Source organism: Cydia splendana, chromosome 3 (assembly GCF_910591565.1).
Source record: "Cydia splendana chromosome 3, ilCydSple1.2, whole genome shotgun sequence".
NCBI lineage: Eukaryota > Metazoa > Arthropoda > Insecta > Lepidoptera > Tortricidae > Cydia > Cydia splendana.
The window spans coordinates 15,163,262-15,285,157 of record NC_085962.1 but is presented as its reverse complement, the minus strand read 5'-3'; the positions used below and the strand labels follow the sequence as shown (position 1 = coordinate 15,285,157).

The 121,896-nt window shown below is 37.3% G+C and overlaps 4 protein-coding genes across 12 annotated transcripts; 2 read left to right on the top strand and 2 right to left on the bottom strand.

The window, feature by feature from the left end:
* The first annotated feature begins 423 nt into the window (after nt 1-423).
* LOC134806781 (proton channel OtopLc) lies at nt 424-63,834 on the top strand. Of its 9 annotated transcripts, none has more exons than XM_063780126.1 (16): nt 424-559; nt 43,239-43,430; nt 44,609-44,769; nt 51,501-51,685; nt 53,911-54,146; nt 54,407-54,487; nt 55,361-55,475; nt 55,577-55,737; nt 55,825-55,990; nt 56,494-56,655; nt 56,793-57,158; nt 57,564-57,780; nt 59,075-59,305; nt 59,745-59,979; nt 60,493-60,660; nt 61,363-63,834. In XM_063780126.1, the coding sequence occupies exons 2-16, from the start codon at nt 43,266-43,268 to the stop codon at nt 61,501-61,503; spliced, it is 2,790 nt and encodes a 929-aa protein (XP_063636196.1). In that variant the 5' UTR covers nt 424-559; nt 43,239-43,265; the 3' UTR covers nt 61,504-63,834. The 9 variants fall into 9 exon arrangements, with proteins under 9 accessions (XP_063636196.1, XP_063636197.1, XP_063636193.1 ...); XM_063780127.1 differs by having other exon boundaries at nt 59,021-59,305; nt 59,799-59,979; XM_063780123.1 differs by having other exon boundaries at nt 59,021-59,305.
* An 8,332-nt stretch (nt 63,835-72,166) lies between these two features.
* Nucleotides 72,167-75,159, bottom strand: LOC134806282 (uncharacterized). The gene is made up of 3 exons (XM_063779504.1): nt 74,817-75,159; nt 74,058-74,124; nt 72,167-73,367 (listed from the first exon to the last, which is right to left on the bottom strand). The coding sequence occupies exons 1-3, from the start codon at nt 75,015-75,017 to the stop codon at nt 72,235-72,237; spliced, it is 1,401 nt and encodes a 466-aa protein (XP_063635574.1). The 5' UTR covers nt 75,018-75,159; the 3' UTR covers nt 72,167-72,234.
* Nucleotides 75,160-77,211: 2,052 nt separating this feature from the next.
* On the bottom strand, nt 77,212-84,461 carry LOC134806672 (uncharacterized). The gene is made up of 6 exons (XM_063780000.1): nt 84,305-84,461; nt 83,789-83,872; nt 82,801-82,872; nt 82,544-82,693; nt 81,420-81,566; nt 77,212-77,765 (listed from the first exon to the last, which is right to left on the bottom strand). The coding sequence occupies exons 1-6, from the start codon at nt 84,459-84,461 to the stop codon at nt 77,284-77,286; spliced, it is 1,092 nt and encodes a 363-aa protein (XP_063636070.1). The 3' UTR covers nt 77,212-77,283.
* Nucleotides 84,462-87,114: 2,653 nt separating this feature from the next.
* On the top strand, nt 87,115-93,051 carry LOC134806550 (uncharacterized). Its single transcript, XM_063779852.1, has 3 exons — nt 87,115-87,817; nt 88,287-88,482; nt 89,163-93,051. Exons 1-3 carry the CDS (start codon nt 87,370-87,372, stop codon nt 89,506-89,508), a joined length of 990 nt encoding a protein of 329 aa, XP_063635922.1. The 5' UTR covers nt 87,115-87,369; the 3' UTR covers nt 89,509-93,051.
* Nucleotides 93,052-121,896: the final 28,845 nt, after the last annotated feature.

Genomic DNA, 121,896 nt, shown 5'->3' with positions numbered 1-121,896 from the left:
AGTGCCCAGGCTGATAATAGGTAATAATAATGTGTAATTGTGTAGTGTTAAAACAACACAGATTAGAATATAAAAAAAAATGATTTGTTTCCTAGTTATTATAAATATATAAATAACTCTATTGAAAACTGCATATCTCCAGATCGTTATGATTGTAAAATATGAGCGAGGGGTGTAGGTTGATATAGCATCCTATAGCTACTAGCTATGGCGAGAGGGTTCGCGTGTCTGGCAACCACCACCGCACAATAGAAGTCTGTGCACCGTAGTTATGCGTGTTTGTATACCTCGGCGCGCTGTCCGCGAGTTGGCGTCTGACTGCGAACTTGATCGCGCGTTCGCTTGAATTTCAAAATCGAGCGCAAAAAAATTAATAATTGCGGGCAAAACAAATATCGAACCGAAGTGTTATTACAAAAGTGTATTTTTTAAGGATTTTTTTGACAAAGACGCTTTCAGGATACGTTTTGTGTGCCCGCGTGTATTTACAATAGGACCACGCCGAATGGACACAATAGAAGTTTTCTGCTAGCAATTTTCGTCACAAGAAAATGAGAAAGTAAGGATAGTGAGCTTTTTATTTACCTACTTTCTGGGCCGCTTCTAGTCATTGAAAACTTGTTGAATTTAATGTTAAACGCACTTTCTTATAACTAGCTTGGTGGCATGTTTCTCCAGCGGCGATGGTTTAACCGCACGTTGATATAATTACAGAATTACACACTTAGACGCATGCTGGCATCAGACCGCTTCTGGGAGTAAATACTTGACTAGGAATGTTGTACCTACAGTCAATAATATGTTACTCTTCGAAGGCTTATTTGTAGAGCTATAAAAGCGTGTCACATATTTTTGCGGCCTTCGAAGAGTAACATATTATTGAAGGTGACTGTACCTATGCTGTCACATAAGATATCTCAAATGAATAATTGACTTTGCATGTTTGCACATTATAGACAAATAAATTACATTAAAAGCAAAGAATCAGGTGTCGGATACGTATTTCCGTGACGTTTTTTGGTTCCTTAATAAATCATTAATTAAATAAACTGAGGATTTTATAATAAAAAATAGAAAAAGGTAAAGTATTTAAGAAGGATAGTCCAAAAATTGTAAATGCCGGTAACGTCCCCTGCAAAGAATTAAATGTTAATGAACTCTTTACTATTGTGTAGTTAAAGGTGTAAAGGTTAAACGAATGTTTTGTTGTTGGGCCATTATTGAAGTCGTTTTTAAGGTTTGCCCTAAAACAAAGAGTGGAATGAATTGATTGTTATTAACTGACTTCATAAAAAGGTGGTTATCAATTTGACCGATTTTTTTGTATGTAGGTAGGTAGGTATGTTAGAACTCCATCACTTCTGAATAGATTTGGAAATTTTTTTTTTTGGTTAAAAGTATTTCTTCAACCAGAACCGTCAAATCAAATTCATAACCTGTTTGTTATTTTGATCAGAATACGCCTCAGGGCCGGCATTTAGTTCGACAATGTGTTAAACGCTTTTAAGATTTGGCTTGGCATAAACTTCAAACATATGTTGCTAGCGCATATAGATTGAAGTCGTAATATTTTATTTTATCCTTTTTGAAGTCGGTAGGTTTAAAAAAAGATTTTATTCCCTATACTGCATACTTTGTCATTTATAACCAGATTTCTAACCTATTTTTAAAAATAAAGTAAGTACCTAGTTTTTGAACTAGTTATTTTACACATAAAAAGTGTAGGTACGTAGAAAAAGTGCAGGCTTCCCCTAATTAATTGATGTAGTATGTTGGCCGTATCATACTAAATATCATCGTATTCGTATATAATTGCAACTTTGAATACAGACAAGAAGATGAGACAAATCTCTCGTAAATTAAAGTTCTGTACTAGTGACAAGCAGTCGCGAAATAATGCTTTATGAATGAGACAGCGCGGACGTTGTTCTACTTATTGGGCTTCCAAGGTGAAGTGACAAGTGAATACGTATGCCGGCTTTACTACATGAGGCCAATTTTATTCTGTTTTGGTTGCATTATTTTCAGGATTTATTTATTTAAAAATAGAACCACTTCTCTTTATTCGCATACTTATACAAGTTGGGTGACAATGAATTACGAAAGTGACGATGCTACCATCGAGCTCATCTGATAATGAGAAGATGGGAACCGAAGGTGGCCATATAAACTCTGTGTCAAAATACATTGTGTTTCGGTTTGTTAGAACTGTCCCGACGAGTATTAAGTTGACTGTTGAAAGAAAAGTACCTATAGTCATGCGACATAAAATAGTAGAAATTAAATAATTTGGAACTAAAAAAATTCCATACTAAAATTGTTGTCATGCCAATTTTACGTCAAAAATGTGACAGTTACGTAGGAAGTGGGGCCCTCAATAATATTTTTCAATTTCTTGTCGAACTATACCTGTCTTGCTGTATCAAAATGGGCTAGTATCAAAAATTAAAAAAGATACATAGATACTTTATTTTATTTAACTAATTGCACAATACTTAAGAATGATTAAATTCTTATTTTACAAGAAACTGACTCTCAGCGTCTACATTTTACGCTTTTAATTTCGTATTGTTAATGACGGTTCTAGGTGTGACCGATGTTCTCACCCTACTTACCATTGTGTCATGTCATAAACTGACGTAAGACTCTTGAAAAAATAAATCTCTTACTATGTTTTCAATCAATCAATCAAAGCATTTATTTTCAGGCTACTAAGGCCCATAGATACATACCTTACAAACTAACATATATATACAATAATAAAAAACTTAAATACTAAAAAATCATTTTCGTGATCGTTTTATGCCTACCTACGAGTAAGTGGACCGATGATGCCGTTATATTTTAACTACACTATCGGCTTTAAGCTTAGAAGCAAATTAACACATATCGTTCGCAAACGTTTCTGCTTGATACGAAATTAATTTACCATCGGCTTTTACCGCGATTGTAGTAACTATTTACCTGCTATTATTCGTATTGTAGCTCGTACATGCCTATGTTTAATTGGTAAGCCGGGCCCGAAGCCAAGTCGTTTTGGTACTGACTATAATACATGGGGCATATACATCAATTCGGTTCACGTCTCTCTTTGGACATATTCAAAGTATTTTTTTTATTTTTCATTTCTATTTCAAATCCTTATTCCTTGATTGCTCCCTTATCATCAGCATAATCGATCACCTTCATTGATATAAATAAAGACCTCTCCGTCTACGAGTATCATTAGTCAGTCGAGTAAAAAATAACCTACCTAAAGTCAAATATTTCGAGGCTCGCGAAATGTCTACTCTTGGCGGGCGCAGAAGCACCGGCGCGGCGAGCCTAGTTTTTTTGATAACTCATTGAATCCTCGGTCAGTGACGAGCCGTTTTAAAAATCTCGCGTCATTTTTTTGTGCTTGGCAACTGCGTTTCCTGTACGAGTAGGTACTTACCTACTGTACATCTCTCCCTCCCTCCCTCCCTCCCACCCACATTCTGCAATGTTGGAGAGATATATTGGTATTGATTGATTACGTTCTTATTTAAAGGGTTTCATGAATAATTCAGATTGCACTACCCTTAAGAAAACCGGTAGGTACGAGTATAAGACTAATTTTAATTACGAAAAGGGAATGCTGTTCCATGAAAAGATAGATTCAATCCGTGGCCCTTCCTTCACGTTTTACATGTGAAAAAATATTTTTAAGTAACTTACCAAGTTTTAATTGAACTATGCCATGATCGCCGGAATGGATAATAATTAAAACTCTACAAAAAATTACGCATAAAACGTAAGTTCAGTTCTTTATGACCAACATTCTGGCAGATTGTCAATGCCCATAATATCAATGTATATTGGCATAATTTACTGAATTGGAACCTTCAAGGCTATGCCTATCAAGTTACGGCTGAGACTAATATACTCTGTTTCTAATCGACCTGTCATCTTTTGTCTTCGTTTATTTCGGAGTAGCACGGACGTAGAGACAAAATAAGACACATTTGTCATTATGCGGAATTACGGTTAAGCTATAAGTCTACGGGTGGATGAGATACATGGAGTTTTCATTTCAATCATCATTACATCTTAAACTAAACTTAAAAAAAATATGTCGATTTGTAAAACTTTAAAAAAAAACGTAGGTATGTATTATAATTATTATAAATATAATTTAAACGGAGTTATTAGGATAGGCGATGCCAACGCATTATTTAATTATCTCACATACCTAATGTATGAATTATTTATTTACTGCAAAGTTGTACCAAACCAATATGAGAAGGTTTTGTCTAGGGCTTACATTATCGATTGCGATTTTTTTATGTTATGCACACTGCACTGCATGTGTTCAAAAAAGGTTCTAGGGTATTGTACTGGTTGTATTGCTATTTGCTTACAATCAGGTGACTGTACAAGTGTACAGTCACCTGGAATAGTATGTTACTATTCGAAGGCCGCAAAAATATGTGACACGCTCTTTTGGCTTTACAAATAAGATCGTGACCGATTTTTCGCGACCTTTGTTGTGTAACATATTATTGTAGGTGACTGTACATGCTGTAACTACTTAACACCAAAGTGTATACCTACCTAAACAGATTCGTAAAATTCGTATCATAAGGTCAGAGGCGCCCTGTATGCGTTTGTATCACGCTTGTATATTCTGTTTGCTTAATGGACAATGGTTGAACGAGTTTCCGAAGGCATGTTTACGACTTCGCGACAACGAAGTCCAACGCCATTACATTATTACGAAGCAGAAGTTCAAGGCTCAAATGACATAATAATTGCGATATTATTCCTGCGGATCGCGATGCAAGAGCGCGCCAATGGCAACGACGACTGTGAATGTTGTGAATATTTTGTAATTCTTAGTAACTTCGCCTAAGCAGAAACACGAATAATGGACTAATAAGCCGAAGTATGTAGGCGTCATTACAGTTCTCTTATCTAATACAATTTGATACACTTACATTAAATGGCAAGGATTAATGGTAATGACAGATAAATCTCTTAGTAGCAGAATCTCCTGCAGCAGTAATAGAATTATCTATTTTAATTGAGTTGTTTAATAGATATATACGGTGTGGCCTGTAACTCGAGCAAAGAATTAAAACATAGATACACTCCTCAAACGGTGACACTTTTGTTCAACAACTTTTAAAAATTATGAAGTATTTAGATTCTCTATTTTTCATACAAAATAAATATTATTTTCAATGGACGCCATCGCCACGCCATATTATTGTGATTGACGTTGCTTGCCACGCCTTAAACATAACAAAATTCGCAATACATTGCGTCTTAGAATAAACTTCAAAGTGTAATAAAAATCAAACCACAAGTTATTTTTAAAAGTCGCTGAACAAATGTTGGTCAGTATGAGGAGTACAGCCTACAGTTTAATTTTTTGCTCATGTTACAGGCCACACCCGGTATTGTATAAATGTAAAATACCTAGGTAGGTATGCACTATAAATGAACAGCTTGACTTTTAAAGCTTGGCCGGCCACCCTATGCGCAAGCCGCTATCGCTCGTGAGTATCGCAGGAAGTCATCTAATTAAAATGTGGCTTACACTTGCGGGTTCACGAGAGAAATAATTAAGTTTTTTTATTCAAAAGCAATCTGTCGTCACGTGGTGCGTGGTGACGTCTATTAGGTAATCTATCAATTATCCCGTCACATATTTATAAAGAAGGGTTGCTAAGGCAAAATTGTGAAACTAAGGTTTAGTTTAAACTCTTTCCCTAATCGGAGTCGGAGGTAAGAATTGATGCGATGACACCTGAGACTGAGAGTAGGTACGAATAAGTATATTATCTACTAGCAAAAAGCAGAGCTTTGTAAGGGCTCGCGGAGTTTTTCTACCTAATCGTACCGGACCGCGACTTTGATCCACAACCAGTCCGAGGCTTGTTCCATGTTCGATCGAGTGGGTACGTAATAAGTCCGTTAAGGACGCAGCTATAAGTGAGAGCAAGAAAGAAATATACCTACTAATTGGACCCCGGTCGCTGTCCGGTACGCCTGTCTGTTACAGCTTTTACTTTGTCCATTAAAAACGTGTCCAGACGACAAAATCGAATTGCCAATATCATCCACACGTAATATACAATTTCATAAGCGATTATTACATCCTACACGGTCGCCCAGTACTTTTTGTAAGGAAGCCAACTGGCTTTCCTACATAATGTTGGGTCAGCGAGCCAATGTCCTTGATTTTATTTATGCGTCCACACTACACAATTGAGCGTAAAACTATCCCGTCTGGACACCTACTGGCGGTAATCATGCTACTCCGCACATAAACTTACGTATAATTTGCTCTCTTATAGTGGTAACAGACTATCGCACCGCACCAAGGTCATTGTGCGACGCACCCACAAGTAAGAGCGAGAAAGCGATATCTCTTTCTCGCTCTTACTTATCGATGCGTCGCACAATAACCTTGGTGCGGTGCGATAGTGTGTTACGGCCTTTAAGTGCTAATCAAGATGAGTGAGATGACCAAAACAGCGTGTACCTATGTTGCAACAAACGTGAGTTCCACTAAATACTGCCAGGGTTCAGCTACAGCTCTATCTTGAGTATCTCCAAAGTGCTCAGAAAGACGAGTCGGATGACCAAAACAGCGTGTGCCTATATTGTATAAAACCCGAGCTCCACTAGGTACTGCCAGAGTTTAGCATCAGCTATCTTGGGTACTACTCTACCGAGTGATCATCATGACGAGTCGGATGTCCAAAACAGCATGTGTCTATGTTGCACCAAACCCGAGCTCCACTAGGTACTGCCAGGGTTCAGCATCAGCTCTATCTTGGGTACTACTCTCCTAAGTGCTCATCAAGATGAGTGAGATGACCAAAACATTGTGTGCCTATATTGCAACAAACCTGAGTTCCAATAGGTACTGCCAGGGTTCAGCATCAGCTCTATCTTGGGTACTGCTCTCCCAAGTGCTCATTCTGACGAGTCGGATGTCCAAAACAGCGTGTATATATGTTGCACCAAACCTGAGTTCTACTAGGTACAGCCAGTGTTTAGCATCAGCTAATCAGCTCTATATTGAGTACTGCTCGCCCAAATGCCCATCAAGACGTGTCGAATGACTAAAACAGCGTGTGCCTATGTTGCACCAAACCTGAGTTCCACTAGGTACAGCCAGGGTTCAGAATCCGCTCTATCTTGGGTACTGCTCTCCCAAGTGCTCATCAAGACGTGTTAAATGACTAAAACAGCGTGTGCCTATGTTGCACCAAACCTGAGTTCCAATAGGTACTGCCAGGGTTCAGCATCAGCTCTATCTTGGGTACTGCTCTCCCAAGTGCTCATTCTGACGAGTCGGATGTCCAAAACAGCGTGTACCTATGTTGCAGCAAACCTGAGTTCTACTAGGTACAGCCAGGGTTTAGCATCAGCTCATCAGGTCTATCTTGGGTACTGCTCTCCCAAATGCCCATCAAGACGTGTCGAATGACTAAAACAGCGTGTGCCTATGTTGCACCAGACCTGAGTTCCACTAGGTACAGCCAGGGTTCAGAATCCGCTCTATCTTGGGTACTGCTCTCCCAAGTGCTCATCATGACGAGTCGGATGTCCAACCCAGTGTGTGTCTATGTTGCACCAAACCTGAGGTCCGCTAGGTACAGCCAAGGTTCAGCATCAGCTCTATCGTACTGCTCTCCCAAGTGCTCATCAAGACGTGTCGAATTACTAAAACAGCGTTTGCCTGTTGCACCAAACCTGAGTTCCACTAGATAATGCCAGGGTTCTGGGTCATATTGTTGAACTACACGCCGACGTTGCAATTGGCGTGCAGTCGGCGTGCAGTTTCCATAGAAGTTGCAGTCGGGTTGTAGTCCGTCTGTATCGGCCCTAAATCACTGAAGTTTGTTAAGGCCCCAGTACACAATGGGCCATCGCCGGCCACTCCAAGGGACGCATTTATGCGTTAGAGGGAGCAAGTGATATTGCTATCTCATTCTACCGCATGGCTGCGTCCCTTGGAGTGGCCGGCGATGGCCCATTGTGTACTGGGGCCTTAAATTAGTAGTTAATACAAACTTCAGTGATTTAGGGCCGATACAGACGGCCTAATATGGTTATCTTTATTTATAATTTTGGCAGTTCCAAGCAATAGTAACACTAAAACTCTTTCTCAAACTCAAAATACCCGATTTAAGTTTGCTAACACAACATCAGTTCATCGGCGTCACAGAACAGAACATTCGAGTAAATTGACCTCCGCAGTGAATATACAGCAAGATTGAATGTTCAGTATTCACAGAAACTTAATTGCTAAATTGGGAATCAAACCGAGCGAAGCGAGATGGGTCAGAATCCAAAATTTTAACCCTTTTTTATATTCATCGTTGTTAGCACATAGTACATTAGCACGAATTTTAATTCATAATTTTTCTAACAGATGGCGCTAGTAGTAATACAAAGTGTTATTCCCTTTATTTTATTTTTTTAAGTTTATAATATGATATTTTTATGTTTGATAACACATCTAGACATGAATTTAAATTATTATGTTAAATTTCAAACCTATCAGTGCGATAGTTTTTCCGTAAAGTGTACCACAAGAATGCATAGTTTGTCGAAGAGTGATAGGGCTCGCTTCGCTCGCCCTAATTATTATTACGGGTCTCATACGAGTAACTACATACGTATTAATGTGGTTAATATAAGCAGCTTGCGCTGACGCAAAGTGTGAAATATGTACTAGGTAGTACTTAATCAAGACAGGCCGCGTAGCCAAGATGCCAATCGCTAACGCTCCGTAGCGATCGAAACGCAACTGTCACTGTCGCACTAATATGGAAAAGTAATAAAGAGACATAAAGCTTTTCGTTGTCGAAGCGATAGCGATGGTAACCTTGGCTAGGCCGGCAGGTCATCTGAAATTAAGTATCTTTATACATATATGCAGGTATTTTAATCGAATTTTGTTTAATGGCATGATATGTATAAAGGTAAATAATAAAAGAAACTGGATGATTCAACTTTGAAATAATAGAGCCCAGAATTTTATAACAACTTGCAGCTCAGGGCTATCTCATAAAGTAGTGCATTATAAACTAACTTGCATAGATTACGTAGGACGCGTGGAATCGAACATCTGTTAGGCCATTGCACCCACTCGGTTGCAAAGAGTATGACCTTATAAATACCAAGTTAACGGTTTTGTGTTTTACGTAATGATACTTACCTAATTATCGCTAGGTACTTCAGATGATTAGGATTAAGAATCACCAAAAGTATAGTGGCTACTGTGTCTTTATCGATCGCAGTGGCTACAGGTGTTCTTTGTTTTGGCGCGGGCATTCACCCAGGAGGGTCGTCTGCCGCGCCCTTGTGATTTGCCTGTGCTGCTATAGAAAGTTCTAAGCCACCCAACGTAAGACTACGCTTCGGTCGTTTCAGAATGGCGGGCTACTGCATGTCCGGGCATGCGCAAACATTTTTAACTACTGTGCGTTAGCTGTGGCTTAAGTAACCCTAGTTTAAGTATAGTAACCTGTACCAGCGTTCTAATTATTAGTTTGAAAGTTGAAAAGGGTCCGCACTATTAAGGGAACGATATAAATTATATCGCATCGCACAGCAGGAAAGTATGTTCAATAAAAATCATTTTCTCTTTACACATATTTCTGCATAAAAGCAAATATTTATACAACTAATCAGGTTTTTAAGTTACTAGATCGCTTAAAAGGTCTGAATAGCTGTACCCATTCATGACTGGCAAGAGTTACTAATGTTATAATCCGTTTGAAATACATTACAAAACGAAACTTTCAGAACATCCTATCTCATTTAAAAGCTCAATTGCAATTTGAGCCTTACAGAAATAATATACAGTTAAATTTAAAGTGAATGTGATTCCCTACCGTAACTTGATTGTAGGTAGGTGTGCACAAAAGGGCAAACATATATTCTTAGAATACACCTATATTCAACTCAAATTCGAATTTTCGATTGCATGGCAGTGCAGGATGTTTTTGTAATATCCGGTAAGATATGAGCATCAGATTGACTACTTCGATAAACGGAAGAATTAAGACTCTTCCTAAATCTCGTATTTCACTTGCGGATTTTTCGAAAACTGAACTGTATAACACAGGTCTCATGGTTGGTTATAAAGTCACAATTAAGTAACACATGCGGTGGTCTAAGTCATGGTGTGAAATGTGTTGCATAACAACTTGCATAATGATCGTCCAATGACGGAGCGATTGAAATTGCTATTTTCATTTTAATGTGATAGCTTTTATAAGCGCCATGTTTTACGGCAATAGGAAAGCGGTACGGCAGATTTTTTTGCGTAGGAGAGTTGAAATTTCTACTTTAATATCCGACTGTTGAAAAGGAAAAGGTGTTAAGTACAGGTGTAGGTTTTAAGTACACATTTCGATTATTTTAGACCGGCTTATAAAACGTACAATCAGCGAACCGATTAACATTAAATATGGCGCTGGTGGCTATCACCCCATATATAATTGTCAAATTTCCGATGTTACTAAATGTTAACGAACTAAGGTAAGGTAAGACTATCACCGGGGTAAGACTATCACTTGTATGGAATCCTCATACTGTTTGTCTTGCCCAGAGCAAAATAAACTATGTATGTTAGTCACACCCCACCTTACCTTACTAGGATTATCGACTGTTTAATTGGTAAATTACATAAATATAATTCGCCCCCAAAGTAAATCTACAAGAAATAAACCGTCTGTTATTATTACAAAATTGTATAATTTTATAAGCGATTAAGTCTCGTTAAAGTAAATGTGTAAAAATCGTGAACATTTAAAACATTTTAGGTAATCAAACAATCCCGTAGGTCTCGCTGTATCATGGACGATAACACAACATTTGATGCCCATATGCACTGTGTCAGTGCAAGTGACTTATTTTCTTAACAAAACGAAGGAAGTGATTAATATTACAACACTTATATAACAATGCACCAGCCGGCCAGTGAACTTATCGTTTCCGGTTCACGTCTTGCTCACGCTATGTGGTATTTTGGTATGATAGTAGAAGAGCCGGCCGCAAAATTTTTAACCGACTTGATACCACGATGAAATGCACAATGGTTTCCCAGAAAAGTTATGCTAAGTCCGAATTCGATAGTCTGCCACGGCGGAACTTGCCGAAAGTACGAAAAAGAAGGCCACTTCCGGTGCGAAAAAAGGGGCTGATTTAACCCATCTGATACCGAGATAGTAGTTATGGCAGCAGTTAGAAATTTACATGTAGACACAGAAAAGCGAAGTCTGCCACTATTTTTTTTGCCGGAAGTGCTTGGCAGACGCTCTCAAAGGTGACCATCGGGACCCCTAAATTAACCCATCTGATACCACCATGAAACCAATGCCAGTCGGTAGGTATGAACTCTCATGTCAGGAATATATAAGTCTGCCAAGGCTTTTCCTGCCGAAACACCATGGCAGACGAGATTATGTAAGCAAGGTCGCCATCGGTTACCCTACACTAACCCATCTGATACCACCATGAAACCAATTCCATTCGGTAGGTATGAACCCCCATTTTAGGAATATATAAGTCTGCCAAGGTTTTTCCTGCCGAAACACCTTGGCAGACGAGATTATAAGCAAGATGACCATCGGTTACCGTACACTAACCCATCTGATACCGCCATGAAACCAATTCCAGTCGGTAGGTATGAACCCTCATTTCATGAATATATAAGTCTGCCAAGGCCTTTCCTGCCGAAACTCCTTGACAGACGAGATTATGTAAGCAACATCCGCATCCGTGGGACCGGTATACGTGATTACTGTAGGCTTATTTATTACTTTATGCTTTTACATATTTGTATATTATTATGTTATTAATGAAATATATTTATAATTTATTAAACCTATACCTAATACATTGGGAATTCATTACCTGCTTACGGCAGTAGTAGGGAGTAGTGGGTGAGTTCTGGCTTACTTAGCCAGGCCAACAGTCCCTCCCCCTTTTTTTCCCTTGTTGAGGCCCTGCAACCTTACCTTGAACCCAACCTAATGTCATTGTAGCTCGAATCTAACCTAATCTATTTTTATTGCTTTTAGAAAATATTCTAATAACAATTATCTACTTTTGCAAAGTTAAATGTTGAATTCTTTATTTCGCAAAATGGAATTTTAATGTGACTATAATGTATGTGCAATCTACTTAGAAACTGGGTTTAGAAATATAAAAACACACATTTTATATAGGATAATAAGTTTATTCAAGTAATATTCTGAACATATGAGATATAGTAACATCATTACTTATTCTGTGTACAGTGGAGAAAACATGCAAGTTGACATTTTTCGTTTTAAAATAAAGATAAACTAAACAGTATTTGCCACAAACCGATGTTAAAAAACTTTGCAGTTGTTGGTTGGCATAATACCATCTCTTACAATTTCTCTTCATTAACATTTTATGATACCTTCCTGTTTTTATTTACTTAATTTAATTTTTTACTTTTTATGTGATCGGTACTTCATTTATTTTAGATTTTGGGCTAATATTAGTTTGTTAACCGACTTCCAAATCTCAAAGAAGGAGGTTATCAATTCGGTTGTATGTTTTTTTTATTTTTTATTTTTTTTATTGTTGTTACTCTATATCTCCGTCATTCCTGGACCGATTTTGAAAATTCGTTTTTTGATTGTATGTATATGCATACAGATTGGTTCCGTTTTTGTCAAAACCCAGTTCTGATGATGGGATCCATGAGTAATCGAGGGAACTCCTCAAATTTTAAACGCATACATATAGTGATTTTTGGGTTTTTATCATCAAATTAAGCATACACATTCAAAAAAGTGACATTTGATGAAGTGCAACTGCTGATGATGATCAGAACGGAACTCTTCAACGACGCATAGTTCACGTTTGGCGATTTGTCGTCTTCGTTATGTTTGTTAAGCAAGTCAAGTTTTTAAGCCACATTTTTGTCAAGCTCGAGTTCTGATGATGGGATCCATGAGGAATCGAGGGAACTCCTCAAATCTTAAAGGCATGCGTATAGACATTTTTGTATTTTCATCAGAAAATCAAGGATTTTCATTAAAAACTGGCGCATTTGATGAAGTGGAACTGCTGATGATGACCAGAACAGAACTCTTCAACCACGCATAGTTCACGTTTGGCGATTTTTCCTCTTCGTTATGTTTGTTAAGCAAGTCAAGTTTTAAAGCCACATTTTTGTCAAGCTCGAGTTCTAATGATGGGATCCATAAGGAATCGAGGGAACTCCTCAAATATTAAAGGCATAAGTATAGATTTTTTTTGTATTTTCATCATAAAATCAAGCATTTACATAAAAAACTGTCACATTTGATGAAGTGGAACTGCTGATGATGACCAGAACAAAACTCTTCAACGACGCATAGTACACGTTTGGTGATTTCTAATTTCGATTTTGACTTGGACTGCGACCCGGACTCGGACCCAGAACCGGACTCATACCCGGATCCGGTTCGGACCCGGACTCGGACCCGGACTTGGAATCGAACTCGGACCCGGACTCGGACTCGGACACGGACTCGGACTAGGACCCGGACTCGGACTCGGACCCGGACTCGGAACCGGACTCGGACTCGGACCCGGACACGGACTCGGACACGGATTCGGACCCGGACTCGGACTCAGACTCGGACCCGGACTCGGACCCGGACCTTGACCCGGAAAACCACTATAATATATATTATATTATAATTATTATTATTACACGTAAATTTGTTAACGAAGAAACCGTGTACCGACTCTTCATGCCATTATATTTTTAATTTGCTGTTATTCTCTACAAATCGACACTAAAAGTATCAAAATATCAAAATATGGAGTTCCGTTTGAGAAAGAAGCAAAACAATTTTGTCTTTGACAGTAATTGAATTATTGTGTAATTTTGAAAGCTAGACAATTCAAGATTTATATTTTTACTCACAAATACAACACAGAAATTCAATCTCAAATGTAAACCTTCGAACAATTTCCATACATTGACGACATCACTCAAAATTCTTCTTCAAGTCAGATGCCCGCTGGGGCTGCACCGGAGCACACGTATAATTCTTCAAATAAAAATGACAGCTTGATTTGACATTAAATCATATACGCACACGAGAAAGTATACCAGTAGATAAATTGTATTTCAAAAAATAGGGTACATAAATATCAGCTCGCGTCTCCTTTAAATTTGATTTGCTGTTATATACGGGTCATAATGGTTGAAAACCTCAGTAAACTATCTTAAAACAATACGATTACAGTCGAATTTAAGTATTATGTTCCTTCAAATCAAAACTCGCTTAAAATGAAAAAAGTTTAAAGACTCATCCTTTACTGATTGGGATTAATTTTCATTTTGCGTCATTTTAAAAACGTATTTGACTTCTGTACGTCAATTAATTTTGATGACAATTGTAATCTTGTAATATATTATAGAACTTTTATCTTAAAATATTGCCTATTAACAGGAAGCGTTATGTAATTCGTATAAGTAATACCTGAAAGTCTTGTACCTAGATCTGTAATACCATGGATTGCGACGAATAAATGATTATGATTATGCCGTTCGTTCCGTCTATATGTATAATGCGTGTACGTGCTGTTCTCTGAAAATCTTCAAGAAAAAATAACGGCTAGACCAGCACGAAGTACTAGCGAGTTTTTGCGGCTTTGGAGACCGAGATAAAGCTTACAGGCCAATACCGCTGTGGCCTGGTTATTGTTATGTATACCTATGTATCGAATGTTTTTAAAAAAAATTTACTATAAAAAGCAATGTTTTATTTCGATTAGGTCTACATTTTGTGCATATTGTATATCTGAAGTATTTTCGTACTAAACTTGAAACTTTCGTTGAATCTAAATAAAATAATTATTCCTAATATACAGTCACCTGCAATTTATGTTACACAACACACAACGAAGGCCGCAAAAATATCTGACACGATCTTATTTGTAGAACCATAAGAGCATGTCATATATTTTTGCGGCCTTCGAAGAGTAGGTACCGGTCATTATCACCAACTTTGCCCGCATTTAAAAAAAAACACGAATTTCTCAAAAAAAAAAACAAATCGTAATTACTTTTTTTGCTCAGCACGTCCATTGTGATCAAACGCATCAGTTTATTTGAAGAAAAAATATTTTTATCGTGTTTTTACCCATTTTTTTGCGTTTTAGAGGGTGGGCAAAGATATCCGGAGTTTTCGCCAACATTGCCCACGTCAATTTGGTATTCAAATACAGCTCGTATGATGATGATGTCTAAGGATCACTGGTTTTGGGCAATCCTACCATTCCCTGTTAATAACTTAGCGATAAGTGTAAAAACTTTTAAATAAATTTGCTGGGCAATGTTGCCTACCCGTTTTTGCTCATTTCCATATAAGGCTCGCCTAAGCATTTTACAAAGGCTAGGGTTGTCACTTTTGAGAAAATCTGTTACAATAGTTTAATGGCCAAAAATATGATTTTTGCTGTGTTTTTCATTAGTTAACGGGATAAAACATCTAAGTAAAGGATAATAAGACAAATTAAATACAGTATATATTTATAAACTTACTTTAGTGTACAAACATAACCTTATTTTACATGCGAAGTTGGGTAAATTAGATGAAAGTGACAACCCTAATCCGTTTTTGGTGGTGGGCAATGTTGGTATGGATGCCAAATCACCGGATTACTTTGCCCACCGCTAAAACTCGCTAAAAATTACAAATTAAAGATATCTTATTGATACTGTTTTAACACCCCCTGGCACTGATTAAAATAACCGACTTGGTTTCACATTACATCTCAAAACTTTTTGAAGTGAAAATTTCTTTAGCGGCGTGTAATAGTGCCCTTGCGGCCTATTTGCTGAATAAATGTTGAAGTTTGAAGTTTGCATGCCAAGTTTCGTGCTTTCTGCCGGATGGGACAGGATTTAGGATGGGTCAGACCAGGACCGCATTTTTGCAGGTTCATCTTTTATTAGCCAGACTCTACCTCCATACTAAATCGAGCTAAGGAGTCGCACTATAAAGAAATATTGAACATTTTCTTTCAAGTTGATATACAGGGTGTCCATGCATTAGGGTATTTATAATCAATATTCAATAATTTATTCATAAAATCAATACAATTTTACACGTCAATGGTATTTAGAACCAGTATACAAAGTATCATAACAAATTACGATTTTTTTACTTTGGAGCAACCTGTATGTGTTAGTAGCTCCTGAGGTAATAAATAGTATGACTAGATTTTGCCCTGTGCGCGGGGCCCGAGGGCCCCGCGGTCTTCTTGTAGTTTGTTGTTGGTGCTGTTGTTTTTGTTGTAGTAGAAAAAAAAATAAAGTTGTACTTTTGCTAGGACGAAAAGATCCGCGTGAAAGCACTACATTCCCGCAGCTCGGCCTGGCCTCGCGTGCTTGGGAACTCGTAAGGGACGCTCCGGGCCTTCGGCCCTACGCGGAGCTCGGCCTTCGTCCTTCGCTGGGTTTCGAAGCTCAGCGTCGGGCCTTCGGCCCGCCGCTTCGCTTATTAAAACAGTTGGGAGGGTTGGTTTTGCTTCGGGGCTTAAGCGGGAAGTTGGAGCTTAAACACGACCCAATAGGAAAAGTGTCTTAGACAAGCGAAACGGCGGGCCGAAGGCCGAAGGCCGTAGGCCAACTTCCCCCTCTCGTGTGACGCTTCGGGCCTTCGGCCCTACGCGGAGCTCGGCCTTCGGCCTTCGCGAGCCTCGACGCTTCGCCGTCGGGCCTTCGGCCCGCCGGCTTCGCTTATCAAGACAGTTGACTTTGTAGAACGCTTGGGGGAACTGCATTCACGCAGCTCGGCCTTCGGCCTCGCGTTTTGGGAGTCGGGGTGGAGGCTCCGGGCCTTCGGCCCTCCGCCGGGGTCGGCCTTCGGCCTCCCGGCCTGAAGCTCGCCCTTCGGGCTCGCTTAACACACTTTTTGTATAGGATTTTGCTTTGTTCGTCATTCCCGCAGCTCGGCCTTCGGCCTCGCCCAAAATTACTGGGGGTGGGGCACGCTTGGATATTCGGGGTGAAGCTCCGGACCTGACGGCCCTACGCGGGGTCGGCCTTCGGCCTCCCGGCCTGAAGCTCGCCCTTCGGGCTCGCTTAACCTACTTGGAAATTAACCTACTTGGAGCACCCCCCACCTACCTCGCACCGTTTAAAAGTTGCCATACAAAATTAAAATGACCATTATTTCCGCCATCTTGGATTTTTTCCAAAAATTTTTTTTTCATAGGAATCTAGAGGCTTCTATCTCTCGCCATGCCAAATCTCAGCGCGCTCGGACCAACTTGAAAAAATAAAAAATAAAAAGTCGGCCCGTTTGAACATTTTTAAATGCAGTTTATTTTGTCTCGGGGCCCTCTATGACATTTGGTCGAGCACCCCCCACCTATCTCGCACCGTTTAAAAGTTGCCATACAAAATAAAAGGGGCCATTTTTTCCACCATCTTGGATTTTTTCGAAAAATTTTTTTCCCATACTAATCTAGAGGATTCCGAGATTCCGTGACCAAAATTTCAGCGCGCTAGGACAAACTTGAAAAAAAAAAAAAAAAAAGTCAGCCATTTTGAAAAAAAATGGCGGCGTCAAAAACTGCCAGGGTCCCTCTATGACATTTGGTCGAGCACCCCCCACCTACCTCCCACCGTTTGGCCGGGCCGTCGAACATTTTTCTGACCGGAAGCGGTAGGCCAAAAGTCGGAATTTTCTGAAGTCACGAGACCGCCCTCTATACGACCGTACCAAAGTCTAACACCCCACGAACCTCCTTCTGGGAGAACAATCATGTCAATTAATCAGTCGTGTTGCAGCTTTAAATAAGATTAATTATTAATTATTAAATTATTAAATTAAATTAAATTAATTAAAACTTTCTTCGACCGTTTTGATTATCTTTTTTATTTATGACAATAATAAGATTCTGACTTTTGACAAATGTCATCATTGCCGCACATTTTCAAACAAATTGTCAAAAGCACTGCCAATGATTAATACAGTATGTTTCTTTTTGTTGTCGATTATTGGAATTAACTTTTGTTTGATAATTTAATGTTTTATCTTTTGTTCTAATTAAAAAGAAATTACCGTTAGAGCATTTCTGAGAAGTAACCCTATGTGGGATTTCAGGGTTTGTCCAATGGCTAAGGTCACCCTGTATTTAAAAACGTAAACGTTAAAGTTTTTGGGATATATGTATAGTAGACTATTTATACTCCACATTGATACCATAAGAAGTTAATAAAACTGCCTGAAAGTTAGAGAGGACTATGGAGGAGATTACTGTTTACTAGCTTTTGACTTAACTCCTGGCCCCTGTTTCACCAACGTGACAGGTGCGACGAATTGTAAAATCACTGTTGCTGACGTCACAGGCATCCATGAACTACGGTTACCGCTTACCATCGGGCGGGCCGTATTCCTGTTTGCCACCATCATTGTATTATTAAAAAAAACTTTATGATATCGAAAAAAAAACAGATATTTCTCTTGCTAAGTTTATGACAATTGTCACAGAAACACTGCAATTGTCACGAAATTCCGACATATAACTCATTACCTGTCAAGAATTACCTACAATTCTTCTAGATCTTTGACAATTGTCAGAAACTTCACAGGAGAAATATCTGTTTTTTCCGATATAATAAAGTTTTTTTTAAATAATACAATGATGGTGGCAAACAGGAATACGGCCCGCCCGATGGTAAGTGGTAATCGTAGCCCATGGATGCCTGTGACGTCAGCGATAGTGATTTTACAATTCGTCGCACCTGTCACCGATGTGAAATTGGGGCCTGACCTCTATTTCACTACGGTGGCAGGTGCGACACTTGTCGACATCACAGTTGGTACTGACGTTACAGGCCTCCATAGGCTACGGTAACCGCTTACCATCAGACGGGCGGTGTGCTTGTTTGTCACCAACATGTTAATAAAATAAAAACTCCATTATATCGCCAAATACTAAGTACTTATTTTGCGAAGCTAATGACAATTGTCACAAGAAACACGACAATTGTCGGTAATTCTTGACAGCAAATGAGTTCTGTGTAACACTATATGAGTAAAATGAATATAGGCGTGGAATCGAATGTATTTGCAGCCAACAAAATGCCAATGTTTGTTCAGCTACCTGTTCACCTGTTTAAATTGCTTATTATCAATTTAGATCCGGATTTTAAACCTGGCTGACATCGGATAGCCATTTATATTGATGTCAATGGTGTTGGTGAATATTTTAATTCATTCGGGCGAAAACCGGAAGGTTGGTTGGGTATCATAAAATGTTCATGGAGAGAAATTGTAAAGGCCCCAGTACACAATGGGCCATTGCCGGCCACTCCAAGGGACGCAGCCATGCGGTAGAATGAGATAGCAATATCATTTGCTCCCTCTAACGCATAAATGCGTCCCTTGGAATGGCCGGCGATGGCCCATTGTGTACTGGGGCCTTAAGATATGGTATTGTAATCAACAACTGCAAAGTTTTTTTTACATCGGTTTGTGGCAAATACTGTTTAGTTTATCTTTATTTTAAAACGAAAAATGTCAACTTGCATGTTTTCTCCACTGTACACAGAATAAGTAATGATGTTACTATATCTCATATGTTCAGAATATTACTTGAATAAACTTATTATCCTATATAAAATGTGTGTTTTTATATTTCTAAACCCAGTTTCTAAGTAGATTGCACATACATTATAGTCACATTAAAATTCCATTTTGCGAAATAAAGAATTCAACATTTAACTTTGCAAAAGTAGATAATTGTTATTAGAATATTTTCTAAAAGCAATAAAAATAGATTAGGTTAGATTCGAGCTACAATGACATTAGGTTGGGTTCAAGGTAAGGTTGCAGGGCCTCAACAAGGGAAAAAAAGGGGGAGGGACTGTTGGCCTGGCTAAGTAAGCCAGAACTCACCCACTACTCCCTACTACTGCCGTAAGCAGGTAATGAATTCCCAATGTATTAGGTATAGGTTTAATAAATTATAAATATATTTCATTAATAACATAATAATATACAAATATGTAAAAGCATAAAGTAATAAATAAGCCTACAGTAATCACGTATACCGGTCCCACGGATGCGGATGTTGCTTACATAATCTCGTCTGTCAAGGAGTTTCGGCAGGAAAGGCCTTGGCAGACTTAAAAATTTCCGAAATGAGGGTTCATACCTACCGACTGGAATTGGTTTCATGGAGGTATCAGATGGGTTAATGTAGGGTAACTGATGTACACCTTGCTAACATAATCTCGTCTGCCAAGGTGTTTCGGCAGGAAAAGCCTTGGCAGACTTATATATTCATGAAATGAGGGTTCATACCTACCGACTGGAATTGGTTTCATGGCGGTATCAGATGGGTTAGTGTACGGTAACCGATGGTCATCTTGCTTATAATCTCGTCTGCCAAGGTGTTTCGGCAGGAAAAACCTTGGCAGACTTATATATTCCTAAAATGGGGGTTCATACCTACCGAATGGAATTGGTTTCATGGTGGTATCAGATGGGTTAGTGTAGGGTAACCGATGGCGACCTTGCTTACATAATCTCGTCTGCCATGGTGTTTCGGCAGGAAAAGCCTTGGCAGACTTATATATTCCTGATATGAGAGTTCATACCTACCGACTGGCATTGGTTTCATGGTGGTATCAGATGGGTTAATTTAGGGGTCCCGATGGTCACCTTTGAGAGCGTCTGCCAAGCACTTCCGGCAAAAAAAAATAGTGGCAGACTTCGCTTTTCTGTGTCTACATGTAAATTTCTAACTGCTGCCATAACTACTATCTCGGTATCAGATGGGTTAAATCAGCCCCTTTTTTCGCACCGGAAGTGGCCTTCTTTTTCGTACTTTCGGCAAGTTCCGCCGTGGCAGACTATCGAATTCGGACTTAGCATAACTTTTATGGGAAACCATTGTGCATTTCATCGTGGTATCAAGTCGGTTAGAAATTTTGCGGCCGGCTCTTCTACCATGATAACCGTGTCTGTTACGACCTTGTTGTAAAGAAAACTGTAGAAATATATTGGTTACAATTGTTACAATAGAAACTGCGTAACGCACCAGATAAACTGTGGTACACTGGTAAAAATTACATTTTTTGTATTATGCATAAATATCTTTCGAAAACGGGACGGTCGGTTTATTTTTCGTTGCAGTTGTTATAGTCTTATCGTCTCGTGCATTCGCTCTCTCTCTCGGAAAGCACCATTTATTGAAGTGAGGCAAAACATGAAATTATGCCATTTCTATTCCGTGTTTCGTGATATCAGTTATTTTTTTTAGGGTTGCGTAGTCAACTAGAATTTACATGGGTACCTAATACCTCACGTTCACTTACAAGTGGGGGTGTATTTATGTACAAGATTATATTAGACAAACTTTAAAAAAAAAATACTAAAGCAATCCAAAATGCGGGCCCGTGTTATGGCCAGCTACTGTTATGAGTGTTATGACAGATGTCGGTCACGTAAACAGCGTGCGCGCGCGCACGTTTGTTTGGAGCCGCGTAATGCGCGTTCTCGGAATGGGAATACTTGGAGGGAATAAAGATCGAGATAAGGCGAAGCTTTATATTACAACGCTTCAAGTTATGATAGTTGTTTCTATTTAAGAATACATTTTTGTAGATAAATGTTAGTTTCCCAAAAATCTCTAAGAAGTCACACGAAAGAGGAAATAAAGGTTGGTAAAGAGGCATTTTTTAATTTTTATTCGAATCATCCTTTTGACATATTGCGAAATATAAGAACTAAGGTAAAGTATCTACCTACCTAAGTAAGTAAGTATGAAGACAGCCAAGGACTTGGAATTTAGGATAGGAAATTAAGTATGTGTTATGTTATGATATGTTAAATAAAAGTTTTAAGGCTGACACGAAAATAAAATATGAATATACATAGTATTAATAATAATGCCAAATAATATAAAAGCCTTAAAATGCAATTGTAAATAAATTAAGCACTCTAAATCTCGCTAAACACTAAACTAAACACATTAATTTTGTCGAAGGAATCTCTCATCGACGAAACTAAATCGTCAGCATCATAAATAGTGCCGACGAATTGTTGTTAGTGGCACCCATTATGAAAGTGTGAGATATGACAATAGCAGGCGACATTGGATCGAACGAACCCCACACACTACGCCCCCATCTGTTTCCTACGCTACGGCCATTCATTCGCCTAGACACGACGGATTTATATGGATATACATATCTATTTCTTGGAATGTTGTTATAACCAAAATATGTTTTTAAACATATAAAGGGTGACCTTAGCCATTGGACAAACCCTGAAATCCCACGTAGGGTTACTTCTCAGAAATGCTCTAACGGTAATATTTTTTAAACAGAACAAAAGATAAAACATAAATTATCAAACAAAAGTTATATCCAATAATCGACAACAAAAAGAAACATACTGTATTAATCATTGGCAGTGCTTTTGACAATTTGTTTGAAAATGTGCGGCAATGATGACATATTTGTCAAAAGTCAGAATCTTATTAATGTCATAAATAAAAAAGATAATCAAAACGGTAGAAGAAGGTTTCATATTATTTATTACCTCAGGAGCTACTAACACATACAGGTTGCTCCAAAGTAAAACAATCGTAATTTGTTAATTTCTTCGTAACCGCTACACCGATTGTTATGATACTTTGTACACTGGTTCTAAATACCCTAATGCATATGTACATTTCGGCTTTGTCCAATGGCTAGGGACAGCCTGTATTAACCGGACGGTTATTTGTTTACTTCGCGTTGGCTTATTTTATTAGTAGCCTCTGGTTCTTTAATAATTTTCTAAACTATTAATACACACACAGTTATATTATACTTCTTAGGTACTACGGTCAGATAAAATGTATCAATGTGATTGTATCAAACTCAACATGGTTAGACCAAAGCCTTGGTAAAAAAATACAATAGATTGCACTACGAAAGTAAAGATTACCGTACTTTTTTTAATATCATTTTAATCAGGTAACTTTAAACAAGCAGTAACTTATTTATTTCCCTAAGCGCCACTTGCACCATCTCACTAATCCGGGGTTAACCGGTTAAACCTGGAGTTACCATGGTTACCAGTACAATTTGATACTGGGTTAACGGTTTAACCGCTTAACCCCGTGTTAGTGGGATGGTGCAAGTGGCACTAAGTAGGTACTTAGTTATTCTAAAGTCCTATAACCCTGTATTTATATTTTATATGTGTACATGGATTTGTCATGTCCACACTGCTCTATCCTTACAATCCAACAGGCGCTACGGAAGACTCCGAAGTTAGCCGAAAGTTTATGTTGTTTTTTGTTCCCTCTCGCTCTTTCACTTAACGAAAACATGGTGGCCATGGCTTGCAAGCGTTGCACTTAGTCGCTCGCCATAGATGGGCCGAACGTGGTACGAACTCTGTCGATAAATATTGTTTATGTTATGTTATTATTGTTATTAAAATATACGAACAAAGTTGTTCGCTTGCGGTTTATTTGTGAAACTAGTGCTGTTTAATTTATAGTCCGTTGCTGGTCGGTGTTAATTTTATAGTGGCAGAAGGATTTGAGATAAGAGCCTACTCCAATTAGAAATATGTGAGTAGATTTTAACAAATAATTATAGTATTGAATTATTTTAGTGTTATTGATTTATTTTGCTGTAACCTGGTAATATTTTAGTTTGGTTACGTGTACAAATAGAAAGCTTTGATAGAAGTTGTGAAAGTTCTCTATCACGGACGTTTTTGTTATTTTAACAAAAGACGGTTATTGAATTGTGACCTAGAATCAACTTGTTGTGATATTGGGAGAAGAAATCCATCAAAGGCTAATAAAAGTGTCATACAAAAGAAGTTTAAGCCTAAATTTTTCAACCAAACATGTATTGTCCTTTGTCAAAATAGTTCAACAAAAACGAATGAACTAAAACAAATATTTTAGAAAACGAATGAACTAAAAACATGATTTTAAAAAACGAATCATAACTGTACGGAATATTATTTTACATTCACCACATTGAAAACACTGCTGACTGCATTACTGACGTAAATCTCAAAATCGAGAGTGATTCTCAAGAAAGTGGCATCGACAGGTTAAAGATAATGAAAAATTTTTTTTTTATCTTTTTTTTACTTTTAATAATGAAACATATGTTTTACCACTGAAGAAATTATTTTCAAGACATACAATAACCTATACATTGAACACAGGTTAAAGTTAAGCAAGTTACAGTGAAAAATACATTCATTTTTATTTTTTCCCTTGAACGGATAATAATACGAATGTCTCACTTTTAGCATAGATGAATAAACCTTCATACAATATTAAAATGATATTATTACATTAGGCCCCATACCAAATTCGTAAAATAATCGAGACAAGTTAAAGTTAACATTCCTTTACAAAACCCCAGATTTCTGCCTTTAACCACTTGTCTCTACGAAACTACGACACTTGGGTCATAATGGTACCCTACGGTGGTTAGCTTGATACTTACCTAATATTTTGCCATAGTTATGATCTAAATATTTTTTTCTGTATATGAGTCAGATGCAATACCGCGCATGTACAGGTTGGTACAGGTTAACAGTGAAAATATCCTTGGACAAACTTCGTGCGTGAATATTGTTGTAAAATATATATATAAAGTGCAAAGTACATTTTAAAAGGTATTGTTTATGATATTATATAAGTAGCATGATATTTTATTTATATAAATTGGTGCTTATAAAATCTAAAGAACTAAAACTGGAAGAGCGATTCCTTTGTACAAGACAGGTTACAGTGAAAAGTGCTACTCTTTATTTTTTATAAATATAAGTATTAAATTTAAATAAAAATAATGACTTGGCCTCGATAAACATTGTTTTAGTTTATAGATACATTTTTGTTTCATATGAAAATGAGCAAATAAACATACATACATTCAATTCAAAAACTCGATGACAGGTTAAGATGCCACTATTTCAAGAATCACTCCGATATTGCTGCCTTGGGTTTAGATAGTTTCGGCAGCAATACAGTCGGCAGTAATGTCGCGCTGCAATAATGTTGCAGTATGGTATAGTCTGAATCCGAACGTCACCTTAAAGGGGCAGGCAACTGTAATAAGTGAATATTTTTCTTAACTTCTATCTAAATGTCGATTAAATATAAATAATAATAATAACATTTCATTTTAATTGATGTTATCATTTTTTAAGTAAAACCTGCTGTGATAAGAGATATAAGTACTATTCGTTATTTTAGCATTAGAAAAAGACTACGCGATCTTGACGTATCTTTTTATTGAAAAACGCTTTTTAAAAATCAGTACATATTACTTTAACAAATTTTTATAATAAACCTACCAGTGCATGAGTGCATCTGGCAGCCGATCGCATCTCGTTAAAACATTCTGGCCAAGAGGCTTTTAACTGCTGCCGGGATTTGTTCAATCTTTCGGAGATTTGCTCAGATTACTGAAGATATTGTGGGCCTTACTTAGTTTCTACATGCTTTCCTAGCTATTGAATTTACGCGCAAGCCGTATTGTGTTTGAAGTGCAATATTTAAAAACATAATCCACCCAATATTAGGCTGTGGCAATGAATGACTAAATATTGTGCTTAAAATAGTTTTTATTTATTTATGTTTCATTCAATAAAAAATCAGCAAAAAGGTTTATATTACGGTAAAATAATTCTTACTAATAATAATTATGAATTGCGTCTACAAATTAAGTCATAAGTACATTTTTAGGGTACTTACCTCAAAAAGATAAAATCGGAACCCATATAGGATCACTTTGATCATCACCTTATATGATTATAACGCGTGAAGGTATAGAGTTGAAATTTAAAACCATTAGACTGCTCGAGAAAATGAAAACGGTGAAAAATAGAGATTTCCTAAAAATAATATGTGTATCACACTCATTAGATTCGTCATGATGCCTAGAAAAATGTATTCGAAGCGTGTATTAAATATCAAAAGTTATAAACAAAAAAAGGGGGAAAAAGTAGATATTTTTTATTTCCCAATATCTCAAAAAGTAGTAATATTTAAGAAACCAAAATGAATATTATAAAAGAGGAGGATATTTCCAATCAAACATTCCATACTTACAGAACTTTATCTCCATTATTTATACTTTTTATTCAACGCTGAACACAGCCCTCCGCGCCATATTTTCGGGAAACGTGCGCGGTCTAAAAAAGCGATTACGTAGAATAGAATAGAATAGAATAGTTTATTTGTGTAAAAAAAGGGTATAAATTGATGTTACATAATATTGTTTCCAATTCTTAATTTACCAGAATACATGGAGTACAAATATTCTTAAATTACTATCTAATATTAAACTTCTATTAAAATGACACATTGAAAAATAATAAAAATACAATTAATAATAATTAATAATAGAATCTTAAATTGTCAATATCATTTAAGATTACAATTTGTCTAATATAAAAATATACAATCATTATAAAGCATAATCAATGTACACATCAATAATATGGCTTATAATTTACATAATGTCAAAAACTCATCAATTGAATAATAACAACTCTCTATCAAAGGATCAAACAAATGTTTTTTGGATAATTTAATTGGAAGGGCCTTAAAATCGTCAGTAAAGGTATTAAATAATTGTAATGCCATGTAATGCACGTTTTTTCCGCTCAGTGAAAGGTTTGTCCTGGGTATGCACAGATTACATCGATGTGTACCTCTTTGAGACCTCATGGTCATAGTTTTAAAACATGTGGGGTGCTTTTTGACAAATGTACATATTTCAAAGATGTACATTGCAGGTAATGTCAAGATTTTATTGTGCCTAAATAACGGTCTGCAGTGATCTAATTGCCAAGCCCCAGATAGAGACCTCACACATTTTTTTTGTGTCTTAAATATGATGTCAGCATCGACTGAGTTCCCTCATATAATCAAACCATATCTCAATAGGGATGACACATACCCGTGATATGCCGAAAGAGCGGCTGCTTCCGAAACCACATTGCGAATACGATAGAGTACATAAACAAATCGATCCAATTTAGTGCGTAGGCTATCAATGTGGCTCTTCCAATAGGATATTTTCGTACTAGTCAAATCAGTTACTTTTTTAGAACTGTCAAAACGATTTGCTAATATGGAATTTATATGAAACATTACATCGTGACGTCACGGTCAACTCGCCTACTTTTTATACTTCTATCCGATTTATTAAATAGAACTTGTGTTTAAAAATAACCCATCTGTGTTTATCTAATAATTATCTGGTGCTTTATTTCATGCATGGTGTAAAATAATTTATTTTAAATACAGTATAATACCCTATTACAGAAGTGGTCAATGTTTATTCCAAGGAAAGATGCAGAATCTACTTCTTCAATTTTTGAATCATTGTACTTAATTTTTAAATCAATATGTTTACTTCGGTATGTCTGAAATTGTATCATTTTTGTTTTATTTATGTTAATTTTTAAATTATTGTTTTCTAGCCAGTCTATTACATTTACTAAAGCTTGGTTGACATTAATAAATCGTTAAACGTAACATTAAATATAATTTTAAAGGTATTAAATATTCATTAAACTTTTTTAAAAAATTATGGTGTACTTAAAACATGTCAACAAATGTATTACTTGTTAAAATTTATCTTAAAGTTACTTTTTCAACAAGTTAGGCAATTGTTAATTAACAAAATTTTCTCAAAAAGTTATTTTTTCAACAAGTTAGGCAATTGTTAACTAACAAAATTTTCTCAATCTTCCTTCTTTATTGAAAACGAAAAAAAAATATAAATAAGTATCGTAAAATTTTGTCGCTTCCTAGAGCTCTTCTCATATATATTATATGCTCAATAAGATCATGTTATAAAAGTTAAAAAAAAAAAAAAATAGTTTGGATATAATATTGTTTTGTAGGGGAGATTTCTCCGAGAGGTGGGGCGTGCGGGATGAAGCGAAGAGAAACACGGAGTGATGGCAGATAGCCGTATATTAATTTTCAACAGTCGGCGCTAATACTATACAGACATATATACAATTGACTAATCTAACGAATCTCCTACGGCCGAGCAGCGTCCAAGACGTACAGCTGTCGTGCGCAAGGGGAACCGGGAAAACTCCTAATTTCTGATAAGATAGTCCGACAAGGTCCCAGGGGGTACACAGGTCGTACAAATCTATCGCCTAGCTAATTCTCAACATTTACAATATTCGGTGCATCGGGTCCTTATTCTAGGAAAGATCTTAACACCGCCATGTAGGGTTAGTATGCGCGCTGTACAGTGACATCTAGTGACAAATTGGGTAACAGTTAAATTGTACGAACATGCGCGTTGTTTTTATGCATGTTAAACTATTTAGATACATTCGATATATTTTTAGGAACATGTTACATGATGTTCTGTATTTTTACAGGTTTCAGAAACGAGTTATGATAGGCTTACTAACCATCTCTGTGCATATAGATGAACTATATATGTATGAGTGTTCAAGATTACGTTAATCTAAATCTATACATTTGCTATGTTTTACTAAAAATACAAGTGTTATGAAATGCTTGAAGTCATAATTTTAAGGTTCCAGGAACATTGGGTTTAAGAACAAAACATTGGGTACTAGTAGAGCCATCTTGTGAGGCGTAAGGAACTAAAAGTTGCCTAGGAACTGGAAGCTATCCAATTTACATTAATCTTAGTTTGCACATTCGTTATGTTTACATAAAAATCTAGGCAACACATAACACAAGTTACGCAAGGTTTTGAATTTTTAAAACTACGGGAAAGATAAAATATTGCTAATGTTTACGTCGAAATCGAGGACTACTAGCGCCATCTAGTAGGCTCCATGAGAACTAAACATAGTTTATTGATATATTTGGGAAAGTTCGCGTTACAGTTTTAATTTTAACTTGATTTTTCGTTTTTTGACCATTTTCTATGTTATTCTAAAACTTATTTTAAGCAAAGTATTAACTTTATTAAAACTTATAATTTAGAAGTAAAAGTAAGAAGTAACTTAACTTAGAAGTTTGATTTTTTCACAGCTTCAATGTGAAAAAATCAAACTTCTAAGTTAACGTAAAAAAAAGATAGGGCCTTTTATGCCGCAAAAAATGTACTTATAATGTCACATTTTCCCATTTCAGCTCAACAAACGTTACGCTGTATCCCAATGTTCATAAATCAGTAAAATTTACAGCCGTCTTAAAAATAGGTTGTGAGAGCATTAGTAGGTAGGCAGAGTGTCCAATGTTACGGGTAACGTAATGTAAAGGACCTAATGGTGTTTTGTTTACCGAACAGCCGCCTTTACTCTGCTTGGGCAGTTAATTGTAAATAGGTCTACATTAGGTACTTAACAACGCTAATTCGTTGTATAGTCGTCGTTCTTTTATTATTGAGAACTAGGTTTAGACAGTGGTAGAGAATCAGTTTTTTGTAAGCCAGGTAATGTTTGGCATCGTTCCTCAGAACAAGTAGTTCAGAGTGTTTTATTTTATTTATTTTATTATATTCAAATAAATCCAAGAACAAATTTAGCTCTCTGTCATAATTTGTGATTTTATCCCTGTTGAGCGTGTATACCTCTTACATTCAACAAATTATTAAAATCTGGGAGACCGAGCTTTGCTCGGAAAACATATAAAAATGCGCGTTTTCTCAGAGATAAGACCTAGCTAGATCGATTTTTTGCCCCCGAAAACCCCCATATAGCAAATTTCATCGAAATCGTTAGAGCAGTTTCCGAAATAACCGAGATATAAGAATTGCACGTTTTAAGGGTCAATGGATTGAAATTTAATCGTATGGCGATAGGTATGGTCATAGGCAAAATTATATATACAGTATTGTTATTTATAAGGCAACATCCATGTTTTGCAACCACTGCACAGCATCGGGCGTCAAGTCTAGTAAATCATCCGGGCTACCCGAGTATGCGCGGAGTGGGCACCGCTGGATGATGTGCTCCATGGTCTGGTCCTCGATGCCGCAGTCGCATAGCGCGGAGTCACTCCAACCCCACTTATGCCGGAAGAAGTTGCATCGTCCGTGTCCGCTTAGGCGGTATAAGCGACACCATAGTTTCCTAGGAATGTCGGTCCCCTTGTGCATTATAGTCGGGTCGGTATTCACGGCCGGGGTACCGTCAGCTTGCCTCATCCATTCTTGTTTCCAGAGCTGCTGTACGTCGAAGGAACTTTGTGTGAGTGTTGCAGCAGCTGCGTATACCGGGCGACGGGACTTAAATGCTTGGATTGAAATGGTTTCCCATAATATTTGTATACTCGTAGCAGGCCATTGTTATAGTCGTGTGTTTGTTATGGTATGAATTGTGCCAGTGGGAATTTTGTAACTTCCTCAAGTTCCTTATAAACATTCGAAAATGAGACTACTTTTAAATGTCTTTTCCTATTAGTATGTTTATAAACAGCTAATAGTCAATAAACAACGTTATCATTGTATAGGCATCAATTGTTCAAACGCTGACCTAATATATTGTTAGCTAATAATTGAACTGCTTTTGAAAGCAAAATAGTGCAATATTATTATTAGATATATACTAATTATCAACGAAAAATAAACAAACAGCTCTTTCTGACTCCAACAAGTGATATAACCTTTCCTAGACAGACGTTGTGACTAGGTAAGTATATAATCTCATTGCTAACGAAAAGTTAGCTCGCGTTTAGCTGAAGTTATATTCTGCCGTTGCAAAATCACAGGTGCACGTCGTCGCCATGGGATTTTACTCGTAAGTCCACTGAATAGGAGTTTCGCTATTTAACAACTTGTTGTTATAGGGCATAGGTATATGATACTTGATGATCACTGCTGTAGCATAGGAGGATATGGTAGGATTTTTTTTGTTCCTATTACGATAAGGGTCATGAAGAAAATAGTACGGTGCTGAAAGCGCTCATCTCGCCTGAATACCGGCCCAACCCTTACTATAGGGTTACCAGGAACTTGATCTCTTTAATTACATTTATCGTTTTAATAATAACACTTTTTAGACTTCCTGACACAAGCAAAAACGCGTTATATTAAGTGATTACGGTTGTTTAGTTTCTTAGGATTCTTACATCACTAACACGTAAGGTTGGATGACATCATGTCCCTTAACCGTCGACCCCTCCACGAAATATCGCAATAAGCCGACATCTCCCCACATTCTGGCAACCCTGCGCACTATTTGCAGAATAATACAGGCTTGATGTGCGCACGTCGGGAAAGCGCGGGAGGGAAAACGTGCGCGGAGCTGTCCGCTCAGTCTAGGCCCGCGAGCGCGACCGGCCGCGCGATACCCGCGACGCAAGCGCCCTGGCGCACGCCGCGCGCCGCGCGAAACGCGGCGTAACCTTCCTCGAATCGACCGAGGTAGGCAACACTGCCGCCGAAACCGAAATTCAGTGTCAAAAGGTTGGTGAACCCTGAACCCAAAGTGCACCTAAAACAAACCCCCGAAATACGAAATTTGCTCGCCGGCCCCGGTGACATCTGTTATTACGGCGTGCGCTCGTAATTTCCTCGTGTCCCGGTACTGTCAAACGTAAAATCGTTTGTTAATTCCTATCGATGTGCATGTCTCTGTTCTGTTGTTCTGTGATCGGTATCAAAAAATCAATGTTTGATAAACGGTTTTGTTGTAACAAACTTAAACTGTTTTTTTTTCTTTACATGCGTCAAGTCATGAAAACTTATCACGACGATATATTTCTAATCATAAAATACACAAAAAGTTATAATAAATGAACGTATGTAATGAATAATGTTTTATTTATTTTATTAAAGAGAATAAAGTTCATTTTTACGCCTTCATTCACGCCAAAGTCTAATTTCAAATCTGAAACTAACGTCAGCGCCAAGAAAGCTTTCAACACAAAACGAGAATAAGAAACCAGGAAATCTCTCCACAAACGCCTCTAATCTCGGTCTACGGCTCATAAAGAGAAAATTGTGACCTACATTCGTGTCTTAAACTGAATTTATACCGCGAAATGTGCTCGCTAGGGCAAGAGTCCATGCCAAGTGGTCCCATGTCACGCATTAGAAATATCGCCCGCATCATGCTTAGAAACGCCGATGACAACATGAGATCATCGTATGCAAATGACACATACATTCAATAAATAGTACCTATTACTAATTATAGAAAAGCGGTACCTATTTATCTATTAAAATGCATTGCAAGTCAGTAATGTAGTTAAGACTCAATCTATTTAATTCTGGTAGGTAATATTATTTTAATGAATAAATATATCATATCCAATCCAAACTGGATATTTTAACTCACATGTGGATAAGTTTTCTATATTCATCAAGGTGGGAAATAGTCCCAACACTCCCAACAGGGCAGGTTTACCTAATTAACATTCGCTTTAGTTCAGTAATAATAGGTCAGTAAAAAATCGGGCAAGTGCGAGTCGGACTCGCGCACGAAGGGTTCCGTACCATATAAAAAAAAAAACAAAAAAAAAGCAAAAAAAAAACGGTCACCCATCCAAGTACTGACCACTCCCGACGTTGCTTAACTTTGGTCAAAAATCACGTTTGTTGTATGGGAGCCCCATTTAAATCTTTATTTTATTCTGTTTTTAGTATTTGTTGTTATAGCGGCAACAGAAATACATCATCTGTGAAAATTTCAACTGTCTAGCTATCACGGTTCGTGAGATACAGCCTGGTGACAGACGGACGGACGGACGGACGGACGGACGGACGGACAGCGAAGTCTTAGTAATAGGGTCCCGTTTTTACCCTTTGGGTACGGAACCCTAAAAAGGTTGCTTCTAAGTATGCGTTTTCCATTTTACATGCGATCAAAGAAAATGTCGTGTTGTAAATAGGATTATTATTCATAATTAAGGTACGGTATGTTTATTATGAAGTCGAGGAACTGTCGAAATTACGTCCTTAAAATGAAATCCTTACTTGTCATACGTCACAAACTCAATTAAAAACGGAATATTAGTAAATCAGGTAGGTATGTGTATAGTCCCTACATACGTACTGTTCTGCCATTTAATTCTGAATAGAACGCTGGAAAAGCTAGATTTAATTCAGCAGAAACAAAAGCACTAGCATTTCATAAAAAATTAAAACACCGTATAGTCACTAGTCAGCAGTCGTTGTAATACAAAAGCGAACTCTATTACAATTGCAGTGGGTTTATATTAGTCAACGCCTACGTTCAATAAGCAACAGGCAGGTGAAATAATGAAAAAGTTTCTGAATACCACACTCTCATCATTGCATCGTAGCTCATATACCTACCTGTCTATTGAAATCATACAGTGGCAGCGGGGTAATAACGCGAGGTATACTCTGTATCTTTACGTATTTAAATAAAAGTAAGCAAATATTTTTTACATTTTCAGGTAGTTATGACATTCATTGGTTAACCAACCAAATACAAAACCGCCTGGATCCGTCACTGAACAACCTGACTTTAATCTATATTATTTGATCGTGTAATGTTTTCATCTACCCTCAACTGGCTTAAGGAGCCATTTGAGGGTAGATTTTGTTTACTTTTATTTAAATATACAGACTACTATCTAAAGATACAGACTATAGGAATAACCTTTTTATAATTATGATGTTAATTTTATCTAAGCTCAATCCTTTGAAGCGGGTTATACAGCGCGCGTAAAAGGCATGTTCCAGACGGATAGCAACACCTTTTAGCGTTATTTTTATCGTTTAGGGCGCTGTGGCACGTCCATACCGCTTTATTTAACCAGAGCGGTACTTAAACTTTTTACTATGTACTAATCATAGACTATAATAGTACCATTAGTACCTTAAATACCTGCATGTTACGATCTTATACAAATCAAACTAGACACATATTAAGCTCAGTATTGCTTGTGGTGTGAGTACTACATAGACGGCGATAATAATTAATAAATAAAGGCCTAAATATATTATGTATAGAAAACATCCATAACTCAGCAATTATACACACAATTTATTGGATAACTACATCGTAAATTGGATCCGGATTAACCCCTAGAAATGTACCTATTTATATTTTTGGTCCTCTGGACAATAGCAACAATCGGGGTCCATTAAATTCGAATTAGGTAGGTACATTACAAACGAACCCACCGAAAAGGGCAGCTGCAATTTTACTGTACACTTACGCTCTTAGCTAGTAGGTTTATGAATGGTTTATGACAATTTCACAGTCGCTGCTTACTGAAATAGGTATATGTGAGTGCCTAAGTCACCACTTTCGGTGGTGAGGTTTTATATCATTTCGTAGTCAACATGAGAAAAACTGCGTGTTAGCAAATATTATCCTACTTTTCCAGTACTAATTAAGCAATTTTTATGAGCCGAGCGAAGAAGAATGCGTGCGAAGAAGAAATATTTATTAATATTTGCGGTAAATCTTCAGTGATGGAAAACATTGTGAGGAAACCGGACTACCTAGTTTTCTCTCTATTAGGTTGGAATTGTAAATTACCTACCTTTGTAAAAAGTCGTGCCTGTTTACATTCTTGGTAATTAGGTTGCCATGTGGGCTAAGGGGTTCATATATAACGATGCAACCAGGAAAGCGCTAAGGTAAGAAAGACTGTAGTTGTAATTTTAAAGGCAGATTTCACAAAATATCCCAATAGCCTTAAACAAAAATTTCGTATTTTTATTGTACCTAGGTGCTCCTAAACTGTAAAACAAAATGCAACAGGAAACATGCATACACTGAATCAACAAACTAAGCCCATATTTTCAATTCCCCAATTGCCACGACCGACTTGGATTACGCAACCACATCAGGGAGCATGCTCGGTGTCTCTTTCATCATGGATTGAAAACAAAACCCAGTTTTGTTTCCGCTCTCGTTGCTATTTGCGGAAACTGATGTTGGAGCAACTGACAAGGAAGCTTTCCACTAAACTATAGGAAATGTAAACAAATTCCTATATGGGTCTTTTGATAGCTAACTATCAAAAGACCCATATAGGAATTTGTTTACATTTCCTATAGTTTAGTCTAGTAGAAACCGTCTTTTATCTAAATAAAAGACGGTTTTTTTCGCCAAAGCCGTCCATACTTTTAAGCATATCAATTATTATGGTCAGATGTCATCTGTCGATCACCGACAAACTGGAAATGATGATATAAACCTTTGTTTATAAACTTTAAACCATTTTGTTTAAACTTTTGTAGTGCAGATGTTTAGATACATCTTCACTAATACAATCATATCTAAAAGTTAATGTAATACCACAGAATAAATAATAGTACTAGGTACAGAAGACTCACTCTCTAACAAACGCGTCTTTTACGATCAGGACAGATAATGGCCGCTAGGTGGCGACAGCGCCACGCGCGGCTTATGGCTACTTGGCTAGCCACCAAAATTGGTGTGGAACGGATGTACTTTTAGCTACCTGTTGCAAAGCGACGAACTCGCGGAATGCGCCACGCCTGGTAATACTTCCCAGTATAGGTAGGCATGGAATAGCAATATCTTATGAACGGCTTTATATGGAAACTCACGGAAGGTACATTAGGTACGTGACAAAAATCAAAAAGTAATACTTTGATAACCTGCAGAAGCTGAAGCAGAAAACTAATGGAAAATGAGTCACGTTTGTCATTTCGAACTTATAATGTAACAATTCCATCGTATTTCCTATGTACTAGTATACGGTGCGTTCTTTTGATCTCCGAGTAAATTAGCATAGGAGTTAACGTCTAACGTCTGGCAAATCTAACAATCTTTTATCCTTATCTGTCATTTTAAATTTGTGTTTATTAGAAAGAGGCACAAACAAACAGAGTTTGTTAAGTTTCATGGCGGCCATACTAACGCCGTACGATTGATCACATTGCCTAACATTTGAGAAGCAAAAATCAAACAGAAGAAGCAGACAGTGTTTTTAATCAACATCTGCAACACAAAAAAAACTGGACAAGTGCGAGTCGGACTCCCCCACCGATGGATCCGTTTTAGTATTTGTTGTTATAGCGGCAACAGAAATACATCATCTGTGAAAATTTCAACTGTCTAGCTAACACGGTTCATGAGATATAGCCTGGTGACGGACAGACAGACAGACAGACGAACAGACGTACAGACAGACCGACGGACAGTGGAGTCTTCCCGTTTTTACCCTTTGGGTACGGAACCGGGAACACTAAAAACGAAACAAACTATTTATTGCTAGCAAACCTCGGCAGAATTTCTACATCTGTTAAAATAACGAAGATTAATTTTGAAAGCCCACTAAGCCCACGCCACCTGTCGATGATAATCGCTAAGCATCGGGCGTGCGATATATTTACAACGTTACGATTAAGCCACGATATGTTTACAATGGGAGGTTTACGGTTTGCGGTTACTACATGACTGACCTATATTCAGAAATAACCCGTTAATAGACTATTGGAATGGGATATTTAATTTTGTAATACTATTTTGTGTAACTTTGCTCTTTCATATAGAGCAGGTATTTAGATATTAATATTCTTGAAATGTGCTACGTCGGAAATAGATGCCTCAATCTCAATGTCCAAGGCCCTAGATCACGCGGTAGGCCTAAGAAACGCTGGCTGGACGTCGTGACAGCGGACATGGGGGAGAACAATCTCACACCCGAGGATGCCGAAGACCGGGCAAAGTGGAGAAGACTGAGCAGGAAAGCGGACCCCGGCGCCAGGCCGGGAAAACGCTAGGTCGAAGAGATTCTTGAAATGTGGTAGAGCTCCTCCACTAACTAAGCTAGGATTTTGATGAATTCATATAGCCTTTGGTTTGAAATGGAGTAGGTACTTACAGTACTTATTATTCATTTCTCATGCTTTGAAAGAGGGTCATTTTTGTTCTAAAAGGTGTGCAGAAAATGATACATTTCTGCACTAGAGCATTTTAGGATCCAAGTACGATTTTATTAATTTTTTTACGATAAGCAATTTAAATTTGGGTATAAATGGATTTGTTATACAATTTCCATTCTGATATTTGACTCCACATTCCATAAAATAACGATACTTTTACTTAAATTGTTAATTGAAAGTACCCTCAAGAAATACTATAAAAATGTATACTTATTGTTAGTCATGAAAAACACAGGCATTTTACTTTCGTCGTACCCGAAATGAAAAGTAGAGTGTTTAACTCGGGTGAAAGGCATCATGTCCGCCGCTCACGACAAATAAGTGCGATATACGGCAAATGATGATGATGGGGTTTCCTTTTACACTTACAGATAAGAAAACGTATAAATTAAATTTCAGAAATGAATTCAGCATCCTTAAATTACACGAAAATGATACCAAACTTGACCACAAGGCAAAACTTTTTTTTTTACAAATTTTGGGGGCCCCCCTCCTTAAGTCAAAATTTTGCATCAAAAATTCGATTGGCTCCCCTTCTTAAATCAATCTGAGAGACAAATGGAGCAACTCTGCAAAAGGAAATTCCATCATCATCATTTGCCGTATAATTAAGTGAAGACCACGAAATTTCAGCCTCGGACTATTGGCGCTCTCACTGCGTTCGAGCGCCAAACTATCTCGGCAGAGATGAGTGCCTTTTCATCCCTTGGTTAACTACTACTATTAACCACTTTGTGGCTTGTACACATAATCTTTTTGTCAATGCAGTATATTTCTAACTTAATATTATATAACAAATCCGCGGTTAACGACCTTACCATATCCATAACCCTAACCGTATCTAGACTATGGATCCGCGCGTGCCCGTGAATATATCGACAATAAAAGGCTTCTTAACTTTAATAATATCTTATCTCACTCAGTAGTATATTCAAAACCAAGCTTGAGTTGTAGAGCATAAAGCTCACTATCAAAACAACGTCACAACGTTATAGGTTGGCATGAAAGTGATCAGTTGAAATGGGCCACACAACCACAAGAGTAGAGAAACGATTCAGAGTAACAAAGTCAAAGAAAAAACATCATACAACCTCAATGGCGTTTCCTTTAGCGCTCGTCACTTTTACGTTAACTGCCGGAGGTGTTCAGTGTAAGTTTCTATCTAAAGTGTAAGACACTTTAGATAGAAAAATAACTAGTTTATTGACGACGGGTTGGGTAAAAAGCGGAAATTTATATGGCAATCAATGGCCCCATTAATTTATCCATAGATGTTATAAATCTATGGATAAATTCATGTTAATTAATAATTAAAAAAAACTTTTTAACATTAAAAAAATAAACAACGTACGAGTAGTCTATATCAAAACTACCGTACACCTGACGAGTTGACCCGAGAACGACGAACGAGAAGATACCGGCGCAAGAAACTCGGTGGAACTTTTATTAACCGTTTACATCATAATAAATAATTAACATGATTACATTACTGCCAGGAGTGACAACGTTTGTTTCAAATTGTGTGTATGACCCCGCGCGCTGTATATTGTTGTCATTCTGAACTTTATGTTTACTCTAGTGACATAACTACACACTTGTAGGGCTGTCAAGAGACACAACAAAGGGCGTCTCAAGGGCCCCCGTTTCAGAGCTTCGGTCTGCTCAGAATAGGCTTTCAGTTTCCTTTGACGTGTTTTGATTGTTTTGATTGCGGTTCGCGAAATGATTTGCCTAGTTGTCATAAACACGAGCACAGGGTGGACAAGTAACAGACGTCACAGTACGGAAATCGTTTTCGTCTATATAGACATACACAATTGCACATACTTATACACATGACATGTGTCTAAGTTCCTTAGAGCAATAAGTACAAAAATAATTAATTATACTCGTTACTTAATCTTAATTTGTTTTTATTATAATTATTATTTCTATTTCAGTTCATAAGTGTAGAGCATGGATTGTTGAATGAATCATGTAGTACTTTGCCTGCGTAGTGCTTTACATTAGGCATGCCTTGACAGAATAACGTTTGTATTTGTATTAACTTTATGTATTACCTACCATAAATGGATGTTCGCACAAGTATAAGCAAACGATAAATGCATGTTTTTTTATTGGTCAATACAGGATTATCACCTACTTAGTGCCTGGCTGAACGAATACTAATAAAAATATATATAATACACTCAGAATAAGTCAGGAACGAAAAAAAATCACCTATTAAATAAAGCCTTTACCGGAATACGGACCTGAAACTTTATTGTCTGATTTGTAGTGCAAAGCGAACAAAGAAACGTCTTATGCAAATACCCCTAACGTTAACTAACATTCAGTAATTAGCCATGTCATGTCACTGCCTGCTTTGTTACGTTGGGTGTCAACTTAGTCCGCTGACCTATTAGCCTCATTACTGAAATCGATTGCAGTCCTTAGGCACAGTACATACACTGCGTGAACCTAAACCATAATACGTGCACTGCAGCGCTTTTATAACTGTTTAATGTGCATTGCATGAATCGCTGAATACAAAAGCAATAGACAGTTACTTTAGAAAGTATAATAGGGTAAAAGTGGGATAGTTGCCCCACTTTTTCAAATGTCCAATTATTATGCAGAAGATAAGCTTGGAATAGCCTCAAACATTTTTTATTATTAGTCCATGTATTAACGAAGAAACTTATTGAGATAATTTGATTCTGTGGATGTTCGTTGTTAAATAATGAATGTAACAAAAAAACCTTACGTGAGAGGATACATGCCTACTGTATGGGTTAGATGCCCCAGACATATTTTGACCCGGGGGGTAGTTGCCCTAAGAAATAAATCAAAGAATATTTTGATTTTATAATACTTTATTCAATGTTAGCTGAATGTCACCATTAAAGCTTGTTTTGCGAAACGTCTTCTTAAAGTCCTAGATGGAATTCCGTAACGTTGAGATACTTCATTTATGGGACATTATATATTTGTTATCTTTAAGGTCTTGAAAGACGGCTTGAAGAGCCTCTTCTGTCCACAGTCCGTACGGTCGCGCCCCGGCTTTTTTCACATACTTTCGTGGCATCTGTATAAAAATGGAAAATATTTTATTACAATACAATGAGGGATAGATGCCCTTAAGGGTAGGATAGATTTCCTTAAGGGCATCTATACTCACAAAAACTAGGGCATGAATCCTTTAACGATGGGATAGACGCCCTATATTTAAATAAATAAATCGTGTTATAAAGTACTTAATTAACATTATAAAATAATAATTCAAGACATATACAGACCACAATAACAACAATATAAATACTTACCCTATCACATCAAAAGTTCCGAGCGCGCAAAGATTTAACGTAATGCAAATCCACGAAATTTTCGTCGTGCAATATGTTTCCCGTGTCATAGCTCGCAATACGTCCATCCCCTCGGAGCGCTCGGCACTAACTGGCAGGAGGGAGGGGGCAAGCTTGCATTTAAACTAAAAATCGCAGACCTATTGTTCGCACAGGTTGCTACGTGTAAAGTGAGGCATGTATCCCCCTTCGGCATCTATCCCACTTTTACCCTACATGACACACGTTTTAATGATAATAGTATGCATTTTCTTTGCACAATAATCGATTTATCAAGATAAAGCTATCATCCGTCATCTTTGTCACAAAAACATTTCTTCAACTCTACCTATTTGGTAAAGATTTCACATACCCACGGTAGCACTAGACGCCATCGCCAGAAAATGATACTTACCTGCATAACTTCCAAAGAAACGGAAGGAAAATTTGAGCCAGAAAAATTTCTAAGTTTAACAAAACATAAAAAAGAGTAGGTACCATAAAACTATCGCTAACAAAGTGCGTCTACCTTTTATCTACTCAAAAAATAATACCTATTACAAAGCGGCTTATAATACCTTAGTAATCTAACGATTTGTTTGTAAACAATTCAGTTGCGTAAGTAAAGTAATTGGATTGAGTCGGGCCCACAATTCGCCAGTGTTCGAGGGGCGCGGGCAGCTCGCCAACTGGGTAACGGCCATTGTTTCATTACCAGTTGTTCTGGCGGAGTAATTTGAAATAGAGGAATATTGTCAAAGTAAATTATGAAGCGGTGGTGGCCGAGTGGATATGACGGAAGCGGTGGTGGCCGAGTGGATATGACGTCCGACTTTCAATCCGGAGGTCGCGGGTTCAAATCCTGGCTCGTACCAATGAGTTTTTCGGAACTTATGTACGAAATATCATTTGATATTTACCACTTGCTTTTCGGTGAAGGAAAACATCGTGAGGAAACCTGCATACATCCGCGAAGAAATTCAAAGGTGTATGTGAAGTCCCCAATCCGCATTGGGCCAGCGTGGGGACTATAGCCCAAGCCCTCTTGCGAGTGAGAGGAGGCCTGTGCCCAGCAGTGGGACGTATATAGGCTGAATGATGATGATGATGATGAAATTATGTAGTTAGTACATTTACTGCCATCTTTCGACATAAATTATTAAAACTTGTAGAACGCCAATGCTCGAAAAGATGGCACCATTACTTTGGCCTACTCTTGAGTAGATGGCGATAATTTTTGATATTTAACAAATTCAACACAAATCAGTGAAAAAATAAGGATCAAAGTCAAATGGCGCTCTAAAAGTTTTAATCATTTGTGTCGAAAGATGGCAGTAAATGTACTGATTAGTGATTACATTATTTATTGTGACAATATTCCTCTAGTCTAAATTCTCTTTGGTACTAATGTAGTAGGATTGCTGCTCGAGCGTGTGCAAGGCTTTCTAGTTACCCAGTGTAATTTAACCTCCAGTTTCTAAGCAATGTACTGAAAGAGCACATATTATACTACTGGTTAACCAGAATGTTTGACTCGCCCTAGCGTGGTTAGCGATCGAAATGTCACCTTTTCCACCGCTATCATTCGCTCATCGCAGTTTGCAAATTTTACAATTGTCTAGATGTCGCATCCGTCCGGTGGGAATTTCAAATTGGTTTCAATAAACCTGATTACAGGTTTACGATGTGTCAAACTTGGACTACAAAATAAAGAGGCCGATTCGAGTAGGGACTTTCTAAAAATGAAAACTTTCGATGCGTACTTATTTTTATTTGACGTGTGTATCTGACTGTCTGTAGCATTATAGGTCTTAAGTATTGGCTAAATGGAGTAAGCGTTCGTTATACATTTTGGAAAAGTTGCACTGTTGTTAATAACCAATAATATTATTTTGATTTAAGGCCCAGTAGGTTCGTAATCTTATGCTAGCTAGGACATCCCCCGAATTTCTATAAGACCTGATGAACCGTAAATAAATGAAAAAATATAAACTGATTAGTTATACTTGTATTTCCACTGGTTTAACTCGAATTAGCTATTTCCGAAATGCTAATAAATTCGTACATGTGAAACAGTCCGAGTGTAAAAAAATAACATGATTTCTTGAACTCGGTATTTTTTTACTCGGAGAAAGGTAACAGCTATAATCGTCTGCCTTCGTGATCAATATTAAATACCCATTTAATTGAATTAAACGCTCGTAAAAATACCCAAGAAGCTCTCCGCTACTTGCTTGTGTCTCCGAGTGCAGTTTCCCCATATGGCGAAACGAGTGCCACGGCGGGCGATGTCCCAGTAATCCCAGTATTCTTCACATAATAGAAACGTTTACAAAAAATGTACAGAATTCAGGCCGCTTTCTGAGCCTCTGCGAACTCTGAATTAATTCTCGTAATGCTATTTCACCGAGAAGCTGACCTTAATTTGTTGCTTGCTGTTTTACTTGACTTTAGCTGACTTATAAAGAAGGGAAAATGTCTGTTTGTAGTGAAGTGACATTGATATCCTGCTAGAATCTTGAATACACGCTGGCAGTAAGTCGTAGGTACGTCCAGTACTTAAGTGATGGTAATAACTAGACCTAATTTGACCAAACTAAAATAAAAACAATCTCAATAAAATATTCACGCTACAATTAGTCTTACTAGTAGTTGTTGTTGAAGTTGAATGAGAGTTAAAAAAAAACCGTAGCGCTTATTTAGAAACGTGAGGCCTTTCTCTAGTTACTTCATCGATTTGAAACCTGACTTCTTGACTTTCGCTCGGTAGAAAAAAAAGCGAAATATGTTTAAACAGCACCTTAACAATATGTAACAATTTTTGCACATCAGCTAAAAACAAGAAAATTGCCTTTAAAAATAAAACATGATATCCACGACTTCGGGCACGCACAGCTATCTCGCTCACGCTTACGCTCAGTGAGAGAGAAGAACCTGAACCCACAGGGTCTTAAAAACAGATTAACCTGTGTGTGTGTGTGTTTTTTTTTTATCCCCAATTGTACAGGCCATTATTTCACATAGTAACGACAACTCGTGTTCCCCAGGTACGCGTACGCGAGTTCTACATCGCGATGCAGCGTTGCCCCTACATCCACGAGATGAAGGAGCGGCTCCTGACCGTCGACGGCGACTCGCGGGAGAGCCCTCGGGACCCCCGCACCCTCCCCGACCCCCGAGACACGCCCCGCGAGCGCGCCCTCGAGCTTCAAGACTCCCAAGTCGGGACCATCGTCAAAGTGAGCAAACGATTTTTATATAGGTACTTAATCGAAAGATTAGTACGAGTCGTTTTTAGGGTTGCGTACCCAAAGGGTAAAGACGGGACCCTATTACTAAGACTCCACTGTCCGTCTGTTTGTCTGTCACCAGGCTGTATCTCATGAACCGTGATAGCTAGACAGTTGAATTTTTTACAGATGATGTATTTCTGTTGCCGCTATAACAACAAATACTAAAAAGTACAGAACCCTCAGTGGGCGAGTCCGACTCACACTTATCCGGTTTTTAATTTACAGCCAAGGACTTACAGCTTTTGACTGGGTAGGGAGCTAGCGAGATAATATCATCTCAATTGCGTTTTTAAATCTACAAGTTGCAATTTCGTTGTTCTGTCTTCTCTTTCTAACATATTTGTTACAGATAGCGGTAAAGAGCGACCTTCTAACTTTATTTAAAAGTTCACACGGAAACTAAACTAGGTATATTTGCAAGGATTCCAACCAAAACCTTAAAAGTGTAAAGTTGATATGTAAAAATCACGATAACATGTCTAATTTTCATTACGTGGCAATACGGTTACCCTGCATACCATAGCAACATAATTTTAGTTAAACTGTTCCTACACACAGACTAAAGTGTATACCTGTAATTTGGCCACCCTACGTGTACATATTCACCTATATAAAGAAACATAAACTGATTATCTTTAAAAAATACCTGTAGTATCGCGTATCTGGTGCCCCAGTGATCATGCGAATACCAATCCCGATATTACCTTGGAATGACAATACGCAATGGCATTAAGATACCGTAAACAAAACCGGTTGATAATGACAAAATAATAGTAGTTGACGCACACAAGTAACCATTTCTCAAAGCCGAGATCCGAAAACAGGCCACCACGTGTGTCCCACTTCAAAACTAACGCAATTTGTTCGTGCCTACCCACTTTAATAAAAAGAGTAAAAAGACATAAAACATCCCAATTTAAACGTTTTATGGAAACTGGCCATTAGCAAATTTTATGCTTAGCCTAATTTAAAGTGGGCCTTTGATAGACATTATTTTCATACGTTAATTAAGGTAAACCGACATACTCGACCGAAATGTTGTATTTATAAAGGTTAATGTTTAAGTACTTAAATTTAAACCGGTTCGAATAATTTCACGAACTATAGATCCGAGTTTGTTTCAGCTGAATTCCGACGGGTACGGGTCGCACACGTCACCGGCGCGGGCGCCGCTGGTGGTCGATGAGTGCGACGCGCCGGAAGAGACCGACGCACTGTCGCCCACCGATGCCATTCTGCGGTACCGGGCTTGCTGCCAGCCGGAGACGAAACCCAAAAATGCCAAGTGAGTTTTATATGATAGCACCAACCGCGAGGGAATGGGCTTCGTTTCAGCTTGGGCGAAATTTATTTTGTAAGTCAGGATACTCTTCTCTACAGGTCGAGTTTTTCAACCCGTTTCTAGAAAAATTATTGTGAGCAGGTTACCTACACGATATGCAGTTATAGATTTAATTTAAAAAATTCAAAACGGCGAAGCGATGGGGTCTCGAGAGGTCTTCAACTCACGGGTCCATTGTAATGAGTACTTACTTGTCGTAAAACTTATTTCAATGACATGAGCTCTGCCATAACAATGGTCAAAAGGGTTTTATTTTACAAACATACATACATATTTACTTTTACACGAAACAATGTTGTCAACACTGTTAAAAGGATATGTATAAGATCACATGTGCATTTGTATTCTGTTGAATACTAGAATCATGTTTGCTGAGCAGGTCGGCTTTGTAACAAAAGTCTGTCTGATACATGAATAAGGTATGACTCTTTAACGTCTGACATTGAATTATTTATACCTTAACCCGCAATTCATCTCAGCATCGACAACGTTAAGTAATAATAAAAAACCTTTTGTGCCAGTAATCCTCTTTCAAATGTATCAATGACCCAGTTCATATGAAATGGCTTTACAATCGCATTTGATTTATTCTTTACATAAAGAACGTAAATGACATCATCGGACAAAAAACACGGACAATTTAAAAATAAATAAAGGGGAGGAAGCTTTAATCAAAGCACTTCCCTGCCGCATGGATGGACAATCGATTAAATGGTTACGCATACGCATACAGACGTGACTAAATGACCACGTGTGCTGAGGCTGGGTATTGTAAACTAAATTTACTGGCTTCGTGATAAAGCTTATAATTAATGAGCAGCGTGGGAATCAGGTAACATACTGGAGCGTGGTCGAAAGGCGTTCATCCGTTGTGAGATGTGGACAGCGCTTTAATGAAGGATCACCTACCTATGCAAAACTAAGCTTTGAACTAAAGTAACATACATATACTACCTCGGGCTTAAAGGACCTTTTGTTTACCACCCATTAGAAAATTATATATACCCGATAGTAGTACAGGTTATTGCAAGTAAATAGTAGTCGAAGATCTAAAAGGCAGAATAATTGTGTAGAAAAATAAAATTGGAAAATATGTCAGCAACTATGTTGTTGTTGTTGTCAAAAAAACTTGATCACTATTTGGAGATGCTACCGCTTAGAAGACGGCAGTTGCTTTGTTGAAAGAGTACACAGTTTGAGAAGTAGATATTTAACTACAGGCGTTAGAATCGGGGATCTGTGTTGCATTGCCCATATGCTATCATTTCGAAAAAGCCATTAAATCGAATCGTCTCCAGAGTCCAGACCTACATTTATAATAATTACGCATTAGATATGCTATGCGCTTTATAAAGCGCTTGAGGTCCTATTTGCCAGAGCACTCGCCTCTATGATTATGCTCCAGACATTCGCAATTACACTCCATAAAATATCAACCCAATTCTTAAGCCGATATGTTACTTTAAGTCAACTTACTAAAGTCTAGATTTAAATGAAACCATTAAATTTTAAAGGTATACATAGTTGCTAAACAAAGGGGCGAATAAATCGACTTGGTGACAGACTAGTCTCGTAGCAAACCCATTAATGGTCCGGCCCAGACGACCATAATGTTATGTAAGTGTGCATTGTGTGCACCAAGGCCGAACGTTATGTCATTCACTGGTTTAACTCTTAATTGAAATTGATATCGTGTGATAACTGAGTAGAATAGGGGACTGAAGTGGAAATTTTATAAAAAATATTGATTAATGCAAGTGCTTCTTGTGGTTTTCTACCCTTGAATTTTGTTAAATTTGAACCAATTCCAAAAACAAGTTATTTTGTAGTTAGAGGGCTGCTCCGAAAGTGTTTAACTGCTCTGGCTCTATTTTCAATGCTAATTATAACCATGAAATAAATTATACACATATTTTTTTACTGAAAGCTGTCCTAAGAGCCGTTCCGTCAACTTCTAAGTTAGAAATTGCTTAAAAATTTTATTCGCAACTATGCACCTAAATATCTAATATTTATCATATCATATCCATAACAAATCCAGATTAAATTCATAACCGGTTATTACAATCAGAATACACCCCACGATTTCTTTGGGGTTCTACTTCGATCGATATATTATGCCTTGATAATGATCGTTTTGTAGAAACCCTATTTAATTTATGTAAAGCTCTTTTAAGAAGGACATCGCGACCTAACAAAGCCCACCCCGTATACATTTATATGGCTCAGTCACGTGTTAGAATTAAAGAAATACTCAGTGAAGAAAAACATTGTGCAGAAAGCCGTTTAATCACAATAAGACCTAGTTTATTGTCTTGGGGTGGAAGGTCAGGTCGTAGGTAGGTACTTACATACAATAAAAGCGCAGCTAAACATCTCAAAAATAACTACAATCAGGCGTCGTCGCGACAAGTAGATAGTAGCTACAAGTACATCCGTTCCACACCAATTTTAGTGGCTATGGCTAGCCATAAGCCGCGCGTGGCGCTGTTGCCACCTAGCGGTCATATCTGTCCTGATCGTAACAGACGCGTTTTGTTAGAGAGCGAGTCTTCTGTACCTAGTACTATTATTTATTCTGTGCTACAATTTAAAAACATTACCCTTTTTCTTTGTCTTAGAGTTATAATGAAAAAGAAAACCATAAATGACGCTACATTGCTCTGAATCCCTTGGATCTAACAAGATGACGACAGCGACAAAGCAGGATCTTGCGTAATGACCATTTAGAATGCAAGTGACGATTCTAGCAAGCCTAGATCACGTCGCAGTATACTAATTACTTGGCTCGTGTCTCAACTCAGAATAGGTGCTAGAAGTGTATGTAACATAGTCTACTTGAAAACGAGTTACAATTGCTGGTCAGAGTAATACAGTTAAATCAGTAAACATACAATAGTTAGTACTTGTTGGAATTGCAGGAGTCCATAAGCTACGGTGACTGCTTTTATTATGAGGCGGGCCGTATGCTTGTTTGCCACAGACGTGGCATATAAAGAAACCTAGGAGGCATATTTATGGCCTTCAGAATAAATAAATAAATAAATATAAATATTATAGGACATTTTTTACACAAATTGACCAAGTAAGCTCAAGAAGGCTTGTGTTGTGGGTACTCAGACAACGATATATATATGTAATATATAAATACTTAAATACATAGAAAACAACCATGACTCAGGAACAAATATCTGTATCATCATACAAATAAATGCCTTTACCAGGCGGCTTAGCACGGTCGCGTTTTTATCCCTTGTCACGTTCTAACAAGTATGTAAGTGCGAAAGGGACGCGCATAGTGATAGTCGATAAAAATGGAACCGTGCTGAGCCCGCAGGATTCGAACCCGGGACCATCGGCTACATAGGCAGGGTCACTACCCACTAGGCCAGACCGGTCGTCAAATATACAATATATAAATATATCTAGCACAATTACTAATTGGTTCAGAATATACAAATATATCTAGCACAATTACTAATTTAATTATAGCACCTGAGTGAATTGCAAAAAAAATGTACGTAATTAAGCGCAGTTAAGAAGCTGTGATTAGTCTTAACTTAATTGATTCATTTGTGTTACGAAAATTAACTATGTAAATTGTATTGTATTGTATTTATTGTACTTAATTCGTACACATATAAGTCTATAGTATACGCTAACACACTTTCATGCATCTAACTTAAATAGAAATGGCTTAACTGTCGTAACACAATGGAATCAATTAACTTTAGACTAATTACAGGTGCTTAACTATGTACAATTTCTTTTGCAATTCACTCACCTATTCATTATTATCATATAAATCCTTATATTTTCCATGTTAATTAGACCCATTTTCATTTATTTTGAGTGTTAATGTTACGTATAAAATTATGGAACCTCGAGACGCTCCCGTCTCTACTTTGTAGGTACTACATTATAATTAGTCCAGGGAGGACGGAATCTCCGCTGGACCGAAAGTGGCTGGACATCCAAGGACAGGGCGTAAATAAAGTTCGTGTTCCTGACCTAATTAATCACTTTTCCACTTTCCTGGCGGGTTATAGCGTCCAAATTACGGTCAATGTCGACTTCTAGTTGCCACCGAGTTAATTATGAATAATTAGCACTCACACATTAATTATTTCAATTACTTTTAAGACACTTGCATGCTTTATAACAAGTACCTACGCATAGTAGCGACTTTAAAAAAAATCTTGACCATATTATTATCGTTTAATTGGCTTAGAGTTATCAATCCTTGCTCATTTATTATCCAGCCTTAAGTAACGTGAGAAAATCTAGCTTTATGCAATCAATTTGCTCTTAATTCTCCTAATAAGTTTCATTAAAAAGTTCCATACACCATAAAGAAGTAGTGGTAACGTAATAGTGACCTCGATTGCATTGGAACATACACAAAAACATAGTGTATGGAGGGATCGTCGACCCCGCTCGTAGGTCACTATTCAATCGAGACCGCGCATGCGTACCTTATTCATCCTTTTATTACCATCAGATTGGTACTTAACTTTACCTTTGTAGAACTGTTCCGAGTACCCCTAGATGCATATTAGGGTTGGCACGTACTTGCATCAGCTCTGAGAGTTAAGTATGCATGTTGCGTAGCATTTTGGTAAGGGTGTGTGGCCGGGTCAGTGGGTCGCTCGCGCAGCCTCCCGGCGCTCCGGGACGCGTCTCTATCGACCGCTTGCTACTGGATTAGGGTTGTCAAGTGGAAATATTTTGGACCCAATCAAATATACTGATAAAGGGTTGAAAGACCTCTGAGTTGTTAATACAGTTTAACCGTCCGTGCTCGGTTCGACACGGTGTAGGCCGTGTTGGTGCTGTAAGTATCCAAACAGGGACGTTTTCTTATTGGTCAACATCTTTGTCTGTGCTTGCCGAGCCCGATTCCTTAGAGTGTAGTACTCATAGTTTGACTTTATATTAACGTTAGAGAAAAAACCGGACAAGTGCAAGTCGGACTCGCCCACCGAGGGTTCCGTACAAATTTTACTTATTACTTTTTTTTCATAAATGTATTGTATTTGGATTTTTCTCTGTATTACTTGTAGTGTAAGACGATATTACTTGCGAAATTTCATAGTTCTAGGTTAAAGGGAATTACCCTATACATTTTGATTCCCTTGAGAGTGTCGAAATAGGTATCTATACATTTTTTAGCAGCATAAACGGCCGTATCTTTTTTTTACGTTAACTTAGAAGTTTGATTTATACACAGACATGAGTTTATGGTTTAATTTCAACTTGATACCTCCACGCGTTCTTGAGATAAAGGGTCTTCACTCTTAACATACAGACGGACGGACAACAAAGTGATCCTAAAAGGGTTCCGTGTTATCCTTTCGAGGTACGGAACCCTAAAAAACGGAAAAAAATGAATACTAATACACATAATTTAAAAAAAATGGTAATCCCGTCGTGTATAATAAAGAGATAAATAAAAGTCAAGTAAGATATTTAAACCGCTGAAAGTCGATAGCGCATTAGCTGCATAAAACATGCATTTCTGCAACTCCCCTTTGCAATCACGCATCGAACGGAATTACGACCCTCTCGCCATTACGAGTGCAATTTAAAGAGGGTTCGCACAGGAGGGTCGACACCCCTAGTCAGTCGCGCAGCATCCAATACTGCGCAACTCGGCTCTCAGTGTCCCGCCGCACCTTACTTCCGGAGCTTTGATAGCACAGTCCGCCCTGCCCGTATCCTTAACCCTGAGTCTTATGGATACAGCCTAAGTGCGTTGAGTGTGTTGAGTGTGTCGTGATGGGGAAGGAGAAGCATCAGCCGATGGAGGCTGAGGTGAAGGTGGCCACAGTGGAGCTGGAGGCGGTGGACAACATGGCGACCCTGCCGGTGGGCCAGCACCGACAGCAGGGCAGCGACATCGCCATCGCCGAGAAACACAACACGGCTAATAAGGAAATGGAGTTGAAATGCGTGCAGCCGAAGCCATCCAAAAAGTATGTCGATCGGTTGACGAATTGAAATTTTAACAAACCTTCATATACCTCATCATAAAAGCCGCGTATTATAATATATGCCATACAATCCATAAAATGTGTGTGTAATGTGTCTTTGTAATTAAAACAGTCGAAAAATCTATTTTTACATATGAATGCAAATGGATGTCTACATTGAAATCAATACTTTATGCACTCTTTTCTATTCGTATGTAAAATAGAATATAAAAAGTAATATTTATTTATAGTATATGGTACAATAAAATCTAAATGTTCTTATTATCGATATCTAAATCTAGTCTAAACTCACTGAAAGATAAATAGAAAGTCAGAATCATTTGTCAAAAATTTTGCTGAAAGAAGAATATATTTTGTGTTCTGTTCATTATTGCAGTGTACGTGCAACTGCGCAGAATGGTGATATGTACCTACATTGTATTGACTGTGTGTAAAAGATTCGGTGAAATTACCTAGCGAGAACAATTCTGTTACGGTTAATAATTTATTTTATTAAGTTTACTATGCTTATTTCTTAATCTGTGATGGTGAACAACCGCGTAATTGTATATTATAACTCATTAAATATTTGGCTAACATCGATTTCTGCGATAACCAATCAAATCAGCCATTGTTCGATGGATTGGATTCTAAGAACACACATGTGCGCTAATTTCATAAAAGATCCTTTGTTTGTTACAGAACCTCCCTGTTCATCATCTCAAGTTTCATCTACGCGAAACTTCTGGTGGTGGTTTGCATCGCTTACGTGATCAGCGATGTCATCACACACAACCTGCCCCTCTACTACTATGAAGGATTCTTCACCTACCTCTATGGCATGAGCATATTGTTTTTGCTGTACGTTTTCTGCTTCCTACTTCAAGGTGAGTGATTAGTCTACCTAGTTACGAGTATGTTAACACATTCAACACCAAGAACCCGACTGTCGGGTACACTGTTCGTAGCGACTACGCGCTACATACGACGAAACCGTGGCTACGCGCTACGAGCGTAACCCGTAGCACTTAGTGGTATTGAATGTGTTAAGAAGGTATTGAACGTTTGTTCAAATGACTTGTTGTTATGTGGCACTATTGTATCAATATTAGTGGAATTAGCTCAAATACAAATAGTTCAGATAGCCTATTGGGTTGGGTGTGGTGTCTTGTATTTAATAAGGGTCGGCTGGTTTTTTTTTTGTATGTTCATCATCATCTTCCTCGCGTTATCCCGGCATTTTGCCACGGCTCATGGGAGCCTGGGGTCCGCTTGGCAACTAATCCCGAGAATTGGCGTAGGCACTAGTTTTTACGAAAGCGACTGCCATCTGACCTTTCAACCCAGAGGGTAAACTAGGCCATATGGGGATTAGTCCGGTTTCCTCACGATGTTTTCCTTCACCGAAAAGCGACTGGTAAATATCAAATGATATTTCGTACATAAGTTCCGAAAAACGCTGCGAAAAACTCATTGGTACGAGCCGGGGTTCGAACCCGCAACCTCCGGATTGAAAGTCGCACGCTCTTACCGCTAGGCCACCAGCGCTTCCAGCGCTTTTTTTTGTATGTTAATAGTGACGAAATGGTCTCGTTATATTCAAGTTTCTTAACAGTATATACCCTATTGCTTACACATATATAAGACTCATACACAAAACTCTAGGAGCCTGATGAGCCAATTATTATGTACTTTGCCAACAATAACTACATATGAAAAACTATACTCATGAACATAGGTGGAGCGTCGTGGTATGGAAAAAAATAAAAATTTGATTATCAATGTGGAACCGGTAAAAAAAGTTGCAGTTTGTCATGTAGATTATAGTGATTATATCAAGTTTCAAAATCAACACTACTTTTAGCCCTCTACTCGGCCGCTAAAGAAATTAATAAAGGTACATTTTCATCAATTATTTAAATAATTATACTATTTCACTAATATTTGTACATTTTATTGTAATTATAATATGTATAATACTTAATAAGCGTATAATAAGTTATTACCAAAAAATATTTATGAAATAATATAATTTAAAAATTTCATATTAAACAATTTCATGCAAAACAAGGAAAATGCTACAGTGTAAAAAAACTATATTAGTTATTTTTTTTAGACATTCTTGTGTCAAAGTAATGACGTTATTGATTACGAAAAGTATCATTTTACTGCAAAAAAAGGGTTACTTATATGTTTAAATAAGCGTCAAATTTCGCCCTTCGGCGTCGCTTACGCCCTTTTTGGGTTATGTTCACACGTATGTTAGGCATCTATTTACTTTTACTAGTATTCTTTTTATTATCTTATCACATTCAAAATAGTTTTCACGGTTCTGTTATAAGTTGTAAACTCCAATTTGTGCACAATATCCGGGTTAAAGGCCTTTTCCATAAAACCCCTATTTACTTGGTTTTACCGTGTCATAAAAATATATGTTATAAACAAAAATAAGTATAGCAATCCAGTATATCTGTAACAAAAAGATGTTATTTAATGAATAAAACTTGTTATAAAAAAAATAAGCATAAATTTATTATTATTAAAAAAATATATATATTGCTATAAGTACTTATATATAATAATCGAATAGTAGAGGGTTAAAAGTATATACCATTTTTTTTTAATTTGCCTTAAATAATAAAAAAATAGATATCCTTTTAGTGGGGTTCCATTGCTATATTCAAGAAATTTCGATTTCACTCCACCCTATGAACAAATTAAGAGGAACGCAAAAAAAAAAGGTTTAATTACTGGATTACAGCACCTATAGACTAGGAATCCGCTAGACGAAGCTTAGAGCAACTATTTCATGAAACCGATGCTGCCAAAAATACAGGGGTGCGGGGAACGAGGTGAGCGAGTCCTGTGCCGTGATTGGTCCGTTCAAAGACACGGGCGTCACACAAAGACACTTGACTCGAAAATGGAGTAAAACTACCGTATATTTGTGGCAGAGGCGGTAGCGCTACTATGCTCAGTCTGGAGGATGTCTTGTCTGTGACAGCACCTAAAGTAATTTCAAAATTAGTATTTTTCTGCGTTCCTCTAAATTTGTCCATGAGTAGGTATAGTTTTCCATGTGTAATTTGTGTTGTGTGATTTTATTTGACAGAAAGCGCCTGCTGTAGTGGAAGTCCCCCGAAACCTAAGCCTCCCCCAAAAGAGAAGAAACCGAAGAAGGAAAAAGAAAAGAAAACCAAAGATAAAGACGCGAAAGAAGGAAAAGACGGCAAAGAAGGCAAAGATGGAAAGAAAGATGGCAAGAAAGAAGGCAAAGGAAAAGACAAGGACAAGGACGCCGGAAAAGAGAAACCAAGCAAAGAAGCCAAGAAACAAAGTCAATTTCAGGTACGTTAACCTTAAAATCACTATACAGCACATCCATTTTATCTGTTCAATTTTATCACACACACTGTTATCGCTTCGTTTGGTTAACCCTATAAATGTTCGTTTTGAATTATATTTTATTGAATATCACCATGATTTTCGCCATTCGTTTGTTTAACCACGTCGTCACTGTGACCGCTTGACATGGAAGTAACAGGCGCATGACCCCTTTTTTGTTTACGCCGGCTACTTTTTTTGTTTTTTCATATCATTTTGGGCAGGAGGTGTATCCCCGTAAGATGCGTGATAAAGTTCGTCAACAACAATTACAGATTCAAATGGCGCTGTATGCGTCAGACCAGGTGAGGATCATCGCATCCCGCTTGACACTTGTATCATATCATTGCGGAGAGCTTTGGATGTGCTGTCGTAGTTCATTGGTTGGCGATAGTGCTTTTTGTGTTGAGTGTACGTTTTATAGGCTTATTGAAGACATGAAACGCTTCCACGCCATACGCGTGGAGTTAACGCGTTGTTATTCATTGGGAAATTATCATTAATTGGCTGTTAAAATCGATTGTATCTACGAATAAATAGTTAAATATATTTTTAATCAAATGGGAATATAATTTTAAATACCCACTGTAATTGTGCTGGAATACAAACTGTAATTTTAGCAAATATCAATATTGTAGAATTCAATTGACTATGAATTTAACTAATATGTGAGTTTCACCAAAATAAGTCTGCAACGATTTTGATAGCTGCAAGTGTTATTTTAAACGTCAAACTTATATGAAATTATGACGTATTATATAAATAACACTTGCGCTGAGTGTGCTACCAAAATTGTTGCAGACTTGTCTTGGTCTAACTCTACACTGCAAGTGTTCAATAAGTCTATTATTTTGCTGTATGGTTTTGCTTTCTTGAAAAACGCCTGTTAAGCCGACAGAGGAGTTCTTACTTTTGAACCAGCGATGATAATATTATAGTAGGTACACTGGTACATATAACATACGAGTGTAAGAAAGATTAACAGTAGGCACGAAATCGAGTAGTAAATACTAATACATTTGCAACAATTTTATCACCATTGTACAGCGCCACTATTTCACCGAAATTATGCTTCTCTATGAGGAGTGTGATTTCATTGGATGGAGGTATCTTTAGGTGGGTCATCTTTGGAATAAGTAATATATTATGTTTAAAAATGCTTTTTTCTTTTCAAACAGCAACAAGATATTGTGGAGATGGAAGCCGGACCAGTGGCCAGACCAGTACGCAGACGGAAGACTTCACAAAATGAGCATAGTCATGGTAGCTTTTTCCTACGAATTGGAGCTATCGGTAAGCAAATATTTTTCAATACAATTGGCAGCTTTGAATAAAATGACGTATTTATAATTTATGGTTATTCAATTACTTACTCATAATAATTTTTCTTTTAGCTTTCGGCTTGGGTACCATGATATACAACGGCTTAGAATTCGGAACTTTCTTTGAGCTGCCTCTCGATTCCCCTTGCTATCTTATCTTGAAGGGGGTAAACCCAGTACTGCAGATGGTTTTCACCTTCATGCAAATGTACTTTATTTTCATGAACTCTCGAGTGAGTATATTTTTTAGACAATTATGTGAGAAATATTGACATACGCGGACTAATAATAATATTAAAAATAATCTCTCAATATTTCAGTTGAACATTCATCGATTCAAAGTTATTGCCCGATTTGGATTAATGCACGTTGTAGCAACTAACATCTGTGTATGGATAAGAACATTGGTCTTAGAATCTTTAAAAGAAATCACCGACTACCATGTGAGGTATCCCAATGGAGTGTCCGGCGAGACAGTTCTTGGAGGTAAGATATTACTTTAGTGATATTACGAGTTGTAGTGCTTGTAATGTAACTTTATGTGTAAAGCCCTGTAGTGGCTGTAGTGCATCTTCTGTTTGTTTAATGAGCACGGATATTTTAAGTAAATTTACGAAAATCAAAACGTAGAACCAAACTAGGTGCCTAATATTTTAATTACGACAGGATTATATTCAGAGAATCATTAATTTTGCGTCTGCCTGTCAAGTCTAGGGCTAGTAGTTGACGAGACGGTGACCAAATAACATGTGCGGGGCGGTTATAAAATAATGATGAAGCCTTAAGGATGACTCACGTTAGACCGGGCCGTGGCCGGGCCGGAGCTTCCGGAGCTTTGTTTTCTATGGATAGCACCACGTGATCACCGAAGAAAATGACATGTTGGACGCCTCGGTCCGGGCACGGCCCGGTCTAGCGTGAGTCAACCTTTAATGGACTTTTGGAATAGAAGAAGGATTTGACTAAGATTGTCAACATTTTTTTTTCAGGGGTCATTCGTAAGCATACTTTGAGACACTCTGGGAAAGTGTTTGGAGCTGCTAGCACAGCTGCAACTGCTATTGCCTCAACGGCCGTAAACTCTGCCAAAGCCTTAGGAAATTCCATTGGTATTACCACAACCTCTGCTCCCATCACAACTCCGACAACGAGTAAGTTTTGTATGAAGTACCTACATTACTTATTATTCGTTTACTAATACACTAATGTTGTACTTGTGAATCGTTCGCAATCATATTAAAATCTGCATGTTACATGTCAATAAAATGCGTTTTAAACTCATTTTCAGCGACCACTCCCTCACCATATTTGAGCGGGTTTAACATGGGTGGTTTTCCTTCGAAATCGAAAATAATCGATACCATTAAGAGTACTATAGGGTACGATAATGGGATGGTTTATGGTCGCGAACAAGACGCTTGGCCCAACGATAATCCTTTCACAACGACTACACATGCGCCACTGGTTGATGAGAAAGTAACTCAATCTCAGTCGGCAATGTTAGAAGTGTACCAAGGGTTTTACTCGTCGACCTTGAAACCGATTGTCAGCACTATGGTGCAGAGTTCGACCCCTGGCTCGTACTTCACGAGCAGGGACGAATGGGGTAACAATGTCGAAACCTACCGCGTTGACGAACCGCCTCACTCGCCAGGTTTGTCGGAGTGTCGTTTTGAACTTCACGTTTCCGTTCGTCGCTGATGCACTTTTTATTTGCCGTTGCCTGAAATGTTTAGTGCCATCAGATTCTATTATGTATCGTAGGTTGTCTAGTGTTTCCATAGGAAATCGTCTTAGGTATATTTTGTTACTTTTTTCATATCACCTTTTGTGCATGTTTGTTGTTTACGTATGTGACCAAAAACTAAGATTCTGACGAAATGCAGAAAACTGTAATTCCCTGCAGGGTCTTAGCTATTTTAGTCGCATTTAGAATTTATGTTTAGTTCATAAATAAATCCCAACCTAGACCCGTATTTTACGCCTTGTTAAATATATATTGTTACTTAAGTAAACTATCGTTCAATGATGAGGCTAATTGCAATAAATATGTTTTCAGTGAACAACTCTTCGGAAGTGTTTGAGTCTTTATACAACCTGCAACCGCAAGCGCTGATCGCCAACATCGATAACACCACAGTATGCGGCCGAATCCCAATTATGGGAACCATCGTTACAGACTCCGCTCCTTACCTTTACCCGTTCATCATCGAGTACTCTTTGATCGGGGCCGCCGTTATCTACGTCATGTGGAAGCACATTGGCCGCTATCCTAGGTAACTTAATTATTTACCATTAGAAGCATGTTGTAACCGAAACGCAACCTAACGTTTTGATTGACCAACCTAACGCACAATTTTTATCATCCCAATAAAATTAGTTTTCACTGTCCTTTAATCTGCCGGTTTTAAATCATATGGTGGCTATAGGCTATAGCATTAACCTGACTCATATTTACACCACGAATGCTTCCATTAAATCTTATCACCCTCATCAGCTAACATAGGGTAGTAAACTACACTAAATAATGTCCCTGTCCAATGATTGGCCCCATGAGTCATTCCTACTAGTTACAACCAAGTTGTTACCAGTTGTAACAACTAAGAAATAAAATCTCAGTAGTTACCTCCAAATCTTTGGTGGTAACAAGCTTTGGTGGTGACAAGTGAGATTATTTTTCTCAGTTGTTGCTACTAAACACAACTGAGTTTCTCAGTAAGTTACCACCAAAATTTTATTAGTGTTCAATACTAATAAAAATACCTTGATCAATATTAAGAGTGCTTTAAAATATAGTTTTATGATGATTTCTGTTTTAGTAACTGTTTTAAAAATAATCAAAAATATTGTTAAACAATTTCGTTGGTACAAGTTAAAAATTAAAATAGTTAAGGGGAAATTAATAATGAATGTTATTATAAAAATGCATTTATTAATTTTGATCAGTTTTAGAGCAGTTTACTGAAATACTAATCAACGTATATATTTTTAAAGCACTTCATATTTATTTAGGTATTTTACCTGTATTAGTACCTATTGAACATTAGCAAAATGTTCGTGGTATAATTGACGAAATATAATTTGCACCAATTCGACATACAAATTGTCCGAGAGATCGGGGCAAATCTTCAACTTATAACAACTTATATTTTTTTTCTCAAGTGGCCCCAGTGGTAAAAACTAAGTAAAGAAATCCCACTAGTTAGGTACCACCAAAGCGAGTTGGTGTTAACTACAGGAAATTCTTTTTCTCTGTTGTTACCACTGGGAACGCATGAGATAATAAAAATCTCAGTTATTACCACTGGTGATACAATATTAACTTGGTGGTAACTAACGGGAATAACCCGGCCGCTCAAATCTTGAAGACAGTGAGTCAAATAGAAAATGAGGCCAATGATTGTATTTTAAGGAGCCGGTCATTGGGTGATTTGTTCTTCAGTAATGTTTAGATTTGAAGTAAAACCGGCAGTTAGTGTCGAGATTAAGTACTGACGGGTACGCGTTTGGTTGCAGCGTGGCCAACGACGAAGATCTGGAAAGACGTCTGGAAGCTGTTCTCTCCCGCAGGGCGGCAGCACTGGCAGCGGCTCAGCGTGGAAACCGCGTCGACTGCGCCGGAGCTTCCAAGGGCCTCTTCTGTGGACTGCTGCTATTGGTCGCTTCGCTCATCTGCTTGATTCTGTTCTTCGTGCTCATTAGACACCAAGAGCTGAAGCGCATCTCGATCTATTTGGCTGATGTATCACATTGCGCTCTGATGGTTTTATCTATATTGGCGATCTTAATCGGATTTATACGGTAAGTTTCATGTTTTTTGTTTTACTTTTGTTTAACAAATTATAAAGTAGTAGTACGTAATTTCTTCCTAAATTTATTACAACAGTTTTATTCAAATGTGGTATCTCTTATAAATATGGTATCCTTTTCTAATTGTGTCACTTTGTTTAACAAATGTATTATACTTATAGATTGGTTAGTAAAAACCTCTATTATGTTAGTTGCATTTGTTTTACCTTCTTTCCATCTAGGTAGTTACCTATTCTAATTTTAGTTAGATTTTATTAATTTTAACTTTTTGTTATTTACTTATTTAGTTTGTTGTTTTCTCCCACCCTGCCCCTCTCCATGCTCCAATTTTGTCTTTATTTATTACCTTCATTGCTAACCTTCACCACGATACTGTGTGATCTTTACCCCTCAATCATTTACCATACTTGGTTGTCCCTGTAACGACCAGTGGTCGAGTAATGAGATGGAGCAATACCCCCTCCTACACCGAACCTCTCCGCAGGGTGCAATCGCTGAAGTTCCGCTCCGAAGAACAATCGGACTTGAATGACATCCTGCTGCGCGTGTCTGCCTTCGGTCTCTTCGTGTACGCCGTATTCAGTGTCATCGCTGGTGGGATGGGAGCTTTCACCCATGAGCCGAATTTGCTCGTCATGATTACTGGATGCTTAAGTGTTCTTCAGGTAAATCTTTTTAGTGTAGGTACTACCTACTCCTAATTATTTCTGTATGCATGTTGACATTCTTCGTGGTACATATAAGTCTGTAAAAAAAATTGATAGCAATCAACACGCGGTAGCTACCTATATCGGGCCATAAATATCACAATCAATAAAACTCCTTTTATAGCTACTATGAGTGTAATAATCTTCACTAGATCGTTCGAATCGATCCTGGTCCTCCACTTTTGGTTTTCCGGCATTTAAATTAAGTACTGGAAAACAATATATTTCATCCTCCTCCTCCTCCTTCCGTCGATACCTAATACTTTGGATGCCCCATCAGGCCATCAGCTTGTCCAGTAGGTACGATAATCCGCCATCTCATCGTTCTCGACAGCATGAATTGCTTCGGCAACTTAAATGTTAAGTGTGCTTAGTCCAACTTATTGGGCGCGGCCCTCTTGCTCCTTTTTTGTAGACTTTGATTTCAGCCGGATTGGCGGGCTAATGCCTTTCAATGATAATTAATTTCAGGTGGTGCTCCAACTGTTGTTCATCGCCGACGTGTCCCGCCGCCGCGTGCATCTCCCTGAGCAGGAACGTAGCAAGCCGGCGCGCCAGGCCGTCACCTTCCTGCTCATCTGCAACGTTACCATGTGGCTCCTCTACACCTTTGAGGCACAGAAAGTACTGGCCAATCCCGTAAGTATAGTTTTTTAATGGATACAGACATTCATTACTCAATTTTGGTTCAAATCTATAGTTCGTTTTTTTAGCATTAGAAAGAACTTGAAAGAAGGTAAGCGATCTTGACATGTCTTTTAATTGAAAAACGCTTTTCAAAAATCAGTAACTATTACTTATGAAAGCAGAAGAATATAAATGATCGTATTAGATTCATAATTGTTACATATTTCCCGTAACTTATTTTTAAAATGTGTTTTTCAATTAAAAGACACACCAAGATTGTTTACCTTATTTCTAATGCTAAAAAAAAAACGAATTGTATAGACACGGCTCAAATTATAAAATTATTTACGGGTTATACACTTATTTTTAAGTAGACGAAGATCCTCTAAATTTGTCCTCTAATATTTCGAGCGTTTATTCAACTTAATAATACGTGAGTAACCCGTTTAAAATAATTTTAATATGTTCTAGTCTCACGGGAGTTTTATAGTTAGGATAGACCTGAAATATTTAACAAGTTATCTATTATCTACTTACTAACTTACAAATCGTTTCAAAAGAGCTTGCTAGAAATGTAGAAAATAATTTTAATTAGGTATCTACTTTTGTCGGTGTTTTAAAACGTGTCTGTTGAATAATAAAGTAATTAATGTTCCCAATTTACAGTTAACTTTTTTTTAATGTTGTTCTTCAAATGATTAATATCGATTCCAGGTTCAACTGGACTTTTATGGCTACGTGGCATGGTCCCTGGTTCAACGCTTCACTCTGCCACTTTGCATCTTCCACCGTTTCCACTCAGCTGTAACTCTAGCAGAGATATGGAAGACCAGTTACAAAGCGCGCCTGGAGTGAGCGCCAGAACTTAACACCAATGAGCGTAATGGGTCTCGCAAAATGAGGGTTTCTTACATAACTTTCCATAACAAAACCAGGCGTAATGCCTGAGTTAACCCTCATCATAAGTTGAACCCTCGATACAGTATAAGGAATGTACAAGTGAGAATCCAATCGTAATCGTCAACAACGTCCTAGAATATACTGGGAACCCACTGATTTCGTCCTTATCCGGGACAGCAATTGTGTAGTTAGAACGGAATAAATTTTATTGTTATCAGAATCATCCCGCAGATTAAAATTCTCAATTTTAGAATCGTGTGACGAATTTTGCGAAGCTTACAAACTCTTTATTACTGTAGAGTTAAACTAATTGCTATCCCGGCGCAAATAAACAGCTGTTGAAGGTGAAACTACCTAGAAAGGGTTTTTTAAATCGTTTATTTGAACATTTTAGCAGTTTTTTCGGATTTTTTTACATTCCATATAAGTTACAGATCATAATAAAATTAGGTTTCTTCGAAGACTGACTGTGGAGACTAACGCGACCAAAAATTTTTTACAATTTGCATTGCCTACAATATTTTTCTTTTGTAGGTACGCACGTTAATACAAATTGCTCATTTTTCGAATTCATATCTTGCGATTTCTAAAATTTAAATTAAAAAACTTTTTTTACTAAATAATAAGTAAAATTGATTGATCGAAACATGATACATAATTACACAAATTATCCCAGTTGTGAAAAGTTCCCTCCTTTGTTAGAATAATTTATGTGCCATAATTTTAGGATTAAGGCTCAATTAAAATTTGACAATATTTTACATTTTACCTTCAATTCTTCATTCATAATTTGAAAGGACTACCTAAGTCAGCAACATTTTTTTTATACTATATCGTTTAGTCCAGAATTTCTAATTCTTTAAATGCTGTACCGCGTTTTTGAAGTCGTAACAATTTAGATATTAAAAATAATATTAACTGCTATATTAAAGTTTCAGAAGATTTATTAGACAACATAATAGATTACCTTGATCAGATTATTTGATGTAAGCGAGTAGAAGTACCTATATCGGAAGTTTAATATAAAAATTTCGGAATATTTATAATCGTAAGCCGGTAGTGACTAGTGGGAAGTATGTACTTAATTTTAGGAGTACATACAGATAGTAATGTACTTTTTTCAGCTGCAGTAAACTGCTTTGTACGGATGATTTTGGGTAGCTTTGTAATATGATTCACGTATACATTTTTATTGCAAGGGGCCATGTGTAATGTGACAAATCCACCACTGTTATTAAACATGCCCACTGGATCGTAGGTAATTGAAACACCAATATTCAATTATGATGAAATGTACAAACTTCCTAATTCCCATTTCTGGAAATGGTCTCGATAAAGTAAACAGTCAGGTAAAAGAGGAAATCTAAATTACCTTCTTAACACTCTGGTCTTTTTGTACATTTATATCGTATTTTTCATCTCTTTTAACAACAGCATTGGACCCGTCTCTGGGTTTGACATGTCACTAACAATATCATTTCTTTTACACTTGACTGTCATAACAAGGCAATGGTGCATGCACGTACAAATGGCTATACTACCGCCTTGTTGCATTAAAAATGATCACTGCAGATATTTTCGTAACGATCTTTGTGTGCAATCTATTTTTATAGGCTTACTAATTTTACATACGATATTAATAGATGATGTTGAATACGAAACGCGTCGTTTATACGTGATATCAGTTCGATGTTATGGATTTTGTATAAAATAGTTAATAATTTATTTATTTATAACACATTTATTAACTTTGTAAATTAACTTAAGGTAAAAGTAAACCTAATCACTATAAGATCTGGGAGTGTGTGTGAGAAGCGGCGTGGTGTGTATCTAGTTAGTTTTTGAATGGTTTTATTATATTTTAATGTTAAAGTAAAGTTCGTAATTTATTACTAATGCTAAGTAAGTTGACCTGTGAGCCCCTCAGATAATTTCCTGAAAGCTTTGGCCTCTGTCAGAGTTTGCGAGCTCAGTGAAACGCGAGAGCTAGGCTTGCCTCATCACTGCCGATATTTTAACACTAGGACCTTTGATAAATCTATACTATTATCTACTTATCAACTCGTTCAATTTTGTAGGTGATATATACTGTGTACCTAAATGCATGAAACAGAAGATGCCGACGTATATGCGTTAGGTTAGGATTAACATTGTAATCGAACCCACACGTGGATACTCAATCAGTGTTGAATACCTAGATACCAAAAATTAAAATTTGGAAATTCTACTTTATAGTATATGAGTAAAAATAAATGTCTATTGAATAAAATAAAATAATATATGTGATCGTAAGTTTTATTTTTCGTCCTCTGTGTTATTAAACTAAACCATGACTATACAATCGTGAGGCATAATGCATTAATGGTAATGTGCCCTAATATCGGCCACCTAAGCGTTTTTCTGACTTGAACCGCTTATAATGTCGTACCAAGTACTGAAAGTGGTGTTTTTATAATGTAAAATTTGGTTAGCAATCGTATAGTTCCATTAAAATCATCATAAAAACAGACATTTATTTTTTATGATTTATTTTCTGAAGTGAGGACGCAATGCTCTAATATCAGTCACTTTTTTTGTTATCCAGCCACCGCATGCCTCACTCGTATCTACGCGTGCCTATGCAGGTCTCATAGCGGAAACACGGAGACAACCCGGCTTTTCGAGCACCTACAACTGACGGCTGACAAACTTCTAGAGCAGTACCCTTCCGCAGAGCTGGTGATTTTAGGGGACTTTAACGCCCGCCACGTTGAGTGGCTTGGTTCCCGGTCCACCGACCACGCAGGGAGGGCTGCTCACGACTTTTCTCTGGCCTATGGACTCTCGCAACTGGTACATTCTCCCACGAGAATTCCAGACATCGAGGATCATACGAGCTCTTTACTGGACCTCCTGCTGACCACACGTCCGGACGGATATTCCGTCTCAGTACTCTCAGTGGATGCACCTCTCGGTTCGTCCGATCACTGCCTCGTCCTGACACAGGCACCTTGCGTGCGGCCCGATCCACCACGGCCAACTAGCTCGCGACGCGTGTGGCAATATAAGTCAGCAGATTGGGACGAACTGCGTGAATTCTACGCCTCGTTCCCGTGGAGGCAGCTCTGCTTCACATCAGACGATCCTGACTCCTGCGCAGCCAATGTTGCCGAGACAATACTGCTGGGAATGGATTGTTTCATTCCCAACTCGGTAATAGCTGTGGGAGCAAAGCGACGTCCTTGGTTTAATCGGCCTTGTAAAGAAGCTACAGTTCGCAAGCAAGCCGCTTACAGGGCTTGGACCAAGGCCGTAGCTAATAAGGATCCGAACATTTCTGATGTGAAACGCAAATTAAACGCTACCTCGAGGTCCAGTAAAAAAGCCATTGCCAGGGCTAAATATGATTTGGTCGGCAGAATTGGTGAGAAACTAGCGGGCTATCCCACTGGGAGTCGCGCGTCCTGGTCGCTCGCTAAATAAAGCTGCCGAGGGAAATTTTTGTCAGTCGTCTTTACCACCACTGCGGAAAGCTGATGGTGATCTGGCCCACAGTGCAAAAGAGAAAGCCGATCTTCTTGGTACTCTTTTTGCCTCGAACTCGACCCTGGACGACGACGGTAGCGCCGTGCCGCCCACCATCCCGCGGTGCGTATACTCCATGCCAGAAATCTCATTCACGCAAAGGGATATTCCGCGGGAGTTGCTATCCCTGAACGTCCATAAGTCGAGCGGGCCAGACGGCATACCAGCTCTTGTGCTCAAGCAGTGTGCTCCTGAGTTGTGCCCCGTGTTAGCGCGTCTTTTCACACTCTCTAGCGACAAACGGCATGTTCCATCTTCGTGGATGACGGCCCTTGTGCACCCTGTGCCTAAAAAGGGCGATAGATCGGACCCATCGAATTACAGGCCTATCGCTATAATTGACGCAAAGCTCCTGAGATACCTAGAAGAACACGATCTGATCAGCGACCGTCAGTATGGTTTTCGCCACGGTCGCTCGACTGGTGATCTTCTAGTGTATCTCACACACCGCTGGACTTCGGCCATTGAGAGTCAAGGTGAGGCATTGGCAGTTAGCCTAGATATAGCGAAGGCGTTCGATCGGGTCTGGCATCGGGGTCTCCTGTCGAAGTTACCATCTTATGGATTGCCGGAGGGACTATGCAAATGGATCGCTAGCTTTTTGTCCGGCAGACGCATACGAGCCGTAGTAGACGGAAGCTGCTCCGATAGCATGGACATTAACGCTGGCGTTCCGCAAGGTTCTGTGCGCTGTTTTTGCTGCACATCAATGACATGTTGTCTATCGATGACATTCATTGCTATGCAGACGACAGTACTGGGGATGCCTATTACACAGGCCGTGCCAATATCCCTCGTTCTGTGGTGCTGGAGAGTCGTGAAAAGCTTGTGTCGGACATTGAGAGCACTCTATCCAGAGTTTCGTTGTGGGGTCGGGACAATTTAGTGCGATTCAACCCCACCAAGACACAAGTTTGCGCGTTCACCGCTAAAAAAAACCCCATTTACTGTGGTCCCACAGTTCCAAGGCACAGCCCTTACCATGTCAGGGAGTATTGGGATCCTCGGTGTCGACATAAATTATTTCGTTCCTGCACGTAACGTTAGGGTATGAGGGTTTTCCTGAAAACAAACTATTTTGTGGGTCCCTGATGCCTCACCGCAAATTAAGAGGCATAAATAATACATCGAGAGCATAGGGCCAAGTATACTACCTTTGTTGCATGCCGAAAGATACAGGTCTGTGTCAGGCAACGCTTTCTGAATTAACACATTCAGTGCCGAAAACCCGACTCGGGGTATTTTATGATTTCGTTCCCAGGCCGGACGACCCGATAGTCGGGACGTGGTACTACACAGCTTTATAGGGACCGTGCGCGTTGGAGGGTGTTCTTGTGGCTTGAATTGGAAACATATGTGCACATGTACATTGCCAGAGCAAGTGCTACCATCTACCATTCTCGTCGGTATGTTTCCTTGTACATAATAGGTTCTGCCATCTTGTGGGCTATATCGGAAGCATAAACGACACATTTACGCCTCGCGTCAAAAATCTGACGGCTCCTATGCTGCCCCCTATAGTTCATGCACGTGATGAAATTGTTGTGGCCTGGCGCGGATGTCTTTTGTTTGGCTGGGTGGCAGACGTGTGAGAGATGAGAAGAGTCTTCCGTATTTTGCCTTCGATGTTGTAGCTACTCATGATAAGTCATAGGTTGGAAACATTTACCTGTACTGCATTACACAAACCACCAAAAACATACCAAAAATGATGAATACACATACCTTTTTATTGTTGCTCTGGCGACGGCGGCCATGTATTACGCTGATTTGATCACACACATTTAAATGTTTTGACCGGGTCCGGCGTAGTGTCGTTGTGTTAGAATTGGTTTACTTTTAACACTATTTGAATATTTTGAATATAAATCCTAGTTTTCTACGCGCCGAAAACTTTATCAATCCGTTATTATTGTAACCGAAAACCAAAACTGCCCTGATTGGTTGATTTGAACGCGCCTTCCTTGCGCGACTGCGCAGTGTGTTTTTTTGGTGTTGCCATGACACAGGCAATGCATTTCAAAATTGAGAAAAGAGGAACGTTTGAAAACCAAGTCTTTGTTTTGCCGAGGCCACATTAAGGCCCCATTCGTACGAGAGCTTAAAAAGCGTTAAGCCCCCTCCAGACTATGCGCGTAAATCGCGGGCGAAGCCGCGAACGCGAGTGTGGAGTCGATTTTCGCAGACAGCGAAATCGACTGCACACTTGCGTTCGCGGCTTCGCCCGCGATTCACGCGCATAGTCTGGAGGGGGCTTTACGTTGGCGGTATTTTAGGCCAAGCGCGCACCACGACTTTAATTTTTGCGACACGATTTTAGAATCGCGCTGTAATTTATCGCAGAAAATTCACTGCGCGCACTGCGATGAAAAGTCGACGATTTGTTCATTCTCGACATGGATTTCGTACCAGTCGCTTGTCGTGAAACCACTGACTTAATATTAGAAATAGACACACAGAGCGGAACAAAAACGTCAACAAAATGTGGGTCAGAATGACAGTAGCGGCAAATTTGCATTGATGATAAAAACGCTTACGTAAATTTTGAGTCAAGATAAATGTTTTGTACGGAAAAGAACTTACTGTCGTAAGCATTAAGTGTCAAATTTGTAAACATTAGTACCAACACTGTTAAAACTTTAAGTCCGATGGCACTAAACGTAACTTCACCTTTGTATTTACGTCAAACAACGTCAAATGAGAATAATGAACGAATGGAGTCCCTTTGGTACATTTTAATAGGTATTACTGTACAGAAAAACCAAAGTAATAAATGAATCAATTTAATTTGATCGGGAGTTCAAATAAAATGAATTCATGGTAACAACCCGTTTAAGTTACATAAAACAAATTTATTTTTAATAAGTAAGTATATATAGGTACGTCTTTAAATACTATTTTCCTTGAAATAAATTCAACTTATTAAATAACTGTGTATTTTAGATCTACATAATCTTCGCACTTTCGTTCTTTGCAATATAGTGCATGGGGATATTCAGGTTGCTACTGGTACTGATTGGTTATGGTCTTTATCAAGAAATTCCTGTGGTTGTCACTGTGTTCAGACAGGTTTAACATTTACAGTTAGTCGATGTAAGCCCTTATTGGTCGTGTATATGTCGGAAACAGGGAAATGCGCCGAACACACAAGTGCCGTTTTGCCTTGTTTAAAACTGCATCACCCCTATCTCTTGCTATAATAGCAGTACACTCAGCACGTCGCATAGGTTTTCTTGGAAATCTTGAATTTAAACATAATATTATATCTTACGAATTCCATATAAAAATAAAAAAAGTATTGACCTCACATCGACTCATTAGATTTTTGTTCCTTCACATCCCTTCTTTGGTACTAACAAAATAATTTATACAAAACCATGAAATTACCACCAGATTACATAAATTATGTAATGCTATCCAAAGAACTAACCGAAAGAAATACATTCCAAGCTTTTTCCTTATTTTATCATTGTTATTTTTGCATATTTTGACGACCATTTTACGACATTGTTGACAACTTCACATTTGAGCGGTCTATACAAGACTAAACGAAAAAGTAACGCGTGATCTGTTTTAACGTTACTTTTGCGGGGCCATTTTTTGCGGCTGATTGGGTATCCAGTTCTTATTCTATATCAATGCGTGAAACAATATGCAATCGCTGTATGACTTTGAGTATTTATACCACAAAGGTGATCTCCTTCTATTTCTATAATTAAACGGTCAACATCTAGCGTCTCATCTTGTAATTCCATTGGAGAAGCAGGTTCCGATATGTTGACGCTTGGAGAGCGAAATGCCGACTGAGGTCCGGGGTGCGATTTTATTATCGCAGTGCGCGCGGGGACATACAACTCCGTATGCTGCAATTCACTTTGCGACAATCGCGTCGCGAGCAGTCGCGGAAAAATGTGACAAATCACAATTTTAAAATTGCTGCGATTTTTTTGTCGCATATGCGCGCACTGCCATATAAACACATACGTTACATTTCTGCAACTAAATTATCGCGCGACAAAAAGTCGTGGTGCGCGCTTGGCCTTACCGTTCCTAATATTAGTGTTCAGATGAATGCTTAAAAATCGCTTGTGAAAGTTGTGAAACGAACTTCATGCGGATTACGAACTTAAATCCAAAATGATTGGCTATTAGTCAATAGTTATTATTATTATTTGTACAACCCTTTCATGATCAACAATATATAAAAAAGCAGTTTGTGTCCTTTTTTTCAAGATTGGATAGTCTTTTTGATAACTTATTAAGCTATTTCTGCATGTCGATTAAGCATATTTGATGAAATATTGGCAATCGTGAGCCCTCAAATACCAGCGCCAGCGCTTTTTAACGCTTGTCAGAACAGAATCACTTTGAGTTTCATATGCTCAATTCGATGAACGTCCAACGCTCAACGCCGAAAATCCAACAGTGCTGGATAAAAAAGCGCCGCACTTAAAAACCGCCTTCGTGTGAAAACTAGTTTGATGTACTTATTCAAAAGGTACTTAAATACACAATACAGTCCGTAGCGGCCCCTTTTTTTAAATACCCGTCGTTAAATTTAAATAATCACGATTATTTAGCAGTGGCGCTAGTGTGCTCGTTGATGGGCTCTTAAAAACCTGACCCCAACAAAAAAGAAAAAAATACAAAAAGAAATTCCCTCTCCGGGATTCGAACCCAGGACCATTAGCTTCCTGAACTGGATTACTGCCAATACCCGCTAGGCTAAACGGGTTGTCAATTCTAATTACAATGGTATCCTACCAGAGCGCTAGTAGTATAAACGAACTTTTGAAAGGGACATTATTTTGTATGGAGTTATCGTTCTTCTCCTAGTGAGTATTATATTCTTTGGCGTGAATACATACATGGTTATCCATTTGTGCCATTCAAACGCTTTTTTAACGCGCGTTGAAAAAACTCTCGTGCCTATGGGGCCTAACGGGAAACGCTGTTGATTATCGCAATTTCGCGATTATTATCCAGATAATAAACGGCGTTCCACGTTAGCCCCCATTCCCACGGGCGCTTTTACAACGCGCGTTAAAAAGGCGTTTGAATGACACAAATGGATACATTTACACGACAGGGGTGGCGCTTTTTATTAAGCGTTGTTGGATTTTCGACTTTAAGCCTTGGGCGTTAAATCAAATTTAGAGTGCGGACAGATTCATGCGCTTTTTTAACGCGCGTTGAAAAAGCTCTCGTGCGTATGGGGGCTTAGTGTGGCCCGGCAATATAAAGGCTCCAGTACACAATGGGCCATCGCCGGCCACTCCAAGGGACGCAGCCATGCGGTAGAATGAGATAGCAATATCACTTGCTCCCTCTAACGCATAAATGCGTCCCTTGGAGTGGCCGGCGATGGCCCATTGTGTACTGGGGCCTTTACATGATACAGAGATGATGATATTGTTGAATGTAAAATTGTAAAGCATGTGGGGCGGCCGCGAAAATCGAAAACTTTGAGGCCTCTACAGACCTTGCATTAAATTGTACGCGTTATTGGTAAGGCCAGTCCAGACAAGACAATTTTGCGCCCAATATGATTAAATTGTCAATTTTAAATTTTATCTAGTGGTGTGAACGCAAAGGAGATTGGCTCACCAACTCATCTATGAAATTGTGTGCGTGTAGACACTTAATGAGATTGACGCCAATTTTAGTTCTGAAATTACTTTGAAATTTTGTATTTATTGATTTTTCATTTGATCCTCCCGCCTGGACGGGCCTGTATAGTCTGGCAACCAGGATTGGAGGGACAAGGAAAAGCGCGAAATTTTAAAATTTGTATGGAGGTTAGACCCTATAGGCGCCTACATTTTTCAAATTTGCCGCCTTTTTGTCAAACGCCTCAATGTAAAGGCCCCAGTACACAATGAGCCATCGCCGGCCACTCCAAGGGACGCATTTATGCGTTAGAGGGAGCAAGTGGTATTGCTATCTCATTCTACCGCATGGCTGCGTCCCTTGGAGTGGCCGGCGATGGCCCATTGTGTACTGGGGCCTTAACATAAATCGCCATGAATCTAGTATTTAACTGGATCAGGCATGAGGGGTGGGGGGAAATGACCGAACGGGATACTTAGTCTTATGTATCTTTTAGTAAGAATAGCAGCGAAAGCGCTATTATTGTTTGTCCTTGTCACGTCTCACTTTTTTTTTATTCTCCACCGTAAAGTTTGTATGGATTATGGTGGGCAACAAATAAATTCGTACAATCATAATGTCGCATTGCGTACGTTTTGTCCCTCACGCACGCACGCGTCTAGCACGTCTATATACCATCTATGTAAATCCACTGAAATATGAAACCTATGGAAGTGAAACGTCAACGAATAATGCGTGCCACTGTGACGTCATCTTGGAACTAAACATGGCGGTTTTAGTGCTGCCCAGAAGATTTTTACTGTTACTAGGTTTTATCGATACATCGATAACTTTTTAACGTTCTCGGCTCATTTTATTTAAAATACTAAGTATGTATTATTTGTGGAGTTTATGTTTTAATAGGAAGTAAGTAAATAAATAAAAATTCTTTATTAGTATATTGTTATGTGAAAAGATACTTTGATTGAGTAAGATGTGTGGAGTCTAGGACAATTTCGTGCTTCAAATTTGACAGGTAAACGAGATGACGCTGTACTACTCAATACATATTGCGATTTTTGCGGTAACTCTGATTTTCAAAAGTTGACGTTTGACAACCTAGTGACCGCAAAACACATGGCGCAGTACAGCGCCATCTGTTTTGGATGTCAGAATAAGTGTACGTGTTTTTCTTGGACTTTACCACAGACTACAAAGAGATCAGACCGCCAACTCGGGAACAAAGACTATGTACGTTAGACAAGTATATTTTATCTGTACTCCTAGTCATGTATGACGTTTCTTTTTTTTAAATTTTGAATTGATGCGTAGCAAAGGACGTAACGTATACAGCCAACCTTGCGTGACCAGCCCCCCCCCCCCCCACCCCTCCTCCTTAGGAAATTAATACTTATAATTGATATAGTTCCCGGCATTTAAATTGAACACCGACTTATACAGTAAAATTGAGTCAGTGTTCAATTTAAATGCCGGGAACTACACTTGTCGCAATAATTTAAATAAAACACAATTTTATTTATTAAACGATTTATTCCTCAGTCTTTTCTTATATTTTAAAAAAGCTTTCTGCTGCATCGCAGGCAAAGTGCGGTTTTTTATCCGCACAATATCCGTTCCTTTTAATATTTTATTAATGTTATTGCACCAATTTGTAATCGAGAACTTTACTGTCACGGAAATAAAATATGACAAAATTTCACGGTGTGTGGTACATTTAAAGAAACTAAATGGATTGTTGAACAAAATTTTTTCCATAATTTTGGCCGTCAGATTTAATTCATGGGCTCGGTGTTCCAAGAATCCGTTTGTTTCTTTAATAATTGTACCGAAACACCGAACAGCACCTCTGGATGGGTAAGTAAGGCGTTTCGTGGCGGCATCATACTCTCTTTGATGAATCCATTTGTGGATTGCGCCTTCTTTAGTAGTAAGGCTTTTTCTGCAACTGTCACATTGATTATTATATTTCTGCATTGTTTTTGTTACCACCCATCCAGCAGTGTACGCTCGCGAATGGAGAACATTTAGTTGCTCCCGTTGGGCCTCTTCTACAGTATCTTCTACATCTCCTACTTTGGGATGACCCGGCTCGACCCTAGCAGTTTCACTATCTTCAAATAATGATTTTAAATTAATTATTTGGTCTGCCGAGTCATCCTCACAATTATAAGCGTCACCATGAAACTTTATCATTCTAGTAATCAATAATGATTTAAAGGTGTTCTTGAAACTGTGGCAGTTGGGGTCGTTGTTCCTATAATTATAGGCCCTGACTTGGCCAAAGAAGTTTTCAATTGGATCTGAATTGAAGAACCTTGGGCGCATTATTGTCATATTTTTGCTCTTAAAAAACTGCCACAGCTTCATGAATGTTTTTACCGTGGCAATAAAGTTTTTTAAGGAAGGCACGGATTTCGGATTTCCCTTGGAATCTACATATTTAATTTTTTCCAGTTTCTCGATGCTCTCCGGCCAAAATTCATGGTGCTTAGATTTTTCTGTCACTGCACAGCGTAGCTCTTTTCCTTTCTTTTGTGAATAGGTTGCTGATCCGTTGATGCTATCAAACAATTTATCAAAGAACAAAACTGTTTCAGCAGTGTTTCTTAATGTTTCACTCACAGGTCTGCCGTCCGCATAGTGAGCTAAAAACAAGAAAATGACCATATTTGTTTATTTTATGCATAATAGATTTGTGAAGTTCAAGTAGGTACTTTATCATCAATAGTATTCACTATCTATACCTATTGTTCTATCTTCATAAATTTCATTTCATTCCCTGCAGCACTTTATAGCAACAGACAGACAAATATTTTCGCATATAATATAAGTAGGGATTCGTGTTCTGAGTCTTCTCGGTCTACCGGATATTAATCTAGATATGTACCTATATACCGGGTGTGGCCTGTAATATGAGCAAAAAATTAAACTGTAGGCTGTACTCCTCATACTGACCAACATTTGTTCAGCGACTTTAAAAAATAACTTGTGGTTTGATTTCTAATACACTTTAAAGTTTATTCTAAGACGCAATGTATTGCGAATTTTGTTATGTTTAAGGCGTGACAAGCAACGTCTATCACAATGATATGGCGCGGCGATGGCGTCCATTGAAGATAATATTTATTTTGTATGAAAAATAGGGAGTCAAAATACTTCATAATTTTTAAAAGTTGTTGAACAAAAGTGTCACCGTTTAAGGAGTAGAGTCTATGTTTTAATTATTTGCTCATGTTACAGGCCACACCCAGTATAACTATATTTTTACTCTTGCATTCTACAAATGGGTACCTAACTATTTATGTTAGTGAAAAGGAGAAAAATTAATTACTTACAGAAGTTGGCTGTGTAAGATAGAGCCGAAGACAGTGTGTAACTAAATACTTTTACACAGTTCTTGACCTGAAAAGAAATATATATTTCAGTACTCAATATGTAATATATCGTTAATATATTAAAATACCAATAACCAAACTATATTTTAGCGGATAAAATGCAGCAATGTGAATGTAGTATAAATTACTTGAGTATTAGGATATAAAATCATTAAAATATTCCAACTGGTCATAACATTCTCAATGCATCTATAGGCTGATTATAAGGACGGAACCATTTACTACAGTACATAGGTAAAGCATATGCTAGTTGATTGTATAAGAAAATCTTTAGTTATACTAGATTTCACACATTGAGAGGGTATCGACTGTCAAGTGAGTCAGTGACGCCCTCATTATTGTGTTTTCTAATAAACCAATCCATTTGTCTATAATCCAGTAAGTGTAAGTATATATATTAAAATTGTAGCCCTATTGATTTCACCAACTTTTGTTCATTATAATCATTATTGTCTCATAGCTTTATTTTGCTACATCATCTAAATGGCAAATGGTGGCCACTTTTTTCCGTTCAAGTGATGAAGTCAAAAGTAAGTAACATATAAAACTATATCACAGATTAATTATTGTGGGATAAGTAGGACAACACTAATATATACTTATTTATACAGAAATTAATTGGTTTATTAGAAAACACAAACCCCCTAATGAGGGCGTCACTTGACGCTCTGCGCAGTCTTAGTAAAAATCGGCACCAACCTTCATCTTTTTAATTTTTTCAGGTATCACATGCTGGTCATTTAACTTATGCAGCATTCTTGTTTCCATATTATTGCAGTCCGTTTCGTATACATCCACGATGTCTCTCCATGTGGATAATTTTCCTTCAAAGGAAATGTCTTTATTCAAAAAATTATTTCTCAATCCTTTAATAAGATGAGGAGGGTCGAATATAACCATCAGTTTGACTTCGTTTATTGTTACTGTGCCATCTAAAAAAAACACAGAAAATTAAAAAAACACTTCAAATATCACACCTTTGAAATATCTTATTCTATTTTCGAGTTACAACTGTTTTACGATGGCTTTGCAATGATCTGCCCCGCGCTATGGTAAAAAAAATTAAGCCTTGAAGAATTATTTAACATACATCAATTCAAAGTGTTATTAAACCTATAAGTACTACTAACCTGGTCCCTGATTTGTCAGTAATTGGTCACGCGCTGTGTCAGCCTTCAGGCAATTTAGAGCCGCTTGGAAAGCTGACCCTTGGTCGCAAATAAGGGATATCGGCTTTAACCCGCATCCTACAACCGCTGTGATAATATCCACGAGTATACTTTTTAATTCTGTGCCTTTAGTAGCGCCTTGGCAAAAATAAAAGGCTATTGGCTGCTGCCACTTGTGGACAGCTCCTCTCAACATAAACACGAGGGCATGATCAGCGAAATCATTTTTTCTCTCGCCAAGCTCTACTAACCCATTAATTTTATCTTTGTTTTTGTCATAAGACAAGCCAGCCTCTAAAGACATTTCGTCAAATATGACTGAACACAGTTTTTTTTTGTAGCTCCATTTTTCGGTCTGAAATTTAAATACATAGATAAGCGTTAAAAACATTTAACTAAATGTATATATATAAATAAAACTAAATTATATCTAAGATCCCTTAATAAATCTAAAATTCAACACAATATGAAACTACTAAATAAACCGCCAGTGAAAAGGTACCTATCACACTTGCTGCGTTCAATTTCGATGGACAGCCAAGAATGACTCACAGCGCGGGTCAAGGTCCCTTTTAAATTACAATTATTACTAGTGGCTCTGTGAGCTGTAGACCTCGCGAGCAGAGCTTGAAATAACATGGTGCTAAGAGCTTTAAATACACCGTGTTTTTTTTTATTTCCGTTAATTTCAAGGGTGCATTCCTGAGCTTAAATCAAGTAACTTTCTCAAAGACACCGATGTTCTAATTAAGTCCATTTCGGAGATAATCCATAATTTATTTTTTTACTATAAGGCCTCTACAAGCGTGTACACTTGCCTTAGGGCCGGCTTACATATTGATTAGTGTTTAGAATGAGTTCATACATTTGCTACTAAACTTAAGTACAATCTCGGTCGATTGAGGTACGAAATGACATTGATATGTCACAGATTTCAATTGTTTGGTTGAGTTAAATGTAATGCCCGTGTTACAACAACGCTATATGCTACATTTAATTACTTTTTAAACAAAAAAAAAAACAAAAAAGAAAACAAAAAAAAAATTTTTTTTTGAAAATTAACTATGCCATTTAGTTCTTATAAACGTACTTAACTATACCCCGAAGTTAACGGAATTCAATAAAAACACGGTGTATAGTAAATTAAAGAAAAACAATACGAAATTTATGTGTAAAAAAATACAAAAAGTTATAATATCCCAGCATACAATTACTGGGGATCGAACCCAGACCCTCTGTACAAACAGAAAAAGCGAACGTTTACAAACTGAGCCAAATAGTTCTTAGATGGGTTGACGAAATTTAGCTACTCCTTCTCAAATTAAAATTAGTTAAAATTAAATATCTAAATACCGACTAAACCAGCGATAATTTTTTTCTGCATTTTTTGCTATTAACTCTGTAAACATGTTTCAAAAAGAAAAAAGTCTTATGATATCGATACGACTATTTGTTTAGGCGCCAGGTATCACGACTCCGCCATTTTTAAAAATTTCTAAAAACCGGATTGACAAAAAAAATGTATTTAGTCATAAAATTCGGTCACAAAATTTCACGAGAATCGGTTAAGAATTGCGACCTGTAGAGGAGAACATCCGGACATACGAAAGCAAAATGCCCGAGTCAAAACGTAGACCTTCGCTTCGCTTCGGTCAACAATGAAACTCTATAATTTTCAACAAAATGAAAACAATATTCCTTTTATTAAAATATATTTAAAACCGGGTCCAACGCGATTTTTTTTTACTAGGACATCAGTTAGCTGCGACCACGACCACTGAAACCTGTGTCGAAACGTCGGAAATTAAGGTTACACAATAAATTCGCGTAAGACCAGGTCTTAACTGTTTTAATATGTGATCAAAATACGAAAGTTCAAATTTAATATGCCTTTTTTGCTTTAGTTTTTTTTTTACAATCTTCGCAATGTATTTTTTATTAAAAATTATGATTTCATGATATTGTTTAACTCAGTTATCAATTACTTAATGTAGATCCTAAGATTTTATGACGTAGATACATACCTCTCTTCTTATTACTTCAAATACTTGAGGACAAATCCCAGACTCGATCTTAAGTCCTGCAACCATTTTATTTAGAGTCGATCGCGACGGCAGGATAAAAATTTTGTGCAGGAACCTATAGCACTTAGGGCTTTGTTTCATTATCGACAGTGCTATTAGTTTTTCTTCCAATGAAAATCGACGCCCTTTCTTATTTTTATTGCAAAGGTTGATTTGCATTTTCAAAATAGTTTTCGCATACGGATTCATGTCTTTTGTCAATTCTTGAAAGGATTTCTCTTTGTTGAATTTCAAGGCCCTCTTAGCCCTGTGGTAAAAATCTGCCTGACGTTTAGATTTTTTATATTCGTCGTATATCATTCGGCCCGTTGGTGTCAGGTTCATTAATTTCCCAATCAATCGTTTCCTCTGCTTCTGTGGCCTTTTCGCACTTTGAACTTTAACTTCAACAACACCTGAAAAATATAAGCATTTAATTTAATTTAGGAAATTTTTATGTGGACACTTACTAGTGTCCGACCGAAGGTTCGGTTTCGGTTTCGGTTTCGGCCAGTTTCGGCCAAAAAATCATGTTTCGGCTGTAGTTTCGGTTTCGGCCAAAAAACGGCCGAACCTTTCGGCCGGGCCGAAACTTACGAAATGGTACTTCGTACTATGAAACTAAACTATGTGACAAAGACCAAAAGTTGGGGAATAAGTAGGACAACAATATTAATATGTACCTACATAATATACTGATTCATGTATAGGTACAGTAATTAATTGGTTTATTATCAAAACAATTCTACTAATGAGGGCGCCACTAGACGCAGTCTTAAGAGGCTGTTAATACCTATAGCACGCACACTGTCTAATTGTATCGGAGTAAATGAAATAGCACTGTCGCATGTTACTGGGCCTGGGCAAAGGAATAATAAGAAAACTCATCATCTTCCTCGCGTAATCCCGGAATTTTTGCCACGGCTCATGGGAGCCTGGGGTCCAATTGACAACTAATCCCAAGAATTGGCGTAGGCACTAGTTTTTACGAAAGCGACTGCCATCAGACTGACCTTCGAACCCAGAGAGTAAACTAGGCCTTATCGGGACTAGTAGTAGTACGTAAGAGTTTACTACTACTACTAGTACTACTACTACTACTAGTCCGGCTTCCTCACGATGTTTTTCCTTCACCGAAAAGCAAATAGTAAATATCAAATGATATTTCGTATACCTATAAGTTCCGAAAAACTCATTGGTACGAGCCGGGGTTTATACCTGCGACCTTCGGATTGAAAGTCGCACGCTCTTACCGCTAGGCCACCAGCGCTCAAGGAAATATCTCGCTTTTTAATACAATGGACGTTGGTTGGAGTTTGTGCTCAACTACTTATCCTGAACCCTGAAGCACGGCTTTGACTTCGCATGAAAGTTCGCCTCACTGGGGTACTTCGGACTTTTAGGCCCAGGTGAAGATCGGTACCCGGCCTTGCGATATTTTAACAAAAAATTTCGCGCTCGCTGCGCTCGCGTTTTTGTTTTGGTTGACCCTGTATCTACATGTTTACTTGACTGGTGAATGAATAGAGTTAGACTAAGAAAATTCTGCAATTATTTTGATAGCATACGCAGTGCAACTAGTGCAAATGTTATTTATACGTAATAATTTCATAGAAGTTTTGACGTTTATAATAACACTTGCACTGCGTGTGTTGTCAAAATCGTTGCAGAATCATCTTGGTCTAACTCTAGTAATTTTCTTAAAAAACTGCTAAAGTAACGTCAATTTCAAGGACATTGGGTGTTGACAGCTCCATAATATGTGTGTAAAAGCGGTTTTATGACATTTTTTTAACGATTTTAACAAGTCTACAAAAGGTTCGGTTTCGGTTTCGGTTTCGGTTTCGGCCGAAACTAGAGCCAAAGCCGAACATTCGGTTTCGGTTTCGGTTTCGGCAAAAAAACATGTTTCGGTCGGACACTAACACTTACTTAATCCAAAATCCTTCCTAAATCGTAAAGAACCGTATTCCGGATAGTATGGGTTCTGGGCCATGTCGCGTCCCGAAGTAACTTATATATCATTAGATATAGTGCATAGCCTATATCGAAATGCTAGGAACACAATTTTTGGCTCCGTAACTTTGTTTAGACTAGTTGGGAGGTGAACATATCAAAAGTCCCCGGCTGTAGCCCCGGTGCTGGGGGGTAGAGGGGGGTAAGCAGGTCTAATTTTTCGGTTTTTCACTGATATCTTGGAAACTTTGCGTCTTAGCGACATCCCCCCCCAAACAAATGATACCAAACACGGCCTATCAGCTTCACTAATGTAGATATCAAGATAAAATTGAAAGCCCTAAAATAAACTTTCAAGAGCGGATATCTCAAAAACTATTTAAGATATCGAAAAACTTGACTTAATAAAACTTGTAAAAAGAATTATCAGCTTTTAGTTTGTCTTAGTAGTCATGTCGCTAAGACGCAAAGTTTCCAAGATATAAGTGAAAAACCGAAAAATGAGACCTTCTTTTCCCCCTCTACCCCCAGCACCGGGGCTACGGCCGGGGACTTTTGATATGTTCACCTCCTAACTAGTCCAAACAAAGTTACGGAGTCAAAAATTGTGTTCCTAGCATTTCCCTCTATACCTTCTTATTGCTTGGGGGCTGTCCATAAATTACGTCATCGATTTTTGACGATTTTGGACCCCCCCCCCCTATAATCATCCAAAAATCATGCATCAAATGACCCCATTTCCTCCTACTTCATGCTACCGTCATCCGATGTCCAGACCCCCCCCCCCCTAATTTGAAATGACGTAATTTATGAATAGCCCCTTGGCCTATGTAATTTATCTGTAAAATATTGAAACATTGTATTCATACTTTTCAAATGACAGATTCAGTTTTTTTTTAACATTTTAAAATGTTTGACTTTGGCCATAATTCAATTTAAATGGAAATCGTTACCGCCGCGCGCTACAAATTATTATTCACAAAAAATATATGAGTGCCTATTATAAAGTGATACTTTTTAGAATGAGGAATAAATGAGCTAAATTGTCCAATATTTTATTTAGTATAAATCACTACACTGTGATTGTAAAGGCCAAAATTGTCCTAAAAATACATATAATATTAATTTTTTGTGCAAAATTCAGTTTATTTGTATGAAAAGGTATAACGATTATTTCAAAAATGAATTCCTCGTCTCTAAATTATACAAAAATGATATATAACTTGCCCTTATTGCTAATAAAATGAAGAAATATAGCATAGATTAGACCTGGGGAGCCGACTATTTCCCCTCTCCCCTTCTTTTGGGTATACGGTATGATTTCGTTGCTACCGGGCCAAATTAGCGCATTCTCCTTCTTCCTCGCGTTATCCCGGCATTTTGCCACGGCTCATGGGAGCCTGGGGTCCGCTTGACAACTAATCCCATGATTTGACGTAGGCACTAGTTTTTACGAAAGCGACTGCCATCTGACCTTCCAACCCAGAGGGGAAACTAGGCCTTATTGGGATTAGTCCGGTTTCCTCACGATGTTTTTCCTTCACCGAAAAGCGACTGGCAAATATCAAATGATATTTCGTACATAAGTTCCGAAAAACTCATTAAAAAAAATTAACCAAATTAGCCCATTATTTGGTAATAAGAGTATGCAAGGCATCTAACACAATAATAAAACGTCTATGAACAGAAATGGGAGACATATTTTATAAGATTTGACAATATCCTTGAAGAATCTTCAGACATAAACGGCAATTAAGCCACCAGTGTTGGGTTGCCTATAATCATATGCCCACTTTGATTAACAATGAAACTATTTTTCCGTGAATGTACTCGTAAACCCCTATCCGTTAGTATGCGATTCATTAATGGACGCACCATGGCCCAAATCGGGACACGGTTCTTTGTAACTGCGTTTAGTAAGACTCTGACTGCACTAACTAGAACCATTTGTTTAGTTAGGATGCCAGTTAGGACGATTGAATTAGTGTGTAAAGCGTTTTTATATGTTTTCCGAGCAAAACTCAATCTCCCAGGTACTTTATACTTAATTGTACTACAATGTACAAATTGCGGCTAAAATATCAAATATAAATATTGTCAAGGTAAATACTAACTTTGAACTTGAGACTGTTCCCTTGGTGAATTGGTAGAGGTAACCTCCTCAACCGCAACACATTCTGGAATATTTGCTTCTGGCAAAATCTGCTGCTCTTCAGCATTTGATTGTTTGATTGCAGCTTCAGCAGTTGTTACAAAGACTGCTGAAACAGAAATAACAATTATGAAACAATCAGTCTCACACATATGGATCATGCCTCAGTTCTAGCAGGCTCGCACGGGGCATACTCTAGTTAGACTTACACATGATGATCGTTATTCAAGAATTTCGAGACCTGAACAGGTAAAACTTAGTTTCATTAAAATTACTAGTTACACAAATTGACTTCTGAAATTATTAAATTTCCATTCACTTAGTATGGAAAATGGTAACGAAATAGGAATATAAACCTTGGGGCTTTTTTTCTCCTATTAGAACAGAGAGACTTCGTGATTCTGAGCACTTAAAATAGAATGACACATTTATTTGATTTGATTTTTCATTACTCAGTGACTATCATCATATTCATAACGCGAAAGACAGAGTGAGATAACCCTATAATGGGCATAAGAGTGTTAGAAATTGTGTAAAATTGAACTCTATCACATTGTAATAAAGTTTCAAATGATAGTGGGGAATAGGTATATTGCCTTTGCTTTAAAAATGATTAAGTTTAAGTACTATTTTATGTAAACACTGTCATTGCCATACAATAACATAAAATATTGCCATTGCTTTAAAAATGATTAAGTACTATTATATGTACTGTCACTGCCATACAATAACACAAAATAAGTTTTTGGCCAAAATTTCATTTTTGGTACAAGCTTTTATCGCCGACTGTACTTTTTTTTCCACAAGCAACGAATACTCATCGAGACAATTCTAAGAACCCCAAACACAATTAGGTTTCGTTGTTTTATCACGGAGTTCCTATGGCCACCTCCGGTCTCCATCATCAGATCACCTCGATGACACCATAATATTGCATTGTCACCCGACTTACATATGTATGTAAAATTTCAGCTCAATCGGAAACCGGTAAGTGGATCAAATTTAACTTGCAAGATTTGATTACACACAGACAACGGTCAGGTGAAAGTAAATAAAAGCTTGTAAAAATGATAAGAATTCACTAACCTTCATTGTGTGACTGTACACTAGGTGAAATACAAGCTGTAACCTTCTCAGCTACAACAAGTTCTGTAATAAAGCTGCTGCATAGTTCGGGCATGGTCTCCTTTTCAATGTCTGAAGTTGTCGGGACAGGTTCTGTGGCTATAGAAACGGCTGTAACATAAAATAGCACTTTAATTTTTTTTTATAAGATTTACTAATAACTTGTGATAATATTAAAATACATAGGAAATAGTGTCATATTCATTTATTTAGCTTACCCATAGTCTGTTTTGGTGTATGGCCCACTGCGGTTGATTTAACCCCCGATGTGGATGGAATGGCAGGAGACGCTAAAACAGAAATACATAATAAACACATTAAAACCGTTGAAAATTATTGTTAATAAGGGCTTATAATTATTATAAAATATCTTCCAAAGGACCTACACAGTGCACATTGCTACAAATTTGTTATGGGTAGTTACGGAAATACTTCTATGGGATAACTTTGGCTTTTCTTATATACATGCGTAATTAAAATGTACGTATATTGGTAAGGCATGTAGGTCCTTCCTCTGACAGTTTTGTTTCCTTATTGGAAATATTACTGTGGTAGGGTAGAGTGGTAAAATAAATTCATTGCCTTCCAAAACGGAGTTATTTAGAAAAAGTATATTTGAAATGGCGCCAAATTTTTTAATAAAATTCCTATTGAACTAAGAAATACAGATGACATGATTAGTTTCAAAAGTAAGTTATTTAAATTTTTAGATAACAAAGCATATTATGTATAAATAGATTTTAATTAACTTTTAAATGATAATTTTGGATGATAAATATTTAATAACATATAATTATAGTGTATGTGAATTTTTGTTAGATGATTTTGATAATTAATGGTAACTGCGCACAGCATGCAGTCACAGTCCATAAATGAAAAATTGTATGCCTTACGGCACAACATAGTGATACAGTGATGTATATGGGACCTGTACTTATGTTTGACAAATAAATACTTTTGACTTTTTTTTACTTTTGTGGTGATATTTTATAAAAAAAAATATTGCCCATGGAAACACTAGCCATGCCTGACCTTAATACAAGAAATTGATTCTTTACATTGCTTGCAGATCTAAGTACCATTAATGAAATATATATGTGCATAATAATATTAATAATGTCTTTGATAAGAAGGCATTAATTTGCACCTAAAATGTAATTGAGTATCTATCATGGCTATCATGCATTTCAGAAAAATTAAACAAACCTTTTTGAGGCACTTGTTGACAGTATGTGTGGTCGTCATGTGATTTACGAACATATACATGTTCTTTCAGCGGATCCATGTTTTCTAAAATTGATAACAAAATATTATTTTTAAATAACTAAAGTGAAATGTGGTATTATTTATCTACAAATTCTGCATGGTGTTTTTTTAGGATTGGGAAATTTCTATATAAATAAAATAATTAATAAAAGACTGCAACACTTGCCAATGATATCTTTACCCAAAGAAGTACAAAAATGCTAAGCTAAAATTAACACACAAGTGTTAAGATATTAATATCGATCGCATGAAATAATTATCTTACTAGAAACATATGCTCTTATTACAGGAATAAACAAACACTTTGTATTACCTACACATAATAAAATCACCATGCCGTGATTCATGAGTCATCAATTGCATAGAAGTTTATGACATTATCTTTTATGGTCGTAAATGATACGAATTAGATTAGACTGATTTATTATATCACTTCTTATCATTTTCTACACTTACCGGCATTTTCATGAGATGGGATCCCACTGTTAATCTCATCTTGACTGAATAACGAAGGATAAGCCTTCGCGTTGAGACGCCGTGTCGATGCCGAAACAAACCGCTGTTCGAAGTGTTTCTCACAAATAAAAGCTTTTCGAACTTGCTCCGGCGACATATTTCCAAAACCATTTGTTTCCAAACACTTCAACCACATAATGAGTCTTTTCTCAGTACTAGGAAAACGGTACAAAGTAAAAGCGTCCTTTCGCAGAGTTTTACACACACAGCACTGATAATACATTTTGCACAATGCATAAATGCTTGCAGAACTGGGTGATGGATGAATCACAAATAAAGCGGAGAGGATAAGTACAAGAACTTCACTCGATCAACACTTTATTGCAATTGAAAATAATTTAAACTGTTCAAAGTTTTCAACAAACATGGGCGACAACCACTGACAACTGACGTTTAGGCGACGATCGGCCAATCAGAGCGCGGCAAGTTGTCAGTATCATCTAAAAGCAACATGGCGCTATCGTACACATTCCGTTGTACGTAGATTAACAGCCGTGATGATAGCGTACCTGTGTAGGGTTAAAGATGGCTGATTTGGTGGTTTTCTTATGCCGCACCGTAATACACTACACACTGGCATATTCGCGACGTAATTATTCACATTTGGCTTCAATTATTTTCAATCACAAGCAAAATATTGAAAGATAATTAATAATTTTAATTTTCACCCTATGATATTTTATATGTAGATGTGTTATACACGTTCCAAAATTGAAGCACTCACCTCGTGTCATGTGTACGAGTTTGTCTCAGTCTGCCTGACGCAAGCGCGAAGGTGTACACCGGTTAATACTTTTCCACAAATAACGTGTATTAAGCAACAAAATGCTGACCTGCGTTATGTTGAAATGCTCAAATTATCCGCGGAAGCGCAAAAAAATTGACGGCGTCACATATCATTGGTAAGTAAAAGCTGAAATAACCCGTTTTTCTTCGGTTTAATCTTGAATTAAATAAACCCAGCCGCCATTTTCGCCGGCTGACAGAACGAGATACGTTTATGTTCTCATCAGCGAGAATGACAAGGACGCACCAACTGCGTACATAGATTATCATAGCAGACGCGTCATGGTAAGTTGCATTCGTTGTTTGGTGCTTGTCGTACAAATAAAAGAAATATACTTAAATTTCAATTTTAATATTGAAGTTTTTTACTGCCATATTATTGTCCGGGTCGCGTCAATTAAGTAAATAGGTATATTGCTGTTTATACAAAGATTACTACAAAATTAGTATTTATTGTCAGGCATTTCATTTTCTCACACAGTAACAATTATTAATAACATAAAATTGTTAGTAAAATAAAGGATTTTGTTGTTATTGAGTTTGCTTTTTGTCAAAATGTTTCTATAGTATAAGAAAAATGATGAATAAAGAGTATAATATAATATATTTTTCTCAAAAATGGACGGCAAAGTCGACTTTGCCGTTTAAAAAATTGGTCGCGAAGCGCGGAGTTTATGGTCAGTCGAAAATTAAAAAGTTAAAAACATTGCAGTCTCGATTTTGGGACTGCAATGTTGCATACAAATTCCATTATTTGTCGTGTTCCAAACTTTTTAAAAGTTAAAATGGCCATATCAAATGAAGGCACAGGCCCATTAAACAGCCAAACAGATGATTATTACTTATAATTATAATGTTGGTACCGCGACTATTTAGCTGTCTCAAATAGGTTGGCGTATTTTCGGCAGAAAAATACACTTTTATTTTTTAATTAAAAAAATAAAAGGCGGCAAAGCTAATTATTTCAATTGATTCTACTTTTTTCTGTGAAAATATACACGTGAGAACGTTGCTTCTGTGAAATATTTCTATTATATTTATATTTCTTGCACCATTTTTGAGAAAAGCACTATATATGACTCGGCTGGAAGGCTACTTGCTGGCTTCGGATTCATTTAAACGGACTCCCAAGGTCGTCCGTTTAAAACGAATCCTCAGCCTGCAAGTAGCTACTTCCGAGCCTCGATAATAATGTACTATTATTTACATAACTAAATATGAAAACTTTTTACTTCGGTAGCGAGTACATTACTACATACAACTGCATTAAAATGATTTGCACCTTCTGTCAAACATCTTAGTCTTTGATATTTTTTTTTCTTAATAAGTTTTACGCTTCGCGCCTTATTCACTGTTTGCCGTCGTGTTATGGTGGTATCACTGATTTACCAAATTCACGCGCAAGTGACAAACACTAGCCGTCTCTTTTTTGGTTAGGTATTCTTTTAATTGTGCCGTCTCTTTTTTTACGCATTTGCGTATGAAGTTGTAAACAAATAGTAACTAATGCTGCCGTGTCGTTGGCAGCATTGGTTGGCATCATTTTTTTCGCTTGATATGTTAGTGTATGGCTTATCTACATATAAAATATCATAGTTTTCACCACGACTTTTTGACAGGACAAGTACCGGCTGAACTGACAGACAATGACATTTGGGGAACTAAACATGGCGGATTTTCGGCCGCATTAGGTATTTACGTATTTTCATGGAACACTTTATGTACGTACTGAAATACTGTCATCTTTTTTTGCTATGGGTTACAGTGCTGAGTAAAAACGAGACAGATATATATTTATGTGTGTGCCGTCAAAATGGGTGCTATTTCTATAAGCAATTGTACGTATAGAACAATATGTCTTGTCCCTATTGTAAATCGCATGCAATTATCGTTAGGTGTGTAGAGGCCCTGAGTTTGACAATGACAGTGACAGTGACAGCCACGCATTGCAGCCTGTTGGTGGCCCAAATCGAATATATCTTATTTTCCTTATCGTAACGCAAATAACAGCGAGCTGGGTTACGCTGGGTATTCCCTTTGGAATTCACAGTATAATGTGGACCCGGGTAAGGGCGATAAAAAAATATTGCATGATTTCTCAACGACGTGCGAAGAATGAGTAATATCAATCGTGATATCATAGGACTTCATTGTTTGCATCATTAATTCAGTGATTATTGCCATCTTCAATTTATTTCTTCGTTTGTTTTTCAAGAACGATGTTATTACGTTGTGCGGCATTATTTTTGTTTCTAAATGTTGTGAGGACATCAGAGGTTGCTGGTTTGAGTAAGGATTTTGTTAGTGATGTTAACGCGAGATACTCGTTGTGGCCGTCAATTCATCATGGAATTAGATTGATGACGATACGTAAGCGCGAGGTGGAGGCGCAAACGACATTGCACCCTGAAGTACCCGCTGGCCTAGCTGTGGCGCTGGTTAATTCAGATATTGGAATCCAGGGCGCTAGTGAAGGGCAATCTGGTGCCCAGAGTGAAGCTAAGATTGCTGTGATTCCTGTTCTGCCCCCTCAGTCTACTGATAAGCCTCAGTCTCCTGATATTGTCTCTGAATCGTCTCTGTTGGTGAAACCTTCTGTGTCTCCAAGTAATGTAACCAAAAATGATAAGGATGGACAAAAAGCTGCAATTTTGGATAACAAAACAGGTTTGTAAAGTGATATATTTACTAGTTGCAATGTGCAGTAGCATGTTTTATTTTTCATGTCATTTGCATGTATGTATGTGATCATGGCAGTTTATGACACTGTTCAAAATATGGTTACAATTAATTAATATTTAAAAATTAAAGATTCAGTCACCTTTTTGATACTGTTTTCCTATACAAAACAAGGCATTGCTTATAAGGGCCACTTGCACCATTCACTAATCCGGGGTTAACCGGTTAAACCTGGAGTTACCATGGTTACCAGTACAATTTGACACTGGGTTTACGGTTTAACCAATTGACCCCGGGTTAGTGGGATGGTGGCGCTATATCTAGCTAGAAAATAAATAAGCTTAATAATTGTAGGATTAAGTAATTTACAAGATGTACAAGTCATACTTTTTATATAGATGATTACTATGCCAACTAGTACTGCTAAAAGTTAATTATCTATGTGTTTACATTTCAGTGCACAAACCTGATAAGGCAAACACAACAAGTGATAATTCAACCAGTATAGTTGATGATAAAACAAAAGTACATAACACAACAGCTACAGAACCACCTAAAATCAACTTAAGTGACCCTGGAGTCATCAAAAGGGCTGCTATAGTGTTTGGTGGATTTGCTCTGCTGGCAATGGCTTACTACTTCATAATATACAGGTATATTATTCAATGTTTATCTGATTAATACTTTTTCTTCTTTACAAATATTTCTTAGCCATACCAACTTTGGCCAAAGTGCGGCTGAGTCTTAGATTTCAAATGCTAAAAAAATATATGTAGGTTTTCCCAGACACTTTCTAAAATTCCTCCTGTATGGCCCCTGGACAGGGTCTAAACTAGGACAAAAATATGGGGCAACCTAGATGGATCGCAGCCCCTACTCGAGGCAAATAATAAGTAGTTAAACACTAAGAAATCTACATGACATTAAAGCTCTCCAAAGAGCCTTTACATGTTGGATCTATATCCCCACACAAGCCTGTCAAAAGACTGGTATTTATAGGACCGTGAAATCAAAATGTACTAGAATATATTACTTACTCAATGTAACAATGAAGCTGCTATAATCATGCTATTTTGTTAATAGGAATAGCTTGGGATGATTTGATTTATCAATACTATCAATAGTAATTTAGTTTTGTAATATTTGCTATTACTTTGAATCTAAAATGAGAAATGTTTAGCCATTTGAGGGTAGATAGAAACATCACATTTAAATGAAATAGGAGGACCCCAACCCATAGCTGTAAATAGAGAAAAATAGTAAAATGGGATGTTATCTCCTTTTTTTTGGTTATATCATATGTGAATTTAATTTTACAAATCAATGTTTCCAGGAAAAAAGCCAACACCAGTGATGCTAAAAATACACACAGCTCAATTGATCCAAATCAATTCCGCTATGGTGTTCTACAATCAGAAGACAACAGAAGTAACATGGAGCTATCCAGGGTGCCGTTAACAATGGAATCAGATGAGGATGACGATGAAGACTTGGAAATATTTGATCTAGGGCAGAAGAAAAAGTCACTATCATATATCAACTTAGAACAACATGATGAAGATATTGTCTTAAATGACTCAAGAAGTATAGATATGGAGAATCTCCTTGTGGACATTGATGATACGAATACGGACACTCTGATTAACTGGTCAGGCAATGGTAGTAAGTCAGTATTATAATAAGTGTCTATATAGTATGCTCTGAAAGATTTATTTTATTATTTTATTGATTTATTCATATAAAATATGTGTAAAATACTTAGAAAAGGTTACTGGGAATTAAATTCCAATTAGGGACAAAACGCAAATTTTATATGAATCAACACGAAAAATGTTGCATTTAAGAGGATCTTATGGATAAATTGTTTATGGTTGTAATTAGACAGGAACTAACTGTATGTCTAATAATTTGAATATGTTTAAGCGCCTAACTGCTGAGCAGAGGCCTCTTGTAAAGGGAATAACAACCTTATAATTTGTAACATAGGGTATAATGTTGAATGATTGTGTAGATAATGTTCAATCTGCTGCTTATTGCATCAAGGCCATGGCTTTGAAATCTAATGAGACTCAATAAGTGTCTTGCATGCCGTAGCAGCAAATTATTTGGTGGCATCAGTACAATAGTTTCAAGATTGTTCGTATTTAGTCATACTTGATAACAACGCGTGTAATTAGCCGGATTTTGCTTCGTCGTATTCATGACCTTGTATTCACTTTGAGGATATTATGTCTATGTTTACCTCGTTTCGCGTGAAATGAAGGAAACTTGGCGTCGTTTTTCATAAAACTCGTTGCTAAGGAAGCATTCTACACTGCCCATAGTTAGTAATATCAGTATGCCTAACAAGATATGCTAAATAACATATATTTTCGATCAAAAGCGTATTAAAAACATGAGGTGGCATAAATATCGTTTCTGCCTTTATACATATGAACATACTAGGGACAGTGGTGGGCTATTGCATTTATATTCACTATTTGCTTATTCTAGTACTGAACACATAAGTGAAAATACTGGTGTTTTAGTAGATTATTAATAATAGATAAGATGGTGTTAAAAAGCTGGACCGACTCTGCATAAGTTTATCTAATACCAACTCGAAAGCATCATTTGGCCCTTAGGGTGGTATTCCAACGGTCCAATGTGTATTTCGTCTCACATTTTGCTTAATGAGAGAGTGAGATGCAATGACATTAGACCAATATATTGGACAGATGTAATACCACCCTTAGGCCTGTCTGTCAATGCTTCAGTGCACCAGAACCAAATGTTAAGGTTGTGTTCTAAAATTTCTAAATATGTTAATTTATTGGCGTGGAAAGAAGCTGAGACGTGTTGATAAGTGATTGTGGATCTCAGCTCGTTGGTTTTTTAAAGTTACATGGTTTTAATATAAGATTATTTATTTCTTAAAGTTCAAACCAGACAGCTTCTGATAGGAAATAATAATAAGACTGTTCACCCTCAGTCACACAATGCTTGATGCAATTTTGCGCTCGATAAATTAAGCGATCGAAGCTATCACCACGAAAATATTCGATCCTTCATTCGTCTATTTGCCTCCCTGTCGTTCAAGCGCTAGAGGTAGAGGTCCGCGGAGAAACAAACAGACGAACATACGATGTTGATCTGGTGACATATCGACCTTACGATATATTATTGTTATGCGGAGTGAATGCAAGTTGATATTGCTAAGCTCCCTCCGAGTTTCGTTACATAAATTTCATATTGAACCTATTAGGTTTGTTATTACATTAAAAAGTGATAAACATTAGATTTTCGTGACGAAGTATTGTTTTTTTTTGGAAGTTACTACAGTTGAATGTGATTATTTCAATAAACTGTGGAACAAAGTTATTATCGCATTTAACCTGTTTACTTTTTTATTGATTAACGGGTACTTGGCTATCACTTGATAGACTCTTAGAAACGTCATGATTTTTAAAACAAATAATTTTAGACACCTATGTCTACCTACCAACTCAAATCCCTTTATCTGGAGTTTGCCCCGCGGTTCTAAAGTAAGAAAAATGCACATACTATTAGTGATAATACTTATAATACATACTACCTAAATACCTACTTAAAATTCAATAAAAAAATATTTTTAATCTAAATGTGACGTTCTCAATCAAAAGGTACCACATTGTCGCTAGCCATAAGGACGCTCTGAGAGGTTATTGGTATAAAGATACAAGCACATTTTCTTTATGGTGAGCGACAAAGTGGTACCTTTTGATTGAGAACGTCACAAATTATTTTTATGGTATAATGGATATGCCTATAATTGGGCCTAAGTTATCTTGGGTAAACTACCCAATGGTTGGCCTTCCTAGGACTATCCTCTATTTTTATTAGAAAGCCACGATTGCTGCCTTGAAATAAGGTTAAAGGTGAAACATTTGTTTTGTATAGTTTACCGTAATTACTGTAACATTATTGTTGAAGGTTGTTGAAGGTCTAAGCATTAGTTAAGTTACACAGGTAGTACAACAATTTTAACTTAGAGCAAAATGAAACTTACCATTTTAAATGCAGTTTCTAATTCTATAAGTACATTAGGTACCTAACTACCTACACATGTAAGATGAAACTGTAAAGGCTAATTTGCTGTGTTCCCTATGTTTGCATATTATTGATTAAATACCATTGCTTGTGCACCGAATAAGTGTGTACTTTTGTATGAATACCAAATTATAATTATTTTGTAAATTTTATCTTTTAGATATTGCCTTGTTTGGTTATTTTTTCTAAATGTTTAAAGGTGCCATGTGCCATTATAATAAAAAAAAAAACGCGATTTATTGTGAAACGCACGCCCCTAACTCTCAGTTAACTCTTTATAATCCTTGATACGAGTTGTTCTGTTGTGCATTACTTGTGTACATGCGACATTAATAAAGTTGAACTAGTTTAGTAGCCTTTTGGACGCCAATGACTGATATATACGCACCGCAGGTCCAACGTCCAACGCCAACGACCGATTAATCGGTCACAGACCACAGAGCAACATAGACTTACGTGCCTACTATATGCATAAAGTTCAAATTCAGTTTGGACACTTCGGTGACGTGGCGTCCGAGTGACAGCTTTTGTGTTTGACACGGCGTCGAAAAGGTTAAAAAAGTGCCAAAATGCAAACATTCATTTTATAAGCACTTCAATATCACCTACCGACACCTATTCGGGCATGACACACGGCATGGCAAAAATTTAATATTTAAGTTTTGGCACTTTCTTTTATAAAATGGTTCAAGTCTGCCACCTCCCCCCCCCCCGGGCTAGTCTCCCGGATTCCTCATATAGTTCCAATGTTTTAAGTTCGGATTGTAGAAGAAACACTTACTTAACAGGTAACATTAAAGACACAACTATAACTACTAAATTGAATATTCAATTAATATGTACTTTGTACTTATTATTAAGTATTTTGTAGGTACTTAATACATACTTAAAAGGTTAACCGTATCCCACTTACTACATGAATTCTCAGTTCTATAGATCTAAATGGACCCATCACTTCTAAGCTTTGGACTGTGATAGTAGACAAGAGAGTATTTTATACTAATGATAAATGTATATTTTTTGGAAAGTCGGTGTTTGTTTTCAAGTGATATCGGAAGTATTGGCTCTCTGTCTCACTAAAAACTTACCTATTTAATGTGCGCTTTGTAAAGTGTAAACCTTGTTTCTACGAATAAAGTTATATTAAAAAGGTATTCTTTTAATTAGTCATAATACAATTCTGGACCAATAAGGCCTAGTTTCCCCTCTGGGTTGGAAGACTTGGAAGGTCAGATGGCAGTCGCTTTCGTAAAAACTAGTGCCTACGTCAATTTTTGGGATTAGTTGTCAAGCGGACCCCAGGCTCCCATAAGCCGTAGCAAAATGCCGGGATAACGCGAGGACGAAGAAGAGAGGATTCTGGACAACTTTGGACAATGCTAGATCGATTTCATCTACAATTTCTACAAATGATGAAAGACTGATAAATTGATGAGAGTTTAAATTCCATGGTGTTCTAGTCAAAGTGGCCCGAATTTAAATTGATTTACTGCACTTATCTGCCTAAATATAGACAGAGCTATTCGCGGAAAATGGTCAACGATTTCAATTTCTTGTAGGGATTTGGTTGGGCCTTTGTTTACGTATTAGTTGGGCAACCGTTATATTTGGCCGTACGATTTGCTGGAGGGCCCTCGACAAAGGCCCTCCCGAAGATTCCCAACAGAGGGCCATAAGAGTAATTTTTTCGTTGGGCCTATTTAAATAAATCATACAATTATTCAACGGTGGTGGTTTTGGTTGGGCCGCGGTTGGGCCTATACACATTTGTTTGATGGTTGGTTAATTGTTACATTTGGCCGTACGATTTGCTGGAGGGCCCTCGACAAAGGCCCTCCCGAAGATTCCCAACAGAGGGCCATTAGAGTAATTTTTTCGTTGGGCCTATTTAAATAAATCATACAATTATTCAACGGTGGTGGTTTTGGTTGGGCCGTGGTTGGGCCTATACACATTTGTTTGATGGTTGGTTAATTGTTACATTTGGCCGTATGGCTTGCTGCAAAAAAATAAAAAAGGGCAATTTTTTCGTTGTGCTTCTGTTTGCAAATTCTATATCAATGCTACAGCCAATGTTGGTAAATGCGATATTTGTCGTCATTGGGCCATCGGATGATATCGTTGAGTAGCCAACGGTACCAAAATACACAAAGGCCCATTGTTGGGCATCTGTGCCACAGCGAATGTTGGTAAATGCGATGGTGGGCCAATACAAATTTTAATGTTGGCTACGGAACGAACCTCATCCCAACGTTTTCCCTACCGTTGGCACCGTGGGCCCCAACGAAAATGCTACTAGGGTTACTATACTATATACTTATTAGGGTCTGGCTACTGAAATATTACACAAATTTTTGGCGGGAAATTAAAAAAATCTTGGGCTGGTCACACTTTGTGTAGTAGGATTTATAGTTTTGATACTAGAAAATATTTTTGATTTATGTGCACACGTAAGGTACCTAAGAAAATAAGTTAAATATACGTTGACGTGCACTCAAAGTCAGCTCACATAATTTCTACCACTTTGTAAAGTACAGTCAACGATAAACACATATGTTTACACTTTCTCACCATATACCATTGCAACAAGGCAAAAAATTAAATGTAGTGTAAATGAGACCTACATAGTTCGATACTACCGTAATATTAATCCATCCCCAAAAAATTACATAAGTACTTTACCAAATATGCTAAATGCTAAGTATCAAAATATTTATAGAGCACCAACTTCCTAATTTGTTTACATTCGTTTAGGACTTATAAACATTGCAGTTTTTCGATATACAACGCTACACGCCGACTTCGCACATTGTCGTAATTATTTACGAGCTTAAATAATGGTTTGCGGACCTCACTCAGTATAGTTGACCGAAGCGTAGCGAAGGTCTACGTTTTGACTCGGGCATTTTGCTTTTGTATGTCCGGATGTTCTCTACAGGTCACAATTCTCAACCAATTCTCATGAAATTTTGTGACCATATTCTATGAGTAAATTTTTTTTTGACGATCCGGTTTTTTGAAATTTTCTAAAATGGAGGAATCGTGATACCTCGCGCTTAAGCAAATAGTCGTATCGATTATCATAGGATTCATAAGAGTATTTTCTTTTTGAGACATATTTACATAGTAAATGGCAAAAAATGCAGAAAAATTGTATTGCTGGTTTAGGCGGTATTTAGATATTTAGTTTTTACTCCAGAATCAGTAGCCGAATTTCGTCAGGTTTGTTAAGAACTATCATGGCGCCTTAAACTAATAACGCATAGACAGATAGTCCCCATACGGCTAACCTGCCAAAAGTGAAGCCGAAACACGATCGATGTGTGCGTGGGAGGCTCGTGTTTTACGCTCAGCAACACACACACATATACAAAAACGTGTTGCCGGTATATAGATATTTCCCTCAAAATGGGGGATTTAACAACATCCTTAACACTTGGTTATTAATAATTTGTGTGTAGATTTAATAGCAAAAGCTTTTTATGTTTATTTAAGGAATTTTACATTTCCCGCCTTTGTGAAATAAGGTTTAAATAAAAAAAATTATACATTTTTACAATTTTTTATTTATAATGTGCATAAAATTACTACATAATTTGAAATAAAATTATGAAATATTAAAAAATATGTAATTTTTATATAATTATACAAGGAACTTCAATTAAGCGTATTCATTTTAGAATGTAAACGTCATGTCCCATTTTGAGGAAAAAATATTCACTACACTGTCAACATTTATAAGAAATGGCGGCTGGCGAAACATTGGATTTTTGTAGTTACGATTACGTAAAAATATCACATTAAACTCTATACTTACGCGTGGAATGTAATGTAAGTCGGTTTGTTTTTATGATATGATGCGTTGTGACACCCATTCAATGCACAAACAACCATTTTTCCTGTGTTTTTGATTTTTAAACGGGAGGTGTACACAAACCGGTGTGACCTTGAGTACTGCCAGGGCCGATCGAATACGGTGACACCATGGACCTATATAATAGGGACAAGACATATTGTTCTATACGTACAATTGCTTATAGAAATAGCACCCATTTTGACGGCACAAACATAAATATCTATCTATCTCGTTTTTACTCAGCACTGTCACCCACAGCAAAAAAGGATGACAGTATTTCGGTACGTACATAAAGTGGTTCATGAAAATACGTAAATACCTAATGCGGCCGAAAATCCGCCATGTTTAGCGGCCTAAATGTCATTGTCAGTCAGTTCAGCCGGTAGTTGTCCTGTCAAAAAGTCGTGGTGAAAATGAAAATTATTAATTATCTTTCAGTATTTTGCTTCTGTTTGAAAATAATTGAAGCCAAATGTGAACAATTACGTCGCGAATATGCCAGTGTATAGTGTATTAGGGTGCTGCATAAGAAAAACACCAAATCAGCCATCTTTAACCTTACACAGGTACGCTATAATTTACATTAAAAATATTGGTTATTGTTAATGTTCCTGGGAATTTTAAGGATGTTTCACATTATAAATAGCAAGGTTCTTATGTGCAGTTATAGATCATGAAGTGATTTGACTTATTTAACTATATTTTTACGCTTAAATAATGTAAACATTTCAGCTAGGGTTGTACTTTATTTATCGACTTTGATATCGATTTATTATGATTGTTTATTTATATTTTCTTACTTTATCATGCTACCCCGCTTAAAACCAACTAAATTATCTTAATTAAATAATTAAAACATGTTTTACAGGTTACCAAGAAATGAACATAAAAAGAAAAAGTGGTTGGAGACGGAGACCCTGACCGACTCTCGGGAGCCCTCGGGTCCGTCGGGTCGTTACTCCACAAGCTGCCCTGCGGGCTTTTTTTATATTATTATTATAGTTTTTTTTATGTAATTCGACATTAAGAGACCATATAGGTACATCAATAAGTAATTGTAATATGTTAGTTTGAATTTGAACTGGTAGTTACAGTTAGTTGTATTTGATAAAATTGTTGATGTATTGTTATTATTCTTGCTTGTATGTGAATTCAATGTTGACGTGTACAAGTACTAAATAAATGTTGAAGAAGTTGAAGTTGAAGAGCGGAAGTTATTCCTTATTTTTGTAATTAAATAAATGTTCTGAAGGTGTTTTGTTTTTTTTTCACCCGTCGTTTGATAAGTTTGAATTTGTATCGCTCTCACTTATAGGTACGGCGCACCAAGGTCGAGGTGCGGTGCGGTAGTGTGTTACGGACTTTAGGGTTGACAACACAACAAAATTGATTGTAATAGAGAGGTAAAGTCTAAGAAAAACACGTACACTTATTCTGACATCCAAAACAGATGGCGCTGTACTGCGCCATGTGTTTTGCGGTCACTGAGTTGTCAAACGTCAACTTTTGAAAATCAGAGTTACCGCAAAAATCGCAATATATATGGAGTTGAACAGCGTCATCTCTGTTTACCTGTTAAATTCGAAGCACGAAATTGTCTTAGATTTTACACATCTTACTCAATCAAAGTATCTTTTCACATAATAATATACTCATAAAGAATATTTACTTACTTACTATTAAAATATAAATTCCTCAAATAATTCATACATATTCATTATTCATTCATATTTTAAATAAAATGAGCCGAGAACGTTCAAAAGTTATCGATGTATCGATAAAACCTAGTAACAGTAAAAATCTTTTGGGCAGCACTAAAACCGCCATGTTTAGCGGCCGGATGACGTCACACTGGCACGCATTTTTCGTTGACGTTTCACTTCCATAGGTTTCATATTTCAGTGGGTGACACAAGTGCGACGTGACGTCGCACTTGAAATGGCTTCACTAGGGATGTACGAACCAAGGCCCCAACACTATCTGTTCTCTTTGACGGCGCAGCAATTAGTATCATTTCTCTCTCCTTGCTCTTTTAAAAATGCCGTTTGTCAAAAAAGGACAACAATACTGTTGACAAGATGGACTTTAAATCCAGGTGTCCCCTTTTTAGGTAGACCCAGGTTGTGTATGTGTGCGTAAAAACGTATATGTGTGCTCTTTTAGGGATGTGAAAAGTCGATTTTAATCATGTTATATATCGATAAACGCTACACAGCGGAACGAAATAGCGATTAATTGATGCTTCAATATCTTCGTTAAACATAAACATAATTGAAATGCTAATGGATAATGAATATATTATAATATAATAAAATAATTCAATTATTGCGGAACACCTATTTTAGTAGGTATTTATGTATTTTAATTAAATATCTGAACTTTCCCTTGTTTCCCTGCTGGGGCGTGACTATAAAATCTGCTAACCACAATAAATAATAAAAGCGTTTTTGTTCATTTTAGGTATCGTTAAACCTTTTACATGAAAAAGGATCTGATCTTGTACGGGTTGAAATACGAGGATCTCACAGTTACATTCTTACTTTATATCACTCCGATATAATTCAATAAAGCTACATCTTGATGAAATCGCTAATAAAAGTGAACTCTAGTACTAGAGTTCACTTTACCTACTGGTGAATAAAACTCAAAATATCATGACAAAATAGATGCGAGGTCTGCAAGTTAACTTTACAATTTCTATTCGAATTTTAAACAATTAACGCTACAAATTTAAGCTCACTGGCCAGCAATTTCGGAACTAAAGTTTTTCAATAGAAAGGAGGATGGGTCAATTATACATAGTGCTGCAGACATTTTGGACTAGTCATTGAGTTTTCACTTCTGTCGGCACTCCCGGAGTGCAACCCTTTGTTTTTTTTAATTTACTTCTACTTAGGTACCTACCTATTTACCAATTCACGGGTGGTACCTACCTACCGGAAGTCTTGCGCATGTACCTATCTAAAAACCAAGCATTTGCATTTTAGATAGTGCTATTTGGTAAAATGGAACTGCTCATGAAGACCAGAATGGAACTTCTCTAAGTCTAGAGGCTAATTGAAATGAATACGAAATACAAATGTATGTATGGCTGTAAATAATTAAAAAGGCATTTCGAACTGTTTTAGAAGTTTATATTAAACAGGTTATTTTTCTATTAAAGATTATTTATACTACTGTAACTGACAAATCTTGTTCCCCATACACGCTGTATCAACACCGCCAAAAAAACTTTCCAGACAAAAGTGCTTGCTCGTAAAACGACAAAGGTCTGATTGTAGTCCCCGTGCCAGTCGGGGCACGTGCGGACTGTCTGCTGATATTGAGACAAACGAACCGCGCGTCGGCTCATGCCGAACGGTTTGCCGGCGTTCGTAACGTGGTATGTGACATTTAAAAATCCTTTTAACTCTATTATACATTTTATTTTCAACAAGTTTTTAACAGAAATCAAAACAATGGAAGAGGGCATCAAGCGACCGTTTTTTGTATGTTTGTTAAGTCAGAGCTTTGTTATCTGTCTGCATGTCTGAACGGATTAGAAAAATATTTTAGGTTCAATAATGTAATTTTAGTTTCAAGTTGGTAAAATTTTTGTCATAACCATTGCTGATGCAGGGGTCCACGAGGAAATGAAGTAATTCCTCAAATGTTATAGGCTTCATAGGGGGTCGGGTGTTCATCAGTTAGCCACTAGTACACAAATAGCCAAGCGAATATCCGGCGAACGCGACGTTGCCGCTTGATGCAACCGAGCTGCTCTTAATCGCATCATATTGGAGGCTGATGATGTCGATATATTTGCTGATAGTGCTGGTGTATTTTACAGGAAACTGATAAGGTGCATAGATATATAATAGGTATATATAATGTTAATCCCTGATCTCATTATTATAAGTACCTAGATGTCTGCTAGATGTTAATGTTAAACTTTCTTTTGTTATTTAATGTTATATTAATATTCTTCTAATTTTGAATCTTAAATATGTATATACCACGTAAGTGCTTTGGTGCTATACTGTTAACTTATGTGTAAAGTTTTTAATAAATAAAAATAAAAATAAGGGCATTAGTTACCTAAGCACTTGCCTGTCCTACTCCCCAGTTAACAGCTCGCTCGCTTCATCTACGGACGAGTGAGACAAGAATTTCAATATTTCGTAAAAACTTATTGGGAAATCAAGGTAAGATTTTTTTCGCTTCATGACTTTTTGTTAAGTTATAGAAGAATCTTAATATTTTAACTACTTAGATGTGTTCTTGAAGTTTCTTTTGACGTAGGTAATGTAGGTATTATGTATCTTAAACTGATAGTTTAAAAGTCAGATGAACAGAACCGCGTCGGGAGGGGGGTGACGATCATTTAACCAAAATCTGATGTCGAACATTTAGCCATGGCTAGTCATATTAAAACGAATATAAATATTATTTTTGATAAAATTAAGCTCCAATCATAGCAATACATAAACAAATAAATATGGAAACTAGTTACAACAAATAAACAGATGTTAACATATGATGTGATAATTACATAGTAATTCGACTTATCATATGTTAGAAACTTGGAATTTTTGCAATTAATCACCATGTTACAAAATGTTGATTTTCGAGTATAATATATTATAAAACTTTTTAATTAATGAAAACTGCGTTCTTAAATTTGTGGATCTTATTATTATTAAATAATTAAAAACATTTAAATTCGATGTGTACAACTTGGTTAACTCTAGAACACCCCCCTGGTTAATACTGTCCTATAGGGTGGACACTATTAGCCAAATTCCATTTTTTTCTAAAAGCACAATAATGTAAAACCTATAAGGAAAATTAAAATTTCTTGAATGCCAATTTGTAGCCAATTAAATAGTCTATCGATTAATGTTCACAATAATTTATTTTAATTGAAAATTTGCGAGATATGACCGCTCGAAAAAAGGGTGGTTAACTGATGAACAACTCACCGATCAACAACTTACAGAATTTTTTATCAACAAATCAAGCATTTGCATTAAAAAATGACTTCAAAAATACGCTTGGAATAGCCATTTTTACAAAAAGGAATTGTTAATGTTCAGTTAGTTGACCCCAAGAAGTGCTATTTAGTGTTGTTTGTGGAATTAAATAAGTGCTGTTTAGGGTCAAATTATGAATATTTTTGGTGCCATATCCACCTAAGGGATAGGTAGTAGGTAAATAATCTAAAAACATAACTACATCCGCGATTTAGTTGTAACTGCGGTGAGTTGCGATTAGAAGATTTTACGGTGTATAGGTACTACCTACTTGGTTTTGATTTTACTCAGCCCGTCTTTGTTAAGGTTGAGAGATTGAATGGATTGGCAGAAATTGTTTACACAAGTCTAGTCTTAATGCCAATAGATAGAGAGTAATGAATCACTATTGTATGATTCTATTTGCCGAATCTTAGCATAAAAAGACTGGTGTTGATCACGATCAAATGGTTAAAAAGCCTTCATTCATCGCCATAGTTAAAAGGTTACGTTAGTGAAGTGCCCAGCCCGCTTTCGGCCAGCTTAGGGACATCTAGATGTGTGTGTCAGCTTTAAGCTTATGTTATAATAACATGATGCAGAGGGTAAAGTGTCACATAGGTAGGTATCTAACTACCTACCTCTACTATCAACGACTTCCTCCCCCCTTTTCACCCCCTTAAAGGGTGATTTCTGTGATAAAAACGCCACGTATTTAACCGGGTAACTAATTAATCGAATTTGGGTAGTTTAAAAAAATAGAAATGGGTACTAAAATTAATAGTTTGGCAACAAAAACGGAGCCTTAAAATATATCAATATGAGTTGTATTTTAATGCCGTTACAGCTTTTGATTATTTTTAGGCAGGTACCAAGTATTTATTTGGCAACTGAATTATTATATTGGAGACCATTTATGAAGCACATTTTAAAAAGAAAACGGCTATCTATTAATTCAAAAATGAAGTTCTTTTAAAATATTTTGTTTGGTCATTACACGGTCAACCTAACACGCTCCTCCTCGCTTTGCTCGTCGTCGCACCTATCTGTTGACTCTAGCAAAACACAGTGGTAACTATTGAAATTAGTAATTAAAAATTTAAAGATCTAATGGTATAATGGCCATTGGGCGTTTCATGATTAGAAATTTCGACTATAAGTACTGACCATTACGTATTGGTAAATTAATTTGAGGTGTTTTGTGTAAAAAGTGACCAATATTCATTAAATTTAACTGCTTTCGTGTTAAAATACTCCCTAGCTGAAACGACATGCTCAGTTAAGACTATAGTTGATTACTTAGGTGTAAACAACTAGATAACAACTCAATTCTATGATCGCTTTACAATATTATTTTCCAATTTATTATTTTAGTCGCCAACCTATCACTTTAAGTTCCCTATCATTTTTTGGGTGGCTTGATTTTGCTGCCGGTTTTTTTAATAATATGATGCTTATATTTGAGGGTAATATTTTTTTTTTGCGCTAAAATATTAATGCACAGCCAAATTATATTATTATATGCCCAATGAAAGTTCCTGTTTAATATTTTAGTTGCCCGGTTAATAATAAGCCGATAAAAACTACCCTATGTCCTTCGCCGGGACTTAAATAATCTCCAAATTTCAACTAATTTGGTTCAGCGGTTTAAGCGTGAAGAACTGACAGACGGACAGACACTCTTTCGCATTTATAATATTATTAGGAAGTATGGAATATGGAATGGATTAGTAGTATGGATTAGAGATGTATATCGTCTTACTGCTAACGGGACATATAGGCACCTATTAATCCTATTAGGTACTAAAATTTTGAAAAATATGTACCAGCAGCAAGACTAGCCCCACATTAAACAAACTGATTAATGTTAGTGCTATCACCAGCTCATTACCCTGAAAGAAAGGCTGTTTAAATTCATTGTGTACAAACTCCCCACTGATGAAGAGGGCACGTTAAAACAACAGATAACGTGGACACACACGAATAAACCAGCCAAAGGGACCGCGTGATGGAAACAAACACGCGCTGCAATTTGCACTTTCGTGTTTTTACCGTGCAAACAATTCCAGTATTTATTGCTTGAGGCATAGAGTCTACTGATTACACCCTAGTGAAGGAAGTAGCAAATTGTAGTGACATGTGTGCGTGGTGCTTTTTAAGAATGACTTCGCAGTTACGTTGTCAAGGGGAGATAAGAGTATGTGCATGATGAGTGCACAGACAGACTGGGCTGTCAGTTCTTCGTCATGAAAATGAAGTAGTACTCTAGACAGAAACCTCGGTGTGTCACAGGCGTTCAAGTAAATAAACCTTAAAACATTATACAAAATAATTATTTTTAAAATCTTTTTATTGGATAAGACATAGCACCTAATTTCACCCTTTTAGAAGTAGGTAAGTAAATAATACTACAGGCTCATAAAAATTTCGGATACTGATGATGATGAGTATGGCCATTCAATTCAAAGGAACCCACAAACGTTAAGTTTTAACTAGTTATTTTATTAGTCAGCTTCACTTCACGGGCTAGGTTGTTAGGTAAGTAAATAGTGAAGTATGAGCGTATTGCCACTAATATATAAATGCTTACCTAAAAACTTTGCGTGCTAACGCAAAATTGTATTTTTTATATTGAATTGTTACACGTTTTTACAAAGCCAAAGGTTATCAAATAATTCACATGTAAATTAGATTATACAAAACCGTTTAACAACACTATATTATACTACCTACGCACCCTTTTTCTTTTCCGGTAGAAATACCTATGTAGGTACATATATACCTACCTTAAACCACAATTTCCTTTTATACATTTTTATTATTCTTTACGCCAACCGCGTACCTCGCACTCCAATAACAATATCCTATTTTAGAAAGGTAAATGGAATAAAGGTATCCAAAAACAGTTGTAGCAATTAGCAAAACATAACTCCCTTGTCGACCTTATTAAAATATTATCTCGTCCCTTCTATCCCTGCACAGCTCTTTGCTCGGCCTACGTTGCATTGATGTTAGGAACGGTTCAAGTTATGGAAGGATAGCGACAAAATTACGAGTAGACATGTGGCGTAGCCCACATCCCACTTAAGTTACCACCACATTACGGAGAGTTTACTAAGGACCACCGACCACACATAAGTAACATACACACAGCGAGCTGAACGACGCAGTAACTATGTTTAAAGAACTTTTATATTAGTGACGATCTGTGTTAGTGACTATTGACATTTTAGGAATAAAATATCCCATTATAACTTGCCTAGAACATATGCACATGTATTACTTCATCGTCCGTTCGTGGTGTTTTACAGTGAGCACAGAATAAATAATAGTAGTTACTACTAGGTACAGAAGGTTCACTCTCTAACAAAACGCGTCTAATACGACAGATATGACTGATAGGTGGCACAAACGCGAGCAGGCGTCCGTTCCAAGTGATAATATTCTCTTTGGTCCGTTCCGTAGCGGGGCGCGGCAAGATTGGTGTGGGCCGCATGTACTTGTAGCGACGCGACGCAATCGCGGAGTGAGCCACGCCTGCAGGTAGGGTTGCCAACCGTACTATATTATATAGTATTGGCTCTCTGTAATATATACTTTTGGAAAAATATATAGTACGCTAAAATACTCTATTTCCGATTTAACGTATATTACACTCATGTTTAGTATTTTATTTGAAAGTACTATATTTTTTTGGTATGTACTATATTTTTATTCCTTATTCTGGAAAATACTATATTCCACCAAAAAAAAGTTGGCAACCCTACCTGCAGGGGGTAGAAAGCAAAAGTAAAATCGCGGATCGGCGATATCTGGTCACCACGGCCCCGGGGAACGGCCCGCGAGCCGGAGGGCCTGGTCCACGCGGAAATGAAAAATAAACACGTCCGGTCGACGCGCCGGCTGCGGAAAATGAAGGGCCGCGACTGCCCGCTCACCACCAGCCCGAAACGCGTGTAGCGTACATGTTGACTTACTATTAAATTACACAGTTCAATTTGAACTGTAAGAAAGGTATTTTCTCAGCGTGAAATTAATAATAGATTCCTAGGTACCTATAAGAAAGAAAAGAAAGAAGAAGAGAGAGGAAGAAGAGTAGGTAGGAAGAGTGGCGATTACTCCACCGACAAGAGCATATTAGCTCTTAAATATTGATGATGAGGACCTAGGTACCAGTGAAGGCGCGTGAATGGGTACTTAGGTACCTGCCGACCAAGCCGAAGTTTGGCTTACGACTGTAGGATAAGGTGCTATATCTACCTACTTCCTAAAACTTGGCAGTAGGAATCGAGTTCAGTAGACGCCTCGCCGCGCTGTCGGAATGACTCAGAAATCGCTTAGAAAAAATGGTGGTTTGTTACAGTTTGCTTATTTATTAGGTTAATTATATTTGTAAAAAAAAAGAATTTTCTTTAGTAGAAATAAATAAATCAGAAATTGTTTATTGCGAACCATGGTAGGTACATAGTTGTTACAGTATATAAAATCATTGAATCACATGGCACCCTATAGAAGGTACCTATAACAAGTATTCTTATAGCTAGGTAGGACTAATTTGTATAGTATTATAATATACCCATTAATAAAATTATACTTAACCCATGAGGAAGATCAAAGTTTTTCATATACTTATGTTATATGTAAATATTATACACCTATGTACCTACTTATAATTAATCCGTTGTAACTCACGTCCATTATCTACTAGCGCTCTCCCACGAAATACCTACGTAAGTATGAATAGTCAGCAAAGCCATTAGCTTGGCACCCCTGAACACACATTTGTACCTTACGTTGACACTCCTACTTATGACGTTCAAGGTAACATCCGGATCGACTGCAACTGTAATTCAACTGTTAACTGCAACTCTACCTACTGTCAACTGCATAATTATAGTTGCGTCATTACTGCTGCGGCCTTGGTCAATTTCCTTCATAAAATGAGTGACGGGATGACGGATCGAACGTTCTAATAGGGAATACTACGCGAAACTATGCGTAGGGGGCGCCACTACCGCTATCTGTCACAATCTGGGGGACTACCGCGCAACAAGAAACTCGAGTTTTCCGGTAGGCCCTTGTTAACAAATTGCCTTGATGCATCAATGTCATATTTTATTGTCCGTGAAAACTTGTCAAGAAACAGTTTAAGGCACAGTATGTATACGTTACCTACTCTATGGTTTGGTAAGTGCACTAGTGCTGCACTCTGGGGGCAGAACATTACAGTAAAACCCTATTGCATTGCGGTAGTAATGCCAGCGCTAGCGACAAGGCTGCATCTGTAATATCGCAACAGTAACGCAGCTGCAGTTCTTTGTCATTCGAATTATACCTTTATCCTTTTTACTCACTTAAAACATATCTAATCTTTCACGATCGTTAGAATATACCTCGTAGGTGGTAGGTAAATTGCAATCAATTGTACCTAATTTGTAAACACAAGTACTAAGTTATTGATCCTTTCCTTAATTTGACACATATTGATCATGGCAATCATTCAACCTCTTATCGGGCCGTGTCTCCGCGTCAAATTCAATTAATTATTAGCAACAAGCAATTGATTACGAGCGCTAACCGAAGTAGGATTAATTGTATAACACGACAATACGAACTCGATGTTATCAATAGTTAAATACGATTATATAATGCTATATTCTCATTACTGTAGAATAATAATACATTTTTTTAGACTCTTTTTATTGTTTAAGGTTTAAGGTCCGTAATCCGGTGATTGCATTTAAAACTAGGCCCTGTCCAGTGTTTTGTAAAACCACTTCCTCCACATTAAACATATTGAAAATGTTATGTTAAGACGAAAGTGGATCACCCGCGTGAAATCGCCTTCTCATACAAACGTAGTTCTCATTTTCCTCTTTGGATATTAGCATTATTGAAAATATTTTGACACAATTTGTTGTATATCAACCACAGCAGCTATGCCCCTACGTTTGATTTTTTAATTATAGGTATTATAAGAGTTAGAAGCATTTTAAAATTTGTATGATATCTGTTTTTCGCTCCTAATTTTTACAATAATCAAAAAATCTAAGAATGTCAAACGTAGGTGCATAGCTATGGTTAATATATAAAATTATGTAAAAGTATCTGCCACAATGTCAATATCCAGGGAGGAAAATGGAGACTAATATGTACCTATGGAGAAACGGCTGTCCCCTTTCCTCTTGATGTATTTTTCTCTCAAACTACCGATCTCTTTCGATCATAATAGAAAAAAATGTTTCAAACCTTCTACCCATTTCGTACCGTCCACTCCGTTACCATCATAACAGGTGGGATCTATCTACCAAAATTAATAACGAAACAATCTCAATCAAGCATCATAAATTATCATCGCACCAACTAAATGTTCCAATAAGATTCGCAGCTTCATAAATACCACTAATCTATCGACACAATAGTTTGTTATAACAAGTCGCCATCCTCCGACAAAAATATTGCCCAACTATAGCCATAACGAGCCCGTTAGTTGCCAACTTGCCAACTATTTTGCCCACATTTTGCCCGTCATAATAGCCTAAGTTTGCGGCGACGGGACAATCTGCCCGCTTACGTGTGATCGCCTTTTTTGTCATTTGTACAATGGCGGTTTTGTAAGTTCCCAAAGGAACTTTTTTTGGTGAAAAGATTTTCTGTATCGTTGACGTCTGCACTTTCGCGATTGACTTTCATGAACTATTTTTAAACCCGAAACGACGCATCAAGACGTAGCTATCGATGTAGCAAGAAATGCCGTGCGTCTATAGGACGTTATTGCCATCAACGGCGATGCGGGACTCCGTAAACCCACAAGCAACGCAACAAACATCTACAAAAGATGATGTGGCCAATGATGATTATTAAGGTGCTACCAGACCCAAAAAATATTACGTACAACATTGCCTATAAACAAAAAAAACGCATGTTATTTCGATGAAGAAAGATTGTTTTATTATGTAGGTAACAAAAATACCTCTCCCAGAAAGCAAGGTAACGAGAGAAAAATACGTTTGGAAAAATCTTTTTCCCGTTACGTATGCTACTGATCCCGGCAAATGAGTAATTATTTCCTCATTAGCGTGCTAGTGTAGGTAACTGTAAATTAATTGCCGGTGTTCGTTATTTTCTTGGGAAAATATACCTCAACTTTTCTCATAATGCCGATGAGGAAACGGGGAAATGTTGTTTTACTTAACTATTTTGTTTCTTTTTTATGTTCCGTAGTTTGTTTTTAGCTGGAAATTAGCTCATGACGTCAAAAAACCACAGAAATTCGATCGATTTATTTTGAAATTCGACCGCTCATTTCGTGTATTTCGTTCACTAATATCTCCACTACTAGGCATTTAAATTCTACTAATAGGATTGAAAACGAGTGGTCAATACCACTAGATTTCCAATTTCTATCGCTCGTATTTCAAATTTTAGTATTTTTATTTTTCCTTTTCCACCGATTTTCGAGTGACGAAATCGAGCGATCGAAATTCAAAAATCGCCTCTCAAGATGAAACAGATCTATACGTACCTACGTATCAGGTATATTTATTTAAAATGGTTTAGTTACTAACAGTTTCTACTGTGTAGGTATACACTTCAGAGCTTCAGATTGTTTCGCCGACCACAAGGAACAGAATAATACCTTCCACAACAAGACTAACAATGCACACAAAAACGTTACTTTTTGCCTCCATTCCATTTGTCGCTGAATTTGCAGGCATTTTAATTATCTGACAGTGTACGGGAATGGGAATAAGTAAGTAAAACCAGTCCACAATGAGAGAATGAAAACTGCACCAGAGATTAGCGTTCTAATGAAAAGAAAATATGGAAAGGTATACGTAGGCAATATAATATTTAAAAAAAATGTTTTTACTTACGAGTAAGTTAAATTGACCTTATACCTAAGTCCTCCCCATAAGAGGACATCATTTACTTACTTACTAAGTAATTAAGTAACTGGCTCAGTGACCCAAATAGCATACACGACAGTGTTGACAAAGAGAAACTTCATAAGGTTTTGCGTTACTTCAAAGTGTCAGACAAATTAGTAAACATGACAGTTGTCGCTTTCGTCGTGTCTTCTACATAATTGAACAGTACAATAATGTCAATAATAATACATTATTTTGATATTATTATACCTACTCTTCCAATATTTTAGGCATAAAGTCTTAAGTTAAAATCAAAACATAATTCGGTTATTAAAATTATAGACCAAAAGTCGTATCTATGTATATGTAATGGGAATGCGTTGGATATTACCGTCCAGTTAAAATGACATTTTGGTCACATGTTCTAGATCTTTTTTGTGTTTTAGAAGAAGAATATAATTGTATATCAACGTGCATGTTCTAGAATTCGTCCGACGTTATATAATTCTAGAAAAGCCCTCTCTTCATAATCGAGCTAGTAACTGAAGAGGCAATCTCAGAATGCGCATCAGGTTCCATAACGAGATAGTGACTCATAATGCGCATTAAAATTAACTTTTCTATTTCCCTGCCCTCTTCAGCTTCTTGAATGCGGGGATTTAAGGATTTTAGCGAACTCTTGAGTAAGAGGATTGTGAAATATTTAAGACTCACTTTTATGGATTTGAAAGAACGGCATTGCAATTGTCTGGGGATACTCTTGCATGTAATATTTTGTATGTGTTACCCAAAAGGCTTGGATAATACCAGTTTTACCAGGGCAAAGAGAATAGAGTGTATAGAGACGGATTCTCAAAGTAAATTATGTAGCCACTGTAAATTTCCTGCCATCTTTCGACAAAAGACTAAAACTCTTAGAACGCCATTTGACTTTGATCCTTATTATTTCACTGATATGTGTTAATTTGTTAAATATTGAAATTAACGCCATCTACTCGACTGCAGGCCAAAGGTTATGGCGCCATCGCTCGAAAAGATTGCACCATACCTTTGGCCTACTCTCGAGTAGATGGCGTTAACAGAGATAGCACATATCAGTGAAATAATAATGATATTAATGATCAAAGTCAAATGGCGTTCTAACAGGTTTAATCTTCTGTCGAAAGATGGCAGTAAATGTACTGTAGCTACATAATTTACCATGACAGTAACTTTCTATTTCAAATTATCTTTGACCAGGGTAAACTTGAGTTTAATTAGCCTTCTAACATTACCCGTAACATATACAAGTACATACATAGAAAACAACCATAACTCAGGAACAAATATTTGTGATGAACACAAAAGTGAATATGCGAGTAATTTAATGTCGGACGAAATAATCGTCTGGGATCAAACAGATCCAATCCAATCACACACACTTGAACTTAATTAGCTAAGACAGCAAGGTCTCGGTTTTTTATTTTATCGAGACGTGTGTTCTTAATGAAATTCGCATACCTATCTCCCGAGCACGGCCTGTCAGATACAAACCACCGGTCGAACCGGTAGGCAAATTAAACCTATGCAATTTTATCTAGTCACTATGGCTGTGACTCAGTGATCCTGAGTTTTTAACCAACTTTCAAAATAGGAGTAGACATAATATGTATATTTATTAGTCAATATTTGACTACCTGTCTGGCCAAGTGGGTCTGCCTATAAAGCCGACGCGACGGTCAAATCCGGTCAAGTCGTTAATGGAATTTCATACACATCTTGCAGGCCTAGGCCGGCAAAGTCCTCTTTTTTAATTTTCATTTCACAGATATTTGTGACACAGCATCTTGGCATTCATCCAGTAAAAAAAACTAGAGGCAGTATTTGCTTTATGGTTCGTAATGACACTGCCACTACGACTATAAAAAAAAAACAAAAAACAATGTTTGCTATAATTTGCAGTTTTATTTGTATAAAATCAACATGAACTTAATAAATAATACATTCTATAATTTTATAATTTTAAATTATAAATTTAACTACACAAATAAAAACATTTAAAATATTTCATCTAAACGTTAGCGGTAAAAAGGTCTACTCAAACACGCGTAGTTATATTTTTTAAATTGTTATGGAGGCAAAGTTGAAAAATATTCATTCTGTTTTATTGGATTTATGGTGCGTTGTTGATTTTTTGACTTTAATATGAGTTTCGACGAAATAATGAAATTAATATTAATTGTAATCGTAGGTGTTGGAATTGGCAGCGTAAGCAGAATTGATTTTAATAACTTGCTGCCTCTACCGCCAAGTCAAAGACGAAGTATGTATATGGTTGCTTATGGCAATTTTATTATTTGAGAAACTAAGAAAAATGGCTTACAGTTTATTAGAAACAGTTTTGTGGCATATTTTAAATGAATGTAACTACAAATTCGTCAACACTGTGGAAATTATACTTATTTACTATAAAGCAACGATGTATGTGAAACATGATATCAACATGAAAGACTATGTAAACTTATGTGACGAAAACGACAGTCAGACGGATACAAGGCGAAAAAATCAAAGATACATGAAAATATATGGGTAGTAAAAATACACGACTCGTGTAAAACATACGCGTGATAATGATATAGGTACGTGTTGGTTATATTTTGGGTGTAGTTTACTTTTAGTTTTTTCTATAAATAAAACTTGGGTTTCGTGGATTTCTTATTTTATTTATTTCATTGCATGTTTGAGAAAAGCACTATACATACCTCGGCGGGAAATGGGGTTGCCCGCGCTCAGACCTATCCAGAGAGTCTATATGTCTTCGGCCGGCAACCCCTTTCGTCCCGGCCTCTGCAGTAATGTACTATAAAAAGAATAATTTAAACAAGGACTGAAATATTTTTGTTAGCGATGCGCCCACTATACAAGTACTTATACCTATGTTTACCTATGTAACTAGTTAAGTTTTATTTTAAGGAAACTTTGTCATATTAATTTAGATGCTAATGTCTAATACTTAAGGTACAAAATTGTATGACATATTTTATGCAAGTAATGTGCACTATTTTGCCATGCGCCGGCGGCAGTCCGCTGCTAGACGCGATCCATTTCACTCGACTCTGTATCTCAAAAATCTATTAAAGTTCATTGTTAAGTTTAACTTCGCATTTTCATTCCTCGTGCTAGTGCCTACCATCAACAAAGTGGTCTTCGAACCAGATATGATGGACCGAACGCCTATAAAAATGGAAACGCGCAGTGCAAAGGCACGTCGGGAGCACGAGGAACACATGGCGCGCGAGCGTGAACAAAGGAAAAGTGAGGTTATACCGCCGTGCAATGAATCTGCGCCCGATAAAGTCGAGAAACCTTTAGATCCGATGGTCAAGAAGTTTCTACAACACAAATTAAACGCGACAAGCAGCATAAAGTCGGAGCCCATGCTGCAATTAAAGCAAATTACCGACACGAAGCCTGCCGCGTCACATGTGGGTGCCGTCCCGAGTAGCAAGGGCTCACGAAGATCATCAGCCTCTAAAGAAGCCAGGCGAAAACAATTAATTTTGGACGCCGCGAAGGAAAAGGCTGCGATTCAAATGGACCTAATTAATAAAACCTTAGACGCGCAACTTGCAGCGCTTAATAGTGACGAAGAGGACCTAGAGGAATACAGTTCACAATTCGATGGTAACGTACCTCTTCGCAACGATATAAATGCGTGGGTTGAGCACCAAAGCAACCACACGGAACTACCAGACGAGCAGCCAGCCCCCGATAATGGAGTCACCACGGGCACGCTGCACATTCCAGTTCCAGCACGGATGCCTGCACCTGTCATACCCCCTGCATTCATCGAGCAAGCGCAGCCGAGGCCAGCGTCTAGCTTAGCACCGCGCGCCGACAGATAAAAAAACTGCTCTATATTGTATTGTTATATTTTAACTGTAGGTACCTACGTTACACATCACCATATGATATACTTTTAATTTGTTCACTCACCTTGTAACCTGAGTCCCAGCGCTACGCCACGTTTAGCCGTAGCGCGTAGCAAACGTTAAGGTGACTTTTGGATGGCCTGGCAACTGTAGCTGCATTAAGGATGACTCACGTTAGACCGAGCCGTGTCCGGACCGGAGCTTCCGGCGCTTACTTTTCTATGACTTGACAGGTGATCACGTGATGATTTCCATAGAAAACGGTGCGCTGGAAGCTCCGGCCCGGTCTAACGTGAGTCACCCTTTACTATGGCGACATTAAGTACCTACTACTGCAACCTTGACGCGGGCGCTGAATCTGTAATTTTCCTTAAATGTTACAATTCTGGACGAATTCCGGCAGTAATGCGGCGGCGAAAATTACTAATTTTATCAAGGAATCGTCATGCCAGGCTTCTGGGGACCCCAGAGAACATAAATGACTGATGGCATAAATTAATGTGGCTATTAAGGTCCACTCTTGTGGACATATTCGTACCACTTCACGATCTGTAAATTGAATACTGGCTTGGAAATAAAATATACTGATGATAGTGACGTTGTTAATAAACTCAAATTCCTACGAGCCAGATATTTTTAAAGTTATTTCTGCTGCCATTGTGGAGGAACCTAATTGGCTGGGCACAGGATAAAGGCATTGCCCGTTGTCCTTTTGTATGACGTGAGCTCGCAGAGGGTTTGGTCCTACTGATTGAAATCTAAGATAGTTATGTTTATTGAACTTCGACTGAGCTTTCTAAAGGAATAAGGTTTATTTGAGAATTCAGCTGCAGTGAAATTATTGCGTTATATAACACTGAGTAGGTATACATTTATGTATCGTATGGCATAATGAACATGTCAACATTGAGTAGAAGACGAAATTAGGCAGTTTTTCTTTTGTAGTCACGTTTTTTGTCCGCAATTGGGATTTCGCGTTTATTCCGTTCAGAATGAGGATAACTTCAGACTTACCAAATTTTATCAAATCTGACGAAAAACAATCGACAAATAAATACAAATGGTAGAAACTAGAGTGATGTAATTTTGTTTTTCTACTCATCGACTGTAATTCTTGAATTAAGATTTCTTATACGAGTACCAAACTGCAATTGGATATTTTTAATGTATGGGGTCCCAACTCATCTATAATATTAATTTCGATACAGTTTAGTCAACTATAATGAAATTGACCAATCACAGCTCGCTGCGATCAAGAGAACGAAACAAAACCATAGCTTAAGTTCATTATTTATTTTAGGTTGTACAGTAGAAACAATTGGTTCATAAGTCAGAAACGCGCATGTGACACCCTTAATATAGCAACATCCATAGACTACGAAAACCACTTAGTGTTGTTTGTTAGTCTCCATAGGCTACGGTGGCCAAAACCTAGAAAACAACTGTCTAAAAATTGAATTTAGCGCGGAGCAAGTACCGGGGCCTCTTGAGTTACGAGAAAGTGTCGTTGACCAGCCCGCCGGGCCCCGGCGGCCGGGGCGCGTTCCAGTATGCGGCTGCTCGCGTATCTTTTAGCTGTATACTTTTGGTTTGGTTTGTTTGTATGATTCTACTAGTTTAAAGTATTATTTTTGTTGACTCGTAGAAAAAGTAATGTGTACAATAATTATATAATCAAGCTTTTCAATCTCGTACCTTACTTAGGCAACTCAGCAAGCTTCGTTGCCTAAACACGGTACTCGACTGAAAAACTCTCTATTTTATCACGATTGTATACAATACTAAAGGTTTGTTAGTTTTATACGCATATTATAAATATAATTACATTTTGACTTACTTAACTTATGTAATATTTGGGTCTCTATTGTTTCCCAAATAGTTTTAAGTCATAATGTATTGTTTGTCCGAATTTTCGTTAGTCATAATTGGTTTTTCTCAGAAACGCGTAACTTTTCAGGATTGCCATAACACAAACCTAACCTAACCTAACTTATCTATAGAATAACCTTAGGAAAATCCTGAATAGTTATCGGTTTCAGTTTTATGACTAACGATAATATGACAAACAATACATTATGACTTAAAACTTTATGGGAAACAAAGGGACCCCGTAATATTTCTATTAGCGTCATGCAGCCAAACCTTCAACCAGTCTTTAAAAAGTAAACATACGAGTAATACTACATACTTCTTACCAATCGCAGTTAAATGAATTATTGCCATGTTAAAATAAGAAAATAAAAAGACATAAAAATAACTTATAAACTAAATATGTAGTTACATAATTATATCTATGAATAAAACTAAATTAAAACGAAGAATCCTAAATATATCTAAAATTAAACAAGCAATGTAAAAACTACTCAAAGAGGCCTCCCCGCGCAACTCCCGGCGCAATGTTAAAAGTGGATATTTCTAATGATAAACAGAAACTTATAACTAATAAATGTTAGACCTTCAAAAAGAAATCCGCTACGATATTATTAGCATCAAACTAAGCTACTTATTCATTGATTCAATGTCCGGCTCAATAACAAAGTCAAGTCGCCCCTGCCTACTGCCCAAACTGAGTTGTTCCACAGTGTAAAGAAAAACAAGGGTTCGGAATCGTCTCATTGGAACCCAAAACACGCGCCCGCTTTGCAAAGAAAACATCGTTGCCCTTTGATATAAGGAACAGCGATTTTTTAATGCATATCTTGAACAGAATTATTGATAACTAACCCGACTTCGTATAGGGTAAATCTATTACTCTTTGGCTTTTTACTTCTTGAATGTATGATTTACGTTAATGGATTTTGATTCTTGTTGAAAGGATTTATTTGATGCAAATGTTGTTTTGTTGATGTTTATTGATGACTTTTACCTGCGTATGTTCTTATTTATTTATTTCTTTATATCTGAATTACACTGACTCTCAGGCCAATTCGACTATTTTCAATTGCAATAAAACCTATAATTATTGTAAAACGTATTACTTTGGATTACTTTTTGTTTTAATTTGTAAGTGCAATATAAATTTGGACTGCATTTCAGGTTAAAAAAGTAACATGCAAAGCGCGTAATTCTATACGGCACTAATATCACAAATATAGTACTTCGCCTAAAAATACACTTGTTTAAGAACGTAAGAATATATCTTCCGTAAACCCGTGAAAACCCGTTTTTAGTGAAAACGCGTTTTCCTTAGTCTAAAACTAGTATTCCGTGTTGCCTTATTAATCTTTTATCAGATATATTACCTACATAGCGTACTTTATTTAAATTAACCCACTCAGTCAGCTTTCATTGCCAACGCGAGCTACGCTTTACGTTCGTAGCTGATATCACGGGAAAACTAATTTGTAGCGAAAAACGCCTACGAACAAAGATCCTACCTAGAAAGTAGCTGACAGTGAATATATGTTAAAAGTACCTACAACGCTAATCTATCTAGAAAGAAGAAATTGAATTTTATAAAACCCTCTATAATCCGATCTGTCGGAATGTGAAAAGTTTGACTCGGAAACTTCAGCCGTTTTTCAGAGCATCGAGCTCCGTGCAATTCTTCGTTTCGATTTCCGAATTTCTTGTCCTTCATTCATTAGCAAGTTCAATCAGAGGGCCCGCAGCCTGTGGTTATTTATTACCTTACATCGGCCCACACAATTACGGGCGAAGGAAAAACTTTCCCCATTACTGGCCCTCCCGAGTTTCATACAAAAAAGGAAATGCAACCGATGTATAGGTGTAATGGATTCCGAGTTTCGGCTCCGATTCCGTTCTGATATGGATTGTGTTAGCTAAGTGGACAAGTACAAAAATATCATTTACGGCAATGGCTATGATACAAGTAAGATACCAACCTGCCAACCTTAACAACCTTTTTCATAATACCCTCTTTTGTTTTTGATTAATTCGTGTTGATGGATGAGGTTATTTAACCATTAAGTAGGTACTTAATTCTTAATATCTCTGCACTAAGTACTAAGATACAGTGTATTCGGGTTTTTCGAAAATGTATATTAATATGAATGTGATTTTTAGGATTATTCTGAATTACCGGAATACCTTCCCTTTGTTATTCCGCTTATTTTTAATAAAAATTGTAATCTATTTAAATATACGTGAAAAGCTACGAGTATGAGCCCGTATTTCTCCTGGTATAAAACTTAAGGGGTTTTATTACTAAACTCAATGCATACTAAACAAAGATAAATATATAATAAAATGCAGTTTGTTTATTATCGTTATCAGTCTGTGTACATAATAACTTTTACAGTTTTGTATTGTTGATACAAAACTGTAAAAAAATACTTCTATCGAACCAAGATGCATTAACCATCCATCCATCAATGCACCACACAAAGTTTTCATTCCCCAATTTTTAATAAATTTCAGTTTTCCTTGTCATCGTATTGTCGGCGCACCTGCGAACTGAATTACGAGGTACGTGCTCAGCGCGTGCCATGTCCGATAGCTTTGACATCCCTGTGAATTGACGTAAGTGCCACGTAACTTGTATACAAGTTGCAACGTTTTACTCAGGCAGAGCTGCACGAAAGCCCAGCCTTCCTAATATTTGGGCATACCTGCTCCTTGAGGAGACATTGGCGTCCAATGATTTAAATCCGGCGACGTTTATTTGAACAAACTGTAGGGCCGTATAACGGTTTCCGAATTAACACATAGGGCAGTTGTTAGGGTCGCTTTATTATTGAGGTTAACTACTGTCCTTATATACATGAACGCAATAAATAGGTACATAAAGGATTCATACAAAGTTTTTGTGTTCTTCCTACGGGTAACTATGTACCTAAGTTACTTAGCGTAACCCTATGTTTAGTTAATAGTATATCTAAACATTTTTGAGTAGGTACTTACAAAAATGTGGCATAAATTTATATTGTGTATCTCAATTATAAATTCTAATAAGGCGTTAGGATTTCAATTATTTGTGTACCACAACCTTATTTATCGCCTAGATATGCCCGGATATAAATAAATGGTTTTAGTAAGTTGACATACTGTATAACATTATCACTATTTGGTTTCACACATTATTAGAAAACGTCCAAAAACAATTCAGAGTTGACTTTGAACTGCTCTAGACTGAATGGATTATTCCAAAAAACATATCAAGGGAGCGAGTTATTTAATTTTGTATATGAACAAATTCCCTGATATAATCCAAAGCAATGTAAATGCTAAATAATCCGCACGAAACTAAGAAACATACCTATTTATAATACAAGGGCCTAAGGCGTCGGTAAAATGGAATATTCACAGCGGCCGGGCCACCTGTACGGAAATGTTATTATCTCATTAGAGAAGCCCTTTCAGTTTCCTCAATTTGTTACGGACAAACGGAATTTTAATATAATTCGGGTAATACTGCGCTCTGTAAACATAAGAAATTTTAGGCTCACGCGCGTAGGTACACGCTCCGTTAATTTTGGTGGAAAGTCATAGTTGTTATTTTATAGATACTTAACGATGTATTTTACAAGTAGTAATAATGGAACATTATATTTAGTTGAAGATGGTTGGTATCGTTAGTTCTGGTACCTACTTAAATTATACGAGTCAGTCATTTAAACTATCTAGATCCTGGTGAATTGTTAGTTTTGTGTACATAAAATACGCGAAAAAACAAGATAAAACACCACAGTTTAGGCATAAGTATCTCAAAATGGTCCCGAAAAGCATGTAACATGTGAACGGCGTCAGCAGGGCCCATCAGCGTTCGTTTCGCATAATGGTATGAAAACTGTTCGTAATTAAACTGGCAGCCTCGGGCGTTCAAACAGCGTGTGACGTCGCTGCGCCAGAATGCTGCGACCTAAATATTTATTTACATTTCATTTGGGAGAATGGCGAATGTGGATACAAGCAGCATGAATATGTGGAAGGATTGATGTGGCATACAGTGAACTTAATTCAGTGATGAATTTTATTGGATTTTAGATAAGCAACAGATAAACATTGCAGGTTTTTAGGCTTCTAGGGACGGTACAATATTGCACACCCATTTTATATTTTACTAGCTGTTGCCCGCGACTTCGTTTGCGTGGAATCAGTAATTTGGGTAGAATACTTTTTATCCAATCTGCTTTTTATTGATTATCCATACAAACTTCCACCCCCTTAAGGGATGAGTTCTGTGATAAAAAGTATCCTATGTCCTTCCCCGGTCTTTCTTACGCTGGTACTTGCACCCAAAAGAAAGGGATGAGTATAGCGTTTTGTTTTCATTTATTGACAAATTTGATTTGCCAGACTATATTTCGTAAATGTGAGAAAGAAAATTGATGCCATTTCATACCTATCACCGTCCTATCTTCCTACTATTATCGATTATCGAGGAAATTGACTGTGACATCGCCCTGCTTCAACATTGCAACAGCAATGCTGCTGCAGTGTCCATCCGAATGAAACCTTCATGGATTTATGTTAGTATCACCGCATCCAAGTAAGCAACCTTGGTGAATATTCTTGAAACGGTTGTCCTAGTTTTAGAGATGGATGAAAGAGATTTTTTAAAATGGCAACTTGGAAACAACCATGCAGCAAAATACAGAAAGTAATTCCAAACATAAGGAAATGATGCGTTGGTATTTTATGTATTATGAATGATGCGTATGTGTTGCCATGTAAGACCCTTCGAGTCAATTTAAATGGTTTCCTTTTTCCTATTTCATGATATTTAGTAATCTTGACCACGTTTCTTATGTAACGCTATATTTTTTTATCGAAATTATCCCAAATCCTAAATCAATATTCCACTTTCCGTATTTATCCCATAAGTTTTTTTAATGTAAATCAGGGAAAGGGGAATTTATGTGTAGGTATTCGAAAATAATCGTGGTCGTTTCACCCTTGCAGATAAGGTTTCAAGTGGCCGGACAGATCGGAGATAACAAATGCAATTTAAGTCAGAACAGCTGGGAAAAATTACCTTTCTCCATTGTTTAGACATTTGGTTGTTGAGATTAAGTCACGTTTAAGAACAAAGAGTTTGTGAGGTTCTAGGACATTTTTAATTGTTTTCTTTTATAGAATATAAGTATTGCCAAGTTTTATATAAAATGACAGTAAAGCTCAAAAGATAAACCTATTATACATAGCCAAATTGTTATCCTCCGCCTTATATTTTTTAAGTCGGTTAGAATAACCCTCAATCTACTCAAAACTGATAAAATGACAATGATCACACATTTACCTTACTTACTTACTAGTTTGGCGCGGTGACCCAAAATGAGTCTTGGCCTCCAAAACAAGAGCACGCCATTTTACTCGGTTCTGCACGGATTCACGCCACTTGTCACTGACGCCGAGCTCCTGGAGATCTGCCTCCACTCGATCCGCCCGCCGATACTTAGGACGACCACAGGACGGCGTCCAGTCGGTCGACTCAAGTACATAGGTGCTCTCTTTACAGCACGAATAGCACGATCTTCCCCCATTATTTCGAGGCGGCCCAGCCAACGGACTCAACGGAGACGATGTACTTTGGTCTCACCATTATATTCGGTTCGGTTATGAGTTCTTCAATTTCGACACATTTACCTACCGACTGATTTTTGTTACATTGCAACATTTTAACATTTTTCATTTTGACACATTGTAATATTTCCGTCAAATCCTCCCCGAAATCCACCCTGTGCAAAATTCCAGGGAGTAAGCCAGAAAAAAAAAAAAATCCTCCCCGGCGAATTTAACAAAACACAGTCGGAATCCTGAATAACCTCTTCCCAACACGTTGTCAGGCGACTGATTTCCTCGTAACGTGGGTGTGACGGTTCGCTTGGAGACATAAATGCTGCGAGCTTCATGTTTCGCATGCCAAACCGACAAATTGAGTCGCTTAGGAGTGGGTTGAATCGAAAGAAACTAGCTGTAATATAAATACCTACCTGCGAGTCGGATATAGACTTCGTATTTAATCGTTGTTGGTCGTCAACATGGCATTTTTCGGTAAGCACTTTCTACTGTTATTTGGAGATACTAAATAAGTATACGAGTGCATGGTTCATATACTTTGTTACTTCAGTGGAGGTACCCCTCATGACGGTAAAATATTAAATTGATTTAAGTAACTATTAATTTTTATTTTTAGTTCTAAAGAACAAGTCTAAATATAAATAAAATACTGATTATACATCCATAGTTTACCGTGCTAATATACAGGCTGGCTAAAAAATAACTGCATACCCGTTGCCAGGGAGGTTTTGGGATTATACTGAGCATCTTTTACTATGGTATCAACCCTGAAATCGCAAAAAATATTTGGCTGTTTCATACATTTTGGCTGGTCCATTTTCTATGGGAAGGTAATTTTTTTTTCGCGATTTTGGGGTTGGCCCCATAGTAAAAGTTGCTCAGTATAATCCCAAAACCTCCCTGGCTACGGGAATTCAGTTAGTTTGAGTAAGATGAAAGTCAATTAATTGTAGTTCATACCTATTTTGATAACATTCAAATCGTAGTAGGTAGGTTGACATTCAATACATATTGAAGTACCTACCTTTCAATATAAAATGTACTTATAGCATCAAACAAACCGAAGTTTCAAACTCAGATGAATTCTACCCCCCACTTCATGTTTGTCATACCCTGGGCCAACATGCCTCGGAAAATTTGAATTTCGAAACCGCGTTATGAATTTACAGCAGAATGAATGTTCAAAATTGCGAAGCACATTGTACGTAACGTAAATTTACGTTTCTCTACTGCTGTGTTCTCGTGAAAATAGAGAAATTGTATGAGAGCAGCAGTAATGCCTGTCACGTCAGTTCCGCGGCCGCCACGCGTGGAGACACATAAACGCACTGACTCCGCGGATAACGTTGTGTGTTACATACAGTAGGCTAAGTAAGTACCTACAATATTTCTCAAATTGTGAACTGCATAGCTATGTATGTGGTCATTTCGTTGTAAACGGGTTGTAGAGAGCTCTATTTGATACTGTATATTCTTCGATATCCGAATACCTTTTATTGAATAGGTACTACGTAGGTACTACTTACCTAATATAATTTATATGAAAATAATTATAAACTAAGCCATGATATCTTTACGATTTCAGCAGCGTTAATTATTTTTTCATCTTTCCTATTCGTAAAGTTTACCTTTCATAGGCTGATAGCCCGGTGGAAAATTGTATTTCCCACCTTAGGGTGGAAAGTGGCGCTCTCAGTTTGTTCGACCGCCAAAATATTTCAAATGATATGGTTCATTTTCCACCCTTGGTTAACAATCTACTATTGTCTTTCACCCGTAGGCCGTGTACATTTGTTATGTATTAGATATATAAATATTTTCATTAGTATTAATTCGTTTCTTTCGATAGGGCTCACTCGCCTCGAAGAGCACTCAAGGCATATTAACC

Excerpts from the sequence above, each read along its gene's own strand:
- LOC134806781 (XM_063780123.1), top strand. The coding sequence starts at position 43,266 with ATGCAGCGTTGCCCCTACATCCACGAGATGAAGGAGCGGCTCCTGACC. Across the intron at positions 59,980-60,492 it reads GATGCTTAAGTGTTCTTCAG|GTGGTGCTCCAACTGTTGTT; the intron begins GTAAATCTTTTT and ends AATTAATTTCAG. Across the intron at positions 60,661-61,362 it reads AGAAAGTACTGGCCAATCCC|GTTCAACTGGACTTTTATGG; the intron begins GTAAGTATAGTT and ends TATCGATTCCAG.
- LOC134806282 (XM_063779504.1), bottom strand. The coding sequence starts at position 75,017 with ATGGTTATATTCGACCCTCCTCATCTTATTAAAGGATTGAGAAATAAT. Across the intron at positions 74,125-74,816 it reads AAAAAATTAAAAAGATGAAG|GTCAAGAACTGTGTAAAAGT; the intron begins GTTGGTGCCGAT and ends ATTTCTTTTCAG. Across the intron at positions 73,368-74,057 it reads ATCTTACACAGCCAACTTCT|CTCACTATGCGGACGGCAGA; the intron begins GTAAGTAATTAA and ends TCTTGTTTTTAG.
- LOC134806672 (XM_063780000.1), bottom strand. The coding sequence starts at position 84,461 with ATGTCGCCGGAGCAAGTTCGAAAAGCTTTTATTTGTGAGAAACACTTC. Across the intron at positions 83,873-84,304 it reads CCCATCTCATGAAAATGCCG|AAAACATGGATCCGCTGAAA; the intron begins GTAAGTGTAGAA and ends TATCAATTTTAG. Across the intron at positions 82,873-83,788 it reads TCAACAAGTGCCTCAAAAAG|CGTCTCCTGCCATTCCATCC; the intron begins GTTTGTTTAATT and ends TTTCTGTTTTAG.
- LOC134806550 (XM_063779852.1), top strand. The coding sequence starts at position 87,370 with ATGTTATTACGTTGTGCGGCATTATTTTTGTTTCTAAATGTTGTGAGG. Across the intron at positions 87,818-88,286 it reads AATTTTGGATAACAAAACAG|TGCACAAACCTGATAAGGCA; the intron begins GTTTGTAAAGTG and ends TTTACATTTCAG. Across the intron at positions 88,483-89,162 it reads TACTACTTCATAATATACAG|GAAAAAAGCCAACACCAGTG; the intron begins GTATATTATTCA and ends CAATGTTTCCAG.